Source organism: Salmo salar, chromosome 14 (genome assembly GCF_965601325.2).
Source record: "Salmo salar chromosome 14, fSalSal1, whole genome shotgun sequence".
In the NCBI taxonomy this organism is placed as follows: domain Eukaryota; kingdom Metazoa; phylum Chordata; class Actinopteri; order Salmoniformes; family Salmonidae; genus Salmo; species Salmo salar.
The window spans coordinates 66,926,475-67,070,653 of NC_138304.1; the positions used below are offsets into that span (position 1 = coordinate 66,926,475).

At 43.1% G+C, this 144,179-nt stretch overlaps 5 protein-coding genes and 3 non-coding genes across 11 annotated transcripts; 6 read left to right on the forward strand and 2 right to left on the reverse strand.

Annotated features, from left to right (window-relative positions):
• Window positions 1-19,327: 19,327 nt before the first annotated feature.
• Window positions 19,328-42,698, forward strand: cratb (carnitine O-acetyltransferase b). Its single transcript, XM_014142021.3, has 15 exons — window positions 19,328-19,814; window positions 24,749-24,973; window positions 25,213-25,331; window positions 27,066-27,119; window positions 27,521-27,674; window positions 29,109-29,283; window positions 30,655-30,745; window positions 30,938-31,025; window positions 31,232-31,332; window positions 31,531-31,650; window positions 33,503-33,625; window positions 34,248-34,383; window positions 35,499-35,561; window positions 35,651-35,788; window positions 40,623-42,698. Exons 1-15 carry the CDS (start codon window positions 19,764-19,766, stop codon window positions 40,824-40,826), a joined length of 1,842 nt encoding a protein of 613 aa, XP_013997496.1. The 5' UTR covers window positions 19,328-19,763; the 3' UTR covers window positions 40,827-42,698.
• Window positions 42,699-44,680: 1,982 nt separating this feature from the next.
• On the forward strand, window positions 44,681-53,546 carry LOC106570067 (lysosomal thioesterase PPT2-A-like). Of its 2 annotated transcripts, XM_045694623.2 has the most exons (9): window positions 44,681-45,199; window positions 46,050-46,149; window positions 49,699-49,852; window positions 50,718-50,813; window positions 50,949-51,056; window positions 51,193-51,276; window positions 51,516-51,600; window positions 52,215-52,269; window positions 52,397-53,546. In XM_045694623.2, the coding sequence occupies exons 2-9, from the start codon at window positions 46,129-46,131 to the stop codon at window positions 52,538-52,540; spliced, it is 747 nt and encodes a 248-aa protein (XP_045550579.1). In that variant the 5' UTR covers window positions 44,681-45,199; window positions 46,050-46,128; the 3' UTR covers window positions 52,541-53,546. The 2 variants fall into 2 exon arrangements, with proteins under 2 accessions (XP_045550579.1, XP_013997495.1); XM_014142020.3 differs by lacking the exon at window positions 46,050-46,149 and having other exon boundaries at window positions 44,683-45,199.
• Window positions 53,547-60,210: 6,664 nt separating this feature from the next.
• On the forward strand, window positions 60,211-64,315 carry LOC106570065 (small ribosomal subunit protein uS7). The gene is made up of 6 exons (XM_014142016.2): window positions 60,211-60,733; window positions 61,549-61,658; window positions 61,916-62,125; window positions 62,596-62,724; window positions 63,075-63,173; window positions 63,356-64,315. The coding sequence occupies exons 1-6, from the start codon at window positions 60,298-60,300 to the stop codon at window positions 63,422-63,424; spliced, it is 1,053 nt and encodes a 350-aa protein (XP_013997491.1). The 5' UTR covers window positions 60,211-60,297; the 3' UTR covers window positions 63,425-64,315.
• On the forward strand, window positions 61,718-61,849 carry LOC123726946 (small nucleolar RNA SNORA3/SNORA45 family). Its single transcript, XR_006759053.1, has one exon. It is a non-coding gene; the product is annotated as a small nucleolar RNA SNORA3/SNORA45 family (small nucleolar RNA).
• Window positions 62,288-62,413, forward strand: LOC123726942 (small nucleolar RNA SNORA65). Its single transcript, XR_006759050.1, has one exon. It is a non-coding gene; the product is annotated as a small nucleolar RNA SNORA65 (small nucleolar RNA).
• LOC123726945 (small nucleolar RNA SNORA3/SNORA45 family) lies at window positions 62,853-62,983 on the forward strand. Its single transcript, XR_006759052.1, has one exon. It is a non-coding gene; the product is annotated as a small nucleolar RNA SNORA3/SNORA45 family (small nucleolar RNA).
• Window positions 63,549-71,349, reverse strand: LOC106570066 (putative hydrolase DDAH2). Of its 3 annotated transcripts, none has more exons than XM_014142018.3 (6): window positions 71,061-71,349; window positions 69,130-69,824; window positions 68,677-68,865; window positions 67,977-68,096; window positions 67,410-67,553; window positions 63,549-65,654 (listed from the first exon to the last, which is right to left on the reverse strand). In XM_014142018.3, the coding sequence occupies exons 2-6, from the start codon at window positions 69,436-69,438 to the stop codon at window positions 65,538-65,540; spliced, it is 879 nt and encodes a 292-aa protein (XP_013997493.1). In that variant the 5' UTR covers window positions 69,439-69,824; window positions 71,061-71,349; the 3' UTR covers window positions 63,549-65,537. The 3 variants fall into 3 exon arrangements, with proteins under 3 accessions (XP_013997493.1, XP_013997494.1, XP_013997492.1); XM_014142019.3 differs by lacking the exon at window positions 71,061-71,349 and adding an exon at window positions 70,808-70,961 and having other exon boundaries at window positions 69,130-69,820; XM_014142017.3 differs by lacking the exon at window positions 71,061-71,349 and adding an exon at window positions 70,808-70,961.
• Window positions 71,350-79,826: 8,477 nt separating this feature from the next.
• On the reverse strand, window positions 79,827-87,880 carry LOC106570064 (chloride intracellular channel protein 1-like). Its single transcript, XM_014142014.3, has 7 exons — window positions 87,744-87,880; window positions 87,369-87,447; window positions 85,037-85,146; window positions 84,751-84,876; window positions 83,062-83,168; window positions 82,309-82,490; window positions 79,827-80,265 (listed from the first exon to the last, which is right to left on the reverse strand). The coding sequence occupies exons 2-7, from the start codon at window positions 87,408-87,410 to the stop codon at window positions 80,104-80,106; spliced, it is 729 nt and encodes a 242-aa protein (XP_013997489.1). The 5' UTR covers window positions 87,411-87,447; window positions 87,744-87,880; the 3' UTR covers window positions 79,827-80,103.
• Between the last annotated feature and the right edge of the window lie 56,299 nt (window positions 87,881-144,179).

A 144,179-nucleotide genomic window follows, 5' to 3' on the forward strand; every position in this document is an offset into this window, starting at 1 on the left:
GAGTTTATATCTGGTGGAGGGAGTGTCACGGAGATCCGAGCATCAGAGGTATTGATCATTAAACCCTTAGCTGGCACTGAGGACTGCAGGAGTGGAGGCCTAAAAGCGACAGGCAGGGAAGGAGATGGCAAAGAGAAGGGAGAGAGAGAAGCAAAGTGCAATAAAGATGGAAGAAAGGACTGTGAGAGGGGGCTGGAGAGAGATGTGGCATGGTTGATGATGAAAGATAAAGAGAGGGAGAACTTGAGGGAGAAAGACCGACCACGAACACAAGCAGCTTCAGAACAAGAGGATAGGAGATGTGGTGACACAGATGAAAGAATCCACAATGAGAGAAGAGTTAGGGTGAGTGAGCTGCTGAGTAAATTTGGGGAACATACAAAGAAATTCAGGGAACATCCAAAGCCCCCGTCCCGGTCTAAAAGCTCAGATTGTTTCAGCCGGCCTGGTAGGGACAGAGAACATTTTGGTCTGGACGAGGACGATGATGGAGACAGGAGAGGGGAGGAGAAACGTGCAGGATTCAGGGGTGTGAACAAGCGGTCATTCAGCTTCTCTGACCAGGTGATAAGCACAAAGGAGAATGGCATGCAGGATGAGGGGAACCATGATAGGAAGGTGGTGGAGAGGACATGTTCAGACAGGAGGGTGGCACCTAGGGGAGATGTAGTGGGGGGGGAATGGTCAGAGAGGGGAGGCAAGCAGGGGGGCTGGACCCGGCTTTCAGATAAAGAGCGGGTGGGGAAGCATAGAGAGGGATTCATAAAAACAGACAGGGAGGAAGAGGGGCAGCCTGAGAGACAGCCTGCTTTGGAAAGTAACACAGAGAAAGAGACTGACCATGGGGTCGAGATTGTATCAGGAGTGGAATTAGAATATAGTAACAAGGGGACAGAGGAACTAACACAGAATATGTATGAGGAGGCAGGGTTTACAAGGGCCGCAGTTAAAAACACAGAGGCATCATTTGCGCGAAGAGTGCCTATCAAACACGATGGGCGAGAGAGAGCAGTGGAAAGAGAGGTAAAGCAAATGACAGAAGAAAGAGAGAGAGGGATGGAGAGGGCGAGGAGCACAGAGAGAGAGGTGGTGGTTGGAAGACAGGCAGAACCTCTAGTGAGGGACAGAAGGGGGTCAGACTTTAGAAGAGGATCAGACGCAAGGGATGTCAAGAGGATGTCAGAAGTAAGGGACTGCATAATGTCAGTTGAAACAACTCAGCAAAACTGTGTGATCACCCTCTCTGTAGACAGAGCCAGTCCTCCTCAGTCTGTCGAAAGCCATTACAGACATGTCTCAGCATTTACAGAGTGTTCACCGACCTTGCTCAGCGCTGTGGCGCATAGAGGAACAGATTGGCATAGTAGTCAAGGAGTGCCGGGGCACCATTCAACCCAGTCAGCACTATCACAGCACACAGGGGATCTTATCAATAAGATAGGGAGAGTCGGAGAGACAGCCAATGAACTTGACAATTACAAAAGGACCCAAACATTAACTCAGGATAGCAAATGTGTGATGAGGGAGGACACAAAGAATGTGAGAGGGAGCAAAGCTTACAGGGTGCCAAGTGAGGTAAGCAAGGAGAGCGCACACTCACCTGGCACACACGTGCACAGTCATGTCTACCCCGAAATGTCCGTTCAGGAAGTGACCCCTAAGTCTCCCAAGTCTCCAAAGCACGTTTCCTCAGTTGGAATCCCTCCAACACCACTTGAGATGCACATACCCAGGACAGTGTTCTACGGTGTGGGGGAGGCATTAGAGAACAAAAGGCCAAGCCTCCAAAGCGAAGACGACCAGAGCTGCGAAGGAGAGGGAGGGAAAGGTGTGGAGAGGAGGGATAGTTGGAGGATCGGCAAGCCTTTGTCTCGTATCGAATCCCTGCGAGAGAAAATCCGGCAGAGGGAGAAGGAGAGGCTGAGGAACATGGACGGAGCGGAAGCAACGGGGGATGATGGAGATGCGACTGAGGGAATGAAAAAGGCTGGGGCTAGAAGGGTAAGAAGAGCTTCAAGTTCAGATAGGTGTGATGAAGGAGAGAGGGGGAACGAAATGGGGCGAGAGAGACAGAGACAGGAAGGCTCTGCATCGCAGACAACATCCACTCAGTTTTACGTCACACAGGAAGTGAGCGTGTTGAAAGCCGACCCTGAGCTTCCTGTTCCTCTCTCATTCTCGCAATCTGTCAAAGGAGAGGAAGAAACCGATCACACGATCGAGAGAGAGGAAGATCCAATAAAACATGTAGTAGATGAGTTACGGTGTGACAAGGGTCGGCAGAGAAAACAGGACAGCAGAGGCAGAGGAGGAGAAGTAGGAGAGGATAAACTCTCGGAGGAAGAGGACAGGTTGCATTATCTGTCTCCTTCACGCTCTCCTTCACCCTCAGACTCTTTCTCCCCCTCTCTTGCTGAGATGAGCCGGATCTATAGCTTGAAAACAGTGGGGCCCAGGACGGCGGTGTGCATGAGTGAGAGGACCGTGGATAGGCCCATCCCTTCACACACACCCAAGGTACAGTCCCAGATATCAGCAGAACAACAGGAGCCAAGCAGTCTGGAGAGATCAGTTGGGAGGCTGGCACAGGGTGGTGGTGGGGCATCTGGGAATAAGGCCTCTTGTGAAGAGAATTCCGGACTTCAGATTATACAGCGTCAGGTGGAACAGCTTCAGTTGCGAGAACAACAGGAAGTACAGAGACAATCACACGACGACAACGCAGCACAGTCGACTTTTAGTAAAAACACGAATTTGAAAGCTAAAGAGTCTGAAGCTCAGCAAAGCACAAGGATATCACACAACCAGCCTAATAAGGAACCTCAACAGATGCATCCGAGGCAAAAGGACCAGCAAACACCCCTAAATCCCAGAAAATCTCGGTCTAATCCGCAACTGCACTCTGAAAGGCCTCCTCAACCCAATCAGCCCCGATCCATTACCATCAACTCCAGATCTCTCCTGACCCCCTCTACTGAGAACTCATTACACCCAGACCAGGGAGTCCCACCCACCACATCATCCTCCCCATGCTCACCCTCCCCACCCCAGTCCCCCTCCGTCTCTCCCTCCCCTTCCCCTTCTCCGACCCATTTCACCATCAGAACAGTCTCTGGAGGCCAGCAGGTCAAGAGGGGCACCACCATCACCATCACCCCCAGGAAGCCTGTTGGAGGGGCAGCCGTGGAATCGGTTTCAGTATCCTCAGGACCCCCGGTCAAGACGTCTACCAAGGCCCAGATGCCTGTCCTAACCGAGGTAGTAGAGAGAGGCAAGAAGAGATACCCCACTACGGAGGAGATCGAAGTGATCGGCGGATATCAGAACCTGGAAAAGTCTTGCCTGGTCAAGACTCCCAAAGGGACTCCCAAAGGGGTGAGTGTAGTGGGGTGATATGCCTGCAAATTGTATTGATGATGGTATCAAATCAAATTTATTTATAAATTACATCTTACTTCAGCTGATGTCACAAAGTGCTGTACAGAAACCCAGCCTAAAACCCCAAACAGCAAGCAATGCAGGTGTAGAAGCACAGAGGCTAAGAAAAACTCCCTAGAAAGGCCTCTTGTAGTGATGATCATGGATCCCCTCCCCTAAGGTTGGGTTTAATAAAGACCAACAAACAAAACAATATATTTTTTTTGCTGCAGAAAATGGCTTCAATAGACTGTCAATATGTTATGGGACAAGATTGATGATAGTGTTTGGAGTGCCAACTCGTACTGTGACTATCAGAAAACCTCTTCCCTGCCTGCCTCCATTTGAACCTCCAGTCCCCAGAATGCCCCCCCCCCCATCATTTAGAATCCCCTTTCGCTAGCATTAGAACATCCCGTTTGATTGCACTGAGTTAGAACACATCAACTGAGCTAAGCCTGTTAAAGCCTTATCAAGCACGACATCATGATTCTCAGGTGTAAAGTAGCCTACTGGTAGCGGTGGCTGTGGTCTCGTTTAGTAATAAACTAATTATAAACCCTGTATAAATCATTTGTTAGGGTAACTGTAATGTATAGTGTTACCAGTTCATTTCAAATGAGCCTTCATGTAACACTTGAGGGCAGAAAAAGTAGAGAGGAAACCACAATAACAGAGCCACCTCTCCTCCTCCCTATCTCTTTCTGTCTGTCTAACTGGAGGTTTTGCAGAGAGGAGCTATGTGGGTTGTGAATTAATCGTCACTTCTTTCTGTTTCATCTAGAAAGACAAGTTATCCTACAATAGATGAATTGCCCCCCCTCCCCTCTCCCCATTGCATCATCCTTTTGTGCAATGAAATGAAAACAGTTGGAGCAATAGCCTGTTAGAGAGAGGTTGCTTCCAAAATGGCTCCCTATCCCCTACGATGGCACCCTATCCCCCATGGGCCCTGGCCAAAAGTAGTGCACTACATAGGGAATAGGGCACCATTTCAGACACAGGCAGTCTTTTGGAGTACTTTAATTAGGACACCTCCATAACAAAGTGGCTCATCAGAGCAGAACTAAAGACCAGGCTGGCAGTCTCCCCACACGAATGGAGCTCTAGAATGGGAAGAAAGGGAAAGGTAAAGAGGGATACCTAGTCAGTTGTACAGCTGAATGTCTTCAACTGAAATGTGTCTTCCGCATTTAACCCAACCCCTCTGAATCAGAGAGGTGCAGGAGTCTGGTGTAATCTGTTTATATAGCGAGGTAGACAAGAATATGCATATTTAGAGCAATTACGGTATACAGTATACACTGAGTATACAAAACATTAAGGACACCTGCTCTTTCCATGACATAGACTGACCAGTTGAATCCAGGTGAAAGCTATGATTCCTTATTGAAGTCACTTGATAAATCCACTTCAATCAGTATAAATGAAAGGTAAGAGACAGGGTAAAGAACCATTTTTAAGCCTTGAGACAATTGAGACATGCCATTTAGAGTGGGAATGGGAAATACAAAATAGTTAAGTGTCTTTGAACAGGTTATGGTAGTAGGTACCAGGCGCACCGTTTTTTTGTCAAGAACTGCAATGCTGCTGGGTTTTTCACGCTCAACAGTTTCCCGTGTGTATCAAGAATGGTCCATCACCCAACGAAGTCCAGCCAACTTGACAGAACTGTGGGAAGCGTTGGATTCAACTTGGGCCAGCATCCCTGTGGAACGCTTTCGGCACCTTGTGGAGTCCATGCCACGTCAAATTGAGGCTGTTCTGAGGGCAAAAGGGGTGGTTCCTAATGTTTGGTATACTCCGTGTATATCTATTGTTAAATACTTAAACCTTTAAAACTTTACTCAGACAGCATGACTTTTAATATAAAACACTTTTCTATTGTATAGGCATTTAGCCTATCTGCCTCTTTTTTCATCTTGTTTTCTGTACATAATGCAAGATGCTACACAGATCCTTGGCCTGAGTCACACCATTGCATTGCAGGTTACTTCCTCTGACAGATCCTGTCTTTCAATGAGTCTGCCCTTGTTGCCTTTCCGACAAGTCTTCCTTTGTATTTTCCTGTTTCTGCTGAGTTTGTTTTGCTGCATTGGAATTTTGGCAAACACTTTTGACAACGTTGACCACTTGGCATATGACAGCAGCATTTGCCAATGTCATCCTGCCAAGTCTTGTTGGAAATCTAGGCTAAGGAATTATTGATTGACTTGTTAATTTAGCCATGGCACTAAAGTTGAGGAAGCTCTCACCATGTTTATTGTATAGTTTTCGCAACATCGACTATTGATACTGTCCTACTGTAACCACATTTCCAATTTAAAATTGTCATCAGGCCCAAATTTGGTGCGTTTGAGGAGGAACAGTCTCTCATTTGTCACTGAAACAGGAGGGTGGGGTTAAAGAGAAGTGGAGTGAGGGGAAACTCAACAACTTTGTGACTCCCTAGCTGAGACACTGCATGTCCGAGTCCCAAATGGCATCCTATTCCTTACATAGTGCACTACTTTTCACCAGCGCCCTATGGGCCCTGGTCAAAAGTAGTGCACTATACAGAAAAAAGGGTGAAATTTTGGACCCATCACTGGATATTTCCTCTTTCAGGCCTGCTCACTTCCTCTGAACGATAGAGACAGAGAAATAGCAAATATAGGGGGGTTAAATGTCTATTTCACCAGCCACATTGGCGGGTGGTCAGGGCTACATAGTGCGAGCATTTCACTCGCATTTGTGAATAAAAATAGTAAAGTATGATCACATTTATAGTAAAATAAGTACACTGAAAAAAATTAATAAACGCAACATGTAAAGTGTTGGTCCCATGTTTCATGAGCTGAAATAAAAGATCCCAGACATATTCCATATGCACAAAAAGCTTATTCCTCAAAAATCCCTGTTAGTGAACAATTCTCCTTTGCCAAGATAATCCATCAACCTGACGGGGGTGGAATATCAAGAAGCTGATTAAACAGCATGATCATTACACAGGTGCAGCTTGTGCTGGGGACAATAAAAAGGCAGTAAAAAATGTACAGTTTTGTCACACAACACAATGCCACAGATGTCTCAAGTTTTGAGGGAGTGTGCAATTGGCCTACTGACTACAGGAATGTCCACCAGAGCTGTTGCCAGAAAATGTAATGTTAATTTCTCTACCGTAAGCCTCCTCCAACGTCATTTTAGAGAATTTGGCAGTACGTCCAACTTCAGACCATGTGTATGGCGTTGTGTTGGCGAGGGGTTTGCTAATGTCAACGTTGTGAACAGAGTGCCCCATGGTGGCTGTGGGGTTATGGTATGGGCAGGCATAAACTATAGACAACGAACACAATTGCAATTTATCGAATGCAATTCGAATTGCAGTCCATACCCAGGGTAAGTTGTGCGAAGAGACCACTTTTTTTAGACAAGCCATGTTTTCAAAACTATTATGTTTACATGAATTCTGATTATTTCCAGGGATACGCAACATCCTGAATTATATGTAGATACAAGTCGGAAGTTTACATACACCTTAGCTAAATACATTTAAACACAGTTTTTCACAATTTCTGACATTTAATCCTAGTATAAATTCCCTGTCTTAGGTCAGTTAGAATCACCACTTTATTTTAAGAATGTGAAATGTCAGAATAATAGTAGAGAAAATGTTTTATTTCAGCTTTTATTTCTTTCATCACATTCCCAGTGGGTCAGAAGTTTACACACACCCAATTAGTATTTGGTAGCATTGCCTTTAAATTGTTTAACTTGGGTCAAACGTTTCAGGTAGCCTTCCATAAGCTTCCCACAATAAGTTGGGTGAATTTTGGCCCATCCCTCCTGACAGAGCTGGTGTAACTGAGTCAGGTTTCTAGGCCTCTTTGCTCGCACACACTTTTTCAGTTCTGCCCACACATTTTCTATAGGATTGAGGTCAGGGCTTGACTTGTTGTCCTTAAGCCATTTTGCCACAACTTTGGAAGTATGCTTGGGGTCATTGTCCATTTGGAAGACCCATTTGCGACCAAGCTTTAACTTCCTGACTGATGTCCTGAGATGTTGCTTCAATATATCCACATCATTTTCCTTCCTCATGAAGCCATCTATTTTGTGAAGTGCACCAGTCCCTCCTGCAGAAAAGCACCCCCACAATATGATGCTACCACCCCCGTGCTTCACGGTTGGGATGGTATTCTTCGGCTTGCAAGCCTCCCCCTTTTTCCTCCAAATATAACGATGGCCATTATGGCCAAACAGTTATATTTTAGTTTCATCAGACCAGAGGACATTTCTCCAAAAAGTCCGATCTTTGTCCCCGTGTGCAGTTGCAAACCGTAGTCTGGCTTTTTTATGGTAGTTTTGGAGCTGTGGCTTCTTCCTTGCTGAGCGGCCTTTCAGGTTATGTCGACATAGGACTCGTTTTACTGTGGATATTGATACTTTTGTACCTGTTTTCTCCGGCATCTTCACAAGGTTCTTTGCTGTTGTTCTGGGATTGATTTGCACTTTTTGCACCAAAGTACGTTCATCTCTAGGAGACAGAACGTGTCTCCTTCCTCAGTGGTATGACGGCTGCCTGGTCCTATGGTGTTAATACTTGCGTACTATTGTTTGTACAGATGAATGTGGTACCTTCAGGCGTTTGGAAATTGCTCCCAAGGATGAACCAGACTTGTAGAGGTCTACAATTATTTTTCTGAGGACTTGGCTTATTTCTTTTGATTTTCCCATGATGTCAAGCAAAGAGGCACTGAGTTTGAAGGTACGCCTTGAAATACATCCACAGGTACACTTTCAATTGACTCAAATGATGTCAATTAGCCTATCAGAAGCTTCTAAAGCCATGACATAATTTTCTGGAATTTTCCAAGCTGTTCAAAGGCACAGTCAACTTAGTGTATGTAAACTTCTGACCCACTGGAATTGTGATACAGTTAATTATAAACAATTGTTGGAAAAATGACTGTGTCATGCACAAAGTAGATGTTCTAACCGACTTGCCAAAACTATAGTTTGTTAACAAGAAATATGTGGTTGAGTGGTTGAAAAACTATTTTTAATGACTCCAACCTAAGTGTATGTAAACTTCTGACTTCAACTGTATATATTTTTTAAAGAATATTACATTTCCCTTGATGTAGTGATGTTGAAAGTAAAAAATTGCTCGACATACCCCACTCTGCCCAAAATACATTTTGAGTTTGAAAGAATAAATGATGCAGTGTTGTTTATTAAACAACTATGCTGTAGGATATGGATTGTGATAAAGTATCATTCTGTTTTATGCACACAATAGGTCAATAAGGGATTGTTTTGCATGATTTCGCAGGACTATAACCGAGAATAGGAAAATGATGTGCCTCATCATGACTACACTTCATGATAATCAGTGCTGTAACTGAATGGACAGATACTCTGACCGATCTTTCAAATACATCCAAACCTAATTGGTTTGGATGTATTTGTACCAAACCCCCATGTACCAAACCCCCATATACTACCCCCCACTGCGACCTGTACGCTCTCGTTGGCTGGCCCTCGCTTCATACTCGCCGCCAAACCCACTGGCTCCAGGTCATCTACAAGTCTCTGGTAGGTAAAGCCCTGCCTTATCTCAGCTCACTGGTCACCATAGCAGCACCCACCCGTAGCACGCAATCCAGCAGGTATATCTCACTGGTCACCCCCAAAGCCAATTCTTCCTTTGGCTGCCTTTCCTTCCAGTTCTCTGCTGCCAATGACTGGAACGAACTGCAAAAATCTCTGAAGCTGGAGACTCATATATCCCTCACTAGCTTTAAGCACCGGCTGTCAGAGCAGCTCACAGATCACTGTACCTGTACATAGCCCATCTGTAAATAGCACACCCAACTACCTCATCCCCATACTGTATTTATTTATTTATCTTGCTCCTTTGCACCCCAGTATCTCTACTTGCACATTCATCTTCTGCACATCTACCATTCCAGTGTTTAATTGCTATTTTGTAATTATTTCGCCACCATGGCCTATTTATTTCCTTACCTCCCTTATCCTACCTCATTTGTATATACAATGTATATAGACTTTTTCTACTGTATTATTGACTGTATGTTTGTTTATTCCATGTGTAACTCTGTGTTGTTGTATGTGTCGAACTGCTTTTCTTTATCTTGGCCAGGTCGCAGTTGTAAATGAGAACTTGTTCTCAACTAGCCTACCTGGTTATATAAAGGTGAAATATATATATTTTTTTATTCACCTGAATCAATCTTACCCACTCAGTCCACACTGAGTAATGAGAAGAAGAAAAAAATTGTTTCCTTTGTGTCAGTTCGGGACCAAATCCTGTAATATACTCATAGCAGTTAAGCACAGCTCTCCTTTACTATAGTCGTCCTGCTGTAACCCTTTCGTAGCCTATTGGTGCTTCCTGGCCACCTGTTGCTCACATTGCTGAGACTGTTTGACGTCAGCTCCACCGAGCACCGGCATCATCTTACAGAGGGGGGTGACTTACGCTCTCCTCGTCATCCTTGTTCAGATCTTCTGTCTCCCCCCTCCTCAATCCCAAGGCTCTTTTGTCATACAGTATCTCTTTCTCTCAAACTAGACCAAGGTACCATTCTCATAGACAGTGGCTGCCCCACATCCTGTGTAAGACATTTTTATGAGTATTTGTAAAGGTTCCGATGTGACTGTGGTGATTAGTGATTGACACAGTGTGCTTCCTTTCTTCCTCTCTCTCTGGTTCTCTGTCTCTCCTTCATGTTCTCCCCTGCTGTGTTAGCCTGGGTTAATCAGTTCAGTCAGGGATTAACCTTCTGGGCCTGAGCTTGATTCGTCCAACGTCTCTCACACCAGGTTATTATCAGGAGTGTATGGTCAGACAGTTTGTGGTGAATATAAATGCACTACAGTATAGATGTACTACACCAACCTGTAATATAATGTACTATAACAACCTATAATATAATGTACGAGACTGGGGCCAGGTTTTTCTACTGTTTGGTGCAGGCAGAAATGTTGTTAACACCAAAATAATCTCTCATATCCGTGCTAAGTAAACAAATTGTAGGTTACATACATTTTTGTCAGGAAGGGTCTGACTCAGTACAACTTAATCATGCCGTTTTAATGGGTGCCTTCCACATCACCCTTTATACCAAATAAGGGCAACACTGGGAAAGTACAGGTTATTTTTTGTTATTAATTGTTCTTGAAGCATGTCCATCCTGATTAAGTAACACTGCAATGTGGTCAGGCTGTCTGTAAGGGTGTGTCTCCATTTGGTGCACTGTACTAAGCCTCTCTCCTGTGTCTGTCTTGTCCGCCCCCTCCAGGTGAAGGTGTGTTTCGACGAGACCCAGCTGGAGCAGGTTTTTGAATACCCATCAGAGGCCTCTATGATAGCCTTTACCCCCTACCCCATACCAGGTCAGGAGAAAGGGAAGGAGGATGAGGTGCAGGAGGAAGAGGAGGAGGAGGAGAGAGGAGTGTTTGTGTCCGGGAGCAGCAGGAATGTGGGAGCAGCGGCTGGCCTGAGAGTGCTGAGAATAGGTCAGTATATGTCACTCCCTTCCATTTAGCTGAATGCCTGCATACACAGGGTGTATTCATTAGTGCAAACCGTAGCAAAACATTCTGCAATGGAAAACGTTTTGCAACAAAACCAAGCGTTTCTTATTGGACAAGTTCAGGTTAGTCCCTCTCCGTTTTCATCCATTTGCATCCGTTTGGTTCCTAGTGAATACACCCCTCAGTTAGTCATGAAATGTCGTTGTCCATTCCATACCTGTGTCTGAATTGTGTCTCATGATTCCTCTTCATCGCTCAATTTTACAGATGAGTCTTGTCACCGGTAGACGTCAGCTCGCCAAATACCCCAAGTGATGTTTCATATTTGATTTTTGTTTCCCTGTATTTTGTTTATTTAAAATTATAGAATTAATGTTGGTAATCTTTTTTGATGTTCAATGTTTTATTTTACTTTGGGTCAGGGACTATTGGTTTTGAATTTTTTTTAAATATGGTTTTATGCAGTTTATGAGTTGAATGGTGGCGCATGTAGCGGAACCTGACTGGACTTTTTATTTTACTTCTCTATTTCAAAGTAGAAGTGCAAAGGAAATATGAAAACACAGTACATATTGTAGCCTATAAGTTTGAATATATAAAAGTGTTGTATTTTTACCATCAGGTGTGTACTGTTGGGTGATGATCACATGTCAATGCAAGTTAGTGGATTACAAAAGTATTGTAAAAGCATCTGGTCAGTTTAGTTTTAGTTAGCTTAGTTCAACAACACAATGGCCCTACTGTAAATAAACGTTGCATCAGCACTGTAACGATTCAGGCTGCATTCCCTCTAGTGCACTACTTTTGACCGGAGCCCATAAAGTAGTGCACTATAAAGGGATTAGGATGTCATTTTGGACGTATTCTCAGGTCCCTGTGCCTGCTGGATTTGCTCATACAGATGATATAAAGATCAGGTCATCCACAAGTCCAAGATACATTTTAAGTCTTGTGAACATCCCTTATATGTACAGTGTCTTCAGAAAGTATTCATACACCTTGACTTATTCCACATTTTGTTGTGCTAAAGCCTGAATTCAAAATTGATTAAATATATTTTATTTCTCACCCATTTACACACAATAGCCCATAATGACAAAGTGAAAACATGGTTTATTTTTTTTACATCTAATTTACACAGGTATTCACACCCCTGAGTCAATACATCCAGCTCTGAAAAGTTGGTTGTTAATCATTGCTAGAAAGCCATTTTCAAGTCCTGCCATAGATTTTCAACCCTATTTAAGTCAAAACTGTAGCTAGGCCACTCAGGAACATTCAATGTCGTCTTGGTAAGCAACTCAAGTGTATATTTGGCCTTGTGTTTTAGGTTATTGATTCAGAGGGACTGGGTTAAATGCAGAAGACGCATTTCGGTTGAACGCATTCAGTTGTGCAACTGACTAGATATATCCCTTCCCTTATTGTCCTGCTGAAAGGTGAATTTGTCTCCCAGTGTCTGTTTGAAAGCAGACTGAACCAGGTTTTCTTCCAGGATGTTGGTTGCGCTTAGGCCTATTAATTTTATTCAAAAAAAACTCCTTAGTCCTTGCCAATGACAACCATATCCATAACATGATGCAGCCACCACCATGCTTGAAAATATGAAGAGTGGTACTCAGTGATGTGTTGTGCCTAATTGCAAACACGATGCATGTTTTGTGAAATCTTTATTCTGTATAGGCTTCCTTCTTTTAACCTTTATTTAACTAGGCAACTTTTCACTCTGTCATTTAGGTTAGTATTGTGGAGTAACTACAATGTTGTTGATCCATTCTCAGTTTTCTCCTATCACAGCCATTCAACTCTGTAACTGTTTTAAAGTCAGCATTGGTCTCATGGTGAAATCCCTGAGCAGTTTCCTTTCTCTCAGGAAGGAAGGACGCCTGAATTAGGAAGGACACCTGTATCTTTGTAGTAACTGGGGGTGTATTGATACACTATGCAAAGTGTAAATAATAACTTCATCATGCTCAAAGGGATATTCAATGTCTTATTTGTATTTTTTTTACCCATCTACCAATAGGTGCTCTTTGTGAGACATTGGAAAACCTCCCTGGTCTTTGTGGTTGAATCTGTGTTTGAAATTCACTGCTCGACTGAGGGATCTTTCATATAATTGTATGTTTGCGGTACAGAGATGAGGCAGTCATTCAAAAATCATGTTAAAACACTATTATTGCACACAGAGTGAGTACATGCAACTTATTATGCACATTTGTACTCCTGAACTTATTTAGGTTAGGCATAAAAAAGGGTTTGAATATATGTACTGACTCAAGACATTTCAGCCTTATTATTTTTTATTAAATTGTAAAAATAATTACAAACATAATTCCAATTTTACATTAATGGGGTATTTTGTGTAGGCCAGTGACACAACATCTCAATTTTAAATTCAGGCTGTAACACAACAAAATGTGGAAAAAGTCAAGGGGTGTGAATACTTTCTGAAGGCACAGTAGTTTCTGGCAAAACGTGGCTATCCATAACATCATGACAATTCACTTTTGTTCAATGACTGTTTCTGTTTGAACCACAAAATGGATTTCAGCTAGCCTTAATGCACATTTTTGAAAAACCTGACGATACATTATGGAATGATCACCATTACAATATTTTATTTTTAACCCCTAGTGGAATTAATGTGGTAGGATGAAAAGTAGTCTATGTACTGTATCTATAGTACTTTGACTGTATAGTTTTGAATGGAAAAGGTATGTTTGTATCTCTGGTGTTATTATGTGAGACTACAGCACATGGGTGATATGACACCAAGTTTTTCTTTATGGAGTCTTAAAGGAGGCCTGGGTAAGTCCAAAATGTAATAAATATGCCAACTTGTATTATTTCTCAATTAAGCTTTTAGATACAAAATGTCAAACATATGTCAACAATACTTCCTCCAAAAGGACCATTCTATGGATTAAATGAAGTGAAAATCCCCCAAATCGTGGTATTTCTTTCCCCTCCTAGTTTCGTGACGAATCACCCACATCCCAAATAAGGGCACAAATTTTATCACGGCTCCATTAGATGCTGTAATCTCAATTTTAGGTGCTCTTTTTTTATGTGAAAGAATCTATCTGAAGAATATCATATATATATGGTATATCTGATTTATGCTCCCATGTGTGCAATTTTGATACTTTGTTTTATTCTTTCTCTTTTCTATTGTGGTTGAAGAAGCTGGCTTCAAGAGAGAAAAACATCTAATAAATGATTTGAAATTAAGTGTCATGATGGGTTGTGTAGATGTGACTGTGCATACATTTATGTTTCAATGATATTTAGTGAGTATGAGATATTATTATGCCATGGTGTGACACTTTGTGGACAAACCTGGCTGGACTGCTGCAATAATTTACAGTTACAGAGCAGAGGTTACAGTGTTGCTGTCCAGACCAATTGTGTATATAAAACACTGGATTACTGATGCTGTGTATTGGCCAATGAGAGGCTTTGAAGCCAACAGTCAGCCATATAGAGCTCCACAGTGGAGGTGTCATAATACCCATAAAACCTAGCAGTCAAACAGGGAAATAGTTCCACATTTTTCCTATAGAGAATTTTAGAAACACTTAAAATAAGGGTTGTGTTTCGTGTAGGCTTACCCTGCTGTGACGCTTTGATAACCATGTAAATCTCTCTCGGTCAAGGTGACTTTTATCAATATATTCGGCTCTATATACACTTTCAGATTTAGCATCAAAGTAGACATCATGACTACAAATCCCTGCATGTCACCTCTAGTTGACACCTTTACTAACAGGTATTGTGTCAATTTAAAACTTGCACAAGACAGTTCACAGAATTCTCAATTTTAGGAAATGTAGTCAATTTTTTCATTAATTTAGCTAACATTAGATAGTTAATCCAGGGATTCTCATCCAGATCAAATGTTTTTTTGTCACATGCGCCGAATACAAAAGGTGTAGACCTTACAGTGAAATGCTTACTTACAAGCCCTTAACCGACAATACAGTTAAGAAAAATACCTTAAAAAAAAGAAAGAAAGAAAAGTAACAAATAATTAAGAGCAGCAGTAAAAGAACAATAGCGAGGCTATATACAGGGGGTACCGGTACAGAGTCAATGTGCGGAGCACCGGTTAGTCAAGGTAATATATACATGTAGGTAGAGTTATTAAAGTGACTTCTGCATAGATAATAACAGAGAGTATCAGCAGCATAAAAAGAGGGGAGGGCAATGCAAATAGTCTGGGTAGCCATTTGATTAGATGTTCAGTAGTCTTTTTTTTTCACCTTTATTTAACCAGGTAGGCTAGTTGAGAACAAGTTCTCATTTACAACTGCGACCTGGCCAAGATAAAGCAAAGCAGTTCGACACATACAACAATACAGAGTTACACATGGAATAAACAAACATACAGTCAATAATACAGTAGAAAAAAAGTCTATATACATTGTGTGCAAATGAGGTAAGATCAGGGAGGTAAGGCAATAAATAGACCATGGTGGCAATGTAATTACAATATAATTTGGGAATTTTGGATTGGAGATGCTTAATGTGAGTCTGGAAGGAGAGTTTACAGTCTAACCAGACACCTAGGTATTTGTAGTTGTCCACATATTCTAAGTCAGAACAGTCCAGAGTAGTAATGCTGGACAGGCGGGCAGGTGCAGGCAGCGATCGGTTGAAGAGCATGCATTTAAATTAACTTGCATTTAAGAGCAGTTGGAGGCCACGGAAGGAGAGTTGTATGGCATTGAAACTCATCTGGAGGTTAGTTAACACAGTGTCCAAAGAAGGGCCAGAAGTATACAGAACGGTGTCATCTGCGTAGAGGTGGATCAGAGAATCACCAGCAGCAAGAGAGACATCATTGATATATACGGAGAAAAGAGTCGGCCTGAGAATTGAACCCTGTGGCACCCCCATAGAGACTGCCAGAGGCCCGGACAACAGGCCCTCCGATTTGACACACTGAACTCTATCAGAGAAGTAGTTGGTGAACCAGGCGAGGCAGTCATTTGAGAAACCAAGGCTGTTGAGTCTGCCGATAAGAATGTGGTGATTGACAAAGTCGAAAGCCTTGGCCAGGTCGATGAATACGGCTGCACAGTATTGTTTCTTATCGATGGTGGTTATGATATCGTTTAGGACCTTGAGCGTGGCTGAGGTGCAACCATGACCAGCTCTGAAACCAGATTGCATAGCGAAGAAGGTAAGGTGGGATTCGAAATGGTTGGTAATCTGTTTGTTAACCTTAGAAAGGCAGGGTAGGATAGATATAGGTCTGTAGCAGTTTGGGTATAGAGTATCACCCCCTTTGAAGAGGAGGATGACCACGGCAGCTTTCCAATCTTTGGGAATCTCAAACAATACGAAAGAGAGGTTGAACAGGCTAGTAATAGGTGTTGCAACAATCAATTATCGGCAGATAACTTTAGAAAGAGAGGGTCCAGATTGTCTAGCCCGGCTGATTTGTAGTGGTTCAGATTTGGCAGCTCTTTCAGAACATCAGCTATCTGGATTTGGGTGAAGGAGAAATGGGGGAGGCTTGGGCGAGTTGCTGTGGGGGGTGGAAGGCTGTTGACCGGGGTAGGGGTAGCCAGGTGGAAATCATGGCCAGCCATAGAAAAATGCTTATTGAAATTCTCAATTATAGTGGATTTATCAGTGGTAACAGTGTTCCCTAGCCTCAGTGCAGTGGGCAGCTGGGAGGAGGTGCTCTTGTAACCGATGTGAAATGGCTAGTTAGTTAGCGGTGGTGCGCGCTAATAGCGTTTCAATCGGTGACGTCACTCGCTCTGAGACTTGAAGTAGGGTTGCCCCTTGCATTGCAAGGGCCGTGGCTCTTGTGGCGCGATGGGTAACGATGCTTCGATGGGTGTCAGTTGTTGATGTGTGCAAGGGTCCCTGGTTCAAGCCCGGGTTGGGGCGAAGAGAGGGACGGAACCTACACTGTTACACTCTTATTCTCCATGGACTTTACAGTGTCCCAGAACTTTTGAGTTTGTGCTACAGGATGCAAATTTCTGTTTGAAAAAGCCATCCTTAGCTTTCCTAACTGCCGGTGTATATTGGTTCCTAACTTCCCTGAAAAGTTGCATATCACAAGGGCTATTCAATGCTAATGCAGTACGCTACAGAATGTTTTTGTGCTGGTCAAGGGCAGTCAAGTCTGGAGTGAACCAAGGGCTATATTTGTTCCTGGTTATACATTTTTTGAATGGGGCATGCTTATTTAAGATGGTGAGGAAGGCACTTTTAATGAATAACCAGACATCCTCTGACGGGATGAGGTCAATATCCTTTCAGGATACCCGGGCCAGGTCTATTAGAAAGGCCTGCTCGCTGAAGTGTTTTAGGGAGCGTTTGACAGTGATCAGGGGTGGTCGTTTGACCGCAAACCCATTACCAATGCAGGCAATGATCGCTGAGATCTTAGTTGAAGACAGCAGAGGTGTATTTGGAGGGCAAGTTAGTTAGGATGACATCTATGAGGGTCACGTGTTTACGGATTTGGTGTTGTACCTGGTAGGTTCATTGATAATTTGTGTGAGATTGAGGGCATCAAGCTTAGATTGTAGGATGGCCGGGGTGTTAAGCATGTCCCAGTTTAGATCACCTAGCAGCACGAGCTCTGAAGATAGATGGGGGGCAATCAATTCACATATGGTGTCCAGGGCACAGCTGGAGGCAGAGAGTGGTCTATAGCAAGCGACAACGGTGAGAGACTTGTTTCTGGAAAGGTGGATTTTTAAAAGTAGAAGCTCGAATTGTTTGGGTACAGACCTGGATAGTAAGACAGAACTCTGCAGGCTAACGCTGCCCCCTTTGGCAGTTCTATCTTGTCAGAAAATGTTCTAGTTAGGGATGGAAATTTCTGGGTTTTTGGTGGTCTTCCTAAGTCAGGATTCAGACACGGCTAGGACATCCAGGTTGGCAGAGTGTGCTAAAGCAGTGAATAAAACAAACTTAGGGAGGAGGCTTCTAATGTTAACATGCATGAAACCAAGGCTTTTACGGTTACAGAATTCAACAAATGAGAGGAGGAAACTGTCGTTATGGCGTTATGGCTTGGGGGTAGAAGCTGTTTAGAAGCCTCTTGGACCTAGACTTGGCGCTCCGGTACCACTAGCCATGCGGTAGCAGAGAGAACAGTCTATGACTAGGGTGGCTGGAGTCTGACAATTTTTAGGGCCTTCCTCTGACGCCGCCTGGTATAGAGGTCCTGGATGGCAGGAAGCTTGGCCCCAGTGGTGACCCATGCCAATTATTTTCAGTCTCCTGAGGGGGAATAGGTTTTGTTGTGCCCTCTTCACGACTGTCTTGGTGTGCTTGGACCATGTTAGATTGTTGGTGATGTGGACACCAAGGAACTTGAAGCTCTCAACCTGCTCCACTACAGCCCTGTCGATGAGAATGGGGGAGTGCTCGGTCCTCCTTTTCCTGTAGTCCACAATCATCTCCTTAGTCTTGACCACGTTGAGGGAGAGGTTGTTGTCTTGGCACCACACGGCCAGGTCTTTGACCTTGTCCCTATATGCCGTCTTGTCATTGTTGGTGATCAGGACTACCACTGATGTGTCATCGGCAAAACTTAATGGTGGTGTTGGAGTCGTGCGTTTGTAGTTCATTGTGGTATTTGTAGTTCTTTATGATAGCCATATTAGCAGTTAGCATTTCATTTTGAGGGGGTAAATACAGGCAAATATATTGATAAAAGTCACCTTGTCCTAAAGAGATTTACACAGTTATCAAAACGTCACGCCATCCAGTTGGGGGCCTCAATACACCGTAGTTGGGTGTAGTTATCCCTATAACACCACCGAATAAGAAGAACCTTCTCTGAGCCACACTACAGTCCAGTTGGAAGCGGTAATGCACCTTAAAGTTGGTTGCCAACCGCCATATAAAATCCACAGAAGAAGAGGCAGTAAGTAAGACGTGTGAGGAGCTTCACAGATTTTGTCAGTAAAGCAAGATAGCCCACAGCCTGTCGTTTCCAATGGGAACACATGAGTCATAGCGGGCAAAACAAGCAAGGAGGTGGGCAGAGCAAAGCACGAGCTAGCGAGATCCTATTGCCGTGTTCTAGCATATATCTGCTTATGTGCGTTAGGGAACGCCTACCCTGAAGTGCGCGTGTGCAATAACTCAATTCACCTTTGTGCAACAACGCGATTTAAAAAAACTTTTGCAAAGGGTGAAGTCTACAAATCGTAGTCCACTGTTTTCATAGCATATGTTAGTTTTGGGAACAGAACTGTATTGAAATCAAATGTCTCATCGATTACAACATTTGCAGAATGTCGGCCTAAATCCATCTTCTTACTACCATATTTGGTGTTGAGTGGAAACGCCAAGCGGATGCTTCACATTTATACATCCGCTGAAATATCTCATTGTTCTGTAGGAGCTCTTTGGGTTTGGTTTACGGAAACATTGGACACGTGTCGATTTAGCTACAGAAATTAATCTGAACTCTTTGCGAAAGTCCCAAGATTGCTCACCACTGCTCTGTAGGGACCGTGACGACTGGCGTTTGCCATTTTCTGCCATGTCAAAGCCCGTCGAAGTTTCCAACCCTGGAACGATAACTTTTTACCAGTTGGACAATAAAGTCTTTGACACCCAAAAATTAATGCAAGGACTCGAAGAAAACTCACCTGGCATTTGTCGTTAGCAAGTTAGATAGCTAGCTGGCTACATTTTAGCAGGTTATCTACTTAGGAAAAGTGTAAACTAGCTATTTTTCCCAAAACACTTTCTCGGTCACTTGTTCAAGAACGTTCGCGCCTTTGATCCGGTAAAGGAGTGGCTCGCGAGTTGAGATGATTTTGAGAAAAATAACTGCGAGAACATGCAGAGTTTGGCTGTCTAGGGTGAGTCGTAAGCTATCGGAATAGTTAAACCCTTTTAAATTGTAATACTGTTGTTTTGGTATGGGGAACCTCCCCCATACGTACTTACAAACTTCCTATTTAGGTATGTTCTGGCTGGTCATGTTTTGATTGGCACATCACTCTAACGCCCTTATTTTTCCTGCATCCTACCAGAAATACTTTAAACTGTCCAGATGTCTATGGAAAATGACCTATAATTAATTACAAAATGAGTTAGTTTTCCTTTCCAGAAAAATGTATTTATGCTGTGTTCATAACCAAGTGGGAAGGTGGCATTTACCACATACTTCTACGGAAAATCTAAATGAACGCTCTTCTCCCATATGCTGACCAGACGTCATCTACTAAGGAAATGACTTTTCTGCAGTTAAATGCAACAATTTGTTTACGAGCATGATAGCTGTACTTTTAGTTTCTCAACTAGTTCAAAGCATGTGAATGCTTCCAACTGGTATTTCAAATCAAACTTTTTGTCACATGTGCTGCATACAACAGGTGTAGACCTAACCGTGAAATGCTTTCTTACAAGCCCTTAACCAACAATGCAGTTCAAGAAATAGTTAAGAAAATGAGAACGATAAGACTGAAATAATAATATTAATACATTACCATAACCAAACAAACATTGTAGATTAGACCATAGGAATTAACGGTAAATGTACTATTGGTGATATATGGAATGGGGAATTGATAGATTCAAATTGATTGTTAGGGTCTATTGAATAGAATCCACAGACTGCGAGTTGAAGATAATTACTAATACTCTTCGTAAAAGTATTTGACTGACCAGGTCTCTCCAGATCTCCCAACAATTCTATTTCCAGGGTCAATTTAATATTAACGTTATGCTAACCCTACTTGAGGGCAATACCAGAACAAATCGTCTATTGATTCTGTATCCTCACAACAAAATCTGCAGAGCTGCGGTGGTTGTATGCCCCAAATATCAACATTTTTTTGGTGGCAAGAATTCTGTACAATGATTTTAGCTGAAAAGCACGAAGTCTTGAATCTTGCAGCGTTTTACTCATACAGCCTGTGCCATGGAATCGGTACATCATAAATATCTTCCCAGCTATGTTGTAATCTGTATAACACAGCTGTCAACATCCTGGTCCTCAAATGAAACTGGTATACTTTCCTATTTTTGTTCTTCAGACAGTTTTGATCCTTTATATTGGGCAGACAAACCAGTTCCCTACCTCCTCCCGCTGCCACCTGCTGCCTCCATTTTTTGGGGTAATGCTGTAATCCATTGGTTGTAATCTTAGATTGAGCAGACCTTCCCATACAATTCCGATAGCTCCATGAAAGACACAACTCTACCCTTCCAATTTACAATAACATTTAAAAACAAAATACCCTTTTCAAACATATTTTCCATAAGTACAGGTAATTTATCAATCAACACATTTGAGTTCAACCATAACATTTGTTCTATCTTTTCTGGGGGATGAAATTGAAACCAGCTCTGCAATGCTTGTTTAAAAAAAAAAAAGAGATACTTTTTTTCAAAGTATCATTTTCAATTAATCGAAAATGAGACATGGCAATCGGCAAAAAGGCCATTTTTAAACAATGGATGAGCTTTTCTTAGTAATCTACTTGAGAAACATTTTGAGTTCAAGTATAGCTTGTGTATTAAGTGACGCTTTTAGAGAGGGGTTTAGTGCTTTTATATTTAATAATCTCAACCCACCCAGTTCATATTCATTATATAGATAGGCACGTTTTATCTTGTCTGGTTTAGCATCCCAGATAAAGTGAAATATTTTTTGCTCATATGATTTGAAAAAACAAATCGTCAGGAGTAGCTAGCGCCATAAGTGGGTAAACTGAGATATGACTAAGGAGTTAATCTTTGTAATTTCCCATAAATAGACAGGTATTTATCTCTCCATGGTTATAGGATTTTGTCTATTTTTACTAGTTTTCTATTGAAATTCATTGTGGAGAGCTCATTTTGTGTATGTACAGTTGAAGTTGGAAGTTAACATACACCTTAGCCAAATACATTTAAACTTTTTTTTTCTCACAATTCCTGACATTTAATCCTAGTAAAACTTCCCTGTCTTAGGTCAGTTAGGATCACCACTTTTATTTTAAGAATGTGAAATGTCAGAATAATAGTAGAGAATGATTTATTTCAACTTTTATTTCTTTCATCACATTCCCAGTGGGTCAGAAGTTTACATACACTCAATGAGTATTTGGTAGCATTGCCAAAAATTGTTTAACTTGGGTCAAATGTTTCAGGTAGCCTTCCACAAGCTTCCCACAATAAATTGGGTGAATTTTGGCCCGTTCTGCCTGACAGAGCTAGTGTAACTGAGTCAGGTTTGTAGGCCTCCTTGCTCGCACACACTTTTTCAGTTCTGCTCACAAATTTTCTATAGGATTGAGGTCAGGGCTTTGTGATGGCCACTCCAATACCTTGACTTTGTTGTCCTTAAGCCATTTTGCCACGACTTTGGAAGTATGCTTGGGGTCATTGTCCATTTGGAAGACCCATTTGCGACCAAGCTTTAACTTCCTGACTGATGTCTTGAGATGTTGCTTCAATATATCCACACAATTTTCCTGCCTCATGATGCCATCTATTTTGTGAAGTGCACCAGTCCCTCCTGCAGCAAAGCACCCCCACAACATGATGCTTCCACCCCTGTGCTTCACGGTTGGGATGGTGTTCTTCGGCTTGCAAGCCTCCCCCTTTTTCCTCCAAACATCATGATGGTCATTATGGCCAAACAGTTCTATTTTTGTCTCATCAGACCAGAGGACATTTTTCCAAAAAGTACGATCTTTGTCCCCGTGTGCAGTTGCAAACCGTAGTCTGGCTTCATTATGGCGGTTTTGGAGCAGTGGCTTCTTCCTTGCTGAGTGGTCTTTCAGATTATGTGGATATAGGACTCGTTTTACTGTGGATATAGATACTTTTGTACCTGTTAACTCCAGCATCTTCACAAGGTCCTTTGTTGTTGTTCTGGGATTGATTTGCACTATTCGCACAAAAGTACATTAGTCTCTAGGAGACAGAACGCGCATGCCAGCTGCGTGGTCCCATGGTGTTTATACTATTGTTTGTACAGATGAACGTGGTACCTTCAGGCGTTTGGAAATTGCTCCCAAGGATGAACCAGACTTGTGGAGGTCTACACTTTTTTTTCTGAGGTCTTGGCTGATTTCTTTTGTTTTTCCCATGATGTCAAGCAAAGAGGCACTGAGTTTGAAGGTAGGCCTTGAAATACATCCACAGGTAAACTTCGAATTGCCTCAAATGATGTCAATTAGCCTATCAGATGCTTCTAAAGCCATGACATAATTGTCTGGAATGTTCCAAGCTGTTTAAAGGCACAGTCAACTTAGTGTATGTAAACTTCTGACCCACTGGAATTGTGATACAGTGAATTATAAGTGAAATAATCTGTCTGTAAACAGTTGTCGGAAAAATTACTTGTCATTCACAAAGTAGATGTCCTAAACGACTTGCCAAAACTATAGTTTGTTAACAAGAAATTTGTGGAGTGGTTGAAAAGTGAGTTTTAATGACTCCAACCTAAGTGTATGTAAACTTTCGACTTCAACTGTATGAGTTATGAATACCAAGTATTTCTACTTCACCGTCAGCCCATTTTATAGGTAAACTGCAGGGTAATGTAAAATTAGTTTTTTTTAAAGATCCGATGCATAATATGGTACGCTTATCGTAATTAGGTTTTAGTCCCGCGAGGCCAGAAAAGTTATCTAGATCTTTCTTGAGACGTTGCAGGGATCTAGCTCGCAGACTTAATATAAAGCTTGAGTCATCGGCATACATGGACACCTTTGTTTTTAAACCTTGGATTCTAATCCTCTGTTATTTTATCTGATTTTAATAGCTAGCATTTTGATGGCCTTTTGTTTATCGCCTCTTAACAGTTCAAAACTCTTTGAAGTATTTACTATTCACACCTGGGGTTTCTATACATTAATTTTACCCATTGAATAAGAGACTAACCGAAATGGAAAAAATCCAGGCATTTATATATGAAATCCAATCTTACTTTATCCAAGGCCTTTTCATAATCTGTTATGAATACCAGGCTTGTCTTCTTAGATGTTTCATATTCTAGTATTTCTAGTAGTTGTCGTATATTATCTAAAATGTACCGTCCATGTTAAAAGCCTGTCTGATCAGGATGAACAATACCTGGTAAAAACCTTTTTTAATTCTGAGTGCTATGCATTTTGCTAGTATTTTTGCATAACAACATTAAAGGTTAAGAGGCCTCCAGTTTTTTGCCATCGAGGCCTTGTTTTAATTGTGAAATCAGACCTTCCTGCTGAGTACCTGACAGACTACCATAGTAGTTAAACAAGCTACTAATGGAGCTTTGAGTATATAAACAAAAGGCTTCATATACTTTGGAGCACGGGGATGATGGACAAGTTTCCCTCTAGTAATTACAGTTGGAGGGGCGTTCAAGTGGATATTTCCCAGTCATATGCTTGTATTTACCAAATTATGAGATGTTGTGAATGCAGCATTGGTCGAGAAACCTGCCTAAGGTATACGATATTACAGAGAACAAGTTAATTATCTCACATCTCGGAAAAGGTTTGTGATGTGCTTCTTGTTCACGTAATTCATGCTAATGTTGGGTTTTTGAGCTAGCGCCCAATTGACTCCTTGTAGGAGTGTACCCAGAATGCACCGCGTGGCAATGTTGACAACGTATGGTAACGTACACAATGACCGTGAATACGAATCAAATGGAGTATTTCAGATCCTACGCTCCTTAGGTGGGTGACACCAAAATAGCCCTGGGTGACCCAAATAACATATGCTCAAACTTAATTTTTGTTCAAATATCAATTCATCTTATTACTCATACTGACTAGACTCAACATTGTTTATCTGGACATACATGTAGGTTGTGTCTGGATCCAGCCAGGAGAGATGCTTCTCGGTGCCTGCCCAGCCGGTGCCCCCGCTGGCCCAGACTCTGCAGGGGTACCTACGAGCCCTGGAGCCCCTGATACCTGAAGAAGAGCTGGTCCACACCCGCAAGAATATCCAAAAGTTTTGCGGGGAGGGGGGACTTGGTCCGCAACTTCAAGAGGGACTGGAGAGACGAGCTAAACACTCAAACAATTGGGTATGCGAACAATGTGGGAAATTATGCAAAATTTGTAACCAATGTAAATAGACTGAGATAAGAAAATATCAGTGGGGTGCTGGATTTTAGATGACACTTTATAGTACACACAATGCATGTGCTAATTTGAGTTTCACTCTGATGGCTCAGTGTCTTTCCACAGCTGCCCTCCTTTCTGGACTGTACTGCATGATTGATAGTTGTTTTGCTGTTGTCCTTTCCCCTGTCCTCTACTGTAGATATCCGACTGGTGGGTGCAGTGGGCGTACCTGGAGAGCAGACAGCCCCTGCCCGTGCATTCTAACCCGGCCATCTCCCTGCCCAAGCGGGACTTCTCAGACTGGAGGGGCCAGCTTGTGTGAGTGCCAGCCAGCAAAATACTGGCATAGCTGTATGCACTATGTGCCTGTGAGATACTAGAGAGGAGCAGGCTGATTTGCTGAATGTACACAGTCACCAGTGTTGACATAATCTGGTTGGATGATGGTGTACACTCACTCAGCATTTGTACCTGTGGATTACAGAGTGAGAACAACTTAGTCGGTCCAACTATTGACAGATGTTTATTTTTTAATTTTTTAAACGGATTGTATTTACATAAGTTTTCAGACCCTTTGCTATGAGACTCAAAATTGAGCTCAGGTGCACCCTGTTGATTGGAGTCCACCTGTGGTAAATTCAATTGATTGGAAAGGCGCACACCTGTCTATATAAGGTCCCAGAGTTGACTGTGCATGTCAGAGCAAAATTATGTCGAAGGAATTGTCCGTAGAGCTCCGAGACAGGATTGTGTCGAGGCACAGATCTGGAGAAGGGCACCAAAACATTTCTGCAGCATTGAAGGTCCCCAAGAACACAGTGGCCTCCATCATTCTTAAATGGAAGAAGTTTGGAACCACCAAGACTCTTCCTGGAGCTGGCCACCCAGCCAAACTGAGCAATCAGGGGAGAAGGGCCTTGATCAAGGAGGTGACCAAGAACCTGATGGTCACTCTGACAGAGCTCCGGAGTTTCTCTGTGGAGATGGGAGAACCTTCCAGAAGGACAACCATCTCTGCAGCACTCCACCAATCAGGCCTTTATGCTAGAGTGGCTAGACGTAAGCCACTCCTCAGTAAAAGGCACATGACAGCCAGCTTGGAGTTTGCCAAAAGGCACCTAAAGGACTCTGACCATGAAACAGGATTCTCTTGTCTGATGAAACCAAGATGGAACTCTTTGGTCTGAATGCCAAGCGTCACGTCTGGAGGAAACCTGGCACCATCCATACGGTGAAGCATGGTGGTGGCAGCATCATGCTGTGGGGATGTTTTTCAGCGGCAGGGACTTGGAGACTTGGCAGGATCGAGGGAAAGATGAACGGAGCAAAGTACAGTGAGATCCTTGATGAAAACCTGCTCCAGAGCGCTCAGGACCTCAGACTGGAGCAAAGGTTCACCTTCCAACAGGACAACGACCCTAAACACACAGCCAAGACAACGCAGGAGTGGCTTCGGGACCAGCCTCTGAATGTCCTTGAGTGGCCTAGCCAGAGCCCGGACTTGAACCTGATCGAACATCTCTGGAGAAACCTGAAAATAGCTGTGCAGCAACGCTCCCCATCCAACCTGACTGGGCTTGAAAGGATCTGCAGAGAAGAATGGGAGATCCTCCCCAAATACAGGTGTGCCATGCTTGTAGCGTCATACCCAAGAAGACTCAAGGCTGTAATTTCTGCCAAAGGTGCTTCAAGAAAGTACTGAGTAAATATGTAAATATAAATTTGCAAAAATGTCTAAAAACCTGTTTTTGTATTGTCACTAAGGGGTATTGTGTAGATTGATAAAGGGAAAATAAACTATTGAATCCATTTTAGAATAAGGCTGTAACGTAACAAAATGTGGAAAAAGTCAAGGGGTCTAAATACTTTCCGAATGTTATTTCATACATCTATATCCTATCTATAGTTGTAGGAAATATGAGGAACTTTGAACAGTTCCACCCCATTTTATGACAATGCACAAAGTAGTATGTTGCAAGGTGAAGTTTGATTTGCATTGAACAAACAGTACTCTGGCTGGGCCATTCTCTAACATCTTTTGTGTCCACCCAGGTTTGCATCCAAGCTGATTGCTGCTGCACTCGATTTCAAAAATGTAGTAGACAAGTAAGTGCCATTTCATGATTGTACTGTACATATACGCCGTCTTAGACCTGAAGCCTTAATATTAGCTACATATTCCTGACCAGTTTTTCCAAGTCATGTTTCACCAAATGGTGAACCATATCAATATTTGTATCCTAGGTTGCAGACACTCTCTCACAGCTATTTTAGGGTTTTAACCTCTGTGTTGGCCTGTATGCTTTGGTTTATATACCCAGTCTAAATGTATTACGGCATATTGTCAGTAACTGTATCTGTATGCTCTCTCTCTCTGCATCTCTCTCTCTGCATCTCTCTCTCTGCACCTCTCTCTCTGCACCTCTCTCTCTGCACCTCTCTCTCTGCACCTCTCTCTCTGCATCTCTCTCTCTGCATCTCTCTCTCTGCATCGCTCTGTATCTCAGTGGCCGTCTGCCAGTGGAGTACATGCGGGGCCAGCCACTCTGTATGGAGCTCTTTCCCCTCCTCTTCTCATCCTGTCGGATCCCAGGCCGCAAACACGACACTATCACCCATCACAGCCGTGCCCGCCACATCACAGTGGTGAGGAACTACCAGGTGAGCTTGACCCACAATATGCATCACTGACTATATGGCTGGGGTCAGAAGAGGATTTAATGATTTTTTTCTTCAAGATGAGAGCGGCTACACAGAGCGAAGGGGACAGCTCCAATTAATCCCATATTACAGACTAATAAACATGGCAATGATACCCAACATTAATGATACCCAAGCAAATGTATTTTATAAAGCCCTTTTTACAACAGCAGTTGTCAAAGTGCTTTACAGATACCCAGCCTCAAACCCCTTAGAGCAAGCAATGCAGACTCACAAGCAAAATGGCTAGGAAAAACTCCCTAGAAGGCAGGAACCTAGGAAGAAACCTAAAGAGGATCCGGGCTCAGAGCTGTGGGTGGCCTGTCCTCTTCTGGGTGTAGATTTAAGAGTACATTAACGTTTAAAAGTAATTCAAGACATTGAAACGTTCATAGATGACCAGCAGGGTCAAATAATATTCATGGTGGCAATAGAGGGCAGAGCTTTTTCTGCATAGAAAAAGCCCTAAGGGTTTTTTCGGGCCGCCTAAGTCCAAACTTAAAATGTATAATAATTGGGACAGGGACAGCTATGAATCGTCAAGCTAGGTAGTCCTGAGGCACGGTCCTAGGGCTCAGGTCCTATGGGAGGGGAGTTGGTGAGGGTATGCCTAAGACAGGGTTTTCGTTAGGAAAATGTGGCGTTGGACATTTGAATGTTGATCAACTATTATTCACGTAAGTGTAGCTATGCGCAAATGTTTGTTTCATAATGCAATTAGCCGGAAAACACTGTCAAAAGTGCACAGCGTATGCAAGCAGGTTTCATGTCACATAGATGAAAATATCCATTAGACATTTAGAAGGGAGATCTAAAGATGCAACAACTAGCATTGTTTGCTAATATGACTATTGTGCCTTTGGCCACTGGACAATGAAAGAAAGTTGATTTGAAAATCAATAGAACATGACAAATGGGCAACTGGTTTAAATGGCATGTGGAAGTCTAAAATAATTGCCTCTATGTTTCTATGGTCAGATTTTGTCTAGGCTACTTTGAATCAAAGCTGGGCGGGGTCGGGAGGCCCTGTCCGAAGTTACCCCCGGACGGGGCTAACCTGGCAAGATATCACCCCACCCACTTTGCCAAAGCACAGCCCCCACACCACTTAAGGAATATCAACAGACCACTCACTTACTACCCTGAAAACAAAGGCAGAGTATAGTCCATGAAGATCTCCCCACCTCACAAGCCAGAGGAATAATGTGATGGAATTATTTGGTTCTAGTCAATATTCTAGTAGCTGTATTCTGCACTAACTGAAGTTTATTTAGGCCTAGTGCCATATCCGGGCAGCTTGAAAGTAGGGCATTGCAGTAATCTAACCTTGAAGTGACAAAAGCATGGATTAGCTTTTCCACATCACAGTTCAATCCTCTATTCTGTCCCACCCAGTTCTTTCAGATGGACGTATACAACAGTGATGGCTCTCGGATGACAGAGAGCCAGATCCACGCCCAGCTTCTGCGAATCAGGGCTGAGTCCTGGAAGACGGACAAGGAGCCAATGGGCATCCTGACCAGCGAGCACCGCCAGACCTGGGGCCAGGCCTACAGCCGCCTGCTCAAAGGTAGACATGATAGGCACAGCATTATACTATACATACCCATAAACATACCCAGAGTATGGGACGTCCAGGGTGTGTGATGCAGAGGACCACACTGTTTCAAATACATGTTAGTAATGTCCGCACGGACGCACAGTAACCCTGAGACTGCCACGCAACTCCCAGTGACTGCCACGCAGCTCCCAGTGACTGCCGCGCAGAGCACAGATGAAATATCAGCCCACGGAGAGACGCATGAGATTAAACTTCACTCAACTTTCTAGAGTTTTCTCTGTTAACACTATCATCGTTTCCCTTTACTGTGGCAATTGTGATCAAATCAATGCAATATAAGTCCCTTTCAATGCAACTTACTGAAACAAAACTAACTATGTGAGATATTTTGCTGGATGCAGAACGCTTCGGAGTAGGATTATATTGCGCACTACTCAGTCCTTATTAATCTACAGAGACCGGTGGGCGTAACTGATCAGAGCTGCAGTAGGCCTGTGTGGATCTGTGCCATTTACTTTGAACTGGACTGTTTACAGCTGGGTTTGTGATCAAAACAAGAGCTGCATATAGCAACATGTGCACATTTTGTTCATATCCTTTGCTAGTTAGTGAGTTATTAGCTCCGTTATAAATCATTTGTAGTCAGCAATGGGGGAGTGATTGCTTCCTACAAGAACACAAACGTGTACATTTCTAGACATCTTTGAAAAGAAAGTCAGGTAAATAGCTTTTTTTTTTGTCTTAAAGGGGCTGTGTGTATTTTGAGACAGGCTTGAATAAGCTAAGTAGCCAATAGGCAGAGGGTAGCATAATTTGTCTGATTCTCTGTAATAATGATATGGGAATAATAATAAATAGTATTTTGTAAAGTGGTTTCTTGCATCAATTAACGCAACAATTTTCAGTCACCTTGTCTGAAGGACAAGTGGATAAACAGGTTAATGTCAAACCCTGCATGTTTTTTCAAAAGTCTCATGGAATGTAAGCCTACATTGAGCACAACACATTGGCTGCTACTGTAGGCTTAATGATAGAACAGTTATTTCCATGTTAAAATGTTATGGGATGCATTTTCTCCATTGTTTTTGATGGTAGGCCACTCTGGTAGGTCTACATTATGATCAAATGGCAACAGTAGTCTACTTGGCCACTGTTAAAACTGTTACTTAAAGCAGGTACAGCCTCAGTGTTCACAGTAAACACGCGCTGGAAGTTGCACAGAATTTTCACTACGTTCACCTTCACGCTCAGCAGACCTGAAATTTGCTCAGTGCTGAAACTATTAGAGGGAACTTCGGTTTCTAGGTCTCTGAAGTCATAGTGTATTGTTATCTTCAGTAAGGAGTGCTTTACCTCTTAACCTTTCTTATCCTTACCCAGATAAATTGAACAAGGAGTCAGTGCGAGCGATTGAGAAGGGACTTTTCACCTTGTGTCTGGACTCTCCTGTCATGAGGGTCTCAGATGATAAGTATGAGTCACAATATTTTTTTTCTCTCATCCTGTATGTTACTATTTTTTCAAATTGAATGCAAGTTGCTGTACAGTATGAATACTTTTTTCTCAGTTATGTTTGACACACCAGGGACTTCATTGATTACTGATGCTTTTTGGGTTATTAGATTTAATTAGTCATGAAGTTCTGTGTTACTTTGACTGACAGGTACTCCAGTCGCATGGCAGCTCAAATCCTGCATGGGGGCGGGACACACTCGAACAGCGGCAATCGTTGGTTTGACAAAACACTGCAGGTAACTGAAGCAGTAGAATTATCCAAATGACCCAACCAATCATAGATCACATACTTGATGAAAAGTAAGTCCATATGGGCTGGGCACCAAATGCTGTATAACACTGAAATAAAATAAATCAATAAACAAAAATGATCATGGACTGAGCAACAATTGTTGGTAAACTAATTAGTTAGATTTCTCTTGCACTATTCCTCCTCTTGTAGTTTGTGGTGGGTGAGGATGGCTCATGGGGGCTTCTGTATGAGCAGGCCACGGCTGAAGGTCCACCAATAGCTACTCTTCTGGATCACATTCTACAATACTGGTGAGATGAGACAGGGGAGGGGTCTTATCTACATTTGCTGCATTACTTGCTCAATTACATACTGTATGTATACGGTATTCATCTCAGTTTCCCATGTTTCAAAATACTTGTAGTTGAGGTTTATCGGAAGAAAAACAGTCAGTTGATTAAAAAACACACAATGCCAATTAACATTTACCCTCGTTCTTCTCTCCGCAGTAAGAAACCGGACCCAAAGAAAACCCCTTTGATTCCCCTTCAGATGCCCAAGAAGCTTTACTTCAACATTGACCGTGAGATTAAGAGAGATATCGAGCATGCCAAGCAAAACCTTGATATGTGAGTTTGCATTCCCTATGCATTTATCATGCATTGTTTCATTACTCCTGTGTTATTATATATCATAGTCTTTATTTGATCTAAATATGTGACTCGTTTCAGGAAACTAGGCATTTGTCGTGCGTCACTACACAGGAGAGGCATTTGAACGTAAATTATTATTTATCTAAATGCATTTTTAATAACAAACTTGTATGCCATCTGTAAATACAAATACAATTGGGAAATTACAAGCCTAGTTGGTGTAGCCACGGGAAAAAGTCAGGAACCTTCCCGCTAGCAATGATTGGCTGAGATAACGGATGGGCTGGACATGCAGAGAGATGAGTTTGGATTGGTCTGCCATGTAGCACGCTTCTGTCTATAACATGAGCTGGTCAGTATGTGTAGGTAATCCATTATAATGCTGCTTTTTTGAAAGATATCACGAAGAACTGCAAATTTTTGCTAATGCTCTACACTTTCTGGAGGACCGAGTTTTGAAATCAGTAGCATGTCCAGTGGAAGCAGAGTTAAGGAGATTCTGGCATTTGATTGCAAATATTTGAGTCAAAAAGAGAACACATGAGGTCCCCAAGTGGTGCAGAGGTCTCAATTGTCACTACAGACCCAGGTTCGATCCCAGGCTGTGTCGCAGCCGGCCACGACCAGGAGACTCATGAGGTGGCGCACAATTGGCCCAGCGTCGTCCGGGTTATGGGAGGGTTTGTCCTTGTCCCTATGGCCTCTAGCGACTCCTTGTGGCAGGCCGGGCGCATGCACGTTGACTTCGGTCACCAGTTGTAAGCTGTTTTCTCCGACACATTGGTGCAGCTGGCTTCCGGGTTAAGTGAGCAGTGTGTCAAGAAGCAGTGCGGCTTGGCAGGGTCGTGTTTCGGAAGATGCATGACTCTCGACCTTCGCTTCTCCCAAGTCCGTACGGGAGTTGCAGCAATGGAACAAGACTAACTACCAATTGGCTATCATGAAATTGGGAAGAAAAATGGGTAAAAAGCATTGCTTTTATTTTACATATCAGTTAGTAGACCAAACTGTTTTTGTAAAGACTGATTTTCGGGATGTCTTCTGTTCTGACAAACAGCCCTGTAGCTCTGCCACTTTCCACCGTAGATGTTGAAGGGCGAGAGTTTTTTGTTGTTGTATGGGCTGTGTCTCAATCCAGTACTATCAATAGCTTAAACTGACAGATTTTGATGGGGATTTTTTTATGTTCATTAGATTGACGCACAGGTGTGTCAAGACTCTTAAGGGTTTTAATATGGTGCGCATACTGACTGGTTCAACACCTCCGACTACAGTACTAACACTGTGAGTGCATAAGTGTAGATGGTGATACAATACTACAATGACAATGATAAGAAGCACCCGGCCTCTGTGTAGTCAATGTTTGCTTTGCTATGAACTTCAACACGACTCAGCTGAAATGAAAGTGACATGGACCAAAGCAAATGGAGGAGTGTAAACACGATTAGCTGCCCTAAGTGTTGATGTAACCATGACAAAACACGGTCAGCAGTGTAAGAAGGCTTTGGTGCCTCCTGACCTACTCATTCTATTTTAAGTAATTGTTTGTGATCTGAGCTGGCTGTTTTTTCCTGGGTTCAGCACATGTGCTGCCATCCTGTGGCTAAACTGACAACTGTCGATAGATACATTTCTGTCCCAATGAAGTGAAGAGTCATCTTTATAATTTGAATTCAACAACTAACCTGGGCCTGTATTCATAAATTGTCTGAGCAAGAGAGCTGATCAGTTCCATTCATTGTAATCTACACAGCAAAAACTGATCCTAGATCAGCTCTCCTACTCTGATGCTTTATTAATGGAGTATGAATTTGTCATACCCCCCCAGACTGATCAACGACCTGGATATCCGCTGCTTCAACTTCCAGAGGTTTGGGAAGGAGTTGCCCAAACAGCACAACCTGAGTCCCAACTCCTTCATCCAGGTGGCACTGCAGCTGGCCTACTACAAGTGAGCTCATAGGAATCACATACAAAGGGCATTCAGCCTCAAATTAGGATACCATATGCAATAATAAGGAAATTATGTGTGCAGTTCATGTTTTCAAACTGTGGTACTGATTTTCATAGACATGCTAGTACATTTTCACACAAGAAGCATTCTATTCTCGTGGTTAATAACTGAGACAATAAATGTTCTTGGCAGCCAAAATTCTGACTGGAATATCTGCATTTTCAATTTTGTAAATTAGTTCTGATTAACAACAATCACTGTGTCCAAATTCAATACTTGGGTTGCGTTCAGTACAACAGAACTGTTTGCAATGTTGAATTCAACTGAACAGGTACTGTACTGAATGACCAGTTGGAAAAAAACATTGATTATGGTGGCCCAGGGGGCAGTTACCGTACATATGGTGTGCTGCATGAGTTTTGCTATTTCAGATGGTCACACCCATGTTGATAAGGCCGCACCCACCAAACAGGAGCAAGCGTACTTTAAAGGTTATTGATGAACGGTGCACACTATTTTAGGGAAACGTGTAATTCAGTTCAAAACATCACGCAACACAGCAAATGTTAAAGCAAACTGAACGCACCCCTGCTCTCCCTTTTCACCTTTTCTCCATCAGAGTTCACAATGAGGTTTGTGCCTCCTGTGACATTGCCTCCCAGAGGATGTTTCGAGGGGGGCGCACAGACTACATCCGCTCTCCCACCAATCAAATGCTCAAGTTTGTGCTTACCTTTGATGACCCCTCTATCACGGTGAGAAGCACTTTACTAAATAAAATCAATTATTATTACCATAGAGAATCAGACCAAAGTGTAGGCTACCCTCTGCCTGTTGGCTTCTTTGCATATTCAAACCTGTCTCAAAATACAACACTAACCCTTTAAGGCTCTCCTGGAGGATGGTTGGCCACCCTTGGTAGCCTATATAAAATATTACAACCAAATACTTTCTTTATAAAATAATTCCCTCATTCAATGAATTAGGGATCAAATGACTAAGGTAGGCTACTTCAAAGCAAGGTAACTAAGACATGTTTGTCTATAATCTTGTAAGGCTAAAATATTCCAGAGATCTAATTGACAGCATGTGAGTTATTTGTCTTTTTGGCTAATTTGAAGAATATTTTGAACAATGTTGATTACAGGGGAATCACAGCTTTTCAACCGTGGCAGGTTTATTTCTCAAGTCCCAATATTGAGCGCTTGAGAGATGGTTTTACAACATGAGTATGTAGCATTGGTAACGCACCCGTTTGTCAATTGCGTGCCCGTGAAACATTTTTTAGGACATGACAATGACATTAATACATGCTAACAGCTGAATAGGTAATTACTGACAACCTATCCAGGCAACACAATATTTTTGAATTGGTTATCTAGTTAGCCTGTTTATCATTATTATGTTGCTATGTCTCTCTCCTCCGGCCCACTCGCACTGGCATACGCAGGTGACAAACCATGGCTTTTCCAGGATTTTCATGACCGTACGAACCCTGTTTGCTGACCATAAATTAGCTATAACTGGGTAAATAACTTACAAACTAGCAAGGATTGTCAACAAATGTGCACTGACAATGATCTCAAAAGCCCATTTCGCGACCGCAGGTGATTCAAAAATAGTTTTTGTTTGCAGTAAGTCTGTTGTATTATCCCAAATGGACACGGTGATTTACAAATTATTACGGATTCTAGCTTTAATGGGTGTTTTGATCAGGCGAAGGCACAACACAATCTCTTGTTTCGTGGGTGGCTGAGAAAAACAACTACTTGCAGTTATTAACAAAGCCAACAATACATGGCAGCTTTACAGGGGATTTCTATTAATTGACATTGTTGATGCGTCTTGACGCTCTATTTGTGTGTTGCAGAGAGAGGCAAAGCTGGAATTACTCAGAGAGGCCATAGAGACCTACGTCACTCTAACTGATCAGGTGACTACACCCATTGCTTCTGCTGCCATCATCTTAGTAATTTGTTTCACTTTTCTGTCATCTAATAACTTCTGACCTTTCTAAATTAGGCGCTCAAAGGACAATCCATCGACCGCCACCTGCTGGGCTTGAAGCTTCAGGCCATCGAGGAGGGACTGAGCGTGCCCAGACTGTTCATGGACACTGCTTATGGGCTGGCCACCCACTGGAAACTGAGAACAGGACAGGTAAAATACAACTCCAGTGGAAGTTGACAAGATTGCAACATTCATTCCAATGACAGGATATAATTATGTAATCTAAAGGTGAGTGTCGGATAATGCAATATTATATTGGGTCTGTGTCCCTCTCTATTTACATGTAGTATGGTATTTTTGTGCGCACTTGTAGCTTATCAAAGTCAACACAGTGCCATCGATCTAGCCAGATAATCCTGTTTACATCAGGGATTTGTCATTGTATTCAAGTCATTCATGTAATAAATTAATTCGAATGAATGGGCTTGGCTATTCATGAATGGGCTATGCAGGCTATGCATATTCATTCTTAATTGGGTTGAGTGAGAATTGGCTTTTAAGTTAAATATTTTCATTGGTTTTCACATATTAATGATATGACATAACAATTTCATTCTTCAGGTGGGGGAACAAATTCTCAAATAGGACTTCTTTCATACTGACATAAGCAATCATTGGGAAAGGGGGATACCTAGTCAGTTGTACAACTGAAATGTGTCTTCCGCATTTAACCCAACCCCTCTGAATCAGAGAGGTGCGGCGTGCTGCCTTAATCAACATCCACGTCTTTGGTGCCGGGGGAACAGTGGATCAACTGCCTTGCTCAGGGGCAGAATGACAGATTTTTACCTTGTCAGCTCGGGGATTAGATCCAGAAACCTTTTGATTACTGGCCCAACGCTCTAACCACTAGGCTACCGGCCTCCATGGCTAGGCTACCGGCCTCCAACCCCTCCCTCCCGGAGCCCCATGCCCGTTCCCCCAGAATGGTATGGGTGTATATCTCTAAATTAAAAATATTAACGCAAGTAGACTGCTGATTGGCCAGCTCATTTAATTTATTATTTTTATTTAACTTTTATTTAACCAGGTAGGCTAGTTGAGAACAAGTTCTCATTTGCAACTGCGACCTGGCCAAGATAAAGCATAGCAATTCGACACATACAACAACACAGTTACACATGGAATAAACAAAACATAGTCAATAATACAGTAAAACAAAAAGTCTATATACAGTGAGTGCAAATGAGGTAAGATAAGGGAGTTAAGGCAATAAATAGGCCATGGTGGCGAAGTAATTACAATATAGCAATTAAACACTGGAATGGTAGATGTGCAGAAGATGAATGTGCAAGTGGGGATACTGGGGTGCAAAGGAGCAAGATTATTAAATGCAGTATGGGGTAGGTAGATAGCCCATCTATGTACAGGTGCAGTGATCTGTGAGCTGCTCTGACAGCTGGTGCTTAAAGCTAGTGAGGGAGATATGAGTCTCCAGCTTCAGAGATTTTTGCAGTTTGTTCCAGTCATTGGCAGCATAGAACTGGAAGGAAAGACGACCAAAGGAGGAATTGGCTTTGGGGGTGACCAGTGAGATATACCTGCTGGAGCGTGTGCTACGAGTGGGTGCTGCTATGGTGACCAGTGAGCTGAGATAACATTTACATTTTAGTCATTTAGCAGACGCTCTTATCCAGAGCGACTTACAGTAGTGAATACATACTTTGATTTTTTTGTACTGGGCCCCCGTGGGAATCGAACCCATAACCCTGGCGTTGCACACACCATGCTCTACCAACTGAGCCACAGGGAAGGCTGGGCTTTACCTAGCAGAGACTTGTAGATAACCTGTAGCCAGTGGGTTTGGCGACGAGTATGAAGCGAGGACCAACCAATGAGAGCGTACAGGTCGCAATGGTGGGTAGTGTATGGGGCTTTGATGACAAAACGGATGGCACTGTGATAGACTGCATCCAATTTGTTGAGTAGAGTGTTTGAGGCTATTTTATAGATGACATCACTGAAGTCGAGGATCAGTAGGATGGTCAGTTTTACGAGGGTATGTTTGGCAGCATGAGTGAAGGATGCTTTGTTGCGATATAGGAAGCCGGTTGCAGGTTTAATTTTGGATTGGAGATGCTTAATGTGAGTCTGGAAGGAGAGTTTACAGTCTAACCAGACACCCAGGTATTTGTAGTTGTCCACGTATTCAAGTCAGAGCCGTCCAGAGTAGTGATGCTGTGTGGGCAGTGATCGATTGAATAGTATGCATTTAGTTTTACTTGAATTTAAGAGCAGTTGGAGGCCACGGAAGGAGAGTTGTATGGCATTGAAGCTCATCTGGAGGTTAGTTAACGGTGTCCAAAGAGGGGCCAGAAGTATACAGAATGGTGTCGTCTGCGTCGAAGTGGATCAGAGAATACCAGCAGCAAGAGCAACATCATTGATGTATACAGAGAAGAGAGTCAGCCCGAGAATTGAACCCTGTGGCACACCCATAGAGACTGCCAGAGGTCCGGACAACAGGCCCTCCGATTTGACACACTGAACTCTATCAGAGAAGTAGTTGGTAAACCAGGCGAGGCAATCATTTGAGAAACCAAGGCTGTTGAGTCTGCCAATAAGAATGTGGTGATTGACAGAGTCGAAAGCCTTGGCCAGGTCGATGAATACGGCTGCACAGTATTGTTTCTTATCGATGGTGGTTATGATGTCGTTTAGGACCTTGAGCGTGGCTGAGGTGCACCCATGACCAGCTCTGAAACCAGATTGCATAGTGGAGAAGGTACGGTGGGATTCGAAATGGTCGGTAATCTGTTTGTTAACTTGGCTTTCAAAGACCTTAGAAAGACAGGGTAGGATAGATATAGGTCTGTAGCAGTTTGGGTCTAGAGTGTCACCCCCTATGAAGAGGGGAATGACCGCGGCAGCTTTCCAATCTTTGGGAATCTCAGACGATACGAAAGAGAGGTTGAACAGACTAGTAATAGGGGTTGCAACAATTTCGGTAGATAATTTTAAAAAGAGAGGGTCCAGATTGTCTAGCCCGGCTGATTTGTAGGGGTCCAGATTTTGCAGCTCTTTCAGAACATCAGCTATCTGGATTTGGGTGAAGGAGAAATGGTGGGGGCTTTGGCGGGTTGCTGTGGAGGATGCCGGGCAGTTGACCGGGGTAGGGGTAGCCAGGTGGAAAGCATGGCCAGCCGAAGAGAAAATGCTTATTGAAATTCTCAGTTATAGTGGGTTTATTGGTGGTAACAGTGTTTCCTAGCCTCAGAGCAGTGGGCAGCTGGAAGGAGGTGCTCTTATTCTCCATGGACTTTACAGTGTCCCAGAACTTTTTTGAGTTAGTACTACAGGATGCAAATTTCTGTTTGAAAAAGCTAGCCTTAGCTTTCCTAACTGCCTGTGTATATTTGTTCCTAACTTCCCTGAAAAGTTGCATATCACGGGGGCTATTCGACGCTAATGCAGAACGCCACAGGATGTTTTTGTGCTGGTCAAGGGCAGACAGGTCTGGAGTGAGCCAAGGACTACCAAGGACTATCTATTCCTAGTTCAACTTTTTTGGAATGGGGCATGCTTATTTAAGATGGTGAGGAAGGCACTTTCAAACAATAGCCAGGCATCATCTACTGACGGGATGAGGTCAATGTCATTCCAGGGTACCCCGGCCAGGTCGATTAGAAAGGCCTGCTCGCTGAAGTGTTTTAGGGAGCGTTTGACAGTGATGAGGGGTGGTCGTTTGGTCGCAGACTCATTACGGATGCAGGCAATGAGGCAGTGATCGCTGAGATCTTGATTGAAGACAGCAGAGGTGTATTTGGAGGGCGAGTTAGTTAGGATGACATCTATGAGGGTGCCCGTGTTTACGGATTTGGGGTTGTACCTTGTAGGTTCATTGATAATTTGTGTGAGATTGAGGGCATCAAGCTTAGCTTGTATGATGGCCGGGGTGTTAAGCATGTCCCAGTTTAGAACACCTAGTAGCACGAGCTCAGAAGATAGATGGGGGGCAATCAATTCACATAAGGTGTCCAGGGCATAACGTCATCCTCTATGAAGAAAGAGCAAGCATTGTGATGTTGTGATGTCTTCACTATTATTCTACAATGTAGAAAGTAGTAAAATTAATGAAAACCCCTTGACTGGTACTATACACACACACACACACACACACACAAGTATGTGAACACCCATTCAAATGAGTGGATTTGGCTATTTCAGCCACACCCGTTGCTGACAGGTGTATAAAATCGAGCACACAGCCATGCAATCTCCATAGACAAATGTTGGCAGTAGAATGGCCTTACTGTTGAAGAGCTCAGTGATGTTCAACGTGGCACCATCATAGGATGCCACCTTTCCAACAAGTCAGTTCGTCAAATTTCTGCCCCGCTAGAGCTGGCCCGATCAACTGCAAGTGCTGTTATTTTGAAGTGGAAATATCTAGGAGCAACAACGGCTCAGCCGCAAAGTGGTAGGCCACACAAGCTCACAGAACGGGACTGCCGAGTGCTGAAGAGCACAGCATGTACAAATAGTTGGTCCTCAGTTGCAACACTCACTACCGAGCTTCATGAAATGGGTTTCCATTTCTGAGCAGCTACACACATGCCCAAGTTCACCATGAGCAATGCCAAGCGTCGAGTGGTGTTAAGCTCACTACATTGTAAAGCTTTGCGATTGAGCCCTTTTACCAGAATAGTGTCCACAGTTCTGGTGTAGGGCTGAGTTCTAAAGTTGCTAAACAAGTTGCAGATCTGCAAGTATGTATGTATGTTTTTTTTAAAGGCTTTTACCTAATGTATGGCAATTACATTTTTTTTTTTTTTTGTTAATAACACCTATCGTCTTTTGGGTACCATGTTCAGAAATGTTTGCAAGACACACATTTAGGGAACTATTGTGCTAACCAATTTAAAGTAAATTGTTTGATCTGTAAAAAATGCATTTATTTTGCGACATATGTGAAAGTAACTTTATACCCTGTCTTCCTTCTCTTCTCTCCAACTTCTCAACTACATTAAACCTCTTACACTAGGTGCCTGCAAACACAGACAGCGTGATGTGTTTCGGACCTCTCGTTCCCGACGGATACGCTGTGTGCTACAACCCCCAGTCGGACCATGTCCACTTCTCCGTAACAGCCTTCAACTGCTGTGAGGAAACCCAGGCTGAGACACTGGCTGCCACACTGCACAGCACCCTCTGCCAGCTCCAGGAGCTACTGCAGCCCACTGTATAGTGCTGTGCTATCTGACTCAACAGGAGTGTGTATTCATTAGGCAAGAAATATAAGAAAACTGACAAAACCAGCTCTTGTCCAATAAGAAACGCTCATGTTTCTTCAAAACGTTTTCTGTTGTGTGCCGTAATGAATATAATCCAGGACTTAAATGAAAAACATGAGTGAGGTGCTAATGCTTTGATAAAAGGAATATTTGGCCTTTGTTGTATGTTCTAGCATTGCTGCTAGGTTTATGTTACTGTTTGTACTTAAGGGCAATTGAAAACTATTGTTAGATCTGTTTTGTGTCCCTCCTTTTAAAGGCCGTAGCAGACTACTTAATAAGCTAGGTTTGTCTGGCTAGAGGTTTCTAATGCTTTATTAACCGGCAACGAAATAGATTTCACTGTATGTTATCTAATACCATCTGTGTTTGTATGCAATTTGGCATCTTGTTTGCTGCAATGCTTTGGCAGTCCAATGAGAGTGTCTGTCAACCGTCCAATCTGACTATTACTTTTTCAATTTGTGGGCAGATTCCTGAAAAAGACCAAATGTTAACAAACCATGCCTATATCTGCATAAAGCTGGAACTCTGAGTACTGTTGAGCTCCCCCTGGATGCACATCAGTTCTGTGTTTCTTCCTGTGCTTTTGTAATGCAGTTCCTTTTATTCACTTTGAAATGAATGTAATTCTGCTATTTTGTTCAGCAGAGCTCTAATCTTCATGCCCCAGCTTGTCCAGTTTTGTTAGTAAACTCATGTAGGCTTGGCCCTAATTTATGTGCTCTCTCACCTGGACCTGCATGGCAAATTGTCCACTAACACAAGGAAAGGACAATAACCAAGGACTAGTCAGCCATACCCCCTCGGAGGGGAGAAAATGTACATCTCTGTTTGAGTATTCAGAGGACTGACTATTGAATGTGTGATTAATACCAAACATGGATACTATAGTATTATTATTATATCAAACTTCTTCGCTGAGGATAACTGATGCTATCTATACTGAGCAAAAATATAAACGCAACATGTAAAGTGTTGGTCCTATGAGCTGAAATTAAAGATCCCAGAAATGTTCCATATGCACAAAAAGCTTATTTCACTCAAATTTTGGACACAAATGTAATTACATCCCTATTTGTGAGCATTTCTCCTTTGCCAAGATAATCACTCCACCTGACAGGTGTGGCATATCAAGAAGCTGATTAAGCAGCATGATCATTACACAGGTACACCTTGTACTGGGGACAATAAAAGGCCACTAATGTGTGCAGTTTTGTCACACAACACAATGCCACAGATGTCTCAAGTTTTGAGGGAGTGTGCAATTGGCATGCTGACTGCAGGACTGTCCACAAGAGCTGTTGCCAGAGAATTTAATGTTAATTTCTCTATCATAAGCCACCTCAAATGTTGTTTTAAAGAATTTGTCAGTAAGTCCAACTGGCCTCACAAGCGCAAACCACGCGTAACCTCGCCAGCCCAGGACCTCCACATCTGGCTTCTTCACTTGCAGGATCGTCTAAGACCAGCCACCCGGACTGCTGATGAAACTAAAGTATTTCTGTCTGTAATAAAGCCCTTTTGTGGGGAAAAAATCCTGATTGGCAGGTCTTGGTTCCCCAGTGGGTGGGCCTGGCTATGCCCTCCCAGGCCCACCCATGGCTGCACCCCTGCCCAGTCATTAGGGCCTAATGAATGAATCCAATTGACTGATTTCCTTATGTGAACTGTAACTCAGTAAAATCCTTGTTGCATGTTCCATTTATATTTTTGTTCAGTATATATGCTTTGTTAATGTCAGTATTGCCTTGTAACTTAAGCTTTATGCCTTGTGTGTGAATTCATTCATTTTACAAAGTAATTAAATACACTTGTATTTAGAATTCCTTTCTTAGACATTTCTTGATTGCCTATTACTGTAACTCTATAGTGTTCTTGCATGTTGCTATTTATCTTCTGGAGTTCATTTAGTGGGCTATTTTGCTTAGTCGTACTACGAGTCGCATGTGGGATAAATATAATATACATACAGTACCAGTCAAAAGTTTGGACTCATTCAAGGGTTTTTTCTTTATTTTTACTATTTTCTACATTGTAGAATAATAGTGAAGACATCAACTATGAAATAACACGTATGGAATCATGTAACCAAAACAGTGTTCAACAAATCAAAATAGATTTTAGATTCTTCAAAGTAGCCTCCCTTTGCCTTAATGACAGCTTTCCACACGCTTGGCATTCTCTCAACCAGCTTCATGAGGAATGCTTTTCCAACAGTCTTGAAGGAGTTCCCACATATGCTGAGCACTTGTTGGGTGCTTTTCCTTCACTTTGCGGTCCAACTCATCCCAAACCATCTCAATTGGGTTGAGGTCAGGTGATGTCGGAGGCCAGGTCATCTGATGCAACACTCCCTCACTCTCCTTGGGCAAATAGCCCTTACACAGCCTGGAGGTGTGTTGGGTCATTGTCCTGTTTAAAAAAAAATGATAGTCCCACTAAGCACAAACCAGATGGGATGGCATATTGCTGCAGAATGCTGTGGTAGCCATGCTGGTTAAGTGTGCCTTGAATTGTAAATAAATCACTGGCAGTGTCAGCAGCAAAGCACCTCCACAATATCACCTCTCCTCCAAGCTTCACGGTAAGAACCACACATGCGGAGATCATTCGTTCACCTGCTCTGCGTCTCACAAAGACACAGCAGTTGGAACCAAAAATATCAAATTTGGACTCATCAGACCAAAGGACAGATTTCCACCGGTCTACTGCCCATTGCTCGTGTTTCTTGGCCCAAGCAAGTCTTTTCTTATTGGTGTCCTTTTGTAGTGGTTTCCACAGGTGTAAAGTACTTAAGTAAAAATACTTTTAAGTGCTACTTAAGTCGTTTTTTGGGGTATCTGTACTTTACTATTTATGTTTTTGACTACTTTTACTCCACTACATTCCTAAAGAAAATAATGTATTTTTTACTCCTTACATTTTCCCTGACACCCAAAAGTACTCGTTACATTTGGAATGCTTAGCAGGACAGGACAATTGTCTAATTCACGAACTTATCAAGAGAACATCCCTGGTCATCCCTACTGCCTCTGATCTGGCAGACTCACTAAACACAAATGCTTCATTTGTAAATTATGTCTGAGTGTTGAACTGTGACCCTGACTATCCGTAAATTTAAAACACAAGAAAATTGTGTCTTCTGGTTTGCTTAATATAAGACATTTTAAATGATTTATACTTTTACTTTTGAATCTTAAGTACATTTAAAACCAAATACTTTTAGACTTTTACTCAAGTAGTATTTTACTGGGTGACTTTTACTTTTACTTGAGTCCTTTTCTTTTAAGGTATCTATACTTTTACTCAAGTATGAAAATTGGGTACTTTTTCCACCACTGGTGGTTTCTTTGCAGCAATTCGACCAGGAAATAATAAAAATAAAGAAAAACCCTTGAATAAGTAGGTCTGTCCAAACTTTTGACTGGTACTGTATATGATAATTATTACCCCACTACAGTAAAGCCCATTTTAAATGGAAATACTGTGTGAAGATGTAATTTTGTGGGTGAGCAAAATAGTAACTGAGCGACACATTCAATAGTTGTATTTTGGTATGATGACCAGGCTACATTCGGGAAAAATTCAGCAGATCTTGACTTGAATTATCATTTGAGTATGTACTGTCTGTGAGCTACAAACTTGTTTACAATAAATGTACTATATGTTGCCGTCCTAACTGTGTTATTTTGGGAAAAGGTGCATGCGGCATTTTTCTGTCTAGGATAATTGGGGCCACGGTTGGGGCAGGCGGCTCCTTTGAGAAGCTATCGAAACCGGAAATGACTTAATGCGCGGTGTCGGGTTTTGATCAAGAACCGGAACAAACAAACCCCCAAGCAAATATTAAGTGGCGTTGTGTCTAAACACCTGTTATATGCAGAGGGTACATGCTGAAATTTCGCAAGGGTGTTCATTTAATTTTAAACACGATTTATGAAAGGGAACGAGAGTAAAGAGTAGCACATGAGATGGCAATTGTATGTAGGACCTATTTATTTGCACAATTGTCTAAAGAAACAGGAATTCCCCTAAACCAAGCAAGAAGATTTTAACCCGTATACGGTGTTGGGCAGATTGTGTATAGTGTACGATATTTTAGTATTCGTTGGTTTTTACCGCGATTTAATGTTTTGTTAGAATAACTATGAAAGGGCCCTCTGCCGTCTCTAGTCGTAGGAAGAGCGGGGTGACAAGGCTGTTGTGGACACTGTTTGGTGCCTGCCTTGTTGCTACAGTTATCGGGTACAAACCAGTGGTCATAGTCCATGGTTTGTTCGACAGCTCCGGGGTATTTGTGGAGTTCCTTCGCTTCATCAATCAGGTGAGTGCATGAAAATATACCAACACAGGCTACAAATATAAGTCAAGAAAGATTGGATATGGGTGTTAATAAACCCCTGTTAGGCTATGTAACAACGGAACAGATATGGCAGGCTGGATTATGTAGACTGTAACATGTCTAAGACCCATATCAGTATCTTAAACTATAACGTGTTTGTATTAGGGTTTCCATTGTGCTGCTGTAACCTGGGCCCGTGCTTAAGTTTACTCATCAAACATGGCTGTGGTCTGCTTGAATAGCACGAAACCATGTTTTTTTTATAGTAATTTCGGTCGCTTTAATGTTTCCAATCTCGCTAGGACTGTTACATAAGTGTCACATTGTCCTCTATGAAGGCGATGTTCTAATGAAATCAACGTTTGTCGCCGGTCATATCAGCTGAGTTCTTCATGAATACTACTGAAATAGGCTCTTGATTGTTCCAGATTCTTGACATAATGTTGCCTTTGTTACCCTTTGCCTGGGTGTATGCACAAGAAAACAATCATAAGGAACATAGCCATGAGCAACAATAAACGGGGTTCACAGGATGACAGAAAGGACCAGATTAGCTGGATAAAGCAAGTACTATCCTGTAGGAACTATCTTTATGTGCAATCAGTGAAAGCATTACCATGTTTCTCTCAATACCACAAGGATGACGAAATGTAAGTTTAGTCTAGTGCTGTTTGAATGCAGCAGGTAATAATTGTTTATTCGTTTTTTATTTAACCTTTATTTGGCTAGGCAAGTCAGTTAAGAACACATCCTTATTTACAATGATGGCCTACCAAATTGCAAAATGCCTCCTGCTGGGATTAAAGATTAAAATATATATTTCTTATATTAGGACAAATCACACATCACGGCAAGAGAGACAACACTACATAAAGAGAGACCTAAGACGACAACACGCATGACAAGACAACATGGTAGCAGCACAAAACATGGTACAAACATTATTGGGCACAGACAACAGCACAAAGGGCAAGGAGGTAGAGACAAAAATACATCACGCAAAGCAGCCACAACTGTCAGTAAGAGTGTCCATGATTTGAGTCTTTGAATGACGAGATTGAGATAAAACTGTCCAGTTTGAGTGTTTGTTGCAGCTCGTTCCAGTCGCTAGCTGCAGCGAACTGAAAAGACAAGCGACCCTGGGATGTGTGTGTGCTTTGGGGACCTTTAATAGATTGTGACTGGCAGAACGGGTGTTGTATGTGGAGGATGAGGGCAGCAGTAGATATCTCAGATAGGGGGAGAGTGAGGCCTAAGAGGGTTTTATAAATAAGCAACAACCAGTGGGTCTTGCGACGGGTATACAGAGATGACCAGTTTACAGAGGAGTATAGAGTGCACTGATGTGTCCAATAAGGAGCATTGGTGGCAAATCTGATGGCCGAATGGTAAAGAACATCTAGCCGCTTGAGAGCATCCTTACCTGCCGATCTATAAATTACGTCTCCGTAATCTAGCATGGGTAGGATGGTCATCTGAATCACATCAACCACATTACCTTTGTTTTGGAGGCGTTCAGAACAAAGTTACATGTAGAGAAAGCTTGTTGGACACAAAGAAAGCTTTGTTGTAGAGCATTTAACACAAAATCCGGGGAGGGGCCAGCTGAGTATAAGACTGTATCATCTGCATATAAATGGATGAGAGAGCTTCCTACTGCCTGAGCTATGTTGTTGATGTAAATTGAGAAGAGCGTGGGGCCTAGGATTGCGCCTTGGGGTACTCCCTTGGTGACAGGCAGTGGCTGAGACAGCAGATTTTCTGACTTTATACACTGCACTCTTTGAGAGAGGTAGTTAGCAAACCAGGCTAAAGACCCCTCCGAGACACCAATACTCCACACGAATGGAATGGTCTACCGTATCAAAAGCTTTGGCCAAGTCAATAAAAATAGCAGCACAACATTTCTTAGACTCAAGGGCAACGGTGACATCATTGAGGACCTTTAAGGTTGCAGTGACGCATCCATAACCTGAGCAGAAACCAGATTGCATATCCCTATGAGGCTAGTTGGTCACAATGTACATGGGACAGCATGTTACTATTCCAATAGCTCCACATTTCAATCAAACCAACTATAAATTGTAGAAATGAATTTACAAATATTGAAAGCATTTAATGAGAATCTTAAAGGTGTGCAATATGAAAATATTGTGTAATTTATTGGCGGTCCCTAACTAGCCCTGGTCACACACCAGCTGGCTGAAGCTAATTGGCAAAATATTTTGTCTAGCTCTTCCCACTTATGAACACACATGACTCCCACATCAAACCACACACCAAAACCAATTTGTTTTTAATTCAGTCCCGGGTGCTTTTATTAAACCCATAACTAGCCAGCTAATATTGTTGCACTCGCTAAGTCTAGGGGTCTTAGGCATAGGTAATTGGTCTGTAACCTGAATGAATGTTTACCTTAAAGGAATACTTTGGGATTTTGGCAATGAGGCCCTTTATCTACTTCCCCAGAGTCAGATGAATTTGTGGATACCATTTTTCAGTGTCTGTGTCCAGTATTAAGTTAGCGGTAGTTTTTCATGCCAATGCTAACTAGTATTAGTGAAATAAGAGTCTATGGGTATCTGCTAGCGTGCTTCGTCTTGACCTCTTGGTCAATCATATGTTGAAATGGTGACAATGCATATGTACAAAAAGACAATGCCCAAACTAGACTCAAAAACAAACAAACCGCCTCATGCCACCAAACAAAACCTGCAGCCTAGCGGCTTGCAAGCTGGGACACAATCACCTTAATTGGCAGCACTTGATTTATTAACCAGGCTCAACATCTGGACAAGGTTTCTGCTTCCCCCTGGGGGAATGGAGTTCGGTAGTCTAACCTGGAGTCCTAACACTACCCCCCGCCCCCCAATATCATAAGACCTCCCCCAACAAGAAAATAAAATAAAAAAATTCAGTCACCAATATCTATTTTCTTAACTTTTATACTTTATATTTCTTTTCCATAAAACTTCCTTAACTAAAGAGACCAATAAGTACAGTATAAACACTAGAGCTGCAGTTACACAACCTGACTACAGAAACCCTAAACTCTGAGGAAGCCATTTTCAAAACCAGAAACCAGTCAAAAAAACTAAATCATAACATTAATTGCTCTGCACTCAGTTTGATTTTTTTCCTTCCAAAAGTTGCCCCGCAAAACCCAGAAAGCGTCTTCCAGCGGATCCTCACAAAGCTCACAATATGACTGGGAAGTATCCCCTCCCTCTCATAGCTGAGAAACATGTCAGCTAAATCAACACCTGACACCAACACACCCTCAAGGTTAGCCAGTAGCTTCAAATTAACTGCAAGAAGCCCAAACGGAAATAATATTTGACAAAAACATAATTTCTAATTTCGTATACATTTGTATACGATCACATATCTCTCTTATGGATGGGAATACCTTGGAACAGATTTCCAAAATGTAAATCATGAAGAGCTGATTTGCTGGTGTTTTTAGTCTTATATACAACAATTCATTCAATTCAGAAAAGTTGGAGTGACAAATAAAATCACCCGTGGGAAAATTCATCCCACAGGCCGCCAGTTGGTGAACCCTGCCTTATGGTAAATTGTGACATCAAACAAAAATAACTTGATTGGACATTTTATTATTTAAGCCTGCCAGCAGCACCATCATGCAGATGTCCTCCAGCACAGGTAGTCTCCAATGAAGACTGACATCAAACAAAGTCCGTAGGCTGTACAGTTTCAATTATGGTCTGATTCAGCGTTGACTTAAGCTGCAATATGCAGAAAACGCTCTGCCATTTCCTGGTTGCTAAAATTCTAATAGTTTGCCTAATTTCAGTTTGTGACAAAACAAACATGTGTAGAGAATCATTGTCCACAGCAGTTTAGATGGTAGTCTTTTCCATAAATTTGTATTTTCAGCTGTTTAAAGCTGGTGTACAAAACTGAAAGTAAAAGACAAATTAAACTTAAGAACGGGAAGCATAGAAACAGCGCACATAGAACATAGACTTGCTTTCAATGAGAATTACATATCTATAACTGAATTTGGTCAGGTCGCCCCAAAAGTTACACACTTTAAGTCTACCTACCTATGGTTTGATTTTTTTTTTTAACTTGAAGGACATTACATATCATATGAGAACTGTTTGAAGAACCCATTTGGATTCCATATAGAACCCTTTCCACACAGGGTTCTACCTAGAACCAAAAAGGGTTCTACCTGGAACCTAGTGCACAAAAAACGGAACACGTTTGGCTTGTGAGCACCACTTTCAAAACTACTGGCTGATTTTAAGTTTTAGCATAAGAAATGCTGATATCAGTTGAGACGTTTTACATCATGTATTGACTAATTTGTCATCTTCTCTGACAATCCTAGCTTTATAGCATTCCAAATAAACCTATCTTCGTTATAGTCATTGATCCTATTAAAATTAGGATTTCTATTCTAATTCTATGCTTATAGTGCTCTAATCTGTCCCATCCTCTTCTTCTGACAGTCTCACCCAGGAACCAATGTGTCAGTCATCGACCTGTTTGACCGCAGCTCCAGCTTACAGCCACTATGGAAACAAGTGGAGGGCTTCAAGGAAGCTATCTATCCCATCATGCAAAACGCTGCAGATGGGGTCCACTTCATCTGCTACTCTCAAGGTGTGTGTGTGCAACTTTGTTATGCGGAATCTTTTTTTAATACAGCTTTATATTCAATCAATCAAATGTATTTATAAAGCCATTCTTACATCAAGCTGATGTCACAAAGTGCTGGACAGAAACCCAGCCTAAACCCCCAAACAGCAAGCAATGCAGGTGTAGAAGGACGGTGGCTAGGAAAAACTCCCTAGAAAGGCCAGAACCTAGGAAGAAACCTAGAGAGGAACCAGGCTATGAGGGGTGGCCGGTCCTCTTCTGGCTGTGCCGGGTGGAGATTATAACAGAACATGGCCAAGATGTTCAAATGTTCATAGATGATCAGCAGGGTCAAATAATAATAATCACAGTGGTTGTCGAGGGTGCAACAGGTCAGCACCTCAGGAGTAAATGTCAGTTGGCTTTTCATAACCGATCATTCAGAGTATCTCTACCACTCCTGCTGTCTCTAGATAGTTGAAAACAGCAGGTCTGGGACGGTAGCACGTCTGGTGAACAGGTCAGGGTTCCATATTTGCAGGCAGAACAGTTGAAACTGGAGCAGCAGCACGGCCAGGTGGACTGGGGACAGCAAGGAGTCATCAGGCCAGGTAGTCCTGAGGCATGGTCCTAGGGCTCAGGTCCTCCTCTGAGAGAATTAGAGAGAGCATACTTAAATTCACACAGGACACCGGATAAGACAGGAGAAATACTCCAGGTATAAGACTGACCCTAGCCCCCTGACACAAACGACTGCAGCATAAATACTGGAGGCACTGTGGCCCCATCCGATGATACCCCCGGACAGGGCCAAACAGGCAGGATATAACCCCACCCACTTTGCCAAAGCACAGCCTCCACACCGCTATTCACCCTTGTTCTGTTACAGGTGGACTGATTTGCAGAGGGATCCTGTCCACTCTCCCTAATCACAATGTCCACTCCTTCATCTCTTTGTCCTCGCCTCAGGCTGGACAGTATGGAGGTGTGAGTTCATTATAAACCATCAACTTGATATTTGTGCTCAACAGCCAGCGTGATTGTTTGAAACATGATACATTGAAGTTTTGTGTGAATATGTGCTGAGGCCTGAATTAAACTAACTTGTGTTTCTGTTCAGACACAGACTACCTAAAGTACCTCTTCCCCCAGTTCATGAAGTCCAACCTGTTTCATTTCTGCTACACTGGAGTGGGCCAGAGGATATCCATCTGCAACTACTGGAAAGGTGAGTGTGTTTAGGACAAAATGTACCTTCACTCAACCTTGCCTCGTAGGGCTCCCAAGGAATCACTGTGGATATATTGAGGATCTTTGGTCGTAGTGAAAAGTTGTTTGACTAAACTGTTTGTTCTCTCTTGCAGACCCCCATCACACGGACATGTACGTGAACGGCAGTGATTATCTGGCTTTATTGAACAGTGAGAGGCCAAATCCCAATTCGACAGGTCCGCAACACTGCTAATGCGACTCTTGTCGGTCCACTTTGCTATGGGTTTTATATTCATCCACGATTTCAGAGAAGTGTTAGTCTACTCTATTGCTGCTGAGTCAACATTGTCATTGGTTGTATTACTCTGCATTTCATAGGAACCTTTTAGTCGTTGTACAGTATTGTTATGTGCATTTTGTTATCATGTCAGTAATTATATTATATAGTTAGAGTATCATATCCTTTCTCATTCAGTGTGGAAGAAGAACTTCCTACGTATCAAGAAGCTGGTCTTAATTGGGGGGCCAGACGATGGAGTCATCACACCCTGGCAGTCCAGGTGACTAGTTCATCCTTCCTCTTTCCTAGAGTATACAAAACGTTCAAAACACCTGCTCTTTCCATGACATGGGCTGACCAGGTGAAGGCTATGATCCCTTATTGATGTCACTTGTTAAGGCCACTTCAATCAGTGTAGATGAAGAGACGGGTTAAAGAAGGTTTTTTTAAGCTTTGAGACATGGATTGTGTGTGTGCCATTCAGAGGGTGAATGGGCAAGACAAAAGATTTGTGTCTTTGAACGGGGTATGGTAGTAGGTGCTGCTGGGTTTTTCACGCTCAACAGTTTCCAGTGTGTATCAAGAATGGTCCACCAGCCAAAGGACATCCAGCAAACTTCACACAACTGTGGGAAGCATTGGAGTCAACCTGGTCCAGCATCCCTGTGGAACGCTTTCGACCCCTTGTGTGTTAGGTGTTCCTAATGTTTGGTATACCCTGTATATTGTTTCCATTCTATCTGCTTGATAAGGTATTTCTGATCTTAAATCGGCTCTATGAAAAATATTCTCTCTCCACTTTAATGTATGAGGCATTGTGTTCCGAGAGATGTCTCTTCATTCAATGTCATCCATTCACTGGTTCACATATTTTTTTTCTTTTTTACTCTTTAGTCAGTTTGGATTTTACAATGACAATGAGACTGTCGTTGAGATAAAGGACCAGGATGTAAGTATTATTTTAGACCATGGTTTTGCATAATTATGACAAGATTCCACCTTGATGCTAGATATATCAAGATGCTATATGTTATCTTTTTATAATGATTCCTTACATTTGTCTCCTCCTTTCCTAGCTATATTTGAGAGATGTGTTTGGCCTGAAGACCCTAAACGCTCGTGGGGACCTGTTCCTGTGCTCAATGGCTGGAGTAGAGCACGTCAAGTGGCACTCCAATGACACGGTGTTCAACACCTGCATTGAGAAGTGGCTCGTTTAGCGCTGACTACTCCACCAAACAGCATTACAAGAACACTCATATTTCATACAATCTTTACAGTGAAACACACACACACAGTTTTACCGCTGCAGTCTGATTCACACAGTGGAAATATGAGTTTAACTATGTCTGCACTACATTGTGAACTACTCCTTATGCTCTTACGTTTGTGAGAATGATTCAAAACATACTGTCATCATTACACTTCAAACCCACATGTACATACTGTTACATGTGTATCCATGTGTGTTTTACCTACACATACCTAAGAAAGTACCACACAACAGTGCCTGACTGAGTGACGCCCTGTTCATTTTCAGACCCACTGCCCAGTCCATCTCTTTACTAGTGACTTTTACCATTGGTTTTAGCTGGTAACAAATGTCTTTGTCTTTTTAACCTATATAAGTAAGCCCTTATGGTGGTTGTTGCTGTTGCTAAGCTACCCAGCAGACCGCTGCAGTAGAAATCATGCCTTACGTTTTTAGAATGTTAGCCATGTGTCTCAGTGTTCCATTTTATATGTCTCCAAACCGAAGTGTTATGACACACTGCCTACAGTGATGGTGCTAAAAAGGTGGAGGGGAAGAAAAAAGGGAAGTGATACTGGAGACAAGAAATGATTAGTAAGGAAAGAGGGTTTAGGAATGGATGGAAAGGGAGAAGAGTAAAGAGTGTTGTTTACCTGTCTTGAACATAATGTATGTGACATACCTGTACCTCTCGTTGCATTTAGATATCTCAGGTTTGATCAGAAGCCTATGTCTGTTTTTGTCAAAGGGAATGGTTTATTTTTAACTCAACTGTTTGTTATACTGTTATGGGTGTTTTCTTAAGATGGTATGAAAAAGGGAATTGCCTGTGGGACTATAGTGAAAGTACTCTATTGTGAAGTAAGATAGAAAGCATTGCACAAAGATTAAAAATGTAACTAGAAATGAGACTGTCAGGTATGAGGGATTGTTATAGCTTGTAAAATATTTGTAAAGTTGTTGACATTGCAGTATTATGTGTGTCTTCTTGGTTTATGTTCTGCTTCTAAGGGAATTTATATGTTGCTCCACTCATACAGGAGTAAAGGTTTAGTGCACTAATTTGGGGGGGATACATCCCATGGCTCTGGATGAAAATGAAAGATTGTTTTTCAATATATTTATTCAAAATTACTTTTTAAATACATTGAACAAAAATATAAATGCAACAATTTTACTGAGTTCCAGTTCATATAAGGAAATCAGTCAATTGAAAGAAATTCACTAGGCCCTAATCTATGGTTTTCACATGACTGGGTATACAGATATACTTTTAGGACTCCCGAGTGGCGCAGCGGTCTAAACCACTGCATCTCGGCGGTTCGAGTCCAGGCTGTATCACATCTGGCCGTGATTGGGAGTCCCATAGGGTGGTGCACAATTGGCCTAGCGTCGGCTGGGATTGGCCGTCATTGTAAATAAGAATTTGTTCTTAACTGACTTGCCTAGTTAAATAAAGGTTAAATGTAATATATATATATATATATATATATATATATACACACCTGTTGGTCACAGATACCATAAAACAATTTTGAAAAGTAGGGGCGTGGATCAGAAAACAAGTCAGTATCTGGTGTGACGAATGTAACTATGATTCTACGAATACCTGCAAGACGGTCAGTACGGTTGAAATGGATTATGTCCCTTGTGCTCCGCACAGGTCGAGTAATTAATATCAAAGTTACACCGGTGACGTGACAGCTTGGCAGGATGTGCTCGCGGTTTATATAAAACCGTATGTTGGTCCACGCAATGTCTCAGAGAATCTTCTCGCCCAAAAGATTCAGGGTGATAGGAAAGTACAGACGGTCTTCCAGGTATTTGTAGAACCATAGTTACATTCGTAACTTCCGTTCTACTTCAGACCGTCAGTACAGTTGAAAGTATGGATGACTCATTCCAATAAGGTCACGAGGAATAGCGCTACTAACCTCTGGTTAATGCACAAATGCCACTGGAAGAATGGCAGAGCCCATGGTGTGGCAGGATGCAACGTTGACCTTGTAAAATATTGAGAATGTGCAGGGTGATGACCATGTGGCAATTCCAGTCCTTGGGGGTCTGATTGGTGTCACAGTTTTGCCCCAGCTAACACCTGACTCCAATAATCAACTAATCATGATCTTCAGTTTAGAATGCAGTTTGATTAATCAACTGTGTTTGCTAGGGATGGAGAAGAAGTGTGACACCAATCAGGCCCCTGAGGACTGGAGTTTCCCACCCCTGATTGTAGCAGGTTTGCCTATCTCATTCAGGGGGACTCTCAGTGCAGTCCAGAATGAGGCACCACTTCTGGCCGAGTGACATCACACCTTCTGGGACAGTGAGCCCTACTCCCTTGTAGGCCTGAGTGAGGACGTCCACAACCCAGTGTAAAATCCTCTGCTTGGACAATGCAAGGCCTTTGACATGTCTGGTGAGTATGCAGGCCATTGAAGAACTGGGACATTTTCAGCTTTCAGGAATTGTATACAGATCCTTGCGACATCGTCCGTGCATTATCATGCGCAGTGGCGATTTTAGCATGTAAATCTTGGTCCCCCCCCCCCAAAAAAAGTGGGATGCATTCCAGCAAAGTCACTACACAATACATTCATTGCACTATAATGGTGACAAACGGTGTCCACAAACTGTAAGGGCCTACATAAAGCTGTCCCAACATCTTACCACCGCTACACCTGGCTAACAGTTGAGCCTTGTCTGGCAGTGAAACCGTTAATTCAGCCTCATTTACTGCCTTTTAAAGAAACATAGCTGATATGAAACGCGATCACGACACGCAGGCTAAAATATCAAAATAAAGCCTGAACCAATTATATTAATTTGGGGACAGGTCGAAAAGCATTAAACATTTATGGCAATTTAGCTAGCTAGCTTGCACTTGCTAGCTAATTTGTCCTATTTAGCTAGCTTTCTGTTGCTAGCTAATTTGTCCTGGGATATAAACATTGAGTTATTTTACCAGAAATGCACAAGGTCCTCTACTCCGCCAATTAATCCACACATAAAACAGTCAACCGAATCCTTTCTAGTCATCTCTCCTCCTTCCAGGCTTTTTCTTCTCTTGACTTTATATTGCAATTGGCAACTTTCATAAATTCGGTGCTTTACCGCCACTGACCTCGTTCGTCTTCAGTCACCCGCGTGGGTATACCCACGTGCCATATCATCATTGGTTATCTGCTTCTATAAACCAATGAGGAGATGGGAGAGGCAGGACTTGCAGCGTGATCTGCGTCACAAATAGAACTGACTTCCATTTTAGCCCTTGGCAACGCAGACGCTCGTTGGCATGCAATAATTGAATAATATAGATTCCTAAATTTATTTTGCACGTAGCACACTTCGGTCTATAGTCAGCCTGTTACATGAAAATGTGCAAATGAAAATCATAACTGGCACACAGATTGGTAGAAATGGTAGCTCAGTTGGTAGAGCATGGTGTTTGCAACGCCAGGGTTGTGGGTTCGATTCCCACGGGGGACCAGTACGTAAATAAAAAATGTATAAAATGTATGTATTCACTACTGTAAGTCGCTCTGGATAAGAGCGTCTGCTAAATGACTAAAATGTAAAATGTAAATATGGCTGACTTGCTTGAACAAATCTGGTTTCTAATGACAATTGAGAACTATGGCATAAGGGGGACGACAAGCGGATAAGAGGCAATCCGTAATTTCGATTAAGACAATGAGCGAGCGAGGACGGACGTAGTCAATATAACTATTTGTTTGGCACTTTTGAAATGTATAGCGACAGAATTCAGGACATGGGCCGTTGTTAGTGTTCTCCCTGTACAAGTCACAACCGTAGAATAAATAAAGGGGGCATACAATGAAAACGTACAATATTCAATGATTAGATTTCTTTAAAACAGGTTATAGGCTACATGTGCACCACCAAGACAGAACAGTAGGTGAAATTAAGAGGGGTAAATAGACCAAATTATTAGGGTGAGGCACATGGGCGACTAACAGCTTACTACACAACAGACACTGAGTATTACTTTCTTAGCTACAGTATACATACCTCCCTGGCATATTATATAATTTATGCAACAGCATACAAGACATTTTTGGACTCACGTTGTTGTGCTGTGCTCACTTGAACAGGAAGGTGGCGCGGCGGTCCTTCGTGGGCAAATTTTGTCATCAAAGTCTGGCATTCTCTGGATATATGGTGCTTTCAAGACAACTGGGAACTCGGAAATAAACAAGGTCGACTCATGATAATGTAATTGATCTTCAGGTCGTAGCTCTAGAAAGAGGCCCAAGTCCCCAACTTACAATTCCGAGTTGGATGACCGTTCAAAACGTCTTTCCCAGTCGGAGCTAATTTTTTTCCGGAATTCCCAGTTGTCTTGAAGTCAAGTTTTCACAGTTCGAGTTAGTTGTTTTGAGCGTGGGACAAATCATGCTTCATTGACAGCATGGCCAATGTTGAATATTTATCCTTTTAAGCTTGGAAAAGAGACCCATAAGCCCAGACTTTGACCACACACCAACTCCACTGAATAGCGGGCTAGTGATTGCTTTGCAACGCTTGCAGTTAGCCACTGATTCCTTCCAAACCACTTATTGTTGAATTAGCGATTTCCAACTTGTTGTGTAATGTTTATGTCCAATGGTCGATGAGCACCGATATGTTTTATCTATAATTGCTCTTCATATGACAAGGATTAAAAAGGATTTGCCAGTAAATTGTCGACTTGATTCATGATGATGACTGCTAGCTAAGATTTTGAAAGTATAATGTTGACATGATCAGTCCAATCAAAGCTACTGTACATACAGTTGAAGTCGGAAGTTTACATACACCTTAGCCAAATACATTAACTCCGTTTTTCACAATTCCTGACATTTAATCCTAGTAAAAATTCCCTGTTTTAGGTCAGTTAGGATAGCCACTTTTAAGAATGTGAAATGTCAGAATAACAGTAGAGAGAATAATTTTTTTCAGCTTTTATTTCTTTCATCACATTCACAGTGGGTCAGAAGTTTACATATGTAACAGTGTAGGTTCCGTCCCTCTCTTCGCCCCAACCTGGGCTCGAACCAGGGACCCTTGCACACATCAACAACTGACACTCACGAAGCATCGTTACCCATCGCGCCACAAAAGCCGCGGCCCTTGCAACGCAAGGGGAACAACCACTTCAGGTCTCAGAGTGAGTGACGTCACCGATTGAAACGCTATTAGTACACACCACCGCTAACTAACTAGCCATTTCACATCGGTTACACATGCACTCAATTAGTATTTGGTAGCATTGCTTTTAAATTGTTTAACTTGGGTCAAACGTTTCAGGTAGTCTTCCACAACCTTCCCTCAATAAATTGGGTGAATTTTGACCCATTCCTCCTGACAGAGCTGATGTGACCGAGTCAGGTTTGTAGGCCTCCTTGCTCTCACACACTTTTTCTACCCACAAAATTTCTATGGGATTGAGGTCAGGGCTTTGTGATGGCCACTCCAATATTTTGACTTTGTTGTCCTTAAGCCATTTTGTCACAACTTTGGAAGTATGCTTGGGGTCATTGTTCATTTGGAAGACCAATTTGCAACAAAGATTTAACTTCCTAACTGATGTCCTGAGATGTTGCTTCAATATATCCACATACTTTTCCTGCCTCATGATGCCATCTATTTTGTGAAGTGCACCAGTACCTCCTGCAGCAAACCACCCCCACAACATGATGCTACCACCCCCGTGCTTTACGGTTGGGATGGTGATCTTCGGCTTGCAAGCGTCCCCCTTTTTCCTCCAAACATAACGATGGTCATTATGGCCAAACAGTTCTATTTTTGTTTCATCAGACCAGAGGACATTTCTCCAAATAGTACGATTTTTCTCCCCATGTGCAGTTGCAAACCGTAGTCTGGCTTTATGGTGGTTTTGGAGCAGTGGCTTCTTCCTTGCTGAGCGGTCTTTCAGGTTATGTCGATATAGGACTCGTTTTACTGTGGATATAGATACTTTTGTACTCGTTTCCTCTAGCATCTTCACAAGGTCCTTTGCTGCTGTTCTGGGATTTATTTCCACCTTTCGCACCAAAGAACGTTAATCTCTAGGAGACAGAACGCGTCTCCTTCCTGAGCTGTATGACAGCTGCGTGGTCCCATGGTGTTTATACTTATTGTTTGTACAGATGAACGTGGTACATTCAGGCATTTGGAAATTGCTCCCAAGGATGAACCAGACTTATGGAGGTCAACAATTTTTTTTCTGAGGTTTTGGCTGATTTCTTTTGATTTTCCCATGATGTCAAGCAAAGAGGCACTAAGTTTGAAGGTAGGCCTTGAAATACATCCACAGGTACACCTCCAATTGACTCAAATGATGTCAATTAGCCTATCAGAAGCTTCTAAAGCCATGACATTTTCTGGAATTTTCCAAACTGTTTAAAGGCATGGTAAACTTCTGACCCACTGGAATTGTGATACAGTGAATTATAAGTGAAATAATCTGTCTGTAAACAATTGTTGGAAAAATTACTTGTGTTATGCACAAAGTAGATGTCCTAACCGACTTGCCAAAACTATAGTTTGTTAACAAGAAATGTGTGGAGTGGTTGAAAAACAAGTTTTAATGACTCCAACCTATGTGTATGTAAACTTCCAACTTCAGCTGTCTGTGATTTGACGTAATTTTATCTGTGGCTAATGACCTTGAGCCTTCTTGGATGGGCACTTCTAACGTCCCTCTATGGCAGCACCCAAGGGGCTAGAATTTTTTAAGTCTTCCCTTAGACTTGGCGGAGATTTAGTGTCCCCATGAGTGACAGAACACTGAGCCAATCATGGCGCAATGCTTTGTATTTTCTGCTGGCTTGCCCCACCATTTCTTTTTTGGGCAAAAAATGTGGGGCTCAAAACATGTGGGGCTCTGCCCCACCTGCCCTGAATCACTGGTCGCCACTGATCATGCTGAAACATGAGGTGGTGGCGGATTAATTGCACAACAATGGGCCTTTCATCACGGTATCTCTGTGCGTTCAAATTGCCATCGATAAAATGCTATTGTTTTCATTGTCCATAGTTTATACCTGCCCAAACCATAATTCCACCGCTACCAAGGGGCACTCTGTTCAACATTGACATCAGAAAATCTGCCCGGTACAGTTGAAACTGGGATTAATTTGTATAGAGCATACTTCTCTAGCGTGCCAGTGGCAATTGAAGGTGAGCATTTGCCCACTGAAGTCTGCTACGAAGCCAGACTGCAGTCAGACCAAGACCCAGGTGAGGATGACAAGCACGGAGATGAGCTTCCCTGAGACAGTTTCTGATAGTTTGTGCAGAAATTGTATGATTGTGCAAACCCACAGTTTCATAAGCTGTCCCGCAGGTGAAAAAGTAGACTGTGGAGGTCCAGGGCTGGCGTGGTCACACGTCTGCAGTTGTGAGGCCGGTTTGGACCTACTGCCAAATTCTCTGAAATGACGTTGGAGGCGTGGTAGAGAAATTAACATGAAATTCTCTGGCAACTGCTTTGGTGGACATTCCTGCAGTCAGCATTCCGATTGCAAGCTCCCTCAAAACTTGAGACATCTGTGGCATTGTGTTGCGTGACAAAACTGCACATTTTAGTGGCCTTTTATTGTCCCCGGTGCACCTGTGTAATGATCACGCTGTTTAAACAACTTCTTGATATGCCACACCTGTCAGGTGGATGGATTATCTTGGCAAAGGAGAAATGCTCACTAACCGGGATGTAAACAAATGTGTGCACAAGATTCGAGAGAAATACGTCTTTTGTGCATTTGGGATCTTTTATTTCAGCACATGAAACATGGGACCAACACTTTACATGTTGCGTTTATATTTTTGTTAAGTGTACTATCCTTGCGCCATCCAAATTCAGTAGGACGGATTATTTTCATTGAAACATATGTGAATTACCACATCAATAACTTCAATATGAGGGTTTATGTAAAACACGTCAGGGAAATCATATGCTCCAATTTCAGTTGTCATTACATTTCCAAATTTCATGTTAATATCGGAGATGAGATTTCTGCCATGGAACTAAAATTCCATAAAACCCGTGCAAGCCGGATACTTTTGCTTCATTTCCGCCTTGCTGGATATCTGCATGAGGCAACCTCATCAGGCCCTTTTTACGTCTTTGAGAAGTGTGGTACAGAACGGCAGACAAGTGAGTGAAAAGAATATACGATTTTCGTGGCCAAAATTGCATGAAAGAGCACAATGTAAAACCATCATACGTGTAACGTTACTCGTTTGCCTTTGAGTCAAAAGTATATCACTATTTATTTTTTTTGTCCAAAGTTTTTAAAGAATTTGAGTGTTTGCTCCGTGCTCAAATGATTTCATCAGGGAAGATTGTTAGCGCGATGTTAGCACAAGTGCAACATGTATGTCTAGCTAACTACACGTTTAGCGTCCTCGCGGGATCACTCAACGCATTATGTTGCTTTACAATATGTTTCGTTTTCTGTTTTAACGCATGGCTATTTTAAATATATTGTAGTTTTGCTCACAATTTGACGTTGGCTGGTGAAATTAACGTTACTGTAACTAACTAGCAACCGCTAGTTGGTAGACTCGAGCTGTTAGGCTTTTGGGCCTAGTGTGTAGACTCGTTCACATTGTCTGTTTTTTATTCCTACTACTTAATTACAGGTAGTTATTTACACATGTATTTATGCTGTCCATGTGTAGCCTAACTCACGTTGCCAACATCACTAGTAAACGTTAACCGTTATGTCTAACGTTAGCTAACTATTCGTGTGTCTGCAGCAGTGGCAGAAATTCCTTCCTGGTGTTTCCTGTTGCATTCAACGAATTAGTTGATCATAATGTGGTAATGTCATTGATTAATGTAGGATACCATTATTACAAGGCCTTTTGTCTTGTGGGATCTGCGGCCAGACATTGCGCTTGTGGTACCTTGAATCTCATAATTAAATCACCAGTATTACCTGACCAAAAAATTATGTTTCTCTCCAGTGACTTCAGAGTCGTGGGAGACTGCCCCAGCAGTGGCTGAAACGCCAGAAATCAAGCTCTTTGGGAAATGGAGTACAGATGATGTTCAGATCAATGACATCTCCCTGCAGGTGAAGCATTTCAATGTTCCACTGGTGACCCTTCTAGGCACTAAAATGTAATTTGTGTAAGCGAGGCTAGAGTCACGTCTTTACAACACTCATTGTCCTGGTGTGCTAGAGTGCTCGCATAGTAAACGTCTTTGCATATTCATTGACTGTAGTCTCTTGTGGCCCAGTCAATCACCAGCTCAGAAATATGTATGTATTCCCTTAAACCTAAATTCTTGGGAAGGGAAATAGTATTTATGCTTTTTGCTTCACCTCAGGATTACATTGCCGTGAAGGAGAAGTATGCTAAGTACCTGCCACACTCTGGAGGCCGTTATGCTGCCAAGCGTTTCCGCAAGGCCCAGTGTCCCATTGTGGAGCGTCTCACCAACTCCATGATGATGCACGGCCGCAACAACGGCAAGAAGCTGATGACCTGTCGCATTGTTAAGCATGCCTTTGAGATCATCCACCTGCTCACTGGTGAGGTACGTACCATCTCTACCTTATCCAACATTGTTTTTTACGTCCCAAATAGCACCCCGTTCCCTTTAGTGTGTTACTATGGTTCTTGGTCAAAAGTAATGCACTAAATGGGGAATACGGTGCCGTTTGGAACGCAGTCTTTGCCTTAAACTCCATGTCTGCCTCCCGCCACTATGCTGGTCTGTTTTAGTGACCTGGGTATAATCCAGTGGAGGCTCAGGTGGACCCAGCTCTAGGAAGCAGGGCTGCCTAAACAAATGGGTAACTGTGCCGAAAGGCCTGGAACACACCACATGGAATTTTTAATGCTTTAAGTCCATGCCTACTCTTGTTAGTTATCACTCCAATTTTAGTTCAATCAGCTGGATGTCCCATATGTAGGCTCTAAGTGGCTTTCCCTGTGATTTGTACCCCTGAATATGGTTTACAGTTGTGGTGGTTGACCTTGTCTCATCTGCCTTGCCCCCCCCAGAACCCCCTGCAGGTGCTGGTCAATGCCATTATCAACAGTGGACCCCGTGAGGACTCCACCCGTATTGGTCGTGCTGGTACTGTGAGGCGGCAGGCTGTGGATGTGTCCCCTCTGCGAAGAGTCAACCAGGTAAAGTAGACTGCCTGCACATTCTGCTCTCCAACTCAGTGCCTGTGTATGCTGCGACTTGTTTCACTGCCAAAAATCTAGGCTGTCACAAGTGAAGCAACAGGAATATGAAAGACGTCATTTGTGTACTTGAGGCTAGAGTCACGCCTTGACAAACTTATTGTCCTGGTGTGCTAGAGTGCTCGCAGAGTGAACATCTTTGCCTATTCATTGGCTGTAGTCTCTTGTGGCCCAGCCAATCACCAGCTCAGATACAGAATGTCCATGTTGACTTGCGTTTTGTGTAGATTCACAACATAGTTTATTTATTTTCTGTGTTGTGCATGTCTGCCCCCACCGTGTTGTCTCAGGCAATCTGGCTGCTCTGCACCGGAGCAAGAGAAGCTGCTTTCAGGAACATCAAGACCATCGCTGAGTGCCTCGCCGATGAACTGATCAACGCTGCTAAGGTGAGACTGTTTAAAGTGTAGTCTCAAGTACTGAAACAGCATTTAATGTTTGGTTCTGAACCAGTCTGCAGTTTTCACACAATTTTTATAGTGTGCTGTTATGTTAGGGGGGGCATTTTACTAGTTCTCCATGTCAATTTATTTGGTATTGATCAGTGTATTGAATGTTTTGTCTCTGTCAGGGTTCTTCTAACTCCTATGCCATCAAGAAGAAGGATGAGTTGGAGAGAGTCGCCAAGTCCAACCGTTAAAGTTTGCTTTCTAGAAGAAAAAAACAAGGAAATAAATTTGAACCTAATTTGTTTAATGTGGTATGGTGTTTAGTAAAATGCACACTTATAAAGGCATCAGTACATGACTGGGTTGAGAAATTAGTCAAAGGTTTAAAATGAATTTATTTGCAGTACTAAATACAAAGTTCTAAACATCACATAAAGGCTACACTAAAATGCTGAATTTGAGTACAAATTGCGTTTACTTGTTTTGACTATATAGGTAGTTGAACTATATAAATTAATGCAGTGTCTTAATTGCATACTACTGATTTGTATTCTAAAGGGAAGTAGGCCAGTGGTAATGTGTTATCACCAATGAGGACTTCACAACAAAGTACAAAACCCAGGTACTGTGACTCAAACAATGCCAGTTTATTCCGAGTTGAAATATCATGGTCTGGTGGTGTTGAGCAGTAGTGTACAACCCTCAGTTACGTTTGAGACCTTATGAACAACTGTCAGTGTTTCAACCCTTAGGCCTTTCCAATTTGGGCCTTGGTTAATCCACAGGAACATGTCAACTGTAATGATGGAAATTGTTGAAGGGGACTTTTGAACTTGTACCTTCCTTGGGTTATTCTTTGACCGTCATCTCAACCACCAGGACATTATTTAAATGTGTACAATTTCACAAATCAGTCATTATGTCCTTGTGGGTTTGACAAAGAATATAAATTTATTCATACCTATAAAAAGCATGCAGCCAGGCCTGGTGGCAGGATACATTTTTCAAAAGCAGACCCTCCAAATCTGCATTTTAGGTTTCACCTGTGTTCTAATTCAACAAACGTGCATTTATAATCCCCTTTACAATAAAGCCTTACATGCATCTATCACATTTGCGTGGTGGCAAAGGCCTACAGTTGAGCAGAGGTGTTTACTCATTTCCTTCAATTCTACTTTATTTAGCCTACATGGCTGGAGACAGGATGTTATTTGTAAAATAAATGTTTTACATAAATATATTCCCCACATTTTACTGATTGGCTACTCTTACACTGAGACAAACAACCTCGTTAATGCAACAGATAGCCCAAGCCAATGAGAAGACGTAAAACAGATTATAGAATATCAGGCGGCAACAAACACTACTAAAAATCAATGATGTTAGCGAGAGGTACTGGGGATTCTTTTTCCACATCGTGTATGGTGTGCTGTATAAACTCCCGCCTATACCTCTGGATTGGTGGATAAATCAACCGCCTATATTTACCGGGAAGAGACGCTATACTAGCCTCAATCCGTCCTGGATTTCAAAAGTGGCAAACGTTTTTTTATTCTCAAAATTGCCGGGCAGTCACGTGCATCACACATCAGTACACTCGTAACAACTTCCGCATTGCCAAAATTCTACTCTGAAATAAGCCTCGCGTAGCAAATCATTAAAAAAAATCTAATACATTCGCGACACATTGCCACCCATACATAAACAGGCAAGTTATTTTCGTTTGGAAAGATTTCTGAATTAGTAAAACCTCTCGCTGCGCCTCCGTGTTCGCAAAATATTGAGTTGAGAAAATGAGAGATTCGTCTTTTTCAGCACGAGGCATTTGCTCGCCAAACTACTTTTTTTCTGTGATTGTATTTAGAAATTTGCGAAAGGTCGATAAAACCATAGATATAGAATCCATACAACAGACGAGCCTATTCAATTCAGGACCGGTAGCCATGGCAAGTTTACCACTAAAATTGCCAAAAAAAAAACAGCCTACTTGGAGTGGGTTTGAGAATGGATGAGTATTTAAATACAAGTTGTTATATAGGGACATAAAATGCCCGCATACAGAACACCTACATTTCAAATCTACAGCCTATTAATGTTCATCAAGCCACACTGCTCTCTTTCCACAGTAGGGGGTGCAGTTGTGCAGAATATGCACACTGAACCCTCTAGCCCTGTGTAGTGCCGGGCCCCCATCTTACCCGTTTTAAAGTTCAACTTCAGATCTGGGATGTCCCAAAGATCCCATTAAGAATTTCTCTTTAGCTCCCTGCCCAACAGTTGGCGATGTCCTTGATATGTTCACATTTGTATTTACATATAGTCAATGAAGGTCTATGTGTGTTCTATGGGAGAAGGGCAGGGCATTTAGAAGTATGGCTTCCTGTTGATAAGTAGGCAGAATGAAGACAGAGACCCTCCGAGCTTGGAGGCCTCGCTACACGCTGTAGGGAGGAGGGTGTAGTCCATCAGCTTCTGGAAGGCCTGGTGGGCAGGAAGATATATATATATATATATATATATAATACCATTTTATTACATTCACATTTATGGGGAGAATCTTTGGCCAAGGTCTGCGACGGCTGGTTGACAAGCTTTTGTGTTAGTAGCCTACTGTTCATCCTCCATTCTTTATTCTAGCATGCACTTCATCATGTGACTATTTCATGGTGTTTTGCATCAGGGAGGAAAATGAAAGAGTTAATGAAATAGAACATCATATTATGGCACTCTTGAAATTGACTAGAGGGACTTTGTACTGAAAATAAAGAAATTCTCTCTTACACTGCCTTCAGAAGTAGTTGACATTTTCCACATTTTCCACCCCTTGACATTTTCCACATTTTGTTTTGTTACAACCTCAATTTTAAATGAATTAGCTTGAGATTTTGTGTCACTGGCCTACACACAATACCCCATGGTGTCAAGGTGAAATTATGTTTTTAGAAATGTTTACAAATTAATAGAAAAATGCTGAAATGTTTCAGTCAATAAGTATTCAACCCCTTTGTTATATCAAGCCTAAATGAAGGGTACCTATTGGTAGATGGGTAAAAAAAAAGGCAGACAGAATATCCCTTTGAGCATGGTGAAGTTATTAATTACACTTTGGATGATGTATCAATACACCAGTCACTACAAAGATACAGGCATCCTTCCTAACTCAGTCGCTGGAGAGGAAGGAAACCATTCAGGTATTTCACCATAAGGCCAATAGTGACTTTAAAACAGTTACATAGTTGAATGGCTGTGATAGAAAACAGGATGGATCAACAACATTGTAGTTACTCCACAATATTAATCTAAATGAAAAGAAGAAAGCCTGTACAGAATACAAATATTCCAAAACATGCATCGTGTTTGCAATAAGGCACTTAAGTAAAACTGCAACAAATTTGACTAAGAAATTACCTTTAGCTCCTGAATACATAGTGTTATGTTTGGGCCAAATCCAACACTTCATTGGGTACCGCTCTTCATATTTTCATGCATGGTGGTGTCTGCATCATGTTATGGGTATGCTTGTCATCTGCAATGACTTGGGAGTTTTTTTGTATACAAAGAAACGGAATAGAGCTAAGCACAGGCAAAATCTTAGAGGGAAACCTGGTTCAGTCTGCTTTCCAAAAGGCACTGGGAGACAAATTCACCTTTCAGCAGGAAAATCCCGTAAAACACAAGGCCATATAGTTGTATACCAAGACGACATTGAATGTTCCTGAGTGGCCTAGTTACAGTTTTGACTTAAATCGTCTTGAAAATCTACGGCAAGACTTGCAAATGGCTGTCTAGCAATGATCAACAACCAACTTGACAAAGCCTGAATAATTTTTTTTAAGAATAATGTGCACATTTTGTGCAATCCGGGTTTGCAAAGCTCTTAGAGACATACCCAGAAAGACTCCCAGTTGTATTCACTGCCAAAGGTGATTCTAACATGTATTGACTCAGGGGTGTGAATACTTATGCAAATGTATTATTTCTGTATTTCAATTTTCAATAAATGTGCAAAAAATCTTTAAAAACATGTTTTAACTTTGTCATTATGGGGTAGTGTGTGTAGGTGGGTGAGAAAAAAGCAATTTAATAAATTTTAAATTCAGGCTGTAACAACAAAATGTGGAATAAGTCAAGGGGTATTAATACTTTCTGATGGCAATGTATATGCCAAAGGCACAATAAAGTGGATATAAAAAAGTACTGCTTAGTAAAATAACCTAAAGACCACTGTTCACTCACAGGGACGCTTTCGGGACACTCCTCAGTGGGCGGGTGAAGCAGGTAGTCCACTTTGGAGGGGCCCCTGACGTAGACACAGTTAGCTGCTGCGCCCTCAGGGACCGTGAGCACTTCGTAGTGGTGATCAGTCAGCTGCTCCATCATCTACACACACACACACACACACACACACAGAGGCAGGGCTAACAAGTTTCGCGTGACAGCAGCGGCCAGGGTCTGTTCCCATTAGAGTAGCCCACACAAGGAGAAACTGAAATGTGCATGAGCCAATCATCTCCGGATGGGGACCAAATAGAGCAGACACTAGGGTAATGTGGGCTTATAGGGCTCTAAACAACACCATGAGAGTTTAAAACAGCCCAATAAAGCTTGATTTATCATTTACATTATTCATCTGAGCACAGTGACATAAATACTGGGCTGGAGACAGTCTTTTGAGGTGATCACTTTGCATGTCTGAATGGGAGTTTGTTGTGGCAAGCAGAATGTGGTCTGCACATGGGTAGAGAGCTACAGTATATTCATTAATAATCTTTCTCTTGGACACACACAAACACACACACTCACCCGGAGGGTCTTCTTGGCCCCATCACTGTTGCTGATGATGATAGTATCAGGACCTCCCATAGAGCAGATGTTCTTTAGACGCGCTCCCCCACAAACTGGCACCGTGGACACAGCAAAGTCCTAAAACAAGGACAGAGATGGTAAGAATAAAATATTGTACACAGGGATATGGTTGTGTACTGGGACATCAAATCAAGTAAGAAATCCGATAGATTAGATAATGAATACAGTGTAAATATGGCATGTAAAGCAACATCAGGAAATCAGACAGATGGCAGACACAAACAAAGCCCCACACACAATTGCATGCCACACCCTGAGTGACGAATATCCAAAACCAACAGGTTATGGTATTAACTATCATTACAAGTCCATTAAAATGTAAATAAATAGACCTGACTGTGAAAACATCATGTCTAGTTTATGGGAGCATGGTAGAGATGTAAGAAGTACACATTTACATTGTACATAAAAAATAATTAGTCTTTTAACTATAGATCTCATAATACAATAGGACAATGGCCACCTGCTCATCCCTGTTGCAACACATGGGTTCTTTCCCAATTTGTCTTTCCTTGATTCCTTATGTCCTCTTTGCTTGCCTCTTTCTCAGAACATATTGGAGGAGAAGGTTGGAGGAGAAGGGACTTTTGATCTTGTCCTCTCATGTGGTTTGAGAAAGGAATCAAGCTATACTCACTCTGAAAGTGTCGGCCAGAACCTCAGCTCCTCTGTGGTTGGTGTGGGAGGAGATTCCCACAAAGAACTCCCTGCCGGTGAAGAGCACGTCACTGCCCTCCAGCGTGGCCCCTGCGGAGCCCCCCTCCTCTGCCCCCATCTCCACCACTGTCAGGTTGAGCTCCGACATCACCCTCCTCACTGCTTCAGTCTTAGGGAGATAGGAGAAAGGGAAATGGAGGGATGGAAAAGGGGAGAGGGAGTTGATTTTCCAGGTCAAACTGACTCTACTGCAACATTAATCTATAATTAAAACATAATTAACAGCAACATAAATCACTAATTTAGACAGAACTACAACACGTTCAGTGGAATGATTCACAACACACACACACACATCTCCTTCATTTAGGGTAAAAAAAAAAATCTGCGATACAGAAAATAAAACATTTTATCAGTTGTGGTCAGTGTTTACCTCACTGCGTCTCTGCTGTTTGAAAGGCCTGGTGATGAGTGCCGTGTCTCCCTGTATCACCGCTACATCCTCTATCCTCCAGCTCTCTGGTAGCTCCGGGTCTGCAGGGATCTCTATGAGCTGCAGCCCCACCTTCTGTCTCAGCGCCCCTGTCAGCACCCCAAACTGACGCTGTGCTTTGGCCAGGTCCATCGTGGTTTCCCCGTTTTCGACCTTGTCGCTTTTCTCGTCATCAACCTTCCCAAAGGTCTCTGGGATGCCCCGCACCACGGCATGGGTGAAGCGGCCGTACGGCAACACGCTTGCCATAATGTGTGTGTGCGTGGTGTGTGTGTGTGTGTGCAGGTGTGGGAGTACCCTGGCTATGGGCTAGTAGTGGTGTTCTGCCACTACAAGACAGAACAGTGAAAGTGTGTGTATGCCACTAGATGAGTGGGAGGGAGTGGGTGAGAGTTCTTGTCAGATTGTGTTCCCAACTGTTTGAGAAGCTGCGAGGTGTGACGGCAAGACCAGCTGGACACTAAAGGGATGTGATGGAGAGAAGCAGCAACTCTACGGGGAGTCTGTCAACCAGGCAGGAAAACACACTGGAGAAAGTCTTCATCCCTGTTCTTCCACTTCAGTGATCAGCCACTCCAATACCCACCGCATAGTTCCAGGGAGGTAAATATGGGGAGTTTCAGTCTGATTGCTGTCTGAAAGAAAGTAGGGAGACAGATTCTTTGGGGCTTTTTGATGAGAAGGATAAAGCATGTTTGTACATGCTCTGTGACTCATTAGATGAAAGTTCCTGTGATCAATTGTGCCTGCTCTACTGCACGCATCTCAGTCTCTTCGACTGTAGGACATACTGTCTGGACCATAACATATTTTCCTCAGAGAGACAAAAGTCTGTTTTGTGGTGATACTGGAGTTGGACAGAGATGGCATGAAAAAAAAAAAAAAAGGATGATCTGAAGTGTCCAGTGTTCACCAATATACCGCCCCCATATGCTACTTGATTTAAATGATTGAGACCAACTAAATAAAAACAATTATTCAACAGCTAGTCATGTAGATAGAGACACTATTCTTCTTTCAAGTTGAACTGTGAACCAGAATTAATACAGATAACAGAGTGGACTGGAGAATACAGACAAGGGCTGCATTGTTCAAGGGCAGATTATTTGAGCACAACATCCTACAATGGCCTTGCAATGGCAAATATATCCGCTCATTGCCTACAGTTGAAAGACAATCACTGCTTTATTGTCATCCTTTAGTGAATCCCAGCGGCAATATTCTCTTTGCTGAACGCAACAAGTGTTGCAGGATTGTCAATATTATGTCTGTATATGTTCACATTCTGCCTACATTTTGTGTATTCTGGTTAATTAAGAGAGAAAAAACATTTGATAGCAGGGTGATAACCATTCACGGCAAAATGGAATTAACTATCAGACAATAACAAACAAAAAGGGATGTTTCTCAGTATTGATTTTAGGAATGTAGACTACCTAAACCTAGATTTAGGAACATTTCTCTTACTAATTTATTTCAATGTATTTTTAGCATCCCATGCCAGCCATCTGCAGAGTAACAAGTTGCACGAAAAGCATCTGAAATATTTGCTTGTAAGAGCTCATCATGCCCAGTGCAATGTCAATATTCCAAAATCTAAGTGAAGATGGAAGCCTACCTTATTATTGCTTTTACAGAGGTTATTCAAATTCTGTTCTTTTCCCCTGGCTGTGTCTTCCCGGTCATCGTATCTCGTTATTATCTTCTCTTCTATATTTCCCTCTCCCCGTCTCACCCGTTGCCCTGTTCACCCTTTCATCCCCCACTTCCCCTCCCCATCCCCCACCAGTCCGTCCTGTCCAGGATTCCACCTCTCCGCTCAACGAGAAAAGTTGACAGTAGGTTATTATCACGATAGATTTGCTTCTTACCTTGTATGAAAGTGCAGATCGAATAGAATTCACCCACCGGAGTTCAACTCGCAAACGATTCTGACTTCTGTCACTTTAATAAAGTAGGCCTAGGCTTAACAGCTAATCTCCTTATAAAATGTTGCCCAAACCCGTTGAAATGTTGCTTCTAACGTAAACTCTTTCTATGCAGAATTCATAGTAACAAAGATTGATTTCAAGTGGTACTCGGAGAGATTATTTTATTCATATTTTCCCCCTGATCTATTGTTTCCAAGTGTGACAGCCCCCAGCACCCTCGCCTAACTTGTATCCGCCCATTCTACATATAAACGTGAACAGTTATATACATTTGCAATGCTATTTTCTTATCGTGCGCTCATCAGATTAAATTGGGCACATTATTAATTCCCAAACTTTCATCACTTTTGTTTTTACAGACGCAATACGTTTGACTATTCAATTGTGTGTGTGTGTGTGTGTGTGTGTGTGTGTGTGTGTGTGTGTGTGTGTGTGTGTGTTGTTGGCCTCTAGTCTTTGTCTGTGAAAAATAATCCTGGCTTTTCTGCAATATGGGTCATATATCTGTGCAATGGGTCCAAGAGAAAGAGATATGATGGAGTCACACAACATAGTTTGTCAAAGTGTCTGTCTTGGAAAATGAAGAACAGTTGTCTAATTCATTATCAATGCTGGTGGTTTACCACACATGAGGGGTTCGGCCTACAAACGTTGAGCATTACTCAGTTTCACGTTTGAGATATTCGTCTCTGATTAAATGGTAAACACAGAAACAGCCCCACTAGTGACAGATGGCGTGTGTGACCTGCAGACAGGGCAGTGCAATGTTCCCGTCTAGCGACTGGCATATGTTACTGCAGTCAAAAATCTCAAAACAGTCCACTGCAGATTTGATTTGAGTCAGAAAAAAAGCTTTAAAGTTCATTTGATGACGTAAGAGAGAGAGAGAGAGAGAGAGAGAGAGAGAGAGACAGAGAGAGAGACACATAGAGACAGACAAACAGACACACACACGCCCACACACACATGCACACACACACACACACACACACACACACACACACACACACACACACACACACACACACACACACACACACACACACACACACACACAGGATTAACAAAAGAACACCATCTGCCAGCCCAACTCCAGCCCACACAAAACATCCCATTGAAATACAGTGGAGGATTTGTACTCTACATACCATGCACTAGAATAGGCCAACCAGCCAATCCTCCCTTCCACATAGCAAAACATTTTTTTTTAACAGAAAATGAAAAAACAAGCAGTTCTTATTGGACAATTTCATTTAGCTTCACTCTGTTTTCTTCCGTTCTGTGATGTATGAACATGACCCTAGCCTATCTAATGGGTTTCAGGAAGGCTGGCTGTATGTGGTGTGCTTAATGCCTGGTAAACTGTTTATCCGGTCTGATCCCACCCCTATCACAAGACTCTTGTCACTTGACTATCCTCCTTGCCCACCTCAGGGCACTCTTTAGGGAGTTATGGGTAATGCAGTTACTTTCTCTGCCTCTCTTTACTTCGTCTTCTGGTCTTCCTCTTGCGCTACTCTTACTGCAAGTATATCTTTCTGTCTCTTACCTACTTTTTCTTAGTATTCTCTGTCCATCTGTTTGTCTGTCTCCCTCTCTTTCTCTCTTTATTATCTCATGCATAAGCTGAATGCATACGTTGAGTGCATAAGCTTTTCAGCAAGAAATACTGATGTATAAAACGCATCATGTTATACTGCAGGTTACACATACAGTGCATCCTCTCCACTGTTTTTACTGTGTCGTCTGTATCCACATCTGTGGGTGTAGCCTTCATTTTGGACATGATGTGTAACTTGCCTTGCTATTTTTGAGTTGGTACAATATAAATCACCGCCACCCTACATGTCACATTTAGTTATCTTAAAAGTAAGGCCCTCTCTGTAAATCCATGTCAATTTAAGCACTACATGGTTACCATCCAAATTACATTTGGAGAGCTTTGGGTGGAAAACTTTGCTCCCAGTGTCTGGTTGGTTAGAAAGAAAGAGGACCAGAGATAGATGGGGAGGTAGATTGAGGGAATTTACAACTGACCATATGAGGACAATAGAAATGACATCTGGACACATTGCCCTATCAGAGAGAGAAATAATACAGTAAGAAAAAACAGAGAGTGTGGTTGACTGGGAGAGAAAGATTGAGAGTTGGATGGATTGGATGCTTGTAACGAATGTCGTTGTAAGGATGGTCGGACCAAGATGCAGCGTGGGGTAGGTTAATCATTTTTTATTTATGATAACCGGCAACAAAACAATAAAGAGTAACCAACGAAACGTACAGCTTTGTAGGGCTAAAAGCTACAATACAAAATCAAGATCCCACAAACAACAGGTGGGAAAAGGCTGCCTAAATATGATCCCCAATCAGAGACAACGAAAGACAGCTGCCTCTAATTGGGAACCATACCAGGCCAACATAGAAATACAAAAACTAGAGTACCCACCCTAGTCACACCCTGACCTAACCAGAATAGAGAATAAAAAGGCTCTCTAAGGTCAGGCCGTGACAATGCTGACTTGGAAGGAAGGAAAAAAATACAAATACATTTAATTTGGGTTTGAATGGGACACGCTACCTATTACCTGCTATTGGAGTTGGTAGAAGAGAGAGGCTGAAGGTATCAGGCAGGGACATTTACCAAAACGAGAGAAAAGTTTGTAATATTTCTAAAGTGCCCAAGAATCAACTTCTACAACTTCTAAGATGTCTTCTCCACAACTGTTCCTTATTTTCCTGTGCTGTCTTCCTTTGGCAGGTATGTAAGAAAAAGATGGAGATGAGAAAGTTTGAGGAAAAGAGATAAGCTTGATAATGCCTAAGAATACTCAATTCAGTAGGTTTAACAAGGACAACTAACTTTTCAGATTTGACCCATAGCTCAATAACAGGAGAAATGCATTGACATAAGAATTCTACATTATCTAGTCAACCCGGTCTCAGAGCATTTCATATTATTCTGTATGTAAATCCGAAAGCTCCATTTACTATGATATGTTACCTTTGGTATGGTTATGTAAGCCAGATGGTTACTTAAATTAAGGCAAGGTCAAAGTGGATGGGTGGGCTTATAACGCAAAGTCTAGCAACCCAAAGGTTGCGAGTTTGAATCTCATCCCAGAAGACATCAGCATTTTAGAAACTTTTCATCTACTTACTACTTTTTAGCTACTTTGCAAATACGTAGCATGTTAGCTAACCCTTCCCCTAACCTTAACCCTTTAACCTAACTCCTAAACTTAACCCTAACTTTAACCCTAACCCCTAGCCTAGCTAACGTTAGTGAGCTAGCTAACATTAGCCACCTAGCTAGAATTCGTAACATATTGTACATTTAGAAAATTCGTAACATATTGTACATTTGGCAAATGCACAACATATAATACTAATTGTTTTTCGTAACATATCATATGAAATGGTTAATGGACACCCGCAAATTAATACATAACATACGAAAAGTAACATATTATACTAAATGGAGTGCCTTGGATTTACATACAGAAAAATACAAAATACTCTGAGACCAGGTTGCAACCATTAAAACGTTTAGGGGGAAATCAATACGTTTAGTTCTGAGTTGTCTTTTTTCCCCACCTTCATACCCCCATTAGTATGATGTACATCTTACATTTGATACATAATCTTACATAGTCCCTTTCTTTATTAGTACCTCTGTGCTGTTAACATGTGTTTCCTGCCATCTCTCCTATGGACTGCCTCAAGTTCCCTCTGGAGTGTCCTGCCGGATAACGCTGACTAGCTAGCACAGCAGTGGAGATGCAAGGTGAGTGCAGGCTGTACGTTTGTGTGTGTGTGTGTATGCGTGTCTGCGTGCATGCGTGTGTTTGTGCATGTCACACACACACATTGGAGACAGTATTGGGTTTCCAGTGGAGGTGGCATGACAGAAACTTAAGAGAATATACAATAATGTTTCATGATTGTGTATTGGATTGAATAACAAACTTGACTGGCACTGCAATTGTGTAATGTTAACTAAAGTTGAAGAGTTAAGTGTGGGAGATGTTTTATGGCCCACTATGCCTGCCTAGCCTTGCCTTCCTGCTGGGTATTCACTACATAATGAGACAAAAGGCTAGCTGAAAAGGCCAAATGTCACCACTATTCTCTCAGCAAGCCGGTTGTTAGCTCCCTAATGCCTGTGATGCCATCAAATTATCTCTAAAAATAGCCAAACGCTAAGTGGGTGGGACACAGGATTCTGTGTTACTCTGAGGATAAGAGGAAAGGGACTGCTCTGAAAAGTATTTTTGCCACATAATTCAATTGAGGTCAGTAATTTGCAGTGATTGAATGTATTGTTAACACCTTTCTAAATGCAGAGCTGGTGTGGTCTATCCACTGACTTTTGGTGGGCCAATTGTACGTCTCTTAGTGTGACAGTAATACATCCCAATGTCTGTCAGTCTAGCAATTACACTATCATCTCCTCTTGTCTCTATTTCAGTCAGTGCACTGACAAATAGGCCTCGACTTACTGAAGTGAAATATGCTGAATACCATTGAATACTATTGAAATTACCCTTTTCCTCATCTGTAGGCTCCCTGCATCTGGTCCTGTATGAGAAGAGCTGTGCCATTCCCTCTCAATGTGGTTTATCTGGGGAGAAACACGCCTGAACTTCACCTACCAAAATGACCGCTGTGACACGGACCTGTGCAACGGGGCTATGGCCCATGCTGCCCCCATCTGGAGGGGAGGTGCACTGTGCATCCTGGTTATTTTCTCTCTCATACTAAGCTGTTATCCAAATGTATTGCATTTTATATGTACATTCATCATCATACAGTAACATGCACAACCTATACTGTAATGGGGTGAATCCCACTAACCCAAAAATCTCATTATAGACATACACAGTTTGACACACTGACCGTGCCTTTGTTTACATGTAGGCTTAGAACTCACATACGACATATGCGCACACACACACACACACACACACACACACACACACACACACACACACACACACACACACACACACACACACACACACACACACACACACACACACACACACACACACACACATCCTAAAAAGTAGTGCACAGTCAGAGTCACCTGAGGGTAGAAATGAGTCATGTGTCTATTGAGACATATCAGTGTTTAAATGACAATGAAACTAGTGGCGAAACATAATCCACATGTTGATCAAATCCACTGCATTCATTTATAAGAACATTTGTTTAAATAAGGGTTAACATGGCTTTCTAACATTGCTACTTTTCTATGGTGCTATATTTAGCATAACTTTGTTGAAAAAGGATTGGCAGCCATTAATAAACAAACAAGAAACAGTAACCAATTGTGGTTTTATTTTGACCATCTTTTCAGGATGATTAAAACCTGCAAAAGAAATACTAAGTTTGATTGTCATCATCAATAAAGATCTAATGAAATGTCGTTGACTCAATGTACACAACATAATCTAGGTTAAGTGCTATTGCCTTCGAATAAAATTGAAGGTGAAGTAAAGGGCTGAAATATGTGGAGGAAAGAATGCATCAAAAGTAGGAAGAAAATAAACAACAAAAATGAAGATGGGTCTTTAAAAAAAGAGGATGGGTTTGAGGAGGGGATAAAGATGGAAAATAGATATGTATGAAATGGAGAAGTAAAGGAGGATAATACATTAAAGAAGAATTAAAGAAGAATGTAAAAAGTCCCTGAAGTCATCACTAATCTTACAGTAAAATGAAGTAAAAAAAAAAAAAAAAGAACTGTTACAAGCTTCAGTAAAGGAAAATACAACTGGCAACATTGAAATGAAGACTTGGTCCCTTTTGACAAATTGTCATGGCAACAGGACTATAGACAATTGACCGGTAAAAGTAGGTCCATAGAAACCAAATAAAATCCATAACATAAAGGATTCAGTCATGTAAAATAGTAATGGGTTTCATGAAGAATTTTCTTATCTGTCAGATGTGGAGGACATGTATGGGTTTTAAACTACAGATTCATCCCACGGGTTGATGACGCCACTGTATAAAATAGCTGACATAATGCCAACTCAGATGCTAAATATATTGCAAATGACATCTTCATGTTTGTACTATTCAATAACGTGAATTGCACTTAGTGACTGTCTTACAAAACCTTACCCTGGAAGACATACAAAATATATAGGTTCTGTCTTCACAAAGCTGTTGTAAGCTTATGACATTACCATGACTGCACCCTCTATCAGTCAGTCTGAGAGCTCTATTCAATCTGTATCGCTGAATCGTTACAGATTGTGCAATAGAAATTCAAATGTAATTTACGATTGAGCCGGCATATGCAATATGCAGCATTTACCGTGAATGCAGCATCCACTAACGTGGTAACATTGCCTTTGAATTTAAATCACGCTGTAACGCTGACCTTCCGCGATATGGATTAAATAGAGCCCAAACAAATATATCCAGTTCTTTCCCAGGGGACTGAATTTCAAGTCAATGTAAAATGGATGATTTATTCAAAGTCACTACACACTACAAAGCCTTAGTGCTGAGCGATTAACTGACATTTCGCTTTTTCCAGGTTGTTAAACAACTAATGGACCGAAGTCGGTTAATAAATTACTTGAATTCCATTTAGTTAGTCAAATCATTCAGAAAATAAATTATGTCAAGAACTATGTGGGACGCTGGGCTGAAGGGACTTGTTTTCATTAAACAAATATTCAATTTAGTTCAGCGCAGAAACGTCGTAATTAATTACAATGACCACAATCCATTGGGCCAGTTATCCCCCAGCTCAAATAGATCAGAGAGGAAGAGGCAAAACGAGAGGTTTCACTCTCGCCAAAATCTGTCCAAAATAAACCGAATGCAATGGGCTTGGAATGACCTACACTTGTGGTTTGCCTTCCCGCATTTGCGACGACTCTCATTATTAGGGCAGAGAAATTAGCATCTCGTCATTATATACTGATCTCAGGGCGGATACACGTTTACGCATGCTACATTAGGTTAATTACACAGACTGAATAGACCACATGAGAGACGAATATACACAACACAACGACGAGAGGGACAGAGACAGTTCATGAAAGTATGCCTTATCTACTTTGAAGATCTGGTCAAATTATTTCATCAGACAGCTCTGCAGCATACTTAGGCAGGCTAGCTAAATAGGATGACTAAAGACAGTACAGTATGGGGAGGACGTAATGTTAGATGGCCTTGCCGGCTGACTGCTACTGTCTGAACAGAGATGAGATGATTACTTTAAGGAATTAAAAATAATACTGTAATCCATTAAAAACAAAGTAATATACACATTTTATTGTTTAGTAATTTCCAATTGTTCTATTGACGTTTACCCAATGTGAACCTGATCAGAGACAATGGAATATTTTAAATGTTTTGGAAATTCAATGTTGACTATTTTTGGCTTTGGAATTTCCTTTAAAAAGCTCTGAAATCATTGTAATGTCATTATTTCATAATCCATTTCATATTTTAAAAAAATAATCAAAACCGAAATTGAAAACCGTGACTATTTTGCATTAATTGAACCGAAATCGAACGACCTAAAAAAGCACTAATTGCTCTGCACTACAAAGCACAGGACGCTAGTAGGTTCAAAGGTGTTGTCGATTTAAACAACATAAAACAACACCCAGCTCAATAGACCTGAAGTAAAACCTTTCATTTGGCTCACTAAAGGTTCAAACTCTTCTCTTTTTTCAAGTTTGTTTGAGTCTTCCATCGTCAGTAACCATATCAAAGAGTACAAATGCACAATCCCGTAGCATTCTCCCCTTGAAGATTTCAGTTATCTATGCAGTGTGCATCTCTATTTTTAATGAATGTGACGTTTATGGTTTAGTCATGCGAGGAGCCGTGTGCACGCCTGCATTACATCCTGTAGTTTTCCCTCAGATTACAGTGAAACATGACTGAACCGGCTTGGTGCCTCAAGGCCATACAGAGTCAAGTACTTCTTTAATAATAAGTTCACACAAAGCAGCAACTATAGCCACATTACTTCGTCTGGAATAACTCAACTGTCCCGCAATATGAGCCTCACAGTTTTTTTATAGTATAAAAAATATCCTTCACTTTGAATGGAGGAATGGAGGTCGATTACTAATAGCAAAAGAGCCTTACAATGGGGGGATATAAACTTGATTAACCCTAAACAGCGCTACAAGGCGGAGAAAGGGGAAGCCGAGGTCTGCTGAAATCATTTCCTGTGTCGGTAACTGTACAGTGCTGAGAAACACCTCTGTATAGTGTGCCCCAATGTACTACTACATGACTAAAGACAGTACAGTATGGGGAGGACGTAAGACCTGCTTTCCTATTCTCTGAGCCTAACGTCGGACCATTTAGCATGTATAAAACGACTGGTTCAAACTGACCATGTTAAAGGCGGTTCGCCCTGAACAATATATCAACAGTGTAATAATATATCTGTAATAATGTATAATTATAGACACGCCTATAACAGACCTCTCTCTTTCAGCTGCAGGTAGCAGTTAAACTGGTCTAAGTATTTGTCTGTGTGTAATCACAACAGAAGAGCAGTTTCTTTACAGCTTGGGAAAGAGATAGAAACTAATAGCTGGGAATGTGGCAATGTATGGAGTGCAGAATTAATCATAGTGACTGAACACCTTTAGTTGGATGCTACCATATGTAACCTACTGCCCGTGTATAGAACTTTAACTGTGTGTAACTGCCACTGAATATACGGTATTAAGACAAAAAGGGAACCATAAACTATAAGTCTCAGTTTCACAAACTCTTAAATGGCCAATTAAATATTTCCAACTTGATCTTACAGTATTATCGATTACCTGTACTAAAGCAAGGCAGTTGAATAATATGTGTGTCTGAGAGAGTGCATGTGTGTGTGAGAGCGCATTAGTGTGTGTGTATGCTGCCACATGTACAGTGTGTGCGTAGGTGAGTGTATAAGATGTATTCACTGGTGTGTGAAAACTGATGGAATCCCCTTCTCCTCCTACTTAAGTGCTTTAGCCACGGCTGAGTAGGCGATGTGTATCTCTGTGTCGTTGGGGCAGGTAGAGGAGAACTCCTCGCGGGCGTACGCAGCGTCCAGGTACCGCCACAGGTTGGAGAGAGACTTAGGGATGGAGAAAGTGCGATACTTCAGACACACAACCTGAGGATTGGACATGGAGAGAGAAAAAAAGAGAAAGAGCGGAGAGATACATGTCATTTCCACCCCATTGCAAATCATCCTGTAACATTGCTTTTATTCATACTGTACATCTGTCTCTACATGCAAAGTTCTAACTAAGCAATAATGCCCGAGGGGATGTGGTATATGGCCAATATACCACGGCTAAGGACAGTTCTTAGGCAAGACGCAACGCGGAGTGCTAGGACACAGCCCTTAGCGGTGGTATATTGGCCTTATATCACAAACCCCAGAGGTGCCTTATTGCTATTATAAACTGGTTACCAATGTAATTAGAGCAGTAAAAATAAATGTTTTGTCATACGGTACCCATGGTATACGGTCTGATATACCACGGATTTCACCCAATCAGCATTCAGGGCTCAAACCACCCAGTTTATAATGCAGATTATAGTGTTCATAGTGTGGTCTGTAAAAAGTATGTGGACACCTGCTCGTCAAACATCTCATTCCAACATCATGACCATTAATATGGAGTTGGTCCCCCCTTTGCTTCTATAACAGCCTCCACTCTTCTGGGAAGGCTTTCCACTAGATGTTGAAACATTGCTGTGGGGACTTGCTTCCATTCAGCCACAAGAGCATTAGTGAGGTCGGGCACTAATGTTGGGCGATTAGGCCTGACTCGCAGTCGGCGTTCCAATTCATCCCAAAGGTGTTCGATAGGATGGCGGTCAGGGCTTTGTGCAGGCCATTCAAGTTCTTCCACACCAATCTCGACAAACCATTTCCGTATGGACCTTGCTTTGTGCATGGGGGCGTTGTCATGCTGAAACAGGAAAGGGCCTTCCCCAAACTGTTACCACAAAGTTGGAAGCACAGAATCATCTAGAATGTCATTGTATACTGTAGCGTTAAGACTTCCCTTCACTGAAACTAAGGGGCCTAGCCAGAACAATGAAAACAGCCCCAGACCATTATTCTTCCTCCACCAAACTTTACAATTTTCCCTATGCATTGGTGCAGGTAGCGCTCTCCTGGCATCCACCAAACCCAGATTCGCCCATCAGACTGCCAGATGGCGAAGCGTGATTCATCACTCCAGAGAATGCGTTTCCACTGCTCCAGAGTCCAATGTCGGTGAGTTTTACACCACGCCAGCCGACGCTTGGCATTGTGCATGGTGATCTTAGGCTTATGTGTGGCTGCTCAGCCATGGAAAACCTTTTCATGAAGCTCCCGACGAACAGTTCTTGTGCTGACGTTGCTTCCAGAAGCAGTTTGGAACTCAGTAGTGAGTGTTGCAACCGAGGACAGATGATTTTTACTCGGTGGTCCCGTTCTGTGAGCTTGTGTGGCCATCCACTTCCCGGCTGAGCCGTTGTTGAGCCTAGACGTTTCCACTTCAGAATAACAGCACTTACAGTTGACCGGAGCAGCTCTTGCAGGGCAGAAAATTGACAAACTGACTTGTTGGAAAGGTCGCATCCTATGACGGTGCCACGTTGAAAGTCACTGAGCTCTTCAGTAAGGCCATTCTACTATCAATGTTTGTCTATGGAGATTGCATGGCTGTATGCTCGATTTTATATACCTGTCAGCAATGGGTGTGACTGAAATAGCCGAATCCACTAATTTGAAGGGGTGTCCACATACTTTTGTATATATAGTGTATTTTATCTGTATAATCTGTTTATTGTGCCTGTCTGTATATTCTGTTTATTGTGGCAGGACCATTTCACAGAGTCAAATTCTTGAACATGCAAATGTCTTCGGTGAATAAAGGTTTTTCTGATTCTAAATACACGTGGCTACTGAATAACCAAAATAAAAGTAAGATACAAAAAAGTAAAGACAAGAAAAGTAACAGTTATAGCCAATAAATGTTTATAGTCCAAAAAAGAATGATCAAAAGAGCCCATTGGATCTTTGCAGTTTGCACTGAAGTTAAATTTGTACATGTGGCAGCATTTAGCTCACAAGTGGTCCACCAACCCCAATTAATACTGATTTGATTATGGACTTCACACTAGGCCACAAGCAGGGCTTAAAACAAAGAATTACCTTGACGATGTTCAGCTTGGGCAGCAAGTTGCAGTCGGCAAGAGTGAGGTCCTGCCCATCCAGGAAGGGGCGGGTGGAAGAAGTGACCTCATCAGCACTATTCTCGTCAATCTCCTCAGGAAGTGGGGAGCCAAGGTAGTCATCTAGTTTCTTCAGGGCCTTGAGCAGGCCTTTCTCTAGGTCTGACCACACAGAGAACACACAAAGTACAACACATTTATTAAGACTGACACGTACATAAACAAACTATAGTACACGCAAAGCTAAAGCTCCTCACTAGTATCATGCAAGTAAAGCCTTCATAGAGCTCCCTGCAATTATATTGAATCAGGAATTGAATGTGCAGCACCATGAAACAATGCACAATACAAAGGAAATATGACTAACACCCATACAAATATAATTACTTGAATTATTTGAACAAAAACATAATTGAGGACTTGAGGCACAGATGTAAATTGTTGAGTTAAAGAGTAATTTAAAATGACTCATTGCATATGACAAATGCTTATCTTAGTGTGTACTTTTCACTGTACTTCTGAAAACGCTGCTAAAAATACAAGACCACAGGCAACCGGTTTGTGAAGAGACGCAAAGCTCAGAGCATAATGCCATTAACAAAGACACTCCCTGCTGCTCTGGAATACAGAGACAGATTGTGCGAGTTCATGCAAGTGCTTGTTAACACGCAATAGTGTTTCTGTACATGAAAGGGTCGGGCTCAGTTCATCCTGATTTGTCATTGTCACTCACTGTCATTGAGCTGGGGGTTTGAATTCTTGATGTAGGCCGAGAACTTGGAGAACACGTCCACGCCAGCTGTGTTAGACTCAGGGTTCCTGGAAGCCATGCGGGGGTATCTGGGGAGGGGGTGGAGGACGTATTACAAATTTGCCATCTAGCAGAACTCAGTCAGCAAGTTATCATGGGAGAAAGCATGTTGTCTTCAGAGAGGAACATAGGAAGCAATGTTAAACACATAAAGTACATGCAAGGACAGTACATAACCTATCAACATACTCTACAGAGGCAAACAACAGATACAAATGATTATACAAAGGAAGCTAAGCTTCTCCTAAAGTAAATTGAATTAAATTGCCAACCTTATATAATTACTTCTGTCTATACAGAAATAATTAAAATCATTCAAAATAAGCTAGTACACCAGAATGCATGATTTGGCCCCAGATGATCATTAACTTCATTAAAAAAAACAAGCTGTGGATTGTTCTAAATCACAAGCGCATAGCCTACAGTTGGAAGGCCCGCAATTTGGGCACTGCGCACATTTAAATACCAAATAGATTATTGTTGAGTTACGACTGTCAGAAGGTGGGTGTAGCTGGTGCATGAAGTCAGGCACAGGAGAGCAGAATGAGTGAGCTACGTACTTTACTCAAAATAAAAGGCACAAGGTAACAATACACTTGACCAACAATAAACGGTAATCAATTACGCACGGGTGAAAACAGCACCCGTCGAAAACCAGCCATAACGTACCGAATGAACATAGAAACAATCACGCACAAAAACATGGGGGAAACAGAGGGTTAAATACATGAACATGTAATTGGGGAATGAAACCAGGTGTGTAGAAAACAAAGACAAAACAAATGGAAAATGAAAGGTGGATCGGCGATGGCTAGAAGACCGGTGACGTCGACCGCCGCCCGAACAAGGAGAGGGACCGACTTCGGCGGAAGTCGTCACAGACTGTCAGTGAAAAGCAGCTAAAATAGGGCCAGGCATATCGCTATATTTCAAAATACAATCGCTATTGCTGGAAAGAGAAGACAATAAAAATACTCTAATCTATTTTTTTGTTATCAAAATTCTCAATTTGAGCAAACCAAAGCCTATCTTATTGGCACCAGCAGAGAGCATCCTCCTTATCCCCGGTGAGTGCACATATTCACTCATCATTAGATCAGTGCAACTTGAAACTTTGTTCTTGGACAATCATTTCCTCCTCCAGGTTAGATGGACATCATACTGTATAATTTCTGTCTCCCCTTTTCGTAGGCCTAGATTAGACGCCTGCAGACAAGGTCGTAATTATTGATCTATTTGTCAGCAGTAGCCTATACTTTTTGTAACCCTGTACTTTTTGTTGTATTAAAAAAGATTCTGCTAATGTCTCCAGTCATACAAAGTTTAGTAGAATTGAAATGTGTTTATAAAAGGCCACATTTTTTCCTGTGCAAAGAAAGGGGAAGAAACTTATCTGATATAGCCTATAGCCTAGGCCTACTCTGCTCCACAACACGCTCAGCAATGCATTGAAGGGTATTTTTTGCAAACAGTGATTGAGTTATTCACGCACCACCTATGAACATAGATCTGGAAGGATATGGAACTTTGCTTGATGCAAGTAGCAGCATAACTGTCTGATGGTTTGATCAGAGGATGGAATAAGAATAGAATGATGGAAGGAGTGATTACTTTGGAGGGGACAGGTTCTCCTCCAGGAACTCTTCTATCTTGTTGGTGTCGGTTTTCACCTCCGTCCCATAGAGCAGGAAGGGGGGCTGAGCACCAGGTGCTAGGTCCTTAAGGATGTCTGGTTTCCTATCAAGAGAGAGAGAAATGACAGAGGGAGAGAGGGGAAACAATGACAGCATTATAGTGAGTGAGTAAGTAGCTTAGGCATGTGCAAATGTAATATAAATGTATATGTAATATAAATGTATTTGTAATATAAATACAGATTGATAGGCATTAGACAGACCTCTTCATGTCCACGGTGGTGACGTTGAATGTTACTCCTTTAAGCCACAGCACCATGAAGAGGCGCTGGGAGAACGGACAGTTGCCAATGCTCTGGCCATCACTGCCTGCCTAGATTGGGATAGAAGGCCACATATTATGGTCATTCATCCGAACAAGAAGATCATATACTACCCAAGAGAGATAGGGGAAGTCAAAGAGGGATTACCCTCAAAGAGGGTAATGTGTGACAGAGCAGGGCTGTGGGTCTCTTGAAATTTGAATGGTGGGGAAATGAACAGGAAGTAAGCATTTTAAGCTACTACCACAAGGACATCTTTCATACCTGAGGGAAAAAAAGGGTTCCAAGTCTAGATGTTCACACAGAGAAATCATTATAAGAGAGTGAAAAAGGGGTACCCTATCTTTATATTGGACAATGTTTTCCTCTGAATGACCACACCCCTGGGCTGCTCTGGCCAGCTTATGAAATATGCACTGAACAAAAATATAAAACGCAAGAATTTCACAGATTTTACTGAGTTACAGTTCATATAAGGAAATCAGTCAATTGAAATAAATTCATTAGGCCCTAATCTATGGATTTCACATGACTGGGAATACAGATTTGCATCTGTTAGTCACAGATACCTTAACAAAAAGGTAAGGATGTGGATCAGAAAACCAGTCAGTATCTGGTGTGTCCACCACATGCAGTGCGACACATCTCCTTTGCATAGAGCTGATCAGGCTGTTGATTGTGGCTTGTGGAATGTTGTCCCACTCCTCTTCAATGGCTTTGCGAAGTTGCAGGATATTGGTGAGAACGCTGACGTAAACATCGATCCAGAGCATCCCAAACATGCTCAATGGGTGACATGTCTGGTGAGTATGCAGTCCATGGAAGAACTGGGTCATTTTCAGCTTCCAGGAATTGTGTACAGATCCTTGTGACATGGGGCTGTGCATTATCATGCTGAAACATGAAGTGATGGCGGTGGACGAATGGCATGACAATGGGCCTCAGAATCTTGCCATTTATAAAATGGAATTGTGTTCATTGTCCATAGCTTATGCCTGTCCATATCATAACCCTACTGCCACCATGGGGAACTCTGTTCACAACATTGACAACAGAAAACCCACTGGCCCACACGACGCCATACACGATGTCTGCCATCTGCCCGGTACAGTTGAAGTCGAGATTAATCCGTAAAGAGCACACTTCTCTAGCGTGCCAGTGGCTATTAAAGGTGAGCATTTGCCCACTTATGTCGTTTATGACGCCGAACTGCAGTCAGGTCAAGACCCTGGTGAGGACGACGAGCACGCAGATGAGCTTCTTTGAGGTTTCTGAAATTCTTCAGTTGTGCAAACCCACAGCTTCATCAACTGTCCGGGTGGCTGGTCTCAGATGATCCAGCAGGTGAAGATGCCGGATGTGGAGGTCCTGGACTGGTGTGGTTACACATGGTCTGCGGTTGTGAGGATGGTTGGACGTACTGCCAAATTATTTAAAACAACGTTGGAGGAGGCTTATGGTAGAGAAATTAACATTAAATTCTCTGGTAACAGCTCTGGTGGACAGTCCTGCAGTGAGCATGCCAACTGCATGCTCCCTCAAAACTTGAGACATCGTGGCATTGTGTTGTGTGACAAAACTGCACATTTTAGAGTGGCTTTTTATTGTCCCCAGCACAAGGTGCACGTGTGTAATGATCAAGCTGTTTAATCAGCTTCTTGATATGCCACAACTGTAAAGTGGATGGATTATCTTGGCAAAGAAGAAATTCTCACTAACAGGTGCACAATATTTGAGGGAAATAAGCTTTTTGTGAGTATGGAAAATGTCAGGGATTTTTGTTGTTAGCTCAAGAAACATGGGACCAACACTTTATATGTTACGTTTATATTTTTGTTAAGTATAGATTAAGGAGCCTATATATCATATGTATTATCTTAATGTGCATTTAATTAGATTATAAAACGTTCTGGCCATTCAACTGATATGCCAAATGGGATACAGCAATAGGCATAGCTAATATGTTAATAAAAGAGCGTAAGTTATTACTACTATCTTATTGATACTATGAAAACCATTAGGCCTGCTTTCTGTAGGCATTCAGTCTTCAAACAAATGGCGCGAGGGAGCAGTGGCAACAGTTTACGTTTCTCACTGATAAGTTATCTTGTTGCAGAAATGCGTGGGTTATAATGACGTTTTAGTCAAATAGATTACATTGTACCACATAATGACATGTCGGCTGCGAAAAGTAATGGCGCATTGTTTACAAAGTAACTTGTCCAAGATAGGATTATGCATGTCACCGAATGGATTTGATGATGTTGCTTACCTTCACAAAAAGTTCAACTTGAGGTTGATTTTCGTCACTCATCTTTTTGTTTCAAGTGTTGCTGCTGGAACTGGAATACCTAAAGGTGACAGAACTGTTTCGTTTTTGGATGGGTAACGTTAACAACTCTCAATGTGCCGTCTTGCACTAACTTTCACATATTTGACTAATTTTAATGATAAGCATAACCGATGCCGACCAAGGGCTTGGCCGCTCTATCTGCTATAGTCAGCCAGATAAATTCGATAGTTTATATTAACTAATACAAACAAGCATCAGGAAAAATAAGGTCTTACTGTAAACCGTTATGACTTAATTAATAACAACCTTTCACGCGAGTTTGGTGAGTAACAATGTAGTCTAAATTGTTCTTACCTCGCTCACGTCCTGTGTGGAACTTGCAGTTAACGCCTTGTTGGTTTCCCCTCCCTCTGTGTCGCTTGCTACACACTCATTCCTCCATTTCCTGGAAAGTCCACATACAAGTGATGTTTAGAACTCCGTTGTAACCCTAACCGAGCGCCCCGAGCGAATAGCGGTGATAAGAAAGAAATGCACCCGATTGTGTACGTGAACGAGATGGGTGTGGGGGTGGGACAGGGAGACTTTGGTGGTCGTCTATGTAATTTGGGTTATGAAATCAAAAATAAGCCTTCTGTAGCTATCCTGGCCTACCCAACGTGGAAGGAATTGCGTCTGTACCAAATTGTAATACAGTAGCCTACCGTAGATGAAGACAGCAGATATTTAAGGATCTGACCCTTTTTTAAAAACATTTTCTCCTGAAATGACATACCCAAATCCAACTGCCTGTAGCTCAGGACCTGAAGCAAGGAAATGCATATTATTGATACCATTTGAAAGGAAACATTTTGAAGTTTGTGGAAATGTTAAATTAATGTAGGAGAATATAACACATTAGATCTGGTAAAAGCTAATACAAAGAAAAAAACATGCGTTTTATTTTAAAATGCAAGAGAATGGCCACACTGTATTATTCCAGTTTAGGAGCTATTTAGATTTTGGCCACTAGATGGCAGCAGTGTACGTGCAACGTTTTTAACTGATCCAATGAACCATTGCATTTCTGTTCAAAATGTTGTATCAAGTTGTATCACCTGGTTCACCAACTACTTCTCTGATAGATTTTAGTGTGTCAAATCGGAGTGCCTGTTGTCCGGACCTCTGGCAGCCTCTATGGGGGTGCCACAGGGTTTAATTCTCGGGCCGACTCTCTTTTCTGTATACATCAATGATGTCGCTCTTTCTGCTGGTGATTCTCTGATCCACCTCTACGCAGACGACACCATTCTGTATACCTCTGGCCCTTCTTTGGACACTGTGTTAACTAACCTCTAGACTAGCTCTCCTTCTGTGGCCTCCAACTGCTCTTAAATGCAAGTAAAACTAAATGCATGCTCTTCAACCGATCGCTGCCCGCACCTGCCCGCCCGTCCAGCATCACTACTCTGGACGGTTCTGACTTAGAATATGTGGACAACTACAACACCTAGGTGTCTGGTTAGACTGTAAACTCTCCTTCCAGACTCACATTAAGCATCTCAAATCCAAAATTAAATCTAGAATCGGCTTCCTATTTTGCAACAAAGCATCCTTCACTCATGCTGCCAAACATACCCTCGTAAAACTGACCATCCTACCGATCCTCGATGTCATTTACAAAATAGCCTCCAACACTCTACTCAACAAATTGGATGCAGTCTATCACAGTGCCATCCGTTCTATCACCAAAGCCCCATATACTACCCACCACTGCGACCTGTACGCTCTCGTTGGTTGGCCCTCGCTTCATACTCGTCGCCAAACCCACTGGCTCCAGGTCATCTACAAGTCTCTGCTAGGTAAAGCCCCACCTTATCTCAGCTCACTAGTCACCATAGCAGCACCCACCCGTAGCACGCGCTCCAGCAGGTATATCTCACTGGTCACCCCCAAAGCCAATTCCTCTTTTGGCCGCCTTTCCTTCCAGTTCTCTGCTGCCAATGACTGGAACGAACTGCAAAAATCATTGAAGCTGGAGACTCATATCACCCTCACTAGCTTTAAGCACCAGCTGTCAGAACAGCTTACTGATCGCTGCACCTGTACATAGCCCATCTGTAAATTGCCCATCCAACTACCTCATCCCCATACTGTATTTATTTATTTATCTTGCTCCTTTGCACCCTAGTATCTCTACTTGCACATTTATCTTCTGCACATCTACCATTCCAGTGTTTTATTGCTATATTGCAATTACTTCGTCACCATGGCCTATTTATTGCCTTACCTCCCTTATCCTACCTCATTTGCACATACTGTATATAGAATTTTTCTACTGTATTATTGACTGTATGTTTGTTTATTCCATGTGTAGTTGTTGTGTTGTTGTATGTGTCGAACTGCTTTGCTATATCTTGGCCAGGTCGCAGCTGCAAATGAGAACTTGTTCTCAACTAGCCTACCTGGTTACATAAAGGTGAAATAAAAAATAAATAAAAAAGTCTGCCCAAATGTGCCTAATTGGTTTATTAATACATTTTCAAGTTCATAACTGTGCACTCTCCTCAAACAATAGCATTGTATTATTTCACTCTAATAGCTACTGTAAATTGCACAGTGCAGTTAGATTAACAACAATGTAATCTTTCTGCCCATATCAGATATGTCTATTTCCTGGGAAATGTTCTTGTTACTTACAACCTCATGCTAATCACATCAGTGCACGTTAGCTCAACCTCTACAGGACACCGATCCTGTAGAGGTTAAATGTAGGTTGTCAGCTCATTGAGTCAGGCACTCATGCTTCAGTAATAAGCTTATGTAACAGACCTTTGACGGTGTGTGACACTTAATCAAGTGTTCTGGTGTATTCATTTTCTGAAATGTGTCATTATGTACTTAGACAATGATCTAAATAGAAAAGTATATATTTGACTAATTCAAGTTTCTGGAATATTGTGATATCATGTGTGTTTATGAATGTTTGTACGCTTTGCGCCAGAGGAGGATAAAACAAAAGCACTATAGCTAAAATAATACAAAATATGACATCATGTTGATACATAACATTACATTCCTCTGGGGAAATACTGTAGGTGCAAACTGTGTTTATATCTTGACTATGAGATTACATTTACATTTACGTCATTTAGCAGACGCTCTTATCCAGAGCGACTTACAAATTGGTGCAATCACCTTATGATATCCAATGAGATCAATGAGATGTGCTTATTTATATTGAAGTGCTTGTATTGAAGTATTTATATGTGGGTGTTTGGTGTGGCAGAGCAGAACCCCACTGAATCCACTAACCCGCCAGTCACCTGGATGAAGTACTCTTTTCTGGACATTGGACAGCATCGCGCCTAGTCTTAGATTCACCAATGTGCTTTCGTCTCTCTGATTGACTTATTCGCGATTGGTTTGAAAGTGAGTTGCAGACAAACAGGGTGGAGAAAGATTCCACCAGCCTGTCTGCCAGCTCAGTTTGGCTGTGTCACGTCCTGACCAGCAGATGGAGCTGTTGTTGTAGTTTTGGGGTCAGGACGTGGCAGTCTTGTGTTCTGTGTTGGTCTTGTGGCTCCTAATCAGGAACAGCTGGGGATCGTTGTTCCTGATTGGGAGTCATATATGTAGGAGTATGTTTGTCACTTGGGTTTGTGGGTAGTTGTTTTTACACTGCGTGTATAGCCTGTAAAACTGCTACTGTTGTCACCGTCATTGTTTTTTCAAGTGGATGCTTTACTCTTTTTTTGGTAATAAAATAACCATGAGTATTCACATACCTGCTGCGCCTTGGTCCATTCATGAAGACAACCGTTACAGAACTACCCACCACCAAAGGACCAAGCAGCAGAAGATGAGGAAGCCACAGGAGAAGGAAATGGAAGAATGGACCTGGCAGGACGAGAGAAAATTCTGGGCGGACAAGTTAAGGGAGCTGAGGGAACCCGAGAGGCAGCCCCAAGATTTTTTTGGGGGGGGGCACACGGGTAGTTTGGCCAGGCCAGGGAAGAGCCGTAAGCCAGCTACCCGTGACTACAGGGAGGTGCGTACGAGGTGGAGGGCGCCATGTTACGCTGAGGTGCGCACCATCTCGCCTATACGGACGCACAGCCCAGTGCGCCCAGTACCAGCGCCCCGCAGGTGCCAGGGCAAGAGGAGCATCGAGCCGGAACGGGTGATGCCAACCCTGCGCTCAAGACCGCCAGTGCGCCCTTTCGGTCCGGTGTTTCCCGCTAGACACACTAGCATGGAGGTGCGTGTCTCCAGGCTGGTACGTCCAATACCTGCCCCACGCATCAGGAGTCAACAGTCGTCAACGGAGCTGCCCGCCAGTCAACAGTCGTCAACGGAGCTGCCCGCCAGTCAACAGTCGTCAACGGAGCTGCCCGCCAGTCAACAGTCGTCGGAGCTGCCCGCCAGTCAACAGTCGTCGGAGCTGCCCGCCAGTCAACAGTCGTCGGAGCTGCCCGCCAGTCAACAGTCGTCGGAGCTGCCCGCCAGTCAACAGTCGTCGTCGGAGCTGCCCGCCAGTCAACAGTCGTCAACGGAGCTGCCCGCCAGTCAACAGTCGTCGGAGCTGCCCGCCAGTCAACAGTCGCCGGACTGCGCTGAACTGCCGGAGTGGTCGGACTGCGCTGAACTGCCGGAGTGGTCGGACTGCGCTGAACTGCCGGAGTGGCCGGACTGCGCTGAACTGCCGGAGTGGCCGGACTGCGCTGAACTGCCGGAGTGGCCGGACTGCCCTGTTCTGCCGGAGTGGCCGGACTGCCCTGTTCTGCCGGAGTGGCCGGACTGCCCTGTTCTGCCGGAGTGGCCGGACTGCCCTGTTCTGCCGGAGTGGCCGGACTGCCCTGAACTGGCAGAGTGGCCGGACTGCCCTGAACTGGCAGAGTGGCCGGACTGCCCTGTTCGGCCGGAGTGGCCGGACTGCCCTGTTCGGCCGGAGTGGCCGGACTGCCCTGTTCGGCCGGAGTGGCCGGACTGCCCTGTTCGGCCGGAGTGGCCGGACTGCCCTGTTCGGCCGGAGTGGCCGGACTGCCCTGTTCGGCCGGAGTGGCCGGACTGCCCTGTTCGGCCGGAGTGGCCGGACTGCCCTGTTCGGCCGGAGTGGCCGGACTGCCCTGTTCTGCCAGAGGTGCCCGCCTGCCCTGATCTGCCAGGGTGCCCGGCCTGTCAGGATCAGCCCGAGTGGCCCGCATGCCTTCCGGCCCAGCCCGAGTGGCCCGCATGCCTTCCGGCCCAGCCCGAGTGGCCCGCATGCCTTCCGGCCCAGCCCGAGTGGCCCGCATGCCTTCCGGCCCAGCCCGAGTGGCCCGCATGCCTTCCGGCCCAGCCCGAGTGGCCCGCATGCCTTCCGGCCCAGCCCGAGTGGCCCGCATGCCTTCCGGCCCAGCCCGAGTGGCCCGCATGCCTTCCGGCCCAGCCCGAGGGGCCCGCCTGCTCCCCGGCCCAGCCCGAGGGGCCCTCCTGCTCCCCGGCCCAGCCCGAGGGGCCCTCCTGCCCCCCGGCCCAGCCCGAGGGGCCCTCCTGTCCCCCGGCCCAGCCCGAGGGGCCCTCCTGTCCCCCGGCCCGGCTCGAGGGGTCCGTCTGCCTGGTGCAGCTATCGGCTCCACCAAAGTGGGCGACGCCGAGGGTGGAGCAGGGTCCACGTCCTGCACCGGAGCCACCTCCAGGATAGGTGGGTTGGGGAGGGAGGGTGTAGCACAGTGCCGTCGTTGACGGCAGCCACCCTCCCTTCCCTCCCTTATTGTTTAGGGGTTATTGTTTATGGGTTTTGTTGGGGATTTTTGTTTGTTGGTGTTTTTTCATTGTTAGGTGCATTCCGGGGTCTGCACCTTGAGGGGGGGGTACTGTCACGTCCTGACCAGCAGATGGAGCTGTTGTTGTAGTTTTGGGGTCAGGACGTGGCAGTCTTGTGTTCTGTGTTGGTCTTGTGGCTCCTAATCAGGAACAGCTGGGGATCGTTGTTCCTGATTGGGAGTCATATATGTAGGAGTATGTTTGTCACTTGGGTTTGTGGGTAGTTGTTTTTACACTGCGTGTATAGCCTGTAAAACTGCTACTGTTGTCACCGTCATTGTTTTTTCAAGTGGATGCTTTACTCTTTTTTTGGTAATAAAATAACCATGAGTATTCACATACCTGCTGCGCCTTGGTCCATTCATGAAGACAACCGTTACAGGCTGCCAAAGTTGCCAATGGGGCCACGGTGAGGACATAACCTGTTACACTAACGTTATGGGGCAATACACACTCACTCTCTTACTGTACAAGACACACTAATGTAGACTAATGTGTATAGACACCCAAATGATGCAAACTGACATTAGCTTGAGTTGATGTCCACACACCAGCTCAACCCTTACACTAGACATAGGCCAACCCTAACCCTAGATGTTTCATAAGTTTGTCTTTCATTTCTTGTACCTTTTTTCTCAGTTACCTTTTCTTATGTTTGACAGATTGGTAGCCTCCTAACTAAAGCAGTATTTGCACAACTTATTATCGATTATTGTTTCAGCATTTTTAGGCCACTTCATTTGACAAAACCAATGAAATTTCTGAATAAAGAAGTGTAGAGGACACTATTGTGTCACCAATGAACAACAGCACCTTTTATTTCCGTTTTGTGACATAATTCGATTTATTTATTATTCAGAATAATATTACAGCAGTGTGTGTTTCGTAGGGTAGGGTAAAGGCACTTTGAGTTGTTGCAGATCATAGTTGCAAGTACTATTCAGTTGATGAATGTTATTAAAGTAGATCAGGAGTTACAATGTAGGCATTTATTTCTGAGCTCAGGGTGCCAAACCTAGTTAATAGAGGATGGAATGTAGTCTCAAACCTGTTTAAACAATGTGAACAGAAGTGAAAAGGGTTTCAACAGTGTGAACAGAAGTGTAACAGGTTTATACAGTACTGTGTACAGAATAAATTTTTACATTGACATTTGTGTAATTTAGCAGATGCTCTTATCCACACTCTTAGGAAAAAAGGTGCTATATAGAACCTAAAAGAGTTATTTGGCTGTCCCCATAGGAGAACCCTTTGAAGAACCCTTTCTGGTTCCAGGTAGAACCCTTTCCACAGAGGGTTTTACATGGAACCCTGAAATCAAAAAGGGTTCTACCTGAAACAAGAAAAGGGTTTCCCTAAGGGGACAGCCGAAGAACCCTTTTGGAACCCTATTTTTCTAAGAGTGCAGAGCGACTTACATTAGTGCATTCATCTGAAGCTAGCTAGGTGAGACAACCACATACCACAGTCATAGTAAGTACATTTTTCTTTAATAAAGTAGCTATCAGCAAAGCCAGTGCTAGTAAGAGAAGACAAGTGGGAGTGTTAGTGCAAGACAGGCAAGGGTGTAACGGCTCGATCACAACGACAAATGGTGGGGGGGGGGGGGGGTGACAGGATTTCCAGTCTAATTCCACCAGGCAAGCAGGGCGGCGCTGAGAGCTACAGTTACAGAGACATGGACGGAGCTGGCCCTGTTACACAAGTCTGTCTGGCAGCATGAGAAGCGCTGATGACACCAGCACCCAGGATGGTTGCAGTGGTGGTCTTGCCACACAGGTCTGTGTCCAGACAGCAAGGTCTGTGTCCTTGCCACACAGGTCTGTGTCCTTACTTGCTTCTCCGGTGTAGCAGTTGAGAGTGGAGTTGTCACACACCATGTTTGTGGGAAATAAACATGTCCAGAATATTTCCACACTGCACTGCTTACAGGTCAGAGACTGGGCTGTTGCACATGGAGGAGAGGCAAGAAGTTGATGAATCACATGCAGTGCAACACAATACAATACAATACAAGCAATGATACAGTAGATAGGTAGGAGCACCTGACTGAACACGTGCTTGTTGCTTATCACGAATAGCATCAGGTGGAAGAATGCAAGGAGACAGCATGATAAAAAACTGAAACATACATGTTTAGACGTTCACAGCAAGTATAGGTATTAGGTATATACATTAAGATGAATGGTCTACTCGATTGTGTACTGTGTAAATTGATATTGTACACACAGTGCAGCCCCTGTGTCAGGTATGTCGTAAAAGATAGACCAAGGCGCAGCGGGTATCATGCTCATCTTTATTTATGATAAGAGAACACTTAAACAAAAATTAAACTAATGCCAAACAACAGTTCCGTAAGGACACAAGCACTATACGAAAAACAACCACCCACAAAACCCAAAGGAAAACAGGCTGCCTAAGTATGGCTTCCAATCAGAGACAACGAAAGACACCTGCCTCTGACTGGAAACCGCACTCGGCCAAACCTGGAAAACGGAACATAGAAAATAGGACATAGAATGCCCACCCTAGTCACACCCTGGCCTAACCAAAATAGAGAACAAAAACCCTCTCTATGGCCAGGGCGTGACACCCTGAAACTAGAGGAGTGTTCGCTGGCTTCTTTCATCTACAAAGTTGACAATTACATGTGGTTCAGTCATTACAGTGGAATGAATATAATCTAATTAGTGAAGGTAATGCTACCACAGCAGACTCAATTTGTCATATCAGAACGGCCTAGGTACCCATGGGATGTATGTATTATTATTCCAGGAAATCAGACTAAAACAATAGAAAGCACTCTCAAGTTCTCGAAACTCCTTTGTTGTGTACAGAATAGGTAACATGCATCCCATGGATGTCTACCATCATATTAACCAAAGGGGTCATGCGTAGGGGAGTGTACCACCATCCCATATAAACAATTTATAGCTTTAGAAAATAAAAGCACCAAGTTAAGAATTTGTGATAAACCCTAACTAATCAAATCACAACGTATTACTGTACCCGTCTTTGAATATTGTCATAGGGACAGATGATTCTGATAGGATTTAGCCACTGCTATGAAGATCACCAGGACAGTTAACCCTATCAAAATATTAGTCTTCATCTTGTAGGAGGGTAGTTTTGTTGTTTTCAATAGGAGTCGTAGGCCTAATCCCTAATGAAAGAGTCTTGCTGAAAAAGTACTCACTCTATAGAAAATGGTGAGGAAAGATTACTAATCAAATTAATGGGGGAAATTACAGTTTACTGCTAAGGGGTGGTGCAGATGGAGACTAGAATGAAGTATAGCAGGTTTTGTCGTCTTCCATGAGGGTGCTAAGTGGACGCTTGTCGGAAAAGAACAGTCCGGAATGCAGATAGTATCTGTAATTTACGTCACATTGAAATGATCAGTCAAAATGTTAATTTAATTTTAAATCTTTATTTTATTATTTGTTCAACCATTTCACACACACACATAATGTAGTGTCTTGTAGTAGTAGATATCATTTTAAGTGTCATATGTGGAATGTTTATTTATTGTACATAGAATACATAGAACGTTTATCTTTATAAAAAAGTACAGAGTGTAAAATACTCAATAACTCACTAGATATGAAGATAAATGATAGTGACATGGTTGAGAAGAAGTTATGCTATTAAAAAGTGCTTAGTCATTCTGACATGTTCCCAATGTAAATACAGTGACATTGGTTAACTGTTCATACCGATGTTGTTTCGTCTAAGCCCTAGAGATGCAACCAGTTTGAGTTGGTACTTGGAACTAAAGCTTAGTGAAACTAGCCTTAATAAACATTGCGGTCTTTTCCAGAATAAAACCAGTTTCAGTACATTGTGTATTTAAGAACTACAACCAACATCAACCCCCTTCAATGGAAACCTATGGAGGAGGTGTCCTCATTGTGAAGGGTTTGTCTAGGGGCAAAGGTGCTCCAGATGGAGCCAAGGGCCACGGTGAGAGGGAGTTGGACTGCACAGGTTGGTGCTCTACTAAACATACAAACATACTGTCAAATACATATTTGTATGTTTAGTGTATGTTTAGTGTATTTTTTGAAGGTCTCGCTTGATCAAAATGTCTGCCCCCCCCACCACTGTTAGCATGTTTTCCTGAATAAGGAAGGTGAAATCTTATAGTTAGGGAGTAAACGTTATTTATATTGAGGGATACCTGGATGTAATTGGACCTCTTTGAAATAAAAATGCATGGCCCTCCCCGAGTAAAATATATTTTTACCTGGCCCTCACCGAGCAATTGAAAAAAAAAACCATCTAACCCTCCCCCTTCAAATGAAAATTTAAATAGCTGGAATATGAAATCCCTTTTTAGTAGGATATCAATGTTGCAGTCGTGCTTTCTATCAAATCAACACGTGGTTGAGAACCACTGCTGTAGTTCATATCATATTCATCTGCTAGAGGGCAGCATTGCCCATTTAAGCGTTAAGGACCGTCCGCACCACCGATAAATTATACATAACTATAAAATGTTGGCGAGCATCCACACTTGAGGAAAGTTTATCGTTCTACAGTACCTTAAACCTATCAATCAACTGATCAAAGCATCCTACGGCACGCTGTAGGCCTATTAATAAGGTGTTAACACAGACCATTCAGTGCTTCAGGGTGTGTTCACTGTCATAGCGACAACTGCAAATAATAGGCCTACTTCAATGTAGACTACATGTAGCCTAATGAAAAATATTATATAGAAACTATTATTTAAATTAAATGTAGAAATTCAAGAACAAAAGCTGCTATTTTTTTTTGTGCAAGCAAACAAATGTCTGGCTAACAGATTATGAAATGGCAGATCTGTGCCTTCATACAGGCTGCGCTCTGCAGTCCCCAGGACATCGTGCACACAAAGCTCCACTACTGATTAGGCCTACGTTTTTAATCATTATTCTACCTATAGGCTACAACAACACAGTGCAAGAATGTGTTATTGTTTTCAAGAGAGTAGACCTACTCAATGAATGGCTATGGCTGTAAACTGCAGTGTTGTACACTCATTTGAATAACCGCTCAAACGTCCTGTTTTGAATGCTTCATGCCTAGGCCTGATTATGCAACCATTTGGATCAGTTATGGGTCTATTCGACAGTTTACCAGGTCCAGAAAGGTACATTAGCTGGCTACTCATATGGTGTATTTTGATCACACCATCGCATGCTCTCTTTTTCTCCTTTCAAACTCACAGCCAGTTCTTTCTGTATTTTTGTATCTTTATGTATTTTACATTCAGCAAGCAAGAGGAAACTGAAATCTCTCCTCGATAGGCTAGTAGTAGAAAATAAAATGCTTGAAATAAGTGTATGACAAGCTATTGTAAGCCTAGTCTAGCTTTTACTGGTACTCCAAGATCTAAAGAGGAATTATTAGGAATAATACTGCAGTGATAGCCTTGAAAAAAAGGCTGTCCTGCTCCTCTCCTCTCTACCTAACATCCCCTCCAATTTCCCTTAAATGTGAATCACATTTTTATTTGGCGTACGCCTGATGGCATTGCACGTACCCCAGGGGGAACCCCAGTTTGGTCTTCCCTGTGGCTCAGTTGGTAGAGCATGGTGTTTGCAACGCCAGCATGGTGTGTGCAACGCCAGGGTTGTGGGTTCGATTCCCACGGGGGGCCAGTACAAAAAAAATGCATGAAATGGAACCTATGCATTCACTACTGTAAGTTGCTCTGGATAAGAGCGTCTGCTAAATGACTAAAATGTAAATGTAAAAAAAAAATGGAATACCTGTTCTATGGTAAACTTTTACCTCATTGTCACCTGAGTGTGACTATCACCTGATATGACAGGAAATTCTAAGGTGACCGTCAGTCAGTAGGCTTGTAGTTTCTGTGCGGTGACATACCTAGGATATATTTGAATATTTGAATGACAGAAGAGTTCAGTGACACCCAGATACTGTAAACCAGAAACCCCCTTCCTCTTTTCCCTCCCTCCCTTTTGCTTGCCCCTTCTAGGGGATTTTTCAAAGAAATCGGAGATTACTACATAACACTTGTAGAGACCAACAGAGAATCATGGAGACTAGAGAGATGAGTTTTAAACGATAAGATTTGTATGAACAATGCAATGTCTATGTTGTAATGGCATGGCATGTTCCTCATTCATTGAATAGCACACCAAACATGGTCTGTGTTCTTCAGATGTCTATGGCCACACATCAAAACTGGGTGTGGCCTTCAGATCAACCACAGCAGGTTTTGGTGATGAATATTGCTTTGGTGTTGGCATAGAATTCATACAATGTACAATAACAGAATAGAATAGAACAGAATAGAGTGATGTAATGAATGTGCATCATGTTTCCTCTCACTCACTCTCTCTCTACCCCCAATGATGAATTACTTAGTGACAAAACAATTGTCAGCCATTGTCTGTGAAGCCATGTGATCTAATTGTCTAACCCCACCCAACGTTGTGTGTTTCAGCCGAGTCCGCCTCAAAGTTTGGACTTGTATCCCTGACATGTAACAAATGTAGTGTGGGCCTGCTGGGTGTTTGCATGAACACTGCAGATGAGGTCTGCATAACCAACACAAGTAGCTGCTTCACTGGAAGGGCTAGTAAGTACCCTTCTCATTCAGCTCACCTGGATGACCTGCTTAGTAGAAACTACCCACCCTTGTACACACACACACACACACACACACACACACACACACACACACACACACACACACACACACACACACACACACACACACACACACACACACACACACACACACACACACACACACACACACACAAAGCATCATGTTCACTGTCATTCTAACTCTCCTATTTTCTCTCTCTCTCTCTCTCTCTCTCTCTCTCTCTCTCTCTCTCGCTCTCTCTCTCTCTAGGCTTCCCTTCCCTCACTACTTTCGTAGGCTTCAACACCCGAGGCTCTCTGGAGAGTGCTATGTGCAACACCACCACCAACGCCACCCTCCTGGGCGCCACTTACACCTCCTTCAAGACCTGCTGCAACTCCAACAAGTGCAACCCAGTCACGATTAGCGGCGCAACCTCCGCCAAGCTCTCTGTCACCACAGCTATTGGCGCCGCCCTGGTGGCCTCCATGTGGAGCATGCTGTACTAGACCTACTAGAGGAGGATTTTCCAAACTCTGTCCTCGGGACCCCAAGGGGTGCACGTTTTGGTTTTTGCCCTAGCACTACATAGCTGATTCAAATAATCGACAAATCATCAAGCTTTGATAATTTGAATCTAGTGCTAGGGCAACAACCAAAACGTGCACCCCTTGGGGTCCCGAGGACAGAGTTTGGAAAACGCTGAGCTAGAGGAAGTGGAAGACACATTCTGATTCTGAAGAACTAGAAGGCCGTCCCAGTTTGTTTTGTTCACACTACATGTTTAAACCGGCTTGACTCTGATTTTCTCATGTGTTGATCTAGCATGAAATATATACTTTTTCATGTTACTATACTATAACTACTTTACATGTATAATGTTATTATTAAATCTCATGGCTCCTATGGAGAGGGCCATAAGGGTAACAGTCTGGTTTCAGTCACTGATGAGGTTGGATAGCCGTGGATTAGGAAGGGGTGAAGAATGTGGGCCGAGGTCACGTCAGATAAAGCGACAAGGAACAGTTCTATTACATACACACCACCTAAGTTTGTGCCTTGCAACAGAGATGTCTTGGCTATCTAGATGTGCAAGAAGGAGACGCCGCCTAATAGTATAAATACTTGTGCTGGTGGAAACAAGTCTTTGTCTTTTCAGCTGTTTGACCCAATGTGGGAATAAACTTGGTTTGAGCTTTACTAGTTGTCTGTGAGTTTTATTCTGTTTATTCAGAACTGAACAGTTGGCATTGTCAACATGATTCACCACGATTTACAGTCAAACTAGAGAGTCCGAATCAGTGAAACAGGAGCCGGCACCAAACGCAAGGTAGGCACAGTTCCTACACCTGTTACCACTCAGAGTCATAGGCTGAAACAATTATAGGATATGGACCTAGAAAGCCTGAGTTTATTCAGTAGTTCCACTGTGATACGACCGGTTATAAATCATTGGTGTAGGGTTGGTTCTGTAAGGATAGGTCCCGAGATCCATAGGGAGATCTATGGTGTAGGATACAGTAGGTTCCATTAGGATAGGTCTCTAGATCTATAGCTAACTACAGTGTAGGGTAGGTTCTGTGTAGGATAGGTCTCTAGATCTATAGCTAACTACAGTGTAGGGTAGGTTCTGTGTAGGATAGGTCCCTAGATCTATAGCTAACTACAGTGTAGGGTAGGTTCTGTGTAGGATAGGTCTCTAGATCTATAGCTAACTACAGTGTAGGGTAGGTTCTGTGTAGGATAGGTCTCTAGATCTATAGCTAACTACAGTGTAGGGTAGGTTCTGTGTAGGATAGGTCTCTAGATCTATAGCTAACTACAGTGTAGGGTAGGTTCTGTGTAGGATAGGCCCCTAGATCTATAGCTAACTACAGTGTAGGGTAGGTTCTGTGTAGGATAGGTCCCTAGATCTATAGCTAACTACAGTGTAGGGTAGGTTCTGTGTAGGATAGGTCCCTAGATCTATAGCTAACTACAGTGTAGGGTAGGTTCTGTGTAGGATAGGCCCCTAGATCTATAGCTAACTACAGTGTAGGGTAGGTTCTGTGTAGGATAGGTCCCTAGATCTATAGCTAACTACAGTGTAGGGTAGGTTCTGTGTAGGATAGGCCCCTAGATCTATAGCTAACTACAGTGTAGGGTAGGTTCTGTGTAGGATAGGTCCCTAGATCTATAGTTAACTACAGTGTAGGGTAGGTTCTGTGTAGGATAGGTCCCTTGTGGGGGTGTTTCCCTGAGAGATCCGTAAGTGGGACAAAAGTCCCAGCCGCGGTGGCCGTGAGGCAGTAAAGTGTGTGTGTGTATGGATACATTTTCATGCATGTGTACTAGTACAAAAGGTTGTAGAGAAGTAGCCCATGTAGAAGGACAAAGGAAGGAAGTGCATATGGTGGAGAATAGGAGAAATCTGAGAGTATCTGTACTTAATTAAAGATGAAACATTGTTAGTGGGAATGTGGATGGTGATAAAGGTTGCCTACAAGTTCTGGAGGAGAGCCTCATTCATGGTTAGAAAAGCAAAAAGATATTCAAATGTTGTTTGAACATGATTCGAATGTATTAGCAGTAGCAATAAGGAGAGGTTGGTTTATGCCCTATTGGGGCAGGGAACCGTGACAGATTATGTGTAAATAGGAAGACAACTGTGAATAATACTGGTTATATGTGTTGTCAACAACAGTGTAATGAGGCGTAACACTGGTATAAGACATTAGGTCACCAGCATTCGCCAGTAGTAAATTGCCAAACACTTCAGTATTGTTTAATACTAATACAAGGTATCAGGACCTGTGACCAAATTATTAGGTACCTATACCGTAACTACTCTCCAGGAAGTGGGTATAACTACCTACATAAAAAAAAGATTTACAATAGGTGTGTATTAGAGCTGTGGTTGAGGAAATCTAAACGCTCTGGACACCTTCGGGAGAGGCGTCAGAATAATAACTATTGAAACGGCGACCGGTTGCCCCGATTCTCCATGTAAAGGGGGGCTCGAGGTAGAAAAGTTTCAAAAAGCCATAGAGGCGCTGAAAGAGGTGCATGAGCATTCTACCAATTCAGCTCGAATATGAGAAGAATTGAGCAAACCAGATAAGATTGGTCAGCACTTCCCTGCGGATGGAAAATTCCAATCTAATAAAGAATTCAGAGATGCTATTGTGAGTTGGCACAATGACAGAAAACAAAAATCAAAAGCTCAATACACCAGCGTTTTGATGTCAGCGTTCTATCAACAAAAAAGCTAAACCGATAAAACCAAAATTAGTTGATGTACTCAGCATAAAAAAGATTGGGTATGTGAGTACATTGATATAATGTGTACGTCTACTTTGATGGATGGTTTGAAACCTGTTATCAAAACGTCTATTACGGGGGTAGTGGAACATCATTTTCATTGGTATGAAATAGTAAGGGAGGCTTTGAGAGTGGAATCTAATTCCGCTCACTTTGCAGCTATGCCGTCCCAGTTATTTGCCTCCCATCAGTGTAACGCACTGAGTATCCATAGTCAAGAGCTTTTGAGCTATCGGATCAAATTTTGGAGATAGAAACACAGAAGCTCAGAATCTCCCTTTGTTTTCACACTGTTTCTGTTCATGAATTTTAAGATGCCTATGTTGTGGAAGTCGATCACTGTAGTTTTGAAGCTGTAACTCTGAATTCCTAAAGGAAGATCGAAATGTACAGAATTGGTACGTGGAGGAAAATGGGGGAGGGTCATGCTTTTTCAATTTCAATCAAGGGGAGGGTTTAGTATTTTTTTTTTTATCTAGTCATGTAATTTGTAATTGATGAAAAGTCTATAGTTCTCAGTGTTTTAAATTAGTTCATCATTAGGTTATACAGTGCCTTTGGAAAGTATTCTGACCCCTTGACTTTTTCCACATTTTGTTACATTACAGCCTTATTCTAAAATTGATTAAACAAAAAAATGTCCTCATCAATCTACACGCAATATCCCATAATGACGAAGCGAAAAAAGTGTTTTTAGAAATTTGGGCAAATGTATTCAGACCCTTGCTATGAGACTCGAAATGTAGCTATTTTTTCAATTGAACATCCTTGAGATGTTTCTACAACTTGATTGGTGTCCACCTGTGGTAAATTCAATTGATTGGACATGATTGGAAAGGCACACACCTGTCTATATAAGGTCCCACAGATGACAGTGCATGTGAGAGCAAAAACCAAGCCATGAGGTCAAAGGAATTGTCCGTAGAGCTCCGAGACAGGATTGTGTCGAGGCACAGATCTGTGGAAGGATATCAAAAAATGTCTGCAGCATTGAAGGTCCCCAAGAACACAGTGGCTTCTATCATTTAAAAAAATATATATATATTTTTTAGAGCTAGGCCCCTTTGTTCTCCAGTTCCGCCTGAACAACGTGCCCAAAGTAAACTGCCTGTCGCTCAGGCCCTGAAGCCAGGATATGCATATAATTGGTACCATTGGAAAGAACACACTTTGAAGTTTGTGGAAATGTTGAAATAATGTAGGAGAATATAACACAATAGATATGGTAGGAGAAAATCCAAAGAAAAACCAACCTGAATTTTTTTTTCTTCCCTGGATTCAATTCCTATGGCTTCCACAGCGTGTCAGCAGTCTATGTTCAAGGTTTCAGGCTTGTAACTTCAAAAACGAATAAGAAATATCAGTTTTAGTAAAGGGACACAGTCTTGGAAATTTGCGTTTGCGCACGCCATGAAGACAGTACTCACCTGCTAAAATCATTTTCCTATTGAACATACTTCTATCTAGTTTGATTACATTTTAGGGTATCTGAGGAGTGAATAGAAACATATTTTGACTTGTTGAAACAAAGTTTAGGGGTAGATTTTCCGCTTCCTTTCTCTGCATGTTGAACGAGTGGATTACTCAAGTGGCGCCAACTAAACTGACTTTTTGGGATATGAAAGAAGGATTTTATCTAACAAAATGACACTACATGTTATAGCTGGGACCCGTTGGATGATAATCAGAGGAAGATTTTCAAAAAGTAAGTGAATATTTTATCGTTATTTGTGAATGTATGAAACCTGTGCCGGTGGAAAAATATTTTGATGTGGGGCGCCGTCCTCAAACAATCACATGGCATGTTTTTGCTGTAATAGCTACTGTAAATCAGACAGTACAGTTAGAATAACAAGAATTTAAGCTTTCAGCCGATATAAGACACTTATATGTACCTAAATGTTTAATATTTAGGTACGATTATTTATTATTTATTTATTTGAATTGTGCGCCCTCCAGTTTCACCACTTGCGTGAGGCCTATCCCTATTAACATGTTTTATTTTTGGTAATTTTTACACTTTTTTCTCCCCAGTTGGTAGTTACAGTCTTTTCCCATCGCTGCTACTCCCGTACGGACTCAGGAGAGGCGAAGGTCGAGAGCCATGCGTCCTCCGAACCACGACCCCGCCAAACCGCACTGCTTCTTGACGCTTAACCCGGAAGCTAGCTGCACCAATATGTCGAAGGAAACACCATACAGCTGGTGACCGGAATCAGCGAGCATGCGCCTGGGCCCACCACAAGGTGTTGCTGGAGTGCGATGGGACAAGGACATCCCAGCAGGCCAAACCCTCCGCTATCTCGGACGGCGCTGGGCCAATTGTACTCCACCTCATGGGTCTCCCAGTTGCGGCCGGCTGCATCACTGCCTGGGATTGAACCTGGATCTGTAGTGATGACTCTAGCACTGCGATGCAGTGCCTTAGACCGCTGCACCACTCAGGAGGGCCTCCATCGTTCTTAAATGGAGGATGTTTGGAACAACCAAGACTCTTCCTAGAGCTGGCTGCCCAGCCAAACTGAGCAATCGGGAGAGAAGGCCCTTGATCAGGGAGGAGACCAAGAACCCGATGGTCACTCTGATGGAACTCTAGAGTTCCTCTGTGTAGATGGGAGAACCTTCCAGAAGGACAACCATCTCTGCAGCATTTCACCAATCAGGGCCAGACAGAAGCCACAATATTCTCTGGTCTGATAAAAACAAGACTGGACTCTTTGGCCTGAATGCCAAGTGTCACGTCTGGAGGAAACCTTGCACCATCCCTACTATAAGGCATGGTTGTAGCAGCACCATGCTGTGGGGATGTTTTTCAGCGACAGGGACTTGGAGACTAGTCAAGATTGAGGCAAAGATGAATGGCGCAAAGTACAGAGAGATCCTTGATGAAAACCTGTTCCAGAGCGCTCAGGACCACAGACAGGGGCAAAGGTTCACCTTCCAACAGGACAATGACACTACGCACACAGACAAGACAACACAGGAGTGGCTTCGGGACAAGTCTCTGAATATCCGTGAGTGGCCCAGCTAGAGCCCGTACTTGAACCCGATCAAACATTTCTAGAGAGACCTGAAAATGGCTGTGCAGCAACGCTCCCCATCCAACCTGACAGAGCTTTAGAGGATCTGCAGAGAAGAATGGGATTTTGTCCCCAAATACAGGTGTGCCAAGCTTGTAGCGTCATACCCAAGAATACTTTGTGCTGTAATCCCTGCCAAAGGTGTGTAATGGGACTTTTAATGTTTGTGCTTTTCTGGTAACTGATTTCTGTGTTCTATTCATGTGCTGTTCTAATAACCAATTTCTGTGTTCATGCAAGTGACTGATTTAACAAATCCTTACTTATCAGTATCTGAAATTTGGCAGTACGCCCAGACCTTGTTTTCAGAACAAACGAAAGATATCTCCGTTTCAAGGTCTCAGCTTAGAGAGAAGAAGCCTTGTGAGATATTGGTCTGTCACATGCTATGAACCAGTACTGGTCGGTCACATGAATGAAACAAAACGGTTATGATTAATGAATTATGATAAATCATGCAAATATAACTTGTCTGTGTATAGTCGTATATAAGACAACTGCTGGGCCTGCCCAGGGAGAGCTCCTGATGACATGTGTACCTTGGTGCATTGAGTTGGTTGGAACCTCTCCAGAATGCTGGAAAATAAAGGATGATTAATTTAAGATTGACATCGAGGGTCCCTGTGTAATAGTTTGCATGACAGGTGCTTCAACAAAGTACTGAGCAAAGGGTCTGAATACTTATGTAGATGTGATATTTCAGTTTTTCTTTTTAATACATTAAACTAAACAAAAACAATTACATTACCTCATTATTTCCTAAATAAAAGTTTGTACCGACATATGTAGCCTATTGAAAGGCCTATCATTATATAACATGCATAAAATGCATTCTCCAATTGCAACGTCTGCCTGTGACCAAACATATTGTCTCTAGAAAATCAAACACCAAGTTAGGCATACCTCATTTCAAAATACCTTATTTGATTGATCGCAATCAGTATCATGGAAATATGCATTTAGATCTTCTTGAATTACTCTTTCATGAGCGAATATGAGTAGATGGTGTTAACAAAATATACTGAACAAAAATATAAACACAACTTGCAACAATTTCAATGATTCTACTGAGTTACAGTTCATGTAAGTGCATCGATGACGTCGTACCCAGAGTGACCATATGTTGTCACTAGTTAATACAGCCACAAAGCCATAATTATGGCTTGACACCGCCAATTCCGACAATTTTTTCTTCTTAAAATCTGATTTTAAACCTAACCCTAACCTTAACTACACTTCTAGCCTTTTTCCTAGCCCTAACCTTGAATTAAGATCAACATTTATTGACTTTGTGGCTGTTGAATCTCACTTTGTGATTGTGTTATGGAAAACCAGTAGTAAGCACTGCAAGAAGCCCCTGGAGTGATGTGGTAGCTGCTGTGATTGGTCAAGATTTCACAGTGCAGTGGACCACCCACGTCTCTCCCCCACCCCTACAGCACCAGTTAGATTTCAATGTCATCATTTAGCAAAACGCCTGTTACTCAGTCAGTCTGCAGTATAGTACAGAGCAAATATGGATATTCAGAACTTCTTCTGAAAGAGAGGGAAAAAAAGTGAACAGGTTGGCACGAGCAGGCAGCAGTGAATGAGGTGGAGAGGGTAGAACAGCAGCAGAGTTAGCCACAGGTTTGTGCAGGACTGGTGGTAGCTAACTAGCTAGTCTCCCTCAGCAAGTGTTGGCTAATGCTAATAAGCTAGTGTTAGCGCTCAGCATCCTTAAGCTATTGGGTGTCAGTCAGAGTTATTTAACAGTATATTTAGTGAATGGGCAAGCTAAGGATGTTGATATAAGTCATGATATTAGGAAAAGTGTTTCTTTCCAGCGAGTGTATTTGATGGGTTTAGTTTCTGTAGCTAGCTTGGCTGGCTAGCCACTTTGGTAGCTACTGGCTGGCTAGCTAGCTGAGACCGAAGAGATGAGAGAACGTTTTCTGACTGAAGCACATATCTTCTGACAGTGACGTAGTGTCCCCCTGTGGACTGCAGCTAAACTTTACTACTAAACTTTCAACCTTTCTTTCGAATCGTCTGACATTCCCAAAGATTGGAAAGCTGCCGCGGTCATCCCCCTCTTCAAAGGGGGTGACACTCTAGACCCAAACTGCTACAGACCTATATCTATCCTACCCTGTCTTTCTAATCTCTTCGAAAGCCAAGTTAACAAACAGATTACCGACCACTTCGAATCCCACCGTACCTTCTCCGCTATGCAATCTGGTTTCAGAGCTGGTCATGGGTGCACCTCAGCCATGCTCAAGGTCCTAAACAACATCATAACCGCCATCGATAAGAGACATTACTGTGCAGCCATATTCATCGACCTGGCCAAGGCTTTCGACTCTGTCAATTACCACATTCTTATTGGCAGACTCAACAGCCTTGGTTTCTCAAATGATTGCCTCGCCTGGCTTACCAACTACTTCTCTGATAGAGTTCAGTGTGTCAAATCGGAGGGCCTGTTGTCCGGACCTCTGGCAGTCTCTATGGGTGTGTCACAGGGTTCAATTCTCGGGCCGACTCTCTTCTCTGTATACATCAATGATGTTGCTCTTGCTGCTGGTGATTCTCTGATCCACCTCGACGCAGACGACACCATTCTGAATACCTCTGGCCCCTCTTTGGACACTGTGTTAACTAACCTCCAGACGAGCTTCAATGCCATACAACTCTCCTTCCATGGCCTCCAACTGCTCTTAAACGCAAGTAAAACTAAATGCATGCTATTCAATCGATCACTGCCCCACCTGCTTGCCCGTCCAGTATCATGAAGCACTAACCTTTGACGATCTTCATCAGATGACACTCCTAGGACATTATGTTACACAATACATGTATGTTTTGTTCGATAAAGTTCATATTTCTATCCAAAAACAGCATTTTACATTGGCGCGTGATGTTCAGAAAATGTATTCCCACCAAAATGTTCGGTGAATGTGCACATCAATTTACAAAAATACTCATCATAAACGTTCACAAAATATATAACAATTATTTTAAGAATTATAGATAGACTACCCCTGGATGCAACCGCTGTGTCAGATTTTAAAATAGCTTTACGGAGAAAGCACATTTTTCAATATTCTGAGTACATAGCTCAGCCATCACGGTGAGCTATTCAGACACCCGCCAAGTTCGGGGCAACCTAAACTCAGAATTAGTATTAGAAATATTCTCTTACCTTTGCTGATCTTCGTCAGAATGCACTCCCAGGACTGATACTTCCACAAGAAATGTTGTTTTTGTTCGAAATAATCCATATTTATTTACAAATACCTCCGTTTTGTTTGTGCGTACAGATCACTTATCCAAAGGCTTAACGCGCGAGTGCGGAACGAGAGACGAAAAGTCAAAATGTTCCATTACCATACTTAGAAGCATGTCAAACGCTGTATAAAATCAATCTTTATGGTATTTTTAATGTAAAATTGCGATAATATTCCAACCGGACAATAGCATATTCATTCAAGAAGAAAAAGAAGGAGGGGCATGCTCGTGGGACCGAGCATATCCAATCCCTTTGTTGCCAGGCAGACCACTCAGTAACTGAGCTACTATACTCTGCCCAGTGACAGGAAAATGCTCAAACCACTTTCTGAAGGCTTTAGACAGCCAATGGAAGCCTTGGGAAGTGCAACGTCACCCCACAGACACTGGAGCTTCGATAGAAAATCAAAAGAAGAACTACAATTCTCAGACTTTTCACTTCCTGCTTGGATTTTTCTCAGGTTTTTGCCTGCCATATGAGTTCTGTTATACTCACAGACACCATTCAAACAGTTTTAGAAACTTCAGAGTGTTTTCTATCCAAATACTAATAATATGCATATTCTAGTTTCTGGGCCAGAGTAGTAACCTGTTTAAATTGGGTACGTTTTTCATCTGGCCGTGAAAATACTGCCCGCTAGCCCAGACAGGTTTAATGAACCAAATTTAAAACGAGGTTAAATCAGGAAGTGCAGTTACCCTTTAAAACTAACTAATGACATGTTGTACATCTACCTTTCTACCTTGCAGATGAGCCAAGGAGGTGGACAGATAAGAACAGCAGACAAGTGGAGCACTTAGAACAGCAGCCAGGGGCAACTAGTAGGGAAGAGGATGATTTACGTTACCCAGACACAGGCCAAAAACAAGTTAAGCAACCCAGTATCCACTTGACCGTTTTGGATTGCAAAACTAAAGAGGCACATCAGACAAGACAGAAACAGCAACATAAGAGTAAATGATGGAGAGAGGCACCAGACAAGACAGAGAAATAGCAACAGAAGAATATTATATGATGGAGAGAGACATCAGAAGAACAGAACAGGCTATAACTGAAGAGGATAGACAGTAACAAACAAGAACCCGAGACAACCACAGAGAAGACAGAAAAAGTGACAGAAGAGATGGAGAGAGAACAGAGGTGGGGTGAGCACACAGTAGACTGTATCACTTCAACCTGCTATATAGATTCTAACTCAATTTGCACAAATGATAACAGGTGAAATACAGACAGTGAAAAAGTAAAACATGGTTTACAAAGAATTTGCAGGTGAGGTGAAAATGCCAGAGAAATTACCATGACATTTTTTTTACAACCAGGACAACCCAGGGCAATTAAACTGATTTCAGAGGCCGACCCAAAACCACACCGGCTGAGAAGAGGAATTCGGAGCGGTCTTCTAGTCCGACTTAGGAGGCGCGCACACCATCTACCGCTTCCGAGTATATTACTCGCTAATGTTCAGTCCCTGGATAACAAAGTTGACGAGATAATGGCAAGGGTTTCTTTCCAGAGAGACATCAGGGATTGTAACATACTCTGTTTCACGGAAACATGGCTGACTCGGGATATACTGTTGGAGTCGGTCCAGCCATCTGGATTCTCAGTTCATCGCGCTGACAGGAATAAACATCTCTCCGGGAAGAAGGCCTGGGGTGTACGTTTCATGATTAACAACTCATGGTGCAATTGTGATAACTTACAGGAACTCAAGTCCTTTTGTTCACACGTCCTAGAATACCTCACAATCAAATGCCAACTGTATTATCTCTCAAGAGAATTTGCTTCAATTATAGTAACGGCCGTGTACATCACCCTCAAGCCGATACCACAACAGCCCTCAAGGAACTTCACTGGACTTTATGCGAACTGGAAACCATATATCCTTGAGGCTGCATTTATTGTAGCTGGGGATTTTAACAAAGAAAATTTGAGGAAAAGGCTGCCTAAATTATATCAGCATATCGACTGTAGTACTCGCTCTGCTAAAACACTAGACCACTGTTACTCCAACTTCCGGGATGCATACAAGGCCATCCCCCAGCCTCCTTTTGGAATATCTGACCACGACTCCATTTTGCTCCTTCCTTCCTATAGGCAGAAACTCAAACAGGAAGTACCCGTGCTAAGGACTATTCATTGCTGGTCTGACCAATCGGAATCCACGCTTCAAGATTGTTTTGATCACGCGGACTGGGATATGTCCAGGTCGCTTCCGAGAATAATATTGACAAATACACTGAAACGGTAACTGAGTTTATCAGGAAGTGTATAGGAGATGTTGTACCCACTGTGACTATTAAAACCTACCCTAACCAGAAACCGTGGATAGATGGTAGCATTCGTGCAAAACTGAAAGCGTGAACCACCGCATTTAACCATGGCAAGGTGACTGGGAATGTGGCAGAATTCAGACAGAGTACTCATTCCCTCCGCAAGGCAATCAAACAGGCAAAACGTCAGTATAGAGACAAAGTGGAGTCGCAATTCAACGGCTCAGACGAGAGACGTATGTGGCAGGGTCTACAGACAATCACGGACTACAAAAGGAAAACCAGCTACGTCGCGGACACTGACGTCTTGCTTCCGCACAAGCTAAACACGTTCTTTGCCTGCCGAGAGGATAACACAGTGCCACCGACGCAGCCCGCTACCAAGGACTGTGGGCTCTCCTTCTCCGTGGTCGATGTGAGTAAGACATTTAAACGTGTTAACCCTCGAAAGGCTGCCGGCCCAGACGGCATCCCTAGCCGTGTCTGCAGAGCATGCGCAGACCAGCTGGCTGGTGTGTTTACGGACATATTCAATCTCTCCGTATCCCAGTCTGCTGTCCCCACATGCTTCAAGATGGCCACCATTGTTCCTGTACCCAAGAAGGCAAAGGTAACTGAGCTAAATGACTATCGCCCGTAGCACTCACCTCTGTCATCATGAAGTGCTTTGAGAGACTAGTCAAGGATCATATCTCCTCCACCTTACCTGTCACCCTAGACCCACTTCAATTTGCTTACCGCCCCAATAGGTACACAGACAATGCAAACGCCATCACACTGCTCTATCCCATCTGGACAAGAGGAATACCTATGTAAGAATGCTGTTCATTGACTACAGCTCAGCTTTCAACACCATAGTACCCTCCAAGCTCATCATTAAGCTCGAGGCCCTGGGTCTGAATCTCGCCCTGTGCAATTGGGTCCTAGGAATTTCTGATGAGCCGCCCCAGGTGTTGTAAAGCTTTGAATATATCTATGTAAAACTTTGAAAAACCCAGCTAGGTGAACACTTCAAATTTCTTAGCTATGTGTCACAGTCAGGAGATGGTCAAAATTATGACTACAGTGTCATGTGCCTGTTTGCTACCTGGCAACAACAACCATCATCTTGGTATGATGTCACTGTGCCAGTTTACTTGCTGTGGACTACACAGGCATCTTATAGAAAAGTAAAGGGCAGATATGACAATGCTTTGACAATGTTTTCAGTTTTTTAAATTGGTTTGAGTGGGAACCGGGGAGGAGGTCAAGGAAAACCTGTATGTCCTGCTAAGTAGAAAAAAAGCCACTCTGAGGAATGGATTGTTTAGGGGTGGAGAAAATGCCATGACACTGATAGACAGTACCAAAGAACTCAGAAGAAGGCAGAGGATTTTGTAGAAGTTTTAAACATTAATTGAATTATTTTAAAACCTCTACAGGATCGATGGGTCCCCCGCGGGACAGTTGAATATGATTAGCATGAGTTTGTAGCTAGCAAGAACATTTTGCAGGACATAGACATATCTGATATTGGCAGAAATCTTAAAATCTTGTTAATTTAACTGCACTGTCCAATTTACAGTAGCTATTACAGTGAAAGAATACCATGCTACTGTTAGAGGAGAGTGCACAGTTATGAACTTGAAAATGTATTAATAAACCAATTAGGCACATTTGGGCAGTCTTGATACAACATTTTGAACAGAAATACAATGGTTCATTGGATCAGTCTAACATTTTGCACATACACTGCTGCCATCTAGTGGCCAAAATCTAAATTGTGCCTGGGCTGGAATAATACATTATGGACCTTCTCTTGCATTTCAAAGATGATGGTACAAAACATTTCTTTTTTTCTTTGTATTATCTTTTACCAGATCTAATGTGTTATATCATGCTTCATTAATTAAAAATTTCCACAACCTTCAAAGTGTTTCCTTTCAAATGGTATCAAGAATATGCATAACCTTGCTTCAGGTCCTGAGCTACAGGCAGTTAGATTTGTGTCATTTTAGGTGAAAATTTGCAAAGTCATCCAGCCATCACATACAGTATGTTAAGGAAAGGGCTGATTTCAAGGTTTTACTGCTAACCTACAAAGCATTACATGGGCTTGCTCCTACCTATCTTTCCGATTTGGTCCTGCCATACATACCTACACGTACGCTACGGTCACAAGACACAGGCCTCCTTACTGTCTCTAGAATTTCTAAGCAAACAGCTGGAGGCAGGGCTTTCTCCTATAGAGCTCAATTTTTATGGAATGGTCTGCCTACCCATGTGAGAGACGCAGACTCGGTCTCAACCTTTAAGTCTTTATTGAAGACTCATCTCTTCAGTAGGTCCTATGATTGAGTGTAGTCTGGCCCAGGAGTGTGCTGGTGAACGGAAAGGCACTGGAACAACGAACCACCCTTGCTGTCTCTGCCTGGCCGATTGACCTCTCTCCACTGGGATTCTCTCAGTCACTGGCTTACTGGTGCTCTTCCATGCCGTCCCTAGAGGGGATGTGTCACTTGAGTGGGTTGAGTCACTGATGTGATCTTCCTGTCCAGGTTGGTGCCCCCCCTTGAGTTGTGCCCTGGCAGAGATCTTTGTGGGCTATACTCGGCCTTGTCTCAGGTTTGTAAGTTGGTGGTTGAAGATATCCCTCTAGTGGTGTGGGGGCTGTGCTTTGGCAAAGTGGGTGGGGTTATATCCTGCCTGTTTGGCCCTGTCCGGGGGTATCGTTGGATGGGGCCACAGTGTCTCCCGACCCCTCCTGTCTCAGCCTCCAGTATTTATGCTGCAGTAGTTTATGTGTCGGGGGGCTAGGGTCAGTGTGTTATATCTGGAGTATTTCTCCTGTCTTTTACGGTGTCCTGTGAGAATTTAAGTATGCTCTCTCTAATTCTCTTTCTCTCTCTCTCTCGTTCTTTCTTTCTCTCTCTCTTGGAGGACCTGAGCCCTAGGACCATGCCTCAGGACTACCTGGCCTGATGACTCCTTGCTGTCCCCAGTCCACCTGGCCGTTCTGCGGCTCCAGTTTCAGCTGTTCTGCCTGCGGATGTGGAACCCTGACCTGTTCACCGGACGTATTCCTGTCCCAGACCTGCTGTTTTCAACTCTCTAGAGACAGCAGGAGCGGTAAAGATACTCTTAATGATCGGCTATGAAAAGCCAACTGACATTTACTCTTGAGGTGCTGACCTGTTGCAACCTCGACAACCACTGTGATTATTATTATTTCACCCTGCTGGTCATCTATGAACATTTGAACATCTTGGCCATGTTCTGCTATAATCTCCACCTGGCACAGCCAGAAGAGGACTGGCCACCCCTCATAGCCTGGTTCCTCTCTAGGTTTCTACCTAGGTTCTGGCCTTTCTTGGGAGTTTTTCCTAGCCACCGTGCTTCTACACCTGCATTGCTTGCTGTTTGGGGTTTTAGGCTGGGTTTCTGTACAGCACTTTGTGACATCAGCTGATTTAAGAAGGTCTTTATAAATAAATGTGATTTGATTTAAGCGTCGGCTGGAGATGTGTAAAGCTCTACGGCATTGGACTCTGGAGTAACAGAAACACTTTCTCTGGAGTGATGAATCACGCTAAACCATCTGGTCGTCCGATGGACGAATCTGGATTTGGCTGATACCAGGAGAACGCTAGCTGACCCAATGCATAGTACCAACTGTAGAGTTTGGTGAAGGAGGAATAATGGGCTGTTTTTCATGGTTCGGGCTAGGTCCCTTAGTTCCAGTGAAGGGAAATCTTAACGATACAGTATACAATGGCATTGTAGATGATTCTGTACTTCCAACTTTATAGCAACAGTTTGGGGAAGGCCATTTCCTGTTTCAGCATGACAATGCCTCTGTACACAAAGCGAGATCCATAGAGAAATGGTTTGTCGAGATCGGTGTGGAAGAACTTGACTGGCCTGTACATAGCATCTGACCTCAACCCCATCGTATAATTTTGGGATGAATTGAAACACAGCCTGCGAGCCAGGCCTAATCGCCCAACATCAGTGCCCAACCTCACTAATGCTCTTGTGGCTGAATGGAAGCAAGTCCGCGCAGCAATGTTTCAACATCTAGTGGAAAGCCTACCCTTAAGAGTGGAGGCTATTCTTGTAGCAAAGAGGTGACCAACTCCATATTAATGGCCATGATTTTGGAATGAGATGTTCGATTAGCAGTTGTCCACATGCTTTTGGTTATATAGTGTATATCCTGCCTTGTGGCATGCTCTGTTGAGTTTTGGCACAGGAGAAAAAAAATGTGAATATTTGGCTTCAGCTAACCATCATTAGAAATAAGAAGTGTTTTTGCTGTAACAGTAATGTTATAGGCCTACTATGCTATTATATTTGGTTTTGATATTTAAAATGGAAATGAACCATTAGGTGATCTTGCATGACATTTATTCAGCTTTGATCTAAATTTACTGAACCCTGCACCATTTTGAGAAGTGATAATCTTATATTTGTAATAATAATAATAATAACATTAATAATAAATAATAATAAGTGATTAGTAGGACTATTAGGTGTAGAAAACAGATTTCGATGAGTGTTATTTTAAGTGATTGGAGCGCCCTTCATGGTTCTGAAAGGACAGCACCAGGATCGCATGATGTTAAAGAAGTTGAACCAACTTGTGGTGCTGAAAAATAGCTGAAGGCTAGCTGTGCCATTCGGCCAGTTCAGGAACAAACAATAATTTGCAGTATTGCCTACAACTGTGCGATATAGCTATTTGTAGGCCATAGCCTAATGTTAATACAAATACGTATAACATAATATCATTGCACAGTTTGTGAGGAGACATTTAGTTGCGAATAGGCATTTCATTGTATTGTGTAACTTATACTATGCTGTAACGGTTGTCGTCGGGAATGGAGGACCAAAACGCAGCAGGAATGTGGATGCTCATCTTGTATTTTATTTTAAACCAAGAAAACACCAAAATAACAAAATGAAGAACGAACGATCAACAAAACAGTCTTGTCAGAACCATCCACCTAAACAAGACCAAGCAGCGGAAAAGGAGAGGAACGCTGAGTACATGGACTATGGCGAAGAATGGACTTGGGAGGAGATTCTGGACGGGGCTGGACCTTGGCATCAGGCTGGGGAATACCGTCGCCCACGGGAGGAGATCGAGGAGGCGAAGGCTGAGAGGCGGCGTTATGAGGCTATGTACGCGCTGGCGAGGAAGCCGGAGAGGCACCCCCAATATTTTTTTTTGGGGGGGGCACACGGGTAGTTTGGCTAGGCCAAGGAAGAGCCATAAGCCAGCTACCCGTTATGATATGGAGGAGCGTATGAGGTGGAGGGTGCCATGTTTCGCTGAGGTGCGCACTATCTCACCCATACGCACGCAAAGTCTGGTGCGCGCCATTCCAGCCCCGCGCAGATGCCGTGCTAGATTGGGCATCCAGCCTGGTAGGAGGATGCCTGCGCAGCGCATCTGGTCGCCGGTACGCCTCCTAGGACCAGGCTACCCTACTCCCGCTCTACGCACGGCAAACATCAGGCCCCTGCACAGCCCAGTTCGCCCTGTACCAGCACCCTGCTTGTACAGGGCTGCTAGTTCCATCCAGCCAGGACGGGTTGTGCAGGCGGTGCGGTCAAGGCCACCTGTGCGCCTCCATGGCCCAGTCTTTCCGGTTCCCGCCTCTCGTGCTATCCCAGAAGTGAGTACCTCCAGTATGGCACGACCAGTACCAGCAACCCGGACCAAGCTTCCCATGAGTCGGCCTAGTCCTATTCAGCCTGTTCCCGCTCCTCGCACTAGCCCTAGGGTGCGTGTCTTCAGCCTGGTACCACCTCTACCAGCCCCACGCACCTGGCCTCCAGTGCGTCGGGCCAGCCTCAAGAGCCCGGCACCAGTGTGCAGTCCAGAGTATCCGGCACCAGTGTGCAGTCCAGAGTATCCGGCACCAGTGTGCAGTCCAGAGTATCCGGCAACAGTGTGCAGTCCAGAGTATCCGGCAACAGTGTGCAGTCTAGAGTATCCGACAACAGTGTCTAGTCCGGAACCGAGGGAGACTGCCTGCGACCCGGAACCAGAGGGGTCTGCCTGTGACCCGGAACCGAGGGAGCCTGCCTGTAACCCGGAACCGAGGGAGTCTGCCTGCGACCCGGAACCGAGGGAGTCTGCTTGTGACCCGGAACCGAAGGAGTCTGCCTGTGACCCGGAACCGAGGGAGTCTGCCTGCGACCCGGAACCGGGTGAGTCTGCTTGTGACCCGGAACCAAAGGAGTCTGCTTGTGACCCGGAACCAAAGGAGTTTGCCTGTGACCCGGAACCAAAGGAGTCTGCCTGCGACCCGGAACAGAAGGGGTCTGCCTGCGACCCGGAACCGAGGGAGTCTGCCTGCGACCCGGAACCGGGTGAGTCTGCCTGCGACCCAGAACCAAGGGAGTCTGCCTGCGACCCGGAACCGAAGGGGTCTGCCTGCGACCCGGAAGCGAAGGGGTCTGCCTGCGACCCGGAACCGGGTGAGTCTGCCTGTGACCCGGAAGCGAAGGGGTCTGCCTGTGACCCGGAAGCGAAGGGGTCTGCCTGCGACCCGGAAGCGAAGGGGTCTGCCTGCGACCCGGAATCGAGGGAGTCTGCCTATGACCCAGAACCGGGTGAGTCTGCCTGCGACCCGGAAGCGAAGGGGTCTGCCTGTGACCCGGAAGCGAAGGGGTCTGCCTGCGACCCGGAAGCGAAGGGGTCTGCCTGCGGCCCAGAATCGAGGGAGTCTGCCTATGACCCAGAACCGGGTGAGTCTGTCTGCGACCCGGAACCGAAGGAGTCTACCTACGACTCAGAACTGAAATTGACTAACTGTGTTGTAAATGAGTCTGCCTACAGCATGGAAATGAGGGAACCTGCCCACGAGCCACAACTTGAGTCTGTCTACGACCCGGACCCCAATGAGTCTGCCTACAACCTGGAGGGCAGGAGGCCGGAACCAGAGCCACCTCCAGGATAGGTGGGTTGGGGAGGGAGGGTGTAGCACAGTGCCGACGTTGACGGCAGCCACCCTCCCTTCCCTTTCTTTTTGTTTAGGGGGTATTATTTTTTGTTGTTGTGGTATTGGGGATTTTTGTGTTTTCTTTTAAGGTGCATTCCGGGGTCTGCACCTTTAGGGGGGGGTACTGTCATGTCCTGACCAGCAGAGGGAGTAGTGGTGTAGTATTTTGGTCAGGACGTGGCAGAAGAAGTCTGTATGTGTTGTCTAGTATGTCTGTTTCTGTGTTTTGTCTTGTGACTCCTGATCAGGAACAGCTGGGGATCGTTGTTCCTGATTGGGAGTCATATATTTAGGAGTATGTTTGTCACTTGGGTTTGTGGGTGGTTGTGCTAACACTGCTAGTCTTTTGTTTGTACGTAGCCTGTTAGCCTGTCATTAGTGTTTATTGTTTTTCCTGTGGATGCTTTGCTCGTATCTATTAAAAAGATGAGTATCCACATTCCGTCTGCAGTTTGGTCCATTCAACACAGCAACACCTGTGACATATGCGGTACCATAAATAAGTTTTGATTGAACACATGGTTACAATATACCCTATTACAAAATAAAAGAAAACAGAGAGGTTAACTATCGATTCATAGAATTTATTTTCATAGACTAAACATGCAATCAAGCCAGTTGACCAAGTAGTGAACATAAATCATTACTATGTAGAATTGCAATAAATTCATAAAACAGCCATACAAATCAAGCTTTTGATGTGGTTTATTCATGCATCTAAATAAAATGTAACCTAAATGCATTATTACCTCCAACTTGGCCTAATTCACATTTCCAATTGCTCACCCTGGCATAGCTAGAACGAGCAAAGCATCTCAACCAACAGCCAATATAGGCTAAATATCCCAAGCACTGGTACAGCAATTTCCAGAGAGGGTCAGGCTCTTTGGACTTTGCAGGTAGCCAGTCTGGTTTAGGGGTCCTAGGAAGAACGGCAATGACCTACGTGGTCACATATCATTCTGGGTTCATTCCCTCCGCAAGGTTATCAAACAGGCAAAACGTCAGTATAGAGACAAAGTGGAGTCGCAATTCAACGGCTCAGACGAGAGACGTATGTGGCAGGGTCTACAGACAATCACGGACTACAAAAGGAAAACCAGCTACGTCGCGAACACTGACGTCTTGCTTCCGCAAAAGCTAAACACATTATTTGCTTGCCGAGAGGATAACACAGTGCCACCGACGCAGCCCTCTACCAAGGACTGTGGGCTCTCCTTCTCCGTGGTCGATGTGAGTAAGACATTTACACGTGTTAACCCTCGACAGGCTGCCGTCCCAGACGGCATCCCTAGCCGCGTCTGCAGAGCATGCGCAGACCAGCTGGCTGGTGTGTTTACGGACATATTCAATCTCTCCGTATCCCAGTCTGCTGTCTCCACATGCTTCAAGATGGCCACCATTGTTCCTGTACCCAAGAAGGCAAAGGTAACTGAGCTAAATGACTATCGCCCGTAGCACTCACCTCTGTCATCATGAAGTGCTTTGAGAGACTAGTCAAGGATCATATCTCCTCCACCTTACCTGTCACCCTAGACCCACTTCAATTTGCTTACCGCCCCAATAGGTACACAGACGATGCAAACGCCATCACTCTGCCCTATCCAATCTGGACAAGAGGAATACCTATGTAAGAATGCTGTTCATTGACTACAGCTCAGCTTTCAACACCATAGTACCCTCCAAGCTCATCATTAAGCTCGAGGCCCTGGGTCTGAATCCCGCCCTGTGCAATTGGGTCCTAGGAATTTCTGACGGGCCGCCCCAGGTGGTGAAGGTATCTATGTAAAGCTTTGAATATATCTATGTAAAACTTTGAAAAACCCAGCTAGGTGAACACTTCAAATTTCTTAGCTATGTGTCACAGTCAGCAGATGGTCAAAATGATGACTACAGTGTCATGTGCCTGTTTGCTACCTGGCAACAACAACAATCATCTTGGTATGATGTCACTGTGCCAGTTTACTTGCTGTGGACTACACAGGCATCTTATAGAAAAGTAAAGGGCAGATATGACAACGTTTTGACAATGTTTTCAGTTTTTTTAATTGGTTTGAGCGGGAACCGGGGAGGAGAACAAGGAAAACCTGTATGTCCTGCTAAGTAGAAAAAAAGCCGCTCTGAGGAATGGATTGTTTAGGGGTGGAGAAAATGCCCCGCGGGACAGTTGAGCTAACGTAGGCTAATATGATTAGCATGAGGTTGTAGCTAGCATGAACATTTTGCAGGACATAGACATATCTGATATTGGCAGAAATCTTAAAATCTTGTTAATTTGACTGCACTGTCCAATTTACAGTAGCTATTACAGTGAAAGAATACCATGCTACTATTAGAGGAGAGTGCACAGTTATGAACTTGAAAATGTATTAATCAACCAATTAGGCACATTTGGGCAGTCTTGGAACAACATTTTGAACAGAAATGCAATGGTTCATTGGATCAGTCTAAAACTTTGCACATACACTGCTGCCATCTAGTGGCCAAAATCTAAATTGTGCCTGGGCTGGAATAACACATTATGGCCTTTCTCTTGCATTTCAAAGATGATGGTACAAAACATTTCTTTTTTTCTTTGTATTATCTTTTACCAGATCTAATGTGTTATATCATGCTTAATTCATTTAACATTTCCACAACCTTCAAAGTGTTTCCTTTCAAATGGTATCAAGAATATGCATAACTGTCACGTTCTGACCAGTAATAGGGGTTATTTGTTATTCTAGTTTGGTCAGGACGTGGCAGAGGGTATTTGTTTTATGTGGTTCGGGGTGGTGGTTTGTTTAGTAGGGTATTTGATTTATGTATTCCGGGGGGTTTTGGGCACTGTTCTTTGTTGATGTATTTCTATGTTCTGTCTAGTCTTTTTTATTTCTATGTTTTGTTAATTGGGGTTGGACTCTCAGTTGGAGGCAGGTGTTTTCTAGTTGCCTCTGATTGAGAGTCCTATATATAAGTATGTGTTTGTTGAGTACTTTGTGGGAGATTGTTCTGTGTATAGCCTTGTGCCTTACCAGCCTGTGATTAGTCGTTGTGTTATCTTTGTGTACGCGTTTGTTTTGGTTCTCCTTCTTGTCCGTTTATATTAAAGAAGATGAGTGCACATTTCCCCGCTGCGTTTTTGTCTAAATCCGACGACAACCGTTACAATAACCTTGCTTCAGGTCCTGAGCTACAGGCAGTTAGATTTGTGTCATTTTAGGTGAAAATTTGCAAAGTCATCCAGCCATCACATACAGTATACACTTTAAAAAGGTTTAAAAGTCAAAAGGTTTCAGATATACCCAATCAGTCAAGCCATTTATGGTTAGTAAACGGCTAACACCAAATTAGTACGCAGAGTTCTTCCCAAACAAGAAAGTACTTTGGACAAATTTCCAGTTAACCTAGATATCCCAATAACGATAACAAATAAAACACATAGAACTTTAAAGCTTGTTACAGTAACTTAGTGTCCAGGCTAACTCAAATGAGCTGCTAATGTAATGCTAGCTAGGTAACTTTACATACTGTATAGCCATCTAACTGAATTAAATATCACCATCTAGCTAACTTCATATTAGCTAGCTATATTGATGTATATATAATTTTATAAAGCTTGCAATTGCATTTGTAGCTAGCTAGCTAAAAGCCATAGAAGAGGGTGAAAGGATTAGCAGCTCCAGCTGTCAGAGAATGGAGAGTGTAGACTAATATAGATAGGGCAGGTAACTTTGTAGGAGGACATTATGAAAAGTTGATCCAGTTCCAGCACCTAGCGAGAGAAACTATGAGGACAGAGAGATAGAGAAAGATCATATTCAGTGCAATTGTAGTATAATAAAACCTGTTTCTTTGTGATGTTTTCTGTATTCATATACAGAGAGCTGTGAAACCCTGTACGCAGATGAAGAGGTCCCAATGAATGTCCCAAGAGAATAAGAGCACATCCTTGTATACCATGGGTTATACAGTGAGTGTACAAAACATTAGGAACACTTTCGAAATCATTCAACAGGGATACTGGCCTATGTTGACTCCAATGCTTCCCACGGTTGTACGCCTGTCACCTACTACCACACTCTGTTCAAAGGCACTTAAATCTGTTGTCTTGCCCATTCACGCTCTGAATGGCACACGGACAGTACACAATCCATGTCTCAATTGTCTCAAGGTATAAAAATCATTCTTTAACCTGTATTCTCCCGTTCATCCACACTGTTCGAAATGGATTTAAGTTACATCAATAAGGTATCATAGCATTCACATGGATTCACTTGGTCAGTCTATGTCATGGAAAGAGCAGTTGTTCCTAATGTTTTGTACACTCAGTGTATGTTTACCTATGTTAGCAAATGTTGTAAACAAAAATACAGTTTAAAAGTCACACACAATGTATAAACCTATTACAACTGGAGCAGGCCAACCCTGCTGGGTGTGCAGGCTTCTGTTCCAGCCTAGCACTAACACACCTGATTCAACTTATCAAACCTAATTAGTTAATAATTAAAGTGTCTATTGCTGCGCTGGAATAGAAGTCTGCTCACCAAGTAGACCAAGGATCAGTGGAGCGAGGACTTTTTTTTGTTCACCTGAAATTATGCTTTAGTAGTGCTAAGATGGCTAACCTTTACATATGAGTTAACTTACTTACTTGTTAAAGTGCTGATTCTTTGAAGTGAAGTGTTTAAACTTATTTTAATTGTTAACTTGAAACAATTATTCAAGATGGAGTGTCAATGTTGATTAATCACAGATCACAATCCTGTAATAAAGAGGGGAAGCGAATGTGTATCTAATTTGTCTGTGTTTCTGTGTTGTACTCTCAAAGGAACATTACATTTTTGTTCAGTTGTAAGGTCTCCAATAAGTTTTATTTGATTGTCACTCTCTCTCAGCATACTATGGCTGCAACACCAATGCAGCTGTAGTCCTACAGTATGATGGCATTAGCCTTATTGGCATTTGCAATACACCACTTGACATTGTGCATCTGAAGCAGAGAATGGCTTGACTCACACATTGTTTGATATTGTTGAGCTATACGTTCTCAATTTAAAAACGATACCAGTAGACAATAATAGTATACAATGTATATTAAACCAGATTTTGTACATGCTTTGTGCTAGCAAGAAATTGTTTAGTGCAAATCCAACCCTTGTTATCTAGGTAGTGAAATGTCTGCAAGCAGGAAATGATGGGATCCTTAGCTTAAAACATACACATAACTACTACTTCCAAGTCTCCCAGGTCTGAGTGGCACTTGGAGGTGCCACTGTGATAATGAAGATGGTTTGCCTAAGACTACCACAACAATTACATTGTCTATGCTAAATGTGTTTAAACTGTAATATCAAGAAAGAATAGTTAGGCTATTAGAAATGCATTTTATTCAATTGGACAAGGCAAAGCAGAGATGACACAGAAAGTACTATTCATTTCATACAACAATATAGCCTATTATTAAAGTACGGTGTGTTTATAATATCAGAAACAATAATCTTTTACATGTTGTTCCAAATTACATGTCATATATTCATTCATACATGTGTAGCCAACATATATAATTGGTGTTAAATGACCGTTTAATGGCGTCAGACCGAGGCTTTGCATCTGTCCTCGTGCTCCCGGACCTTAGTGCTGCTTTTGATATCATCGATCACCACATTCTTTTGGAGAAATTGGAAACCCAAATTGGTCTACATGGACAAGTTCTGGCCTGGTTTAGATCTTATCTGTCGGAAAGATATCAGTTTGTCTCTGTAGATTGTTTGTCCTCTGACAAATCAACTGTACTTTTCGGTGTTCCTCAAGGCTCCATTTTAGGACCACTATTGTTTTCGCTATATATTTTTCCTCTTGGTGATGTCATTCAGAAACATAATGTTAACTTTCACTGCTATGCGGATGACACACAGCTGTACATTTCGATGAAACATGGTGAAGCCCCAAAATTGCCCTCCCTGGAAGCCTGTGTTTCAGACATATGGAAGTGGATGGCTGCAAATGTCCTACTTTTAAACTTGGACAAAACAGAGATGCTTGTTCTAGGTCCCAAGAAACAAAGAGATCTTCTGTTGAATCTGACAATTAATCTGGATGGTTGTACAGTCGTCTCAAATAAAACTGTGAAGGACCTCGGCGTTACTCTGGACCCTGATCTCTCTTTTGAAGAACATATCAAGACTGTTTCAAGGACAGCTTTTTTCCATCTACGTAACATTGCAAAAATCAGAAACTTTCTGTCCAAAAATGATGCAGAAAAATTAATCCATCCTTTTGTCACTTCTAGTTTACACTACTGCAATGCTCTACTTTCCGGCTACCTGGATAAAGCACTAAATAAACTTCAGTTAGTGCTAAACACAGCTGCTAGAATCTTGACTAGAACCAAAAAATGTGATCATATTACTCCAGTGCTAGCCTCTCTACACTGGCTTCCTGTTAAGGCAAGGGCTGATTTCAAGGTTTTACTGCTAACCTACAAAGCATTACATGGGCTTGCTCCTACCTATCTTTCCGATTTGGTCCTGCCGTACATACCTACACGTACGCTACGGTCACAAGACACAGGCCTCCTTACTGTCTCTAGAATTTCTAAGCAAACAGCTGGAGGCAGGGCTTTCTCCTACAGAGCTCCATTTTTATGGAATGGTCTGCCTACCCATGTGAGAGACGCAGACTCGGTCTTAACCTTTAAGTCTTTATTGAAGACTCATCTCTTCAGTAGGCACTATGATAGAATGTAGTCTGGCCCAGGAGTGTGCTGGTGAACGGAAAGGCACTGGAGCAACGAACCGCCCTTGCTGTCTCTGCCTGGCCGGTTCCTCTCTCTCCACTGGGATTCTCTCAGTCACTGGCTTACTGGTACTCTTCCATGCCGTCCCTAGGAGGGATGTGTCACTTGAGTGGGTTGAGTCACTGATGTGATCTTCCTGTCCAGGTTGGCACCCCCCCTTGAGTTGTGCCCTGGAAGAGATCTTTGTGGCTATACTCGGCCTTGTCTCAGGATGGTAAGTTGGTGGTTGAAGATATCCCTCTACTGGTGTGGGGGCTGTGCTTTGGCAAAGTGGGTGGGGTTATATCCTGCCTGTTTGGCCCTGTCCGGGGGTATCGTTGGATGGGGCCACAGTGTCTCCCGACCCCTCTGTCTCAGCCTCCAGTATTTATGCTGCAGTAGTTTATGTGTCGGGGGGCTAGGGTCAGTGTGTTATATCTGGAGTATTTCTCCTGTCTTTTCCGGTGTCCTGTGAGAATTTAAGTATGCTCTCTCTAATTCTCTTTCTCTCTCTCTCTCGTTCTTTCTCTCTCTCTCTCTCTCTCTCTCTCTCTCTCTCTCTCTCTCTCTCTCTCGGAGGACCTGAGCCCTAGGACCATGCCTCAGGACTACCTGGCCTGATGACTCCTTGCTGTCCCCAGTCCACCTGGCCGTGCTGCGGCTCCAGTTTCAGCTGTTCCGCCTGTGGATGTGAAACCCTGACCTGTTCACCGGACGTGCTACCTGTCCCAGACCTGCTGTTTTCAACTATCTAGAGACAGCAGGAGCGGTAGCGATACTCTGAATGATCGGTTATGAAAAGCCAATTGACATTTACTCCTGAGGTGCTGACCCGTTGCAACCTCGACAACCACTGTGATTATTATTATTTCACCCTGCTGGTCATCTATGAACATTTGAACATCTTGGCCATGTTCTGATATAATCTCCACCCAGCACAGCCAGAAGAGGACTGGCCACCACTCATAGCCTGGTTCCTCTCTAGGTTTCTTCCTAGGTTCTGGCCTTTCTAGGGAGTTTTTCCTAGCCACCGTGCTTCTACACCTGCATTGCTTGCTGTTTGGGGTTTTAGGCTGGGTTTCTGTACAGCACTTTGTGACATCAGCTGATTTAAGGTCTTTATAAATAAATTTGATTTGATTTAAGCATCGGCTGGAGATGTGTAAAGCTCACCGCCATTGGACTCTGGAGTAACGGAAACACTTTCTCTGGAGTGATGAATCACGCTAAACCATCTGGCAGTCCGATGGACGAATCTGGGTTTGGCTGATACCAGGAGAACACTACCTGACCCAATGCATAGTACCAACTGTAGAGTTTGGTGAAGGAGGAATAATGGGCTGTTTTTCATGTTTCGGGCTAGGCCCCTTAGTTCCAGTGAAGGGAAATCTTAACGATACAGTATACAATGGCATTGTAGATGATTCTGTACTTCCAACTTTATAGCAACAGTTTGGGGAAGGCCATTTCCTGTTTCAGCATGACAATGCATCTGTGCACAAAGCGAGATCCATAGAGAAATGGTTTGTCGAGATTGGTGTGGAAGAACTTGACTGGCCTGTACATAGCATCTGACCTCAACCCCATCGTATAATTTTGGGATGAATTGGAACACAGCCTGCGAGCCAGGCCTAATCGCCCAACATCAGTGCCCAACCTCACTAATGCTCTTGTGGCTGAATGGAAGCAAGTCCCCGCAGCAATGTTCCAACATCTAGTGGAAAGCCTACCCTTAAGAGTGGAGGCTATTATAGTAGCAAAGAGGTGACCAACTCCATATTAATGCCCATGATTTTGGAATGAGATGTTCGATGAGCAGTTGTCCACATGCTTTTGGTTATATAGTGTATATCCTGCCTTGTGGCATGCTCTGTTGAGTTTTGCCACAGGAGAAAAAAATGTGAATATTTGGCTTCAGCTAACCATCATTAGAAATAAGAAGTGTTTTTGCTGTAACAGTAATGTTATAGGCCTACTATGCTATTATATTTGGTTTTGTTATTTAAAATGCAAATGAATCATTAGGTGATCTTGCATGACATTTATTCAGCTTTGATCTAAATTTACTGAACCCTGCACCATTTTGAGAAGTGATAATCTTATATTTGTAATAATAATAATAATAACATTAATAATAAATAATAATAAGTGATTAGTAGGACTATTAGGTGTAGAAAACAGATTTCGATTAGTGTTATTTTAAGTGATTGGAGCGCCCTTCATGGTTCTGAAAGGATAGCACCAGGATCTTATGATGTTAAAGAAGTTGAACCAACTTGTGGTGCTGAAAAATAGCTGAAGGCTAGCTGTGCCATTCGGCCAGTTTAGGAACAAACAATAATTTGCAGTATTGCCTACAACTGTGCGATATAGCTATTTGTAGGCCATAGCCTAATGTTAATACAAATACGTATAACTTAATATCATTGCACTGTTTGTGAGGAGACATTTAGTTGCGAATAGGCATTTCATTGTATTGTGTAACTTACACTATGCTGTACCATAAATAAGTTTTGATTGAACACATGGTTACAATATACCCTATTACAAAATAAAGGAAAACAGAGAGGTTAACTATCGATTCATAGAATTTATTTTCATAGACTAAACATGCTATCAAATCAGTTGACCAAGTAGTGAACAGAAATCATTACTATGTAGAATTGCAAGAAATTCATAAAACAGCCCTAAAAATCAAGCTTTTGATGTGGTTTATTCATGCATCTCAATAAAATGTAACCTAAATGCATTATTACCTCCAACTTGGCCTAATTCACATTTCCAATTGCTCACCCTGGCATAGCTAGAACGAGCAAAGCATCTCAACCAACAGCCAGGCTAAATATCCCAAGCACTGGTACAGCAATTTCCAGAGAGGGTCAGGCTTTTTGGACTTTGCAGGTAGCCAGTCTGGTTTAGGGGTCCTAGGAAGAACGGTAATGACCTACGTGGTCACATATCATTCTGGATTCCATTGTGCAAGAGGGGTCCCGTTGAGTTTTATGAACATCAAGGCCGACACATGGTGAATTTACATTTTTCTTCGACACATGGTGAATTTACATTTTTCTTCAACGTTATGATTGGCCAAAGCGGTCAAGCCTCAGACAGGCCTATGCTGTGCGCTGCAACCTGGTCTCAGATCATTTCGTTTTATTCTGTATGTAAATCTGAGATTTTTACCTTGTTACATTTTGTATTCATTTGTGGATTTTTAAAATGTTTTTATTTAACTAGGCAAGTCAGTTAAGAACAAATTCTTATTTACAATGACAGCCTAGGAACAGTGGGTTAACTGCCTTGTTCAGTGGCAGAACAACAGATTTTTACATTGTCAGCTCAGGGATTTGATCTAACAACCTTTCGGTTACTGGCCCAACACTAACCAGTAGGCTACCTGCCGCCCCAAATGTCCATCACCCATTTCGTATGCTATGTTCTGAATTACAATTTGAATTATATGTTACGAATTTGCTAAATATACAATATGTTACAAATTTACTAAACGTACTATATGTTACAAATTTGCAAAAAGTTTGATATGTTACATATTCTAACTATGTAGCTAGGTGTCTACCATCTGTCTTATGTAACCATACCAAATGTAACATATCATACTAATTTGAGTGTCACGGATTTACGTTTACTATGTTATGTCTATTCTATGAGACCAGGCTGTGCACACAAGCAACCTACAGTTCTTCATCATTCAGGTTTCCTTATGTGCTTCTCTCGTGTAGCAGTTGAGTGGAGTTGTCACACACCATGTTCACACCATGTTCGTGGAAAAGAATGATGTCCCAATGATTCCCACACTGCACTGCTTACAGGTCAGGGACTGGGCTGTGGAACATGGATGAGAGGCAAGAGAAGTTGATGAATCATGTGCAGTACAACACAAAACAATCCAAAACACACAATAATACCGTAGGTACTGTAGATAGGAACACCTGACTGAACATGTGCTTGTTGCTAATCACGAGTGGCATCAGGTTGAAGAATGCAAGAAGACAGAATGACTGTCTACCCCTGTCTACTCACTCAGTAATTCATGATAAAAAACTATACCCCCGTATAAGGTACAATGGCTTGCAAAAGTATTCACCCCCGTTGGCATTTTTCCTATTTTGTTGCCTTACAACCTGGAATTAAAATAGATTTTTGGGGTGTTTGTATCATTTGAGGTACACAACATGCCTACCACTTTGAAGATGCAAAATATTTTTGGGATTGTGAAACAAACCAGTTTCCCAGTCCCTGACGATGAAAAACATGGTGTTCTCGGGGTGATAAGAGGTTGGGTTTGCGCCAGACATAGCGTTTTCCTTGATGGCCAAAAAGCTCAATTATACCAAGAGTACCTTCTTCTATAGGTTTGGGGAGTCTCCCACATGCCTTTTGGCGAACACCAAACGTGTTTGCTTATTTTTTTCTTTAAGCAATGGCTTTTTTCTGGCCACTCTTCCATAAAGCCCAGCTCTGTGGAGTGTACAGCTTAAAGTGGTCCTATGGACAGATACTCTGATCTCCGCTGTGGAGCTTTGCAGCTCCTTCAGGGTGATCTTTGGTCTCTTTGTGTAACGCCCTGGCCATAGAGAGGGGTTTTTGTTCTTTATTTTGGTTAGGCCAGGGTGTTACATTGGGTGGGCGTTCTATGTGCATTTTTCTATGTTGGTTTGTTTCATTGATTTTGGCCGTGTGGCTTCCAATCAGGCACAGCTGTAGAGTGTTGTTGCTGATTGGGAGTCACACATAAGGAGCATGTTTTTCCTTTGGGTTTTGTGGGTAATTGTTTCTGTTAGTGTTTTGCACCTGACAGGACTGTTTGGCTGTCAGTTTTCTTATTTTTGTATAGTGTTCTTTCTGCTATTAAATATTCAATGATTAACACTAACTCCGTTGCACCTTGGTCTACTCTCTCTCATGACAGCCGTTACACTTTGTTGCCTCTCTGATTATGCCCCCCTTGCCTGGTCCATGAGTTTTGGTGGGTGGCCCTCTCTTGGCAGGTTTGTTGTGGTGCCATATTCTTTCCATTTTTTAATAATGGATTTAATGGTGCTCCGTGGGATATTCAAAGTTTCGGATATTTTTTTATAACCCAACCCTGATCTGTACTTATCCACAACTTTGTCCCTGACTTGTTTGGAGAGCTCCTTGGTCTTCATGGTGCCGCTTGCTTGGTAGTGCCCATTGCTTGGTGGTATTGCAGACTCTGGGACCTTTCAGAACAGGTGTATATATACCGAGATCATGTGACACTTAGACTGCACCCAGGTGGACTTTATTTAACTAATTATGTGTCTTCTGAAGGTAATTGGTTGTACCAGATCTTATTTAGGGGCTTCATAGCAAAGGGGTTGAATACATTTGCACGCACCCCTTTTCCGTTAAATTTTTTTTAGAATTTTTTGAAACAAGTTATTTTTTTCATTTCACTTCACCAATTTGGACTATTTTGTGTATGTCCATTACATGCAATCCAAATAAAAATCCATTTAAATTACAGGTTGTAATGCAACAAAATAGGAAAAACACCAAGGGGGTGAATACTTTTGCAAGGCACTGTAGCATTGCATTTGGTCAAACACAATATTACAATTATTTTCCAAAAGTTTTCTAAGAGCTGGCAGCAAGCTTATAAGTCTGCTGTTAGAACCCGTAAAGGCTGCTTTACCACTCTTGGGTAGCTGAATTACTTTGGCTTCCCTCCAGGCCTGAGGACAAAGACTTACCTCTAGGCTCACATTACAAATATGACAGATAGGAGTGGCTATAGAGTCAGCTACCATCCTCAGTAGCTTTCCATCTAAGTTGTCAATGCCAGGAGGTTTGTCATTATTGATCGATAACAATAATTTTTCCACCACTCCTAAGTAAGCCAGTCAGATGTGCAGCCGGACTTATTTGCCACTCCTTTTGCCCCATCTCTTTCAACCATACAGTTTTTCAATTCCTCATCAATCCATGGAGCCTTAACAGTTCTAACAGTCAGTTTCTTAACAGGTGCATGTTTATTAATAATTGGAAGAAGAAATTTCATAAATTCATTAAGTGCAGCGTCTGGATGCTCTTCCTTCATCACATCAGACCAACAAATATTTTTTACATCATCCACATAAGAATCTCTTATACACTATTTTAGGCCCAAATGTTGGAACTTTGGCTTTCCTGGATATAGCCACTATATTGTGATCACTGCATCCAATGGGTATGATTATACAGCTTTAGAACAAAGTTCTACAGCATTAGTAAAAATGTGATCGATACATGTGGATGATCTTGTTCCTGTAGTGTTTGTAAACACCCTGGTAGGTTGATTAATAACCTGAATCAGATTACAGGCACCGGTTACAGTAAGAAGCTTCCTCTTGAGCGGACAGCTTGACAAAACCAGTCAATATTCAAGTCCCCAAGAAAGTAAACCTCTCTGTTTACATCACATACACTCTCAAGTAGAGGTCGACCGATTAATCGGAACGGTCGATTAATTAGGGCTGTTTTCAAGTTTTTATAACAATTTGGTAATCGGTATTTTTGGACACCGATTGGCCGATTTAAAAAAAACAAAACATTTTTTTACAACTTTATTTTACTAGGCAAGTCAGTTAAGAACGCATTCTTATTTACAATGACGGCCTAGGAACGGTGGGTTAACTGCCTTGTTCAGGGGCAGAACGACAGATTTTTACCTTGTCAGCTCGGGGATTCGTTTTTGCAACCTTCCGGTTACTAGTCCAATGCTCTAACCACCTGCCTTACATTGCACTCCACGAGGAGCCTGCGTGGCAGGCTGACTAACTGTTACGCGAGGGCAGCAAGAAGCTAAGGTAAGTTGCTAGCTAGCATTAAACTTATCTTGTAAAAACAATCAATCTTAACATAATCACAAGTTAACTGCACATGGTTGATGATATTACTAGTTTATCTAGCGTGTCCTGCGTTGCATATAATCGATGCGGTGCCTGTTAATTTCTCATCGAATCCCAGCCAACTTTGCCAAATGGGTGATGATTTAACAAGCGCATTTGCGAAAAAGCACTGTCGTTGCACCTATCCATAAACATCAATGCCTTTCTTTAAAATCAATACACAAGTATATATTTTTAAACCTCCATATTTAGTTAATATTGCCTGCTAACATGAATTTCTTATAACTAGGGAAATTGTGTCACTTCTCTTGCGTTCCGTGCAAGCAGTCAGGGTACATGCAGCAGTTTGGGCCGCCTGGCTCGTTACAAACTGTGTGAAGTCCATTTATTCCTAACAAAGACCGTAATTACTTTGCCAGTATTGTACATAATTATGACATAACATTGAAGGTTGTACAATGTAACAGCAATATTTAGACTTAGGTATGCCATCCGTTAGATAAAATACGGAACGGTTCCATATTTCACTGAAAGAATAAATGTTTTGTTTTCGAAATGATAGTTTCCGGATTCGACCATATTAATGACCAAAGGCTCGTATTTCTGTGTGTTATTATGTTATAATTAAGTCTATTGTTTGATAGAGCAGTCTGACTGAGCGATGGTAGACAGCAGCAGGCTCATCAGCATTCATTCAAACAGCACATTCGTGCGTTTGCCAGCAGCTCTTCGTAATGCTTCAAGCATTGCGCTGTTTATGACTTCAAGCCTATCAACTCCCGAGATTAGGCTGGTTGTCACGACTTCCGCCGAAGTCGGTCCCTCTCCTTGTTCGGGCGGCGTTCGGCGTCACCGGCCTTCTAGCCATCGCCAATTCACTTTTCATTTTACATTTGTTTTGTCTTGTCTTCCCACACACCTGGTTCCAATTCCATAATTATATGTTGTGTATTTAACCCTCTGTTTCCCCCATGTCCTTGTCCGGTATTGTTTATTTGTAATGGTTGTGCACGTTATGCTGGTGTGTGACGGGTTTTACCCATTTATTATTGTACTGCTAACGGTGGTTTTATTTATTAAACTGCGCCGTTGTAAATCAGTTTTTGCTCTCCTGCGCCTGACTTCTCTGCCGTCAGTACTCACCCCTTACACTGGTGTAACCGATGTGAAATGGCTAGCTTGTTAGCGGGGTGCGCGCTAATAGCATTTCAAATGTCACTCGCTCTGAGACTTGGAGTAGTTGTTCCGCTTGCTCTGCGATATGTAACGCTGCTTCGAGGGTGGCTGTTGTCGATGTGTTCCTGGTTCGAGCCCAGGTAGGGGCGAGGAGATGGACGGAAGCTATACTGTTACACTGGCAATACTAAAGTGCCAATAAGAACATCTAATAGTCAAAGGTATATGAAATACAAATGGTATGGAGAGAAATAGTCCTATAATTCCTATAATAACTACAACCTAAAACTTCTTACCTGGGAATATTGAAGACTCATGTTAAAAGGAACCACCAGCTTTCATATGTTCTCATGTTCTGAGCAAGAATTTAAACGTTAGCTTTTTTACATGGCACATATTGCACTTTTACTTTCTTCTCCAACACTTTGTTTTCGCATTATTTAAACCAAATTTAACGTTTCATTATTTATTTGAGGCTAAATTGCTTTTATTGATGTATTATATTAAGTTAAAATAAGTGTTCATTCAGTATTGTTGTAATTGTCATTATTACAAATAAAAAATAAAAAAAAAATCAGCCGATTAATCGGTACAGGCTTTTTTTGATCCTCCAATAATCAGTATCGGCGTTGAAAAATCTACTCTCAAGCATTTCACACAAATTATTTAGATACTGACTGTTAGCACTTGGTGGCCTATAGCAACACCCCAAAAGAAAAGGCTTTAGATGTGCCGAGTGAACCTGCAACCACAACACTTCAATAACACATGACATTAGATCTTCTTTAAGCATTACAGGGATATGGCTCTGAATATATACAGCAACACCTCCCCCATAAGCATTTCTGTCTCTTCTATAGATGTTATATCCTTGTATTGCCACTGATGTATCATCAAATTAATTATTTAAGTGAGTCTCAGAAATGGCTAATATATGAATGTTATCCGATGTTAGCAAGTTATTGATTTCATGAACATTATTTCTAAGGCTACATACATTAATATGGGCTATTTTCAGCCCTTTCCTGGGTAGCTTATCAGAGATAGACATAATACTGAAAAGGGCAAACAAAGCAACAACAAAAAATACATTCAGCAGTTAATTAATCAATTGGTGTGTGTGTGTGTGCTGCGGGGTTAAAGCTATGAATCCATAGGCTTGGCTCTCTCATCTCTTCCAGGCTTCTGGGAGGGACAATGAGCCTGTCATAGTGGATGTAAGCAATGTCCCCACGCGCTCTGGCAGCTTTCATGGCTGGGATCAGTTCTTTCCTCTTCTGGCGCACAGCTTTAGGATAGTCCTCGTTGAAGAAGATATATATTCCTCTCAAGTTCTTGGCTCTTTCCAGAACAGCTACCTTGTCCTTCAACCTCAAGAACTTGACCACTATCGGCCAGGGCCTATCACCTGGGCCGGTGTTGGGTTTTCCAGTGCTGTGGATGCGCTCCACCTCAATCTTACTGTGGTCCATCTTTAATTTCTCAGATATCACTTCTCTCACTTTGTCCTCAGACTCTGTCCAGGTCTCATGTGGAGATTCTGCAATTCCGTCCACAACCATGTTGTTCTGCCTTGATTGTCCCTTCGAGATATTCTGATTCTCCTGTCATTGTTATAATGGATTCAGACACAGAACTGATGTCCTCTCTCAATAACTTACAGATTGCTGTCATCTTGGCGTTCTCCTGTTTCAACTAACTAGCTAACCCTAGGAGAACTGCAAACTGTTCTTCAGGTCCTGGACCTCTCTGGTCTTTTATTTGTAGAATCCACAAGTATTTGGACAAAACACTTGAAGCTATTTTCTTGTTGTTGTAACAACTGCTTAGGTCTCTTTTTGTTTGTTTAAAAGATCATTCACGTTTCATAGAGAGACACCACTGTCCTCAACGGTACTCCCGTAAGCTTTGGTCTTTGACATGGTAGCTAGCAGCGTAGGTTACGCTGTTACTCCTCGCAGTTCCAGACAGGGCAGGTCACTGCGAAGATTGATAACAACAAACAGCAGGGATCTAGACAGCCACAAACCCAGGACAATCTGCTGTCCCGGCCACAATGGCTAACCGCGTCGCGGGCTGCATTCAAGAAAACCCTGCTAGCTTGATATGCAACTGGTTAGCTGCGATGCCAAATAGCTCCTCAGACCCGTCCTTGGTCGGCAGGATCACTGGAAAGAGACATGCAGTCCCAGCCACTGATGCAAACTAGCTACCAAGAACTTTGGTAAAGGTGTCAACATTTTGGGACCTAAGTGTTTAGAGACAGACTAGTGTATTGTTTAGGGACAATGAGGGACATTGGGAGCTGCTTTTGAGAAGATCAGTCAACAAAGTGAATGGGCTGGGGGGCTATTGAAGGTATAAGGTCTTAGGAGGGAAATTCTTACACAGTATGGCACATTTGAATTGTTCTCATACACAATAATACATTTGCTGTCACTAAGCACAACCCTGCACAACCAAATCCCCCTTTGTCATGTCAAAGACATATCTGTAAACCTCCCCCAGCCCAATGACTTTGACAGATAATTTCTTTCCATAGTTGCCTTTGGCAGGTGGATTTTTGTAGACATGTCTTTGTATTGCGTTTTGAGAATCTGTCACCCCTGCTCCTGCTCCCCCTCCCTGGCACTCAAGGGCGCCAGGCTGCCCATCATTACGCACACCGGTGACCATCGTTACGCACATCAGCGCTTATTTGGACTCACCTGGACTCCATTGCTTTGTTGATTGCCCTCCTATATCTGTCCGTTCCTCAGTTTGATCCTGTCAGGTGCATCGTAAAAGGTGGACCAAAACGCAGCGGGTATATGAATACTCATCTTCTTTTATCAGAAGTAAAAAACAAAACAAAACACTTATACAAAAACAACAAACAACAACGAAAAACAGTCCTGTAAGGTGCTCTAACTATACAAGGAACAACTACCCACAAAACCCATGGAAAAACACCCCTACTAAATAGGACCTTCAATTAGAGGCAACGAGGAACAGCTGCCTCCAATTGAAGGTCAGCCCAATTAACTAAACATAGAAATATAAGAACTAGAACGAACATAGAAATATAGTAACTTAGAACATAACCCCAAAAAACCCGAAACACACAACACAAACACACCCCTGCCACGTCCTGACCAACTACAATAACAAAATGACCCCTTTTCTGGTCAGGACGTGACAGTACCCCCCCCCCCAAAGGTGCAGACACCGAATGCACCTTAACCATATGACACAAACAAAAACCCCTAGTCCCCAACCCAACCTAACCTGGTTCTGGCCCTAGTCCCCAACCTAACCTGTCCACCCCCGCTGAAGGCTCAGGGCTAAGGAGCGTCGCTGGAGACCTTGGGCTGAGGCGCGTCGCTGGAGACCTTGGGCTGAGGCGCGTTGCTGGAGACCTCGGGCTGAGGCGCGTCGCTGGAGACCTTGGGCTGAGGCGCGTCTCTGGAGACCTCGGGCTGAGGCACGACTCTGGGAGCTCTGGACTGGAGGGCGACTCTGGGAGCTCCGGACTGGAGGGCGACTCTGGGAGCTCCGGACTGGAGAGCGACTCTGGCTGCACCGGTTCCGGATTGTAGGGCGACTCTGGCTGCGCCGGTTCCGTACTGTAGGGCGACTCTGGCTGTGCCGGTTCTGGACTGTAGGGCGACTCTGGCTGCACCGGTTCCGGATTGTAGGGCGACTCTGGCTGCGCCGGTTCCGTACTGTAGGGCGACTCTGGCTGCGCCGGTTCTGGACTGTAGGGCGACTCTGGCTGCGCCGGTTCCAGACTGTAGGGCGACTCTGGCTGCGCCGGTTCCGGACTGTAGGGCGACTCTGGCTGCGCCGGTTCCGGACTGTAGGGCGACTCTGGCTGCGCCGGTTCCGGGCTGTAGGGTGACTCTGGCTGCGCCGGTTCCGGGCTGTAGGGTGACTCTGGCTGCGCCGGTTCCGGACTGTAGGGTGACTCTGGCTGCGCCGGTTCCGGACTGTAGGGTGACTCTGGCTGCGCCGGTTCCGGACTGTAGGGCAACTCTGCCGGTTCCGGACTGTAGGCCGTCTCTGTCGGTTCCGGACTGTAGACCGTCTCTGTCGGTTCCGGACTGTAGACCGTCTCTGTCGGTTCCGGACTGTAGGCCATCTCTGTCGGTTCCGGACTGTATGCCGTCTCTGTCGGTTCCGGACTGTAGGCCGTCTCTGTCGGTTCTGGACTGTAGGTCGTCTCTGTCGGTTCCGGACTGTAGGACGTCCCTGGAAGCACTGGACGGGGAACTGTCGCCGGAAGCTCTGGACTGGACAGGCGCACTAAAGGCCTGGTGCATGGGGCTGGCTTTGGAGGCGCCAGACTAGGGACACGCACCTCAAGGCTAGTGCGAGGAGCAGGAACAGGACGTACTGGACTGGGCTGACTCACTGGAGGCCTGGTGCATGGGACTGGCTTTGGAGGCACCAGACTAGTAACGCGCACCACAGGGCTAGTGCGAGGAACAGGACGTACTGGACTGGGCTGACTCACTGGAGGCCTGGTGCATGGGACTGGCTTTGGAGGAGCCAGACTAGTAACGCGCACCACAGGGCTAGTGGGAGGAGCAGGAATAGGACATACTGGACTGGGCTGACGCACTGGAGGTCTAGAGCGCACAACCTGCACAACCCGTTCTGGCTGGATTGTTACCATAGCTCGGCACGGGCGGAGTGCTGGCACAGGGCGAACTGGGCTGTGCTGAGGCATGATGGCTGCCGTGCGTATTTCTGCATAGCTCGGTGCCTTCATGATCTGTTGCTCCCCATAATAAGCACGGGGAGTTGGCTCAGGTCTACGACCTGACTTAGCCAATTTTTGGGGGGGGCTGCCTCTCGGGCTTCCTTGCCAGCCGTGTTCCCACATAACACTCCTGGTTCTCTCCAGCCTTCCTCCATGGTCCTTCTCCAGCTAGTATCTCCTCCCAGGTCCATGACTCCCTATAGCTCCTTTGCTGCTCCTCTCTCCGCTGCTTGGTCCTCGTTTGGTGGGTAGTTCTGTCAGGTGCGTAAATCTCGTCTCCCAGTGTCTATCCTCACAGAATATGCAGATTGAAGAATGATGTAGTTGTGTCATTACACTTGTAGTCTTGATTTTATACCTGTCAGTGTCCCTTGCTGGTTTTTGTCCCACAATCTTGTTGTGTTCCATAACCGCAAGGTGTGTCCCCTCCCTCAAGCTCGTGTACCCAAAATTATGCCACTTTGGGGTATTTTTCAGCAGGACTCTGTGGAATGACTCGAGATAACCTGAGTTTAACTAAGAGAAAAGGGGTAGACTACATTGATTACATGGTCTGGAAGGCATTCTGTGGACCTCAGGCTATATCTAACCACCTGTAACCCCATAACATGGACACAACCCCATACAAACAATACCCAATTCATATTTATGCCATGCTTACTGTAAATTACAAGCCATCACCTTGTGAATATTTTTGCCAACGTACCTGCAGAGCTAGGGCTTGGAAGCACATGCTGGTTGAATCAGATTCTGTACCACCTTTGACAAAAAACACAACATGTCACGTCCTGACCATAGAAAGCTCGTATTTTTCTATGGTAGAGTAGGTCAGGGCATGACTGGGGGGGTTTTGTCTAGTTTATTTATTTCTATGTTTGGTTCTAGTTTCTTTTTTCTATGTTGGGGTTTTTGTCTAGTTTAAATTTTCTATGTTGGGTTTTTTGTCTAGTTTACATTTTCTATGTTGTGTTCTAGGTTATTTTTTCAAGGTTGGGGTTTTCGTATGATTCCCAGTTAGAGGCAGCTGGTCATCGTTGTCTCTAATTGGGGATCATATTTAAGTTGTTGTTTTCCCACTAGTGTTTGTGGGAGATTATTTTGAGTTAGTGTATGTTGCACCTCTTTGTCACGGTTTGTGTTTTTTTTGTTTATTCGTTTATTTTATGTCTTGCATAGTTGATCAGATAAATAAAGATGTGGAATGATACACACGCTGCACCTTGGTCTAATTCATACAACGAATGTGACAGAATCTCCCACCACCAAAGGACCAAGCAGCGTGCCCAGGAGGAGCAGGGATCCTGGGCCAGAGAGATAAGAGAGTGGAGGACATCCTGGACCTGGGAGGAGGTAAGAAGTAATGGCAGGGGACAATACCCTGCCATGGAAGCAGGCGGAGATAGCGAGACAGGAACGGCGACGATACGAGGAACTAGCACAGCAACGACAGAAGCTCAAGAGGCAGCTCCAAAAAACATTTGGGGGGGGGGGGAGATTGGTGGAGTCAGGGTTGAGACCTGAGCCAACTCCCCGTGCTTACCGTGGGGAGCATGTGACCAGTCAGGCACCGTGTTATGCGGTGATGCGCACTGGCTATAGTGAGCCGGGCTATAGTGAGCATTCAGCCAGGACGGGTTGTGCCGGCTCAGTGCTCCTGGTCTCCGGTGCGTCTCCTCGGTCCAGGATATCCTGCACCAGCTCTACACACTGTGTCGCCAGTGCGCCTTCACAGCCCAGTGCGTCCTGTGCCAGCGTCCCGCACTTGCCAGGCTAAAGTGAGCATTCAGCCAGGACGGGTTGTGCCAGCTCTACGCTCCAGACCTCCAGTGCGCCTTCACGGTCCAGTATATCCTGCACCGGTTCTACCCACCAGGTCTCCAGTGCGCCTCCACAGCCCAGTTCGTCCTGTGCCTGCTCCTCGCACTCTCCCTGAGGTGCGTGTCACTAGTCCGGTAACACCTGTACTGGTCCCACATATCAGGCCTCCAGTGTGCCTCCCCAGTCTAGTACGTCCTGTGCCTGCTTCTCGCACTCGCCCTGAAGTGCGTGTCACCAGTCTGGTGCCACCTGTCCCGGCTCCACACACTAGGCCTCCAGTGCGCCTGCCCAGTCCGGCGACAGTCCCCAGTCCAGAGCTTCCAGCGACCGTCCCCAGTCCAGAGCTTCCGGCGACAGTCCCCAGTCCGAGCTTCCGGCGACAGTTCCCAGTCCGGAGCTTCCGGCGACGGTCCGCAGCCCGGAACCTCCTGAGACGGTCCGCAGCCCGTAGCCTCCTGAGACGGTCCGCAGCCCGGAGCCTCCTGAGATGGTCCACAGCCCGGAACCTCCTGAGACGATTCGCAGCCTGGAGCCTCCTGAGACGGTCCGCAGCCCGGAGCCTCCGGAGACGGGCCGCAGCCCAGAGCCTCCTGAGACAGCCCGCAGCCCGGAGCCTCCTGAGAAGGCCCGCAGCCCGGAGCCTCCTGAGACGGCCCGCAGCCCGGAGCCTCCTGGGATGGCCCGCAGCCCGGAGCCTCCTGAGACGGCCCGCAGCCCGGAACCTCCTGAGACGGTCCGCAGCCCGGAGCCTCCTGAGACGGTCCGCAGCCCGGAGCCTCCTGAGACGGTCCGCAGCCCGGAGCCTCCTGAGACGGTCCGCAGCCCGGAGCCTCCTGAGACGGTCCGCAGCCCGGAGCCTCCTGAGACGGTCCGCAGCCCGGAGCCTCCTGAGACGGTCCGCAGCCCGGAGCCTCCAGCGATGGCCCGGAGCCTCCAGCGATGGTCCGGAGTCTCCAGCGACAGTCCACAGTCCGGAGTCTCCAGCGATGGTCCGCAGTCCGGAGCCTCCAGCGACGGTTGGCAGTCCGGAGCCTCCACCGATGCTGGCGGGTTCGCAGTCCTGCACCAGAGCCGCCTCCTATCCTGGCGGGTTCGCAGGATGAGAGGGTTCTTTGTCCCGTACCAGAACCGCCTCCGATGCGGGAGGATCCGCGGGATGAGAAGGTTCTTCGTCCTGCACCAAAGCCGCCACCAACACTAGACACCCCCCCTAACCCTCCCTTTTGGTTTCAGGTTTTGCGGCCGGAGTCCGCACCTTTGGGGGGGGGGGGGTGGTACTGTCACGTCCTGGCCATAGAAAGCTCGTATTTTTCTATGGTAGAGTAGGTCAGGGCGTGACTGGGGGGGTTTTGTCTAGTTTATTTATTTCTATGTTTGGTTCTAGTTTCTTTTTTCTATTTTGGGGTTTTTGTCTAGTTTAAATTTTCTACGTTATGTTCTAGGTTCTTTTTTCTAGGTTGGGGTTTTCGTATGATTCCCAGTTAGAGGCAGCTGGTCATCGTTGTCTCTAATTGGGGATCATATTTAAGTTGCTGTTTTTCCCACTAGTGTTTGTGGGAGATTATTTTGAGTTAGTGTATGTTGCACCTCTTTGTCACGGTTTGTTGTTTTTTTGTTTATTAGTTTATTGTATGTCTTGCATAGTTTCACAGATAAATAAAGATGTGGAATGATAAACACGCTGCGCCTTGGTCTCATACAATGAACGTGACACAACAATTCACAATTCAACCACTGTATTGATCTACAGTGCATTCGGAAAGTATTTAGACCCTTGACTTTTTCCACATTTTGTTACATTACAGCCTTATTCTAAAATGGATTAAATTGTCCTGCGTTGTCTTGGCTGTGTGCATAGGGTTGTTGTCCTGTTGGAAGGTAAATTTTCGCCCAAGTCTGGGGTAGCCTGAGTGCTCTGGAGCAGGTTTTCATCAAGGATCTTTCTGTATTTTTCTCTGTTCATCTTTCCCTCGATCTTGACTAGTCTCGCAGTCCCTGCCGCTAAAAAAACATCCTCAGAGCAGGACAATTGAATCCATTTTAGAATAAGGTTGCAATGTTTGGAGTCCATCTGTGGTAAATTGGATTAATTTGACATGATTTGGAAAGGCACACAACTATAAATAAGGTCACAGTTGACAGTGCAAGAGCAAAAACCAAGCCATGAGGTTGAAGGAATTGTCCGTAGAGTTCAGAGACAGGATTGTGTCGAGGCACAGATCTGGGGAAGGGTTTAAAAAAATGTCTGCAGCATTGTAGGTCCCCAAGAACACAGTGGCCTCCATTATTCTTAAATGGAAAAGGTTTGGAATCACCAAGGCTCTTCCTAGAGCTGGTCACTCTGACAGAGCTCTAGAGTTCCTCTGTGGAGATGGGAGAACCTTCCAGAAGGACAACCATCTCTGCAGCACTCCACCAATCAGGCCTTTATGGTAGAGTGGCCAGACGGAAGCCACCCCTCAGTCAAAGCTACATGACAGCTCGCTTGGAGTTTGCCAAAAGGCACCTAAAGACTTTCAGACCATGAGGACCCAGATTCTCTGTTCTGATGAAACCAAGATTGAACTCTTTGGCCTGAATGCCAAGTGTCACGTCTGGAGGAAACCTGGCACCATCCCTACGGTGAAGCATGTTGGTGGCAGCAGCATGCTGTGGGGATGTTTTTCAGAGGCAGGGACTGGGAGACTAGTCATGACCGAGTCGAAAATGAAAAGAGCAGAGAGATCTTTAATGAATACCTGCTCCAGAGCACTCAGGACCTCAGACTGGGGGCAAAGTTTCACCTTCCAACAGGACAACGACCCTAAGCAGACAGCTTGCATTTCAAAGATGTCTATAAATGTACACGTTTTGTGCTCTTGTAGGAAGCAATCACTCCCCTATTGCTGACTACAAATTATATTTAATTGGGCCAATAACTCACTAATTAGCAAAGGCTATTAACAAAATGTGCACACGTGGCTACATGCAGCTCTCGCTATGATCTCAAAACAAGCACATCTACTCATGACCGCTCATGCTGTAAACACAGTTCAGTTCAAAGTAAATGGCCCAGATCCATATATGCCAATGGTCTGTCTGCATATAGGCCTACTGCAGCTCTGACTTGATTTTGCCGCACTGGTCAGTGTAGAGTACATGGAGATTAAAGAACTAGAATCCTATTCTGATGCGTTCTGCCTACAACATCTCGTACATTGTTTGTTTTGTATTATAAGTATTGCATAGTTCGTTTTGTTTTGGTATGTTCCATTGTAAGTGGCTAATATTGCGTTGATTCGATCACAATTGCAACAGTAAAGGGAAACATTGATGGTGTCGACAAACAGGACAATACGCTAATTACTATTAATTTGTATTGGGCACAACATAATCCGAAACACAACCACAACAAACTGCATATGCATCCAACAAGGTTTGTAGAGTCACAAGGATGATCTAGTCATTGCGTTCTAGGAATATGGGATCAAATAGGCAACTAAACATTTGACTACTTTAATACACATAAGTGAATTGGCACAAATACTTATCACCTTCAAATGGTGGGACTGGATACATAAAGTGCTTTCATTTCCAAACGGTAAAACAGTATTAAAATACTCTCAAATAAAAGGTGTAAGCTCATATGAAACATTTTATCTCAAATCAAAATGCTGGAGTATAGAGCCAAATCAAAATGTTTAGCTTCACTGTCCAAACACGTATGTAGGGGAGTGTACCATAATCCCACATCAACAATTTATAGCCTTAGAAAATATAATCACTGTCACGTCCTGACCATAGAAAGCTGTTATTTTCTATGGTAGAGTAGGTCAGGGCGTGAGAGTTTTTTTTTCTAGTTTAGATTTTCTATGTTGTTATGTTCTAGTTTTGTATTTCTATGTTGGGGTTTTGTTTGGGATGATCTCCAATAGAGGCAGCTGGTCATCGTTGTCTCTAATTGGAGATCATTCTTAAGTAGGTGTTTTTCCCACCTGGGTTTGTGGGAAATTGATTTTGAGTACGTGTATGTTAGCTCTTCGTCACGGTTTGTTCTTTTTGTTTATTCAGTTTATTTTGTATGTATTGCATAGTTTCACAGTTCAATAAAATATGTGGAACGATAATCACGCTGCACTT

Coding starts and splice junctions, on each gene's coding strand:
- cratb (XM_014142021.3), top strand. CDS start 19,764: ATGATTTTGAGAAAAATAACTGCGAGAACATGCAGAGTTTGGCTGTCT. Junction 33,626..34,247: donor CTGCAGCTGGCCTACTACAA/GTGAGCTCATAG, acceptor TTTCTCCATCAG/AGTTCACAATGAGGTTTGTG. Junction 34,384..35,498: donor TTGATGACCCCTCTATCACG/GTGAGAAGCACT, acceptor TGTGTGTTGCAG/AGAGAGGCAAAGCTGGAATT.
- LOC106570067 (XM_014142020.3), top strand. CDS start 45,023: ATGAAAGGGCCCTCTGCCGTCTCTAGTCGTAGGAAGAGCGGGGTGACA. Junction 49,853..50,717: donor CTTCATCTGCTACTCTCAAG/GTGTGTGTGTGC, acceptor GTTCTGTTACAG/GTGGACTGATTTGCAGAGGG. Junction 50,814..50,948: donor TCAGGCTGGACAGTATGGAG/GTGTGAGTTCAT, acceptor GTTTCTGTTCAG/ACACAGACTACCTAAAGTAC.
- LOC106570065 (XM_014142016.2), top strand. CDS start 60,298: ATGTGTGCACAAGATTCGAGAGAAATACGTCTTTTGTGCATTTGGGAT. Junction 62,725..63,074: donor CTCTGCGAAGAGTCAACCAG/GTAAAGTAGACT, acceptor GTGTTGTCTCAG/GCAATCTGGCTGCTCTGCAC. Junction 63,174..63,355: donor AACTGATCAACGCTGCTAAG/GTGAGACTGTTT, acceptor TGTCTCTGTCAG/GGTTCTTCTAACTCCTATGC.
- LOC106570066 (XM_014142018.3), bottom strand. CDS start 69,438: ATGGCAAGCGTGTTGCCGTACGGCCGCTTCACCCATGCCGTGGTGCGG. Junction 68,097..68,676: donor TTCTGGCCGACACTTTCAGA/GTGAGTATAGCT, acceptor TCCTTGTTTTAG/GACTTTGCTGTGTCCACGGT. Junction 65,655..67,409: donor AGTGTCCCGAAAGCGTCCCT/GTGAGTGAACAG, acceptor CCTGCCCACCAG/GCCTTCCAGAAGCTGATGGA.
- LOC106570064 (XM_014142014.3), bottom strand. CDS start 87,410: ATGAGTGACGAAAATCAACCTCAAGTTGAACTTTTTGTGAAG. Junction 83,169..84,750: donor GAGAACCTGTCCCCTCCAAA/GTAATCACTCCT, acceptor CCCCCTCCCCAG/ATACCCCCGCATGGCTTCCA. Junction 80,266..82,308: donor CCAAGCTGAACATCGTCAAG/GTAATTCTTTGT, acceptor TCCAATCCTCAG/GTTGTGTGTCTGAAGTATCG.